The sequence below is a fragment of the Syzygium oleosum genome, unplaced genomic scaffold, assembly GCF_021117445.2.
Source record: "Syzygium oleosum isolate NSW1041296 unplaced genomic scaffold, Sole_v2.1 Sole_v2.03, whole genome shotgun sequence".
NCBI classification, from domain to species: domain Eukaryota; kingdom Viridiplantae; phylum Streptophyta; class Magnoliopsida; order Myrtales; family Myrtaceae; genus Syzygium; species Syzygium oleosum.
Genome location: NW_026607487.1, coordinates 14016950 through 14138351, shown reverse-complemented (window position 1 = coordinate 14138351; position 121402 = coordinate 14016950). Strand labels below are relative to the sequence as shown.

Below are 121402 nucleotides of genomic sequence, written 5' to 3'. Positions count from 1 at the left end.
ATTTCTATGCAAAATGTGATTTTAAGCCCATTATTGAAAATTTAGACAAGATCATCTATTTTGTAGGGCCAAATCGGAGAGGTTTGAGATTCATGCTCAAGGCTCACTGTCAAGAGTGATTGCCCGAAATTTTCAATTATAAGCTTAGATCACCTGGGGCATTCGATTGATTTCCACGAATTTCAAAAATGAAAGTTTGAACCAAAAATGAACAAGTAAATAGAGAAACATACTTACATTGGATGACAAACTTTTAATCGCATAAACATGCGAATGTAACGTTCGGCTGATTCCTACTCTAGATGGCTTAACAAAGTGAAGCTAAGAGGGTGATTTAACCGTCGCAGTCTCGCGTTAGTGTCAGGTCCTCTTAACTCCGGCTTAGTCGAAAGAGATATCCTATAGTCACGCGATCTCGCGGACAAGGATAAACACTTACGACACTAAGAAAGAATTTTTCGGGGAAAAGAAAGGCAACCTCTACATCGCAGTCTCGCGTTCGAGGTTGTATCTTTCTTAACACCATCCTAAAGTATCCTATCGCGGCCCAGGTCCGGCAGCATGGTTGTGTGTGCAACAGTGTAGTGCTAAAACATTTAAAGCATGCACAACAGTTTATAAACAAATGACACTTCAAGAGTTCGAAAAAATAAACATTCATTCCCAAACCCCAAACCTGCAAAACAAGGGGTCAACAATCACTCATCATCTTATAACTCCCAACCGCCAGAACATTCACATTAGGGGCATAATTGAACAAGATAAACGGCCTAAGTCCACGAAGAATTCTATTCAAGTCCCCAGCGGAGTCGCCAAGCTGTCGCGACCTCCCCGAACCGGCCCCGCCGCCTAAGGGGTTAGGCTAATGGATTACTAAGTTAAAACTAGCTCGAGCTCTCCCAAGCCCATACCAATTCGCGACTTAAGTTTAAGTTGTTAACATGCAAATCAATTTCATCTAGAAGTCGTCACTAATCAATTTTTGGTGGGTCGATTAGACACCCAAGTAAAGCACGAGAGAAATGCTTTACTTCTGCGAACCAGAGATTCAATGGGTACGGGGACTTGATTACACTAATTAACTAATTAGTGCCCTTTCGGTACCTAATCTTGTTCAATCCACCACCTAACGTGTTCACACTAATCGGGAGTCTCAAAATTCCATTCCTAACTAAGCTAAGGGAAGCAACAATTAATATCAAAACCTAACATGCATAATCGACCACATGCGAAGTTAAGTTAAACGCACAATTCAAAGTGTATGAATCAAGCAACATGCAATCAAAAATGACACTAATCATGCAAAAAGGGCAAGAAAAGCCAATTCCAAAGCCCAATAACATTTTTTAATTTTTGAAATTTTTTTTAAAATTTTAATAATTTTTTTTAAAATTTTAATAATTTTTTTAAAATTATTTATTAAATTTTTTTAATATTTAAATAATAAAATATTATTAAAATAATATAAAATCGGATCCGGGTCGGACCTCCACATCCGACCAGGATCAGCACTGACCCGGGCGCGCCTCCCCGGGTCCACGACTAGACCGGGCTCATTTATTGAGCCCGGTGTGGCGAAAATTCTTTTTTTTTAGAAAGAGGGCCCAGCCCGGAAAAAAAAAATTTAAAACAAATTAAAGCCCAAAGCCCAATCAAGAAAATAAAACACCAAAACCCTAAATACTCCTGCCCACAACCTATTCGGCCCATTCGAACAAAACCCTAACGCCAAACCCTACCCGATTTCGACCCGCGAACCCGACCCAGCCGTGAGCCGCCGACCCGACTCGCTGAAAACCCTAACGCCCGACTCAAAAGCGGTCGCCGCTCCGGCATGGAGCGCCTTCGCCGGCCGGCGCCCGCCGGGCCCTGGCCTCCGCGGTCAGGGTTTCCGGTCCGGCGGCCGAGCCCATGCTAGGCCGCCACTCGCCGAGCCCCGGCCTTCGTGGCCGGGAAACTCAGCCCCGTGGCTGGAGCGTTGGCCGCCGCTCCAACTCGCACCAGTCATCTCCTTCGCCGGCTGGCCGAAACGCCAGCTTCTCCAAGCCCTAGCCTCCGCGGCCGGGGGGTTTCTAGTCCGGTCTTCTACCGAGCCCCGGCCTCCGCAGCCGACGGCGATTGAACCCGAACCAACCAAGCTCCGATGAAGGGATGGTCGGCCACGAACCGGCTGAGCCCCGACGAGGGACCGACCCCCAAATGAGCTCCCTGCTCATGCGTCGCCGGCCACGAACCAGCCGAGCCCCGACAGGGGACTGGCCAAAACGAGCCCCTGGTCGTGTACCGACGAACGCGGACCGACCTCGTTCGTCGGCGACACACCAAAACCTCCACACCAAGCTCAGCGAGCAATCAAGACACCGTGAGGGAAGAGAGAGAGACACCAAGCTTCGGGGATACAAAGGATAGAAACCGGATCTCGTTCGTGCATAACATCAAACAGTTGGAGCGCGCGACGAAAACAAAGGATTTTAGGCTCGATCGAGACCCAAACGCGTCCGAGATTCACACACAACAATGTACAGACAAGCAAGACCGAGCCCGAGGTGTCACAGGCCAGAACTCGCACGAGCCGGACGGCCGCGAGCTTCGGCCAGTAAGCCCCAAAAAGAGAGTACAAAGAAAAACAGGGGCGGCGGTTCCTTGCGACACTCCGTACCCGACTCGGCGGTGGCGAATGGAGGGCGAACGCGGTAGATCGGGCTACATCCACACGCCTCGCACACCTGCGAGCCGGGGTCCTCGGGAGACCGACCCCGAATCGAACCAAACCGAAACAAAACCCGGCGAGCCCGACCTCTCCCGGCGATGGCGAGGTCCACCTCGCCGTCGTCGAGCGAGGTCAAGCCTCGCCATGGCCGGGCGAGGTCGAGCTCGCCAGGCGACAGCAAGGTCTCGCTAGATCTAGGCGGCCTCGCCCGGCAACAGCAAGGCTGACCCTCGCCAGCCGGCGAGGGCCAGCCTCGCCCATGGCCGTCGAGGTCCACCTCGCCGGCCTCAGCCTCTTGCCGGTCGCCGGTCCAACGACCAGGGAAGAAGATAGGGGAAAAAAAAAAAGAAAGAGAAAAAAATTTAAAAAATTCGAAATAAAAAAAATTTTATTAAAAATTGCCACGTCAGCCGGCCGGCATCGGCCGGCGTCCACGTCAGCGCCGGCCGGCCAAAAGTGGCCGGATGGACTGAATTGGCACAATTGCAAAAGGTTTAGAACTGAATTGGCCAAAAAAAAAGGTTTATGACTGAATTGGCACAATTGCAAAAGGTTTAGGAAATTTTTGGTAATTTTTCCCTGGACTTGATCCATCAGAAACTTAGTCAATCACGAGCGTAGCGTATGCTGTCTGTGAATCTCATAAACTTTAATCATTGTGATTTGATCGTGTTCAAATCACGGTTACTCGGGAGCGGTCGGCATTACAATTGGATGTCTCGGGGGTACATGGTACAGTCCATCAATTTCCTATATCACAGTGGTTCTCATTGACTAACTTGTGACCTGTTAATCGATTCATGGCGTCACTTTCTAGGAGCTTAAGTTGCCTAAGAACAAACGAGCGGGCGTCGAAATGTTACGAGGCAGTGGAAAACATGCAGTTTGCAATTTGCCTCTGGAAACAATAACATGAATAGCAACAAAAGGAGAAGAAGGCCTGCTTGTGTGGAGCTGTCTTGCGTATCCTTCACTGTACCGTTTCAGCGAGTGTCCTGTCCTCCGGGCGCAGAAATTAAGTCAAAAAGGTATAGATACAGAAAAGAATACGTGATTCATACGCTACGACATAGTCCTACATAGAATTCGTGGCTAATATAAGATTTTTTTTAATTACATGTGATTTCTTTCTTTGTTTTCCAATGTCGAAGATGTTTACTGATACTGCTGAAGTCAGAGCTGCATCAGTTTTTGGCAGTCTTCAGTCTTCTTCACTACGTGTCCACGATACCTTATCGGGGAAATCGGCGGTGCGTTGGTTGTGTTTGGATAGATCTGGTGCGTTGCGTCTCTGGGGCGTACTTGTTGAGTGAGGGTCAACACACGTGGCCATGCATCCACGACTCGCGTCAATTGCCCAACGTGCTTCCCCTTCGGGCGACTTGCCGGTTTGGAAGCGACCAAACGTAACCATCGCAATTAACGCGTTTGAATACGACGAACTTGTCGAACATTCGTTAGCAATTTAGCATGTACATCCTATCAAGTCCTTTGCAATCCATGTGGTGATATGTAGAGATCAAGAGTGACATGTACAGATCAAGATCGACACGTTAGTTTCGATTTTCAATTTTTGAAACTTAAAACCTACTCTATGTGCCCTAGAACCTATCCAATTGTCTGGTCTGGGAACCACTTTCTGTTTTTTTTTTTTTTTTGCTTCATTTTCTTACAAAACCAAGATAAATAGCAATTACAATAAAATAGTATGAGCAACAAAAAATTTCAAAGTAAAATATCAATATAAAAATAGAAATATAAAGCAATAGGGTAGTTTAGCTCATTTAAGAAAGATAAATCATCTTCTTCCAATTTCATAAAACATGTTCTAACCGGTTTTCAAGTGAGTGGGTAGGTCCAGCACTCAGAACCTGAAATTTATTTGCACAGTACTGGTTGAACCAGACATGTTTCTATTGGAGGTTCATTCGATTTCAAGGTAGAACTGGACCATTGCACAGCCTTATAAGGCACTACGCGCTCTGATGTGAACAAATGTTGCATCTAGGCAAGACCATGGCGGCCTTCGCCCAGTGACCAAAGAGAGCTCGCGACCCTCGCTAGATCTTGGAGAGCCCCGACTTTCGCTTGCTATGGGTGAGGGCGTTTGGGCCCTAGCCTATGCCCGCGAGGTCGTCAGCCATCGTAAAGAAAAAAAAAAGGAAAGGGAAAAATCATAAAATTTATAAGAAAAAATCGGAAATTTTTTTAAAAATTCGGGAAAATTTTTGAAAAATGAAAAAATTGTCCACGTCAGCGACAACAGTCCGTCGACCATGCCATGTAAAATAGCTAGCATCCACGTCAGCAATTTTTGGCCAAAATTAGTATGTACACATAATTATAAAGAAGCTATCACAATTCTCTTTTCCGCTTTATTCTTATATTGGTATCAAAGTCAGTGCTAGCTCTTTCGCGTATATTGTTCACTCCCATCAATCAAATTCCACATGCCGTGGTCAAATTTCACGTGCCTCTCCTAACTCGACTTGATTGTGAGGGAGGGTGTTGAAATATTGTTCCACATCACTTGACAATTAACAATGGGTCCTATATGCTTTTATAAGCGCTTGCATCGCGGCGTCTTCTTCAAGACTTTGGCAATGCTTGTTTTGTTCATATTCTTCCAAATGAACGCACAACGTTAGAACCCGTGCTCATCCATGTTGTTTCCTTGGGTATCGTGAGCACAAATGGTATAGATGTTGAGATCCTGTCTCTTATCGTCTTCGGGTATCTTGTCATGTTACTTTCTAAGAACACAAGATGTTCTCACCGCTTTTTCCTTTCGACTCCTCTTCTGTTGTTCAATTCTTTACCAATCCTTTAGCGAATCTATTTCCGAAAGATGACACATTATCTTCATCTTCGGAGTTGTCTTCTCCTAATATTGATTCAGGTACCTCTAGTGATCCCACTTCGACAGCTCCTGACATGTCTGCGTCATTCACGAATCCTCCACCTTGGTCATTCCCTCTTCTCCTATTTGTCATTCCACTGGTGTAAGTCAACCTTCTGCTTGGCTTTGTTATTTTCATTGTTATTCTACTATTGTTTCTTTTCACATACCAACCCTCTTTAGCAACAAGCAATTACAGATGAGTTGCAAGCGTTTTACAAATCTCATACTTGGAATTTGATTGATTTGCCTTCTGAAAAGTCTGCTCTAGATTGTAAATGAGTGTATAAGATCAAAACTATGCAAATGTACAATGGAAGGCTACAAAGCTCAATTGGTAGCAAAAGGCTTTACTCATGAGTATGACATTGGCTATGACATGACCTTTGCTCTAATTACATGTCTTACTTCTTTTGAAGTCCTCTTGTTGTCGCCGTTATGAAGCGATAACATTTATTCCAGATGGATGTTACAAATGCCTTCCTCAATTGCAATCTTACTGAGGAAAAATATATGGAACTTCCTCATGGATACACTCATACTTCTAATAAAGTGTGTCGATGACGTCAAGCACTATATGGACTAAAGCAGTCTCATCATGCATGGTCCTCTAAGTTCAGTTGCACCATGGACCGCTTTGGCTTTAAATCCAATCCCTAGGACAATGCTCTCTTTGCTCAACAAACATCTCATGGATATATTATGTTACTATAAAATATGGAGACATGATTACTATTAGCGATGATCATTCTGGCATTACAAAGCTCCAAGAATATCTCAGTCATCAGTTTGAAATGAGAGATCTCATGCAGCTCGGCTATTTTCTAGGCTTGGAGGTTGCTTTGGATTCCTCCGATGCCCTCACCGCATGCCATGTTGCTGGCAAAAGGCTCGGGCTGTTGAGCCCTTCGACGGTATTGAGGTTTTTAGAAAAAAAATTTAAAAAAAAGTTCTTTACAAAGTGTGATTTTTCCAAATACCATTTAAACCAAAGATATTTCCGAATGCACTTTTAAATTGCAATTTGTTAAATACTATTTATATTTTGAAAGACCCCTTTAGCCTAGTCTTTTCTATTTTCGCAAAAACTTTCCCCATTAGCCGAATCAAACACAACCCTTGATCATTTGGACCGGACCTTTTGCCAACTAATAGGCCTGGCCGTTTCGGTCCCGCCTATTAATCAAGTCCAATGAGTTGTCTCCAGTACTTGCTTCACGAGGGAGGAGATCCATGGAAAATAACTAGTAAGCCATTGATGGGTGCAACTTGCCGAGGCTACATGCCACTAAAGTGGTGATCTTATCTAAATATTTGTCTTTATGATGCTGACAAAAAGGGGGAGAAAGCATGCAATGACAGGATATTTTGAATATTATGCTTGGTGGCAGAATATCTTGACAGAATATTATGGATGATTTGCAGGACAAAAGTCACAGAATCACAATCACAGTCGTTGATTCAGATTATATGACTTTCTTATACATTTATTATTCTCTGTATCTCAATGCAAACTCATATACATTTGCTACTTGATTTATCTTACTCACAATTTTTTTAAATCTATTCATTGGCATAGAAAGTTTTGTCACCATCAAAAAAGGGAAAAAAAATTTGTCACCGTAAAAAAGAGGGAGATTGTTGAAAACCTCCTAATATATTTTGAAGTTGACAGTAAAAGGTTTTCAGGGCCTGGGTTTGTTGTCTGGGGAAATATTCCAAGAGATTGCACCTGTTCAGAAGCATGAATGAGACTTCAACATAATCTTGACATCACAAGTTGATTTTTGGCACTTACATTTGAACATAAATCCGAAAATTCATCTCATTTTCATGCCCAGAGATTAATGTAGGAACCAAACATGTCATTAAATAAAGTGAGATCAAAGTTAATCAGAGATAATAGTACATAGACCTCATTTAAATTTTCGCTAATAGCATTTGTCGCCTTTGATCTTTTCTTGGTTTTTTCAACTTAGCATACTATTCTTTGGGAAGAAATTCTAACAGGTAAAGTGAACAAAACTTTATAAGACATTAAACAGTAATCTGAAAGGTCTACTTGATACACCTTCGGTTTTAAGGAACATAAACTTCATTCTAAAGCTCAGTCGAATCTTTGCTCTCGAAACCCCAGTTTAGTTGGTCGTTCATTGGCTGATGCCTTTCCAGGATCATTGGAAGAAATGCTTCGCTCTTTCTCATGATCCGCATGCGCTTAACTTGTCCAATGAACTCCCTGTTACATCAATCGACACAGATGTTAAAACATTCGATACATATTTCCAGCAATTTCCAACAACTGGAGAATTATGACACAGAGTAGGAGCTGAGAAGAGTGTATCAGCACACAAGACAAGATGGCTCACATCCATGGAACATCGCCTGCAATCCTCCAATTCTCTTCCCTATCCTTATAGTGCAAGGTGTACTCGGACTCAGGTTCAGACAATCTCAACCCGTATGCGCATTGTCCACCTGAAACAGAAGATTACATACTCTAATTATTCGATGAGATCGTGCCAAAGCAACAAAAATTGGGAAGCTCTTAGAAAGTTTCATTGTGGCCGACCAAACATGTCTTCCAATTGAAGTGCCACACTGCAGTAACTGCTGTGATCAAGCATGCACAGCTTTCTACCGACGACTACTCCATCCATGGTGACTTTAACATATATCGATTGCTCTTCACTCTGAACCCCCTCTGCCTCCTCATCGTAGTAGTCGTCCTGGAGAATTTTCGAGCTAGTGTTGTTTGAGTTTGAGTATTGCAAGTGGTTCAGTTGCTGCCAATCAATTAGCTCGCTGCACCCCTTAAGGCCTCCCACTATCAATAGACAAAAAAATTAAAAACGCATGCATGGTCATTGCTGCCGAGCAGAAAGAATTTGGTTTATCGTTCTCTTCTCACTCACTGAAAGCAAAACGAGAGCAATACAAAGCCAGAATGCCTGAACTCGAATTAGTTTTGAAAAGGTCACAATATATGACCACAAGCACTTGAAAATGGGTTTGGGACGATGCGTCAGCTCAATCCAGGCCGACTTCTAAGCCCTGTTTGATAATTTGGAGATTCTAAGTTTGAATCTGCTAGGATCTCCCGGAGTTGGAGATTCATGCCAATTTTCTTTTGCTTAAGATAAAGTACCAGAAAGTGAACTAAATCAACGAATCGTAATCAAGTTCACTTTTGATTATATCCTACCACTTAACACAAGGAAAAACGGTAGCGACTACCACCATCTCAGAATTAATTTCCTCAGTTATAGATTAGCCTATACATGATGCAGCTTCTGATGATTACATTGCATTAATTTTGTAAGTAAATCTTCTTTGTTATCTTCTCCTTTTCTCTTCTTCGATGCTAACATCACTAAAGTCCCTGGACAGCTTCTTCCTATGTGGACTAGAAGCCTAAATGGCGCAACGCGTTACTATGACACCAAAATTTCTGGATTAGATTATGAGAAAACTGATGATCTGAGAAAAGCATAAAACTACAGAAGCGAGTAACAAGCTGAAACGTACACTCGCCAGATGGATCATCGCGCGAATCAGACTGCAGAGTTCTCAGGCTAAGACCCAGATCGATCATTTGGCTACCCTTCTTGTCTTGATAGTACATCGGGTGAGAAATTGAGGGCTTGAAAACAAAACCAGCAGGTGCATTTCGATCCATGGTTTGTACACCCACAAAAACTGCTCATGTTACAGGGCATCAGTATGGAATCCTACTTATATTGTCCAGTACTGCGTCTGGGAGAAACTCGGCCTCAAATGATGCAGAAACTATAAAATGGAGTTTAGGGACACATGGAAGACAAGAAAAAGTTGACCCATGACATATCATTGAATGGTGTCTTGTCCTCTCCTGCCACTCGCCAGTTAGGTGCCAAATGAACAAGAGAGAGGAAGAAAAGGTCAAGAAAAAACAAGGCATGGCCAAAGCGATTCTGAGTAAAAGTCCGTTCGGATGCTGCGACCTCTTATTGGGACAACCACTCAGTTCTTTTCAGGTTGAAACGTAATTGCTAGTGAGGAAATATAAACTGGCTCTTCAGGATAGAGGGATTCGAATTAATTGACATAATAAGTCGCATCCAAGTAGGTGTTTTCCACCGCATTCTCTTATCGGAGGATAATACCCATCGAATGTCCGGAAATAACAGACCAAATCGAATTATTCTAGTCTCTTGCACTTTTTTCCATGTTAATGAAACACGGGAAGTGCACAGAAATAGATTGTTCGTTCGTTCGTTCTTTTTTTTCCTCTCTTAATCCTAACTATAATTCCTAATATATGGCTCGAATCTCTAGGTTCTGTGATCTATGCTAAGAGAGAAATTTCAAGCAAACAACTGAAATGATCACGTAATGAACTACTAGCATACAAATGAATAGTGTACCCCTGAATCTGATGTTGGGTTTTTCACGTGCGCTTTGGCAGATTGCTCTTGCTGGAGACCGGAAAAATCATGTTCTAAACATTGAAACTTCCGTTCTGGCCAAAGGGAAAACACGTTGCACCTGTCCTTACATAAGAGCTCAACGAACCCACCGACGAGCGACAGCAACAGCATGTTCGGAGTGATTCTGCCATTCGTATTATAAGCATTGTGGAGACAATTCACAGGTTTTCTGAGTTCTCCCGCGAGTTAAGACAGTGACGTTATCATTCTGTCAGGGGCATGCTCACCTGATTTCACTGTTTAAAGTCATTGCTCGGAGACAACAAAACCCGGTCCCATTTCTGCCGGCCCATTCCAAAAGGTCCAAAACTCAATAAGATAAAAGATTTTCACGCCTCTGCTCTAACACTCCACCCAAATTCACAAAACCAATTCCAGCTCAAGTTCATAACTTCACTCGACTTGATTTAAACCAGTACAGGATTTCGGCTCCGACAGTCCAAGTTCATGGCCATACCATGTATCCCTCGGATTTTATCCTGTAAATAGTCACCTGTGGCTCCATACACTTGGTCCGCTGTTTATGCTACCGAAAATTAGAAACTCCTGAGGCAAAATAACTTTTGAATGTAGATGTATTAAATCTGCCATTGATCCAGCAGATGCCACGGATCCAATGAACTGTAGATCCAGAATCTGTCATTTATATGATCCAATCAACCTTAGCTCCTCAAAGAATATGGCGCTGTGTTAAACATACCATCAGCACTCATTGAAACTTCGATCTGATCATTCAAAGATACAAAATAACTTCTCATTTTGCTCAGAGAAGATGATAAAAGTTAACTGCTCAGACCAACGCAGTGATGATAGCATGAAGCGATATTAGATTAACCATCTGAAATTTCTAAACCACCCAGAAATCCAATGGCAATCTAATAAATCCAACAGTAATCTCGCATAGAACATGAGAATTATCAGTCTAATGCAAGAGAGGCCACTAGGTCACTTGAGAATCAGAAGAGAAGTATATATTCTTTCTTACGCAGTGTCATGCACTGACTAACAAACATTATTCTACGATTACATGACAAGAGCTAATCAGAGTGGAAACCTTAGCATACCAAAATCTATATGCGTAGACAGATGTCTCTCCACGCACACCAACTAACAATCGAACAACTGTGATTTGTTCAAGAAGAAGCTTGTTATTTCTAACTTTGCATTAAAATTACGGTCAGCATAAAAATTGTTTCGCGTATGGAGGAGACTGCTATATATTACGGCATCGTTTTGAATGGAGAAATCAGAGTAAATGTAACCATAACTGAGTCGTCAATCTATAAGTAATGATAAAATTTCAGTGAAATAAATTAAGGCTTTTAAATAGTTGCATTATTTCCTTTCAGCACAATCGCAACTATCTGGCCGCAAAAAAGTGCAATCAAAGCTAGGAATGGATAATGTCGACAATGACGAGCATATATTGCTCATTGTATGACAAAGGACACATGAAGGCAGGGCTCACAAACCACAAGCCTTTGTCTGGAAAGAAATGACGATACCCAGTTTGTGAAAAAGAGAACATGCTACTTCCTGGCAGAAGATAATCAATCAATGCTTATTTGATCATAGAGATGGTGCCTTCTACCCAGAAAAAAGACACGTGGAAATTAACTTTGTGCTGCACTATACATAGAAAAATGAACACCAATTGATAATCGGCAAGATGCACTCAGAATCAATTATTGGTTCTTAAAAAACATTGAAAGGGCAGTGTACTGACATGGCCTGCTCAGGTCAACAAAACAAATTTCTTCCATCTTTCTCTCTTACTGTCCGCAACCAAATGAAGTTATGTCCTAAGGCTTGGCTCCTGTTCCAACCTTCATTGTCATTGGGCATAGTTGATGTCGACAGACAATTATATCTATCTCCAGCCAAGACTAAAGAGTGAATTACATCTTAGATTAAGAGGGAGGAGCAGATGGAGACAACTTTCCAGCTAAAAGAGGCAAACGTGAAAACACCAAGATCACGGGGATGATGTATATGCATTGTGTTAGAAGAGATGAAAATTATCGAATCATGGTTATAATGTCATGGTACTTTAATGCTAAGCTGTCTCAATTGAAAGGAGTTCCACACAAACCATTATAATTTTCAAACATTTAGACTCTATATAATTGAGATAGACAACATGCACGCACAGATTGAAACAGTATGTACAGATGCAATGACTATACAAATAAACTGTAAACCCCACATAGTACAACTCAAGTTTTGCAGTTTGCACAATATACTCTTCGACAAACTTCATTACTCGTGATGATATCAGACTATACGACATACAAAGGACACAGAAGACATCTCCTTATTACCAATATCAAAAATATATAAAAGACGACCAAGGGGCAGAGAGTAGAGCAGATCATTTAAGAATACACCACAAACCCATTCCACCAAGGCAAGTGGACTAGAATGGCTTTGACACTTGCATCTGCTGCCTGATCTTGTCACCAGAGAGCTGAGTCGAACCTTCTGAAAACAACAAATTATTGGACGCCACAGTTGGTTGATAATGAGAATACAACATCGGTACCATGGGTTGGCCACCATATTTCCACGCCTGGGTGGGCTCCGCGTATTCAGAACCATATGTGGCAGGAGCCACAAATGACCGAGATTGATGTTGAACTTGAGAGTAACCAGCATACTGTTGTTGAGGTTTAGCAACGGGAGAATCTCTTCCAACGTTAGGAGGCATTTGAGGTTGGCTAGAAGGTACAGCTGCAGCAGTGGAAGCTTCACTTATATTAGGTTGTTGCAAAGCCAAATCATGTGCTGCTCTGACATAGTACACTGGAAACTGCTGATTGTGCTGAGGGTGATAATATTGGGGATTTTGATGTGAAGGAGGATATTGAGAGTAATAGGCCGTTAATTGAGGTGATCCAGTGGGTTGAAGGGGAATAAAATGTGAAGTAGCTTGTACAAATTGCTGCTGTGGTAGTGGTTGATGGTGTTCAGGCTGCCGTTGATCAGATTGAGAGGGAAACAAGTGATTGGCATCAGGAATATGTTGTCGTAAATGAACCTGACTGATCAGATCGGATGTGTTAACCTTTTGATCATCCTGATTAGAAGGGATCCTGTTGGTTGCAGGAGGGATCTGTGCAATCAACTCTTGATAACTTACAGGATTTGGGAAAAACATCGTGTTTGTCCAAATACTCTCGCTGCAAAGTTAATCCAAGAAAGAATAAAGCAAGCATAAATTCAAGAAACAAACTAAAGTGCAGCCATTTAAATATGATTCTACAAGACAAGGCTCTACGCTACAGCAAATTCTCAAAAGAAATGCAATAATCCAATTTTACTGCTCCTATTTCTCCCATATGCAGATTCTTTTATATTTCCAAAACAGCAAACGATTCAAATTCACTGGACTTCTAGTCTAGCTTTTAATCCACAATCCTAGTCATTGATTAATCATTTTTCTCCAAATTCCAGTAGCAACTAGCAAGCATGCAGAGATGTTAGCGAAACGCAGCAATAACAAACTGAGAAGCAATACATTAAGCGATTTTCTCAGTACCTAGATAGCGAATCGGACGAAGGCGAATTTAGTCCACTACTTTGCTGCGACTTTAGAAGCACATTCTGCGGTAGCGACTGCAGCTGATGCTGCTGTGTCCCCAACTTCTGACAATTCACTGGCACACCCTGGTCCGATCTCTCATCATCAGAGAAAACCCGGTGCACGCACTCAGGAGAAGTTGCAGGCACCAGAGGCGCTGAACTTGCTAAACTTGCTACAGAACCATCGTCTTGTCTATGGCCAAAACCAATTCCAACACCCATAAGTGCAAATTGCTCCTCAATCCCCAGCTTCTCATCCCGTGCCGCCTCCCACTCTGATTGAACCCGAATCGGCGGCGAATTAACCACAGAATGCGACGATGCAGTGGAAGTGGAACCGAAAGACGATGACGTCGCCAGCATCGGCGAATCCGGAACAGATTGCACCTCCTGCGGTTGCTTCACAGCCTTCTCCAATCCGGGCTCGCCATGGATAATTCCCGCGTCTTCAAGCCCTAACAAGGAATTAACCAAAGCAGAATCCGAAAACCCCTTGTTCGGTCCAACGGAACCGGCGCCATTCAAAGCGTCCACGAACCAGTCCTCCGACGTTCCGGAAGCCTCGAGGATGCGGCCGATCGACCGCGACGACTCCGGCGGCGCCGACGGCGGCGGCGACGGGAAGAGGAAGAGCCTGACGCGGGGTTGCTTGAGGGAGGAGCTCACCGACTCCTCGATCATGTTGTCGAGGTCCTCGTCGGTGGACACGGTGACGAGGGCGTCGAGGTCCTCGTTGGGGAGCTGGTACTTGAGGACGAAGGGGCGGCCGTCGAGCAGCGTCTTGGCGAGGTGGGAGGTGAGGGAGGCGAGGGAGGCGAGCTGGCGGTCGCCGACGACGACGATGCGGGTGTCGCCGCCGACGTAGCAGAGGGACTTGTCGTGCGGGCGGGGGACGATGTGCCCGCCGTAGCTGCACATGAGCCTCAGCCTCGGAGGGATGGACGCCGCCGCCGCCGCCGATGGCGACTCCATCTCGTCGCGCGGCGTTTCCGAGACGGTCGAAAGTGAGAGAGAGAGAGAGAGAGAGAGAGAGAGTGTTGTGCGATGGTCTTATAGCTTCGCCATAGCCGGGTGGCTCCTTTGCTCTTTCAGGTTCGAGATTTTCTTTTTCTTTTTCTTTTCTTTTTTTTTCTTATTTTTATTTCCGTAATTCGGGCATTTTAAAAAAAAAAATCATCGTGCTATTTTCTGAGTGGGTAGGAAAAAAATAGTTTTAGGACTCAATTATATTTTCGAGACAAGGTTTAGAACTCGATTGTACTTTCACGATAAATTATGGGGTCTCTAATGCTAATGCGCTTGTCCCATTAATTACGCGTATATGCTGAAATATTATTTGTTTAAGTTCGTGGGGAGATAATAATGTAAATTAAAAAGTTTTTCTGACTTTTGGCCAGGGCCGGCTCGGTGGGGGTGGTGGGGTTTGGCAGTTAAATACAAGGGGGAAAGGGAGAAAACGGTTGGCGGTCATTCGACAGTTGACAGCTTGTCCCGCCCGTTGGCTCCTGTTGGCGCGCTTTTCCCAGGGTGTGGCCCACCACGCTGTGGGGACCACTTCATTTCGGGATTTTTTCCCCCCAATCTTTTTTTTTTTTATTAAGAATATTATTATGATGAGGGTATGGAATTAAAATTGTCGTGGGATGGATGATGAGAATCGGCGCGCATTCGGATACACGTCGGATTTTCTTTGTTTTGGTCGGTCAGATACACGTCGATTGCCCCCAACCGAGTTTTACAGGGTCGTTGTGGCGCGGTGCAACCGTGTCCCGTGACGTTGGTTTCGACCAGGTTTTGCTATGAATTTGAGTGCGTCGGAAATACATTGCATGTGAGAGCAGGTGATTAAAATTCTGGCGTGAATTTGGCTTCGCCTGTGGAGATCCATCAGAGGGGAGCCTAAGTCTAAGTCCGTTAACACATCGAGTCGAATTTACGTTCACTTAAAAGCTTAAACCAATGAGTTACGGGCAAGCTATAATATATTAACACAACTCACATATGTATCTCAATAATGGAAACACCAAATGCACATTGGTATATAGATCCAAAATGTATTTTTTTACTCACCTATATAGATGATATATGATCAATGTGCAGTCACGCGATCGAATATGTGACAAATATTTGGCTAGAGTCAAGGCAAGGGGACACATTGCCACCGATATTAAAAATTCATGAGTCAAATTACAAGTATTGAAACGTGAGGTTCCCTTCACCATCGTGGCTCTATGTTGTTGCAACTTGTGCCCTCCGCCATTAGTCTTACTCCAAGACCTTGGTTCTTGGTTCTGCTCACTGCGACTCCTATATCGTCGCTTTGCCCGCGGTCCCTCTACAACCCCATGCAACCTCACGATACAAGAGGTCTTGCAGGAATCCTACTGCTCGCCGCTTAGCCGATCGCCTTTGGCACCGTTGGGCTTGTGCAGCTAAAGTTTATGTTTCAATGCAAACAAAATTTACTTAGGGTGCGTTTGTTTCGCAAAAATTGAAGTAAAAATGATCTTTTATATCACTTACAAAAATAAATAAATAAATAAATAATTCATCGATCGTGACAAATGTTTAAACATAAATTGTTGTTGACAATGAAAACATTTTTTTTTAACTAATCATTTTGAGCGACATTAGATTTTTAGGAAAATAGTTTCCAAATATTCATTTTCCGCGAAACAACCGGAGCCTTATAGTGCATTTGTTCCACGGAAAACTCAAGTTTCGAAAAATATTTTCCCAAAAAATGATTACTTATACCGTTTATAAAAATGAATGAATGAATGAAAAATATTTTCATAACCCACAAAAATACTTAACCAATCATTTTCCGATAAAATGTTTTTCAAATCTTAAATTTTTCCGTGAAACAAACTCATTCTTAATTTGGACCAGGTGTGCGGCTTTTGTTATTACTTTTAGTCTGTGCTACGTGCATCTATACTCCTCCTATATTTGCCTGATTCTGTAGATAATCATTTGGGAAAATTCGAAATATCATCCTTAAGTTATCATCTCAATACCACTTTCTTTTTTCCGTCGGACAATACCACTTTGCATGCTTTACTCTTCAAAATACATCTTTACGCACCCATTTTTTTTATTTGTTTGGGTACCAATTCCCGTCGAACAAGAGAAGATCGTCACGTTAAGTTTATTTATCAGACCGCTACTTCCTTCTCCAAAATACACGGTACACATGCTACTTTTTCTGGGTCCCATTGATGCACTTTCCAAAATTCCAACCTTGTCGTCGTCTTCAACCGCCCCATCGTTGTCGTCCCACCGTCCAACTTGCCATCTCTCTCCCTCCACCATTGGACCGGCCGACGAAGAAAACCATGACCCCCAAATGGTAGCCGTCGTCTCAACCGCCCCCATGGTTGTCGTCCACCATCCCACTTGCCATCTCTCTCCCTCGACCATAAGCCCGATGAGGCAAATCATGACCCCCAGATTGAGGTCGCCGGCGGCGGCGGTCTTCCTGGAGTTTAGGAGTGAGTATGGTCCGAGTGGGAGGTTCCATTATGAAACCGAGAACCGCCCATTAAGGACCGGTTTTGAAAAATTGCAATCGGGAACCACTCATTGGTTCCGTGGACCCACACGAGAATCGGACGTAAATGAACCGATTCCACCAAGTTTCACTCAAATGGAAGTGATTGAGAGCAAGAGAGAGGCGATGAATGGCTGGAGGCGCGGCCGTGAGTTGATGAGAGTTCAGAGTCGAGGCCGTGAGTCGACGGACGTCGAGTTTGAGAGTCGAGACCATAAGTGAAAGATAAAGAAATAACTCAAATCATGTGAGAATGAGACGAGACAACTACTTAGTTGATGGGCGTTAAGCTTCAAATTAGGGATTTTAGGATTTTCATTTTTTTTTAAAAAAATATTTTTTTTTGGAATTTTTTAAAAAAATTATATATATTACCGATCCGATCCAAACGTGCGGTTCCACGCCTAGAACTGGGAACTAGACCGGTACTTACCGTTTCCACTAAATTGGAATTGGAAACCGGATCGGTCCCCACGAGAATCGCCAGTTCCGGGCCGGTCCGGTTCCTGGCGATTTCCGGTTTCTTTGCAAACCTCTATTGGATTTTACGGGTCACCCTCTTTCGGGATTTTAGAGGTTCGCAATTCTTCCTTAGGGGCAATTTGATCTTTTTTTCTAGTCACGAAGAGTTGTCTCGATTATTTCTAGAAATTACAGAATGCAAAATGGTAATTTGCAAAAGCTAAAGAGGGTTTATGCATCTTTCCTTAATTTTTTTGCATATGCTTGGTGGGAAAGAGACAAAAACTTAGGACCACTACCTGTCGATATCACCTTGGTAGAGTCCCGAAACCTTAGGTAACCTATGCAACCACTACATTCACTGAAATAGGAAAAGAAAACCTACTTAACCACCGCTGCTGCTGCCAGCAACCTTGTCCACTTTACCTTGGAGGAACCACCACCACCACCACCACCACCACCACCGTAACTAAAGTTAGCCACCTCGTCGCCAATTTCACTCGTCAGAATTGTGTGACGTTGGCATGGATATCGCGGAGTACTTGTAATCACTTTATTGTAATCAAATCAAGGCGTTGCCTTACCTATCGAAGAAGCACACACTGCGATAACCATCCGTAATACAATCTTACATATTGAACCTTCAAGTCAAACACGGCAGAACCGTAGCATAGCCAACTCCGAGGCCCTAAATGAGATGGATCCGATCTGATCGATCCTCCCTACTTGCCGTACTCAGAACCAAATTGCTCGGTGTCAGGATGGCCGGCCCTAAGTAACACCTGTCCGAACCGGTCCAAACCCGCCCGGACGGCGATCTCTTTCACGCCCCGAGTCTTGTAGCTGTTCAATTATGGAGGGTGCAAGAAGTGGTCTAGCGAGGGGAGAGGGACGCGACCTAATCTACTCCGAAAAGCGACCCATTGCTAATGCCTTCGACGTAGGGGAGTCGGGGGGGCATTATTGCTTTCGTGTGGGGGAGAAAAAGCCTTTGTTTTCTCGCGTTTTGTCGTCTACCCTCTGAAGATATGGCGAGCGCCGCTAGTGGAGCGAGATCTTGACCAAAATGGTCCTCCGAGATTCTGCTGACGAGGACGTGGTTCGTCCCGATTCGCTCCATCCTAATTCCAGTGACGACCGAAAGAAACGTCCTTCGTTTTTCTCGCGACGGGATGTGCCGGCGAATTTGAACCGAACGTCAAGAATCAAACTGGGTGGCGCACTGACGGGATGTGCTTACTGCTGAGCCTGGTGAAGCACTGCTTCTTTTACCTCGCATTTGAATCGTTGGATCATTTGAGCCTTCGATTCCGTTCGTCGGTACTTACTTGCACCCGGTTGCCCTCTGCCCACGAGATTTCTGAACAAAAACCCTGTTCATGGATCGAGCTTAGGCTTTCTTTTGTTTTGACAGCTAATCTACAGAGACCGAATGATCTCTCTCCCCTGCACTTGGTGGGACAGCTCTGACTCATCACGATGTAAGCACTCGATTAGAGAGATTGGTTTCAAGAAGATGGCAAATCTAGGGCCATTCTATCTATATTGGGAAAACCTAGTTAACAAGAAACAAAAAAATCACCCAAAAAGATGCTTTGAGCGTGGAGTCACGCTATCTCGAAGTTTTGCCCGTTCAAACTTCTTGCAAATTGAGAAATAACAAGAGACGTGTGTCCTGATGGCTTTCTTCTCGCTATTTTCTTGTAATTTCATATTTTCCATAAGTTTCCTTCTGAAAAGTTAACCGGAATCAACATAGAGATCGCCCGAAAAAGATGCCTGAACGACTCTACGAAAGTGATATGCATAGCCAAAGACTTCGTTTATTTCGCGAAAAATAAATGATTTGAAAATCATTTTCCTCAAAATGATCGCTTAAAGCGCTTACAAAAATAAATAAGCAAACGGTATTTTCATCATCCACGAAAATGTTTTAGATATAATTTATTGTCAATGATGAATAATAAAGATATTTTCATTGGTTAATTATTTTAAGCGATATTTTAGGAAAAAACTTTTCAAATTATTCATTTTATGCGAAATAAATAGAGCTTTAGTAATTAAACCAGAAAAATTAATGGGCCTGATGGCATGGACCAACTCTGACTACTTCAAGGCCCATTGGATTGGTCTAGGCAGGTCCCTCTCTCTTTTCAACTGCACTTACGCTTCACACTGGAATTCACCTAGTACACACTCATACACAAATGATATGTATATGTATATGTTATAGCCTATGCAAGTTCTATAAAAGTTTTCATCAAGAGTTTTATATATATATAGATTGCTCTCTTCTTGATATATATTATATTTTCACCCTATTGCATAGCACGTATGAAACCCTGCTAAATTGATAGTACCGATTGATTATGTTCTTTCATTGTCCAAGTTATCTTTTTAATTTGAAAGACCGGGCAAGTTTCGTTTGTTAGAGTATATGTACATCATTTTCTTTTCTCTAACTTTCCTATTAGCTTCATTCGACTTTTCGATTAAGATAGAGGTTCACGACATCAAAAGGTTCAGAACACCGACGAGACCTATCACTTCTTGTATTACATCAACAAACCGAGCTTTCACATCGACGGTGCCCTGATTTTTCTATTTCATTTACAAAACGAGTCGTTTTTGTAGTTAATAAAGAAAGTATTCTTTTGTCACCAAATTGGGAAGTAATATTCACTAAACAGGCAATTGTTTAACTTAGCATGGATGCCAATCGATCAAACACTTACTGCGTAAAAAGGTTATCATTCTGTCCATTGATCGAAAAGGTCGATTCCACCAACTTCGTCAACAAAGATACTATTCTTGCATAGAAAAGAACATGAACCAATCCATATAACATCTTCCTAAGATAGTCTTTCTTAATATAATAAGGTAGAGAGGGAGGTCCATGATGCGAAGTAGACGACGTTGGTCTATCCACTCTCATCCCCATCTCTCCCTCCATCTTTGTCACCTTGTCCTTTTTGGGTCGCATGTGTCCAAGTGAGGAAGGTCGTGGCTGACAGAAGAAGCAAAGAATCTCTCGACGAAATTAATATAACTAAGTAATCCGATAGACTTCTAGCGTCGGGATGGCTCACTTATTTAAACGTCCGTTTCCGATCTAACGCATCACATAGCATGTTAATTCTTTAGGCCGGTCTCTATGTACATGCTGAACGTTTCTATGTTCATACTATAGACCGAAAGAGACAGAGTATGCGGATGAGGCCACGGTACTTGCGATGCACTGTATTTCAGGTTACCTTAATCAGCCATAACAAGTTAGAATGTCATCAACACTTTTGTTCAAGGGATAATGACATAAATTGTCCAATAACTTTGGCTCAATGTGGTCTATGAATTTTTATTTTGTTCAATGTAGTCCTTGAACTTTTGGTACATGTTCGATTCAGTACCTGAACTATATGAAAATATTTAATGTTGCCCTTCTATTAAGTCAAGTTCAGGGATAATATTGAATATGTTTGTATAGTCCATGGACTAAATTGAACATATATAAAAAATCTAGGAATTATATTGAACAGTTCAAAAGTTCATGAACGATATTGTATATTGGACTAAAATTCATGGACCACATTAAATAAATTAAAAGTTTAGGAATCAAATTACATAATGGGATAAAGTTCAAAGATCATTTATGTCATTTTTCTTTTGTTCAAAACACGATGCTTCCTTGGCATCTTGAACGGATGAATTTCTTTCTAGTTCTTCGCAATTGAATTCAAATCAATCGCTTCGATGTGGCCGAGTAAAGGTCTCTTAGTTGCGAAGCATTGGGAGTCGCTCCTAGGACAAAACTTTTGTCCGGTCTCCTCATCGTATATTAGACCGATGCCTTGTATTCATCGACGGTTCCGAGACAGAATCGACATCTGTGAGGTAGGCTTCAGTCTTTGGTACCTCGACTGGATTGATCTAAAATTAAATAATGAAGCTGCAAACACCTGGCAGTGGCAGCACACAAATTCAATTTAAGAAAGAGATTTGATGATGCTTAAATGCCACTGCACGGGTCAATGACATGAGTGGGGCTGTGGAAAATGACTTTATCAACCTTACTTTATAATAAAGCTAATATCTATCTATGGACAGCAGTGCAGTTCTTATGAATGAGCTACTTGTTGATTTGACACATGCTGTGATTTTGACACTGACGTTCAGGGGAAAAGTAATCATTTTTTTAAATATATTACATCTATATTAATTTAATCATAAATCATTTAATTATATTAATATTTTTACTTTTTATCAATTAATTCCATCCGACCAATTACTAACGTAGACGTCGTTTGTCCTACGTGGGACAGTCAGCACTTACACGGACATTTTTTAATAATTTTTCAATAACTTTTGATGATTTTTTTGTTTTAAATTTTTTTTTTTTACTCTTTTTTTTTTGGCCGAGGGCCAACAAGGGCTGCTAGCTGACCCTCGCTAGATCGGGGGCAAGGGCGGCGACGGCAAGGGGCCGTGCCATTGCTTTGGCCAACGAGGGTGTCATGGCCCTCGCCAACAACAACGAGGGTTGTGATGCCCTCGCCTAGTGCTGGTGAGGGTCGGCAAGCAGCCTTCTCGGCCCTTAGCCAAGAAAAAAGTAAAAAAGACAAAAAAAGAAAAGAAAAATTATATTCTCACCCTCTTGCATAGCACGTATGAAACCCTGCTAAATTCATAGTACCAATTGATTATGTTCTTTCATCGTCCAAGTTATCTTTTTAATTTGAAAGACCGGGCAAGTTTTGTTTATCAGAGTATACGAACATCATTTTCTTTTCTCTAACTTTCCTATTAGCTTCATTCGACTTTTCGATTCAGATAGAGGTTCGCGACATCAAAAGGTTCGAAACACCGACGAGACCTATTGCTTCTTGTATTACACCAACAAACTGAGCTTTCACGTAATTTCGACAACGCCCGGACTTTTCTATTTCATTCGCAAAACGAGTCGTATTTGTAGTCAACGGAGAAAGTATTCTTTTGTCACCAAATTGGGAAGTAATGTTCACTCAACAGGCAATTGTTTAGCTTAAGCATGATCTCGATCAATCAACACTTAATGAGTAAAAGATCATTATTCTGTCCATCGATCGAAAAGGTCGATTCCACTAACACCGTCAACAAGTATAATAGTCTTGCATAGAAAAAGGGCATGAACCAATCCACATAACATCTTCCCAAGATAGTCTTTCTTAATATAATAAGGTAGGCAGGGAGGTCCATGATGCGAAGTAGAGGGGAAATTATCAAAACAGTTCTAAACCTATTGTAATTGTATCAATTCAGTCATAAACATTTTTTTTGGTCAATTCAGTTCTAAACCTTTTGTATTTATGCCAATTCAGTCAATCCAGTCAATTTTGGCCAGTTAGCGATGACGTGGACGCTGATTGGCACCGAGCCTCCGGCCGACACTGATGTGGCAATTTTTAAATATTTTTTTTGTTCTTTTCTTCTTTCCCTGGCCAATCCAGCGACCGGCCAGGCTAGTGTTGCCGGCCACTGGTGAGGCTTGCTCTCGTCGGCACTGGCGAGGGCGAGCCACGACCTTGCTGTCACGGGTGAGGTCGGCTGAGCAGCGGCCATGGCGAGGCCACTCGGCCTCGCCACAGCGGCCTCGCCCAAATCTGTGGCTAGGCCGAGCGGCCTCACCATGGCCGACCTTGCCACGACGGCGACGTCAAGCAGTGGCCTCGCCCAGATCTAGAGGAGGCCGAGCAACCTCGCCATGACCGCTGTTTTGGTAATTTTTTCCAAAGTAGACAAAGTTGGTCTATCCACTCTCATCTCTCTCTCTCTCTCCATCTTTGTCACCTTCTCCTTTTGGGGTCGCATGTGTCCAAGTAAAGGAAGGACGTGGGTGACAGAAGAAGCAAAGAATCTCTCGACGAAATTAATATAACTAAGTAATATGATAGACTTCTAGCGTCGGGATGACTCACTTATTTAAACGTCCATTTATGACGTGACACATCACATAGCATGTTAATTCTTTAGGCCGACCTCTACGTATATAGTTATTGTTTCATTGTTCACACTATAGACCAAAAGAGACAGAGAGTACATGGACGAGGCCACGGTACTTGCGATGCACTGTACTCCAGGTTTCCTTACTCTGCAGTGACAAGTTAGAATGTCATCATCACTTTTGTTCAATAAATAATAACATAAATGATCTATGAATTTTAACCCAATATACAATATAATTTATAAACTTTTATTTTGTTCAATGTGGTTTATAAACTTTTAATTTGTTTAACGTGATTCTTGAACTTTTAATTTGTTCAATATGGTCTCTAAACTTTTGGTACATGCTTAATTTAGTCCATAAATTATATGAAAATATTCAATGATACTCTTCTATTAATTCAACTTCATGGACAATATCGAATATTTTCATATAGTTCATGGATTAGATTGAACATGTATTAGAAGTTTAGGGATCACATCAAACGATTTAAAATTTATGAACGACATTGCACATTAGATTAAAGTTTAGATACCACGATGAATAAATCAAAAGTTCAGGAATCATATTGTATATCGAGACAAAATTCATGAATCATTTGTACCATTTTTCTTCTCTTCGATGCACAGTGCTTCCTTGGCATCCTGAGCAGATGAATCCCTTTCTTGTTCTTCACAATGGAATTCAAATAGATCACTTCGATGCGGCCGAGTAAAAAGCTCTCTTAGTCGCGAAGCATTGGGAGTCGCTCCTAGGACAAACTTTTGTCCGGTCTCCTCATCGTATATTAGACCGATGCCTCGCGTTCATCGACAGCTCAAAGACAGAATCGACGCCTGTTCGGCAGTCTTAGTACCACGACTGGATTAATCGAAGATTAACTAATGAATCTGCAAACACCTGGAATTGGCAGCACACAGATTCAATTTAAGAAAGAGATCTGATGATACTTGAATGCCACGGCGAGGGTCAATGACATGAGTGGGCTGTCGAAAATGACTTCTATCAACCTTACTTTATAATAAAAGCTAATATCTATCTCTGGACGGCCATGAGTGCAGTTCTTATTAATGAGCTACTTCTTAATTGGACGCATGCTGTGATTTTGACACCGATATATATGAAAAAAGTATAAAAAAAGTTATAAATATATTGTATTTATGTCAATTTAATTTTAATTTTTTTTAATTGTGTCAACTTTTTCACTTGATACTAACTGAGTCCATCTGATCAATTTTGGCCGATTATCGACATAGCTGCTAGCCGTCCTATAATATGGTCGGTGCCGACGTGAACATTTTTAATAACTTTTTAAATTTTTAATGATTTTTTTTCCTTTTCTATTCTTTACTCTCTTTTTTTTAGTTGAGGATCGTCAAGGGCCACCGGTCAACCTTCGTCAGATCGGGGCAAGGGCCCCAAAGCTCTTGACTGGGGTTGGCGAGGGCTGCAGCACCCTTGCCCAGCCCAGATCTAGCGAGGGCATTGCAATCCTTGCTAGACTTACGTGAGGGGCCGCGCCCTCACTTTGGGCAGTGAGGACGTCACGGCCCTCCCTAGCCACAATGAGGGCATCGCGTGAGGGCCGTGATGCCCTTGCCGGCCCTTAGCCAAATAAAGAAAGAGTAAAGAAAAGAAAAAATAAAAAAAAATATAAACAAATCAAAATTTTATTAAAGATGTCCGTGTCAGCATCGGTTGTGCCACGTAAGACATTTGACCTCCACGTCTATGATTTCCGGCCAAAAGTGGCCGAATAGACTCAATTGACAAAATACGAAAATGTTTAGGATTCAATTGTTATAATTGAAATATTTATGATTGAGTTGGCACAAGTTTAATATATTTAGCACATTTTGTGTATTTTTCCCGATATTTATCGTTGTCCATTGAGAAGTACATGCAAATTACATCTTACGTGGGATTTTATGGGCGAGTTTGCGTAGGGCACGTTCCTCTGTGGAATAATTGAGTGAATAGGCAAAACATTTGATTTAAGAAAAGGAATTATATAATATAACTTGAAAGAGAAAAGAAAAGAAAAGAACTTTGATAAGTTAAATAGTTACAAAAAGAAGGAGAAGAAATAAAGGGAAAAAAATTTGAAAGTTGATATAAATTCATGGTAATGAAATTTTACAAGGGAGAAAAAGGAAGGAGGAAGTGACACGTGTGATATGTCCTTCTAAAAATCTCCTATATAGAATAGGTAAATAGATATATTTATTTTTAGGCCAAGAGACAAATTTAGTGATTGAAAATGAGGAAAAAAAGAGAGAATATAACATTAAAAAAAGAAGAAGATAAAAGTGAGCGGGAGTAAAGTAACGAAAAATGGGCCCCAAGGAAACCCCCGCTGTGCCGAATCTTTTTTATTACCAACAACATCCCCGCACTTCACTGTGCAGAATCATTTTTTATAAGCATATTTCATTCACACTTGTTATTAAGCTAAAATTATATCTATAAAGGTCATAGCTTTGTATACTTTCTTGTGTAACTTGAGACAATATAACGAACTAAGTTATTTCTTAGGGATCTCGACCAAAAAGGAAAAAGTAATTTCTTAGAGATCCAAATGAAAATATATATATGAAATGAGACACCCATCGACGATTTTAATTGCACAACTATTCTTCTAAAGAGAAAAAAAAAGGGTTGCGCATAACATAAAGCAAAAGAAAACGAAGTCAATTGGGTTGTACCCGAATATTTCGTTTTATGGGTGAACATACATAACTTTGGCACGATCGGGATGATCTTGTTTAAATCCGCGTAAGAAATCATGCATCACCATAGCTCGCGGTATTCATATCCCTTCCCTATGCGAATTCATCGAAAATTAAATCCCAAGCTACGATAAAAAAAAAAAAAGATGCTGAATAAATCGTAGATATTAAATGCAAAAGACGCAAAATCTACTGGGATTTGTATTTGTGGGGCCGGGAATATCATATGAATTTATACGTTAAGGGACAGAAAATATCGGCACGCATTATCGCCCCCTGCCATTATCGGCCTGCTTTGCCATCTTTCACTTTCCTTTTTTGTTCATAAAACCAAAACCACCACCCGACCAGGAGCAGCAGCTCTGATTTGAAAACCACCGCGGATAACCACCCGACCAGTAGAGAGAGAGAGAGAGAGAGAGAGAGAGAGAGAGAGACAGAGAGGTTTTTTTTTTGAATTTGTGTCTGCCTGCCTGCCTGCCTGCCTGCCTGCTCCGAGGAGTGAAGACGGCGAGAAAAGCAACCCGCTTTGATATTTTTGAACAGTGCCGTTCTTGTCTTTCTCTTTCGTGGGTGGCTTCCCTTTTTGGAATACGATGCCTCTGTGCGCCGGAACCACGCGTTTCTGAGCTGTTCCTTCCTGGGGAATCCGGCGAGCTCTCCCCCTCCTCCTCCCACCCTGGAAAGTCGCGTGCTTTTTGTTGGTAACGGCTCTTGTTCTTCCGGGGTGGTTTTGAATTTGAATGTTGAATGCGAATCTGTCGTTTTTTCCGAGCGTTTCGCTGCGGTGCGTGTTGTGTTTTGCGTTTGGCTGAAGTTCTGTGGTCGTGACTCTGGGTTTCGCGTTCCGTTTGGCCGGGGAAAGGATGGTCGGAGTGTTGACGTGAGGAGAGGATGTTGTGGGGTTGGCTCGGTTTAGTGGGAGTTCGAGTGTAGGCGTTTGGTATTTGTCTCGTTTAAAATGGAGTGTGGGAGGAGTGAGTGAAGTGATTCTTTGTTTTTCCAGCGGATGAAGATAATGTTTTCTTTTTTTCAGTGAAAGATTATGTAGTTGGCTTTTGGTTAGATTAGAGAAGATACCAAGCTGTTAGGAATGGTCAGCTTGATGACTGTGAAATGTGTATCCTGTCAATGCATTTTTCTTTAGATTGTTTTACTTTGCTGGAGATTGGTACTGCATGTGCGTCTTTTTACCTGCGCCGGTGCAGAATTCCCTTTAGTTGTGGCAATACATTTTATGAATGCAGCTCTCTATGGTCACCCTGGAAATTGTAGAGATTGGTTGTTTTGTTCTATTTGTTCTTCGCTTGTGCAGATTATAGGCACGAAAGAATGATAAATTTTCCGTTTTGTAAGATCCGATCCAATCTTAGCATATATATGCTCCACCCGCTGTAATCTTCTTTTAGGGCTAATTTGCGAAAATCTTGAGCATTAATTCAAGCATTGTGACTTGTGGCCCTGTCTATCTTTTTTCTATTTTCCTTTTTTTAAATTAACTGTTGGAGTTTCCTTGTAGATCTCGACCCACATGAGGCTGGTAGCAGTGCTCTTGTTTGAATTTTTATTTTCTATTCAAAGTTATGACGAGTTTCTTTGCCAATTATATATGCTGGTAATATTAGTAAAGCGGCTGAGCTACCTGGAGAAATTTCTAAACCGATGGCCAGTTACTGCTATTGTCTGCTTTGATGATGTGTCTGGTCTTGCTTTTATCTTCTTGAAGAAGTTAAACTTGACATGTTCTTTGACTGTCACCTTTGTGTTTAGCCTAGTGCTTTGGGAAACATCATCATTGGTATCATGTCTGGTATGCATGATGTTGGGTTTGGCCCAGTATTAGAGTGTTGCTTGAACCTATTTAATAATTGAATCCTCCTTTGCTTTCATGTGCATCTGATTTTGGGTTAGTCTGCAAATTATGGCTAAGTCTTAATGCTTTTTTTTTTTTTGACTCGAGTCCTTACTCCTTTGCCGTAGTGGATGGGAATGATCGGAGAGATTTTTCTCTCATAATATGTGCTATACGAGTGTAGTTTTTCCTTCTAGATTCATTGTCAAGTTTGGTTCATCTGTTCTGTTTTGAGCTTATACTTTTCATGTGCGCTTACTGATTACATCTGGAATTGCCATTGTGTCGCTGTTTTATTGAAGGCAGGTACTCTTTTGAGCTTTTGTCATTCTTCAAGATGGTTCATATAGACAGATGAGATTTGAAACTTGAAGTCCTTATCTTTTTACAAAACCTATATCAATACGAATCTTCAACTTCAACTCAATAAATCCGAGTTTTCTAATCATGGTGATAAAGGAGGTTGTACATAAAAAAAAGGAAGGTTGTCTGGTAATTTAGGAATTTCTTTGTCACTGTTTAGGGCTGTCAAATGGGTCGGGTCGGGTTTGGGTTTGGGTTTGGGTTGGTTTGAAAATGGTCCTATCCAAATTGACCTATTTAACCCGTTTTGACCCATATATATGCAATTCAAATTCATTGACCCATATCCGAACCGACCTATATCCGACCTGACTCATGCTATTAAAACACGCTTATATTTAATCCAACTTATGAAAACCCATACCCACCTATCGAACCCACTTTAAGCTCTTCATGTATATATAATACTTGGATAGAAATTTCATATCATATTAAAAAAAGTAGATTCACTCAATAAAAATAAAAAAAGTTAATAAATAAAGTAGAATACGTGAACTTAAAGTGAAATAGAGCTAGATATCATTGTATTTAATGAATATTATATTCTGCGGATGCCGGTTAAGCACTTTCAAACAAGGAAAAATATTGTTGTAATATTATATTCTATATTTTCAGCACAATAAAGTAAAATAGTGCCAGATGTCATTGTAAGACATTTTCAAGAACTTAGAAGAATCGCTGTTAGACGAACTCTCACCGAAAATGAAAATGAGGAGTGAGCGAGCGTGAAGGGAGGAGCGAGCGAGCTTCAAGAGAGGACTGCATGTCGGTTAACCCATATATGACCCATTAAAAAAACCCACACGTTTCCTAATTGTAGGTTAACCCTTGTATGACCCAACTCATCATATATGGGTTAAAAAATGGGCCTTCAACCCATTTTGACACCTTTAGTCACAGTGGTGTGATGTCGTTGTATAGTCTTACTATGTATTGATACGATGTATCACTTTCAACTTATTTTTTTAAATTTAGGATACTGACTTTTATTGATGCTTTGCTTCTTCTTTTTTCCACCACTGTACAGTATTTTCATCAATTCATTTGAATACTGAATTGCCTTGTGGTTGTTACTAGTCACTATTGCTGATTTTGCTTCTCTCTTGTGTAAACTCCTTTCTGTTTTACTGAGCATTTGCATGCACGTGTTAAATCCCTTTGACAGGCTCTCATAGTTCCTTTTCTTTATATCTATTGTCAGCAATAAACATTTTGACTTAGAGTTGAAGATGCCGGAGATCCAATTGGGTTGTCACACAGTCAGGTCCCATGGAATCAAAGTGGCAAGAGTACACATGCATGACTGGTTGATCCTCTTTCTTCTTGTGGTAATAGAGATTATATTGAACGTCATAGAGCCATTTCATCGATTTGTCGGAGAGGAGATGATGATAGACCTGAGGTACCCTCTGCAAGATAATACTGTTCCCATCTGGGCTGTTCCGGTATGTCTATAGTCAAAACATGTGTCAAACAAAATTCGCATGAAGTAAAAGTTAGTTATTTATTTATATTTTGAGTTAAGCTATGACATTTTATCACAGATTATTGCGATATTGCTGCCGTTTGCTGTAATTCTCATCTACTACTTCATCAGAAAGGATGTTTATGACCTGCACCATGCCTTATTGGGTAAATCCTCTTAATCTATGTGACTTCGTGCTAATCCATATGTATGAATATCATGTGCAAAGATAACTGTTTTAAGTGAATTTGTCCAGGTCTTCTATATTCTGTGCTTATCACTGGAGTTATAACTGATGCAATCAAAGATGCTGTTGGCCGACCTCGACCAGATTTTTTCTGGCGTTGTTTTCCTGATGGTAAAGGGGTAGGACCTACAGAAAGGCTTGCGCTTATGAATTTTTCACCTTTCCTTTGGGAATGATGTTTCAACTTGTCTGTCCTGTTTTCATTTCTTGATAGTGCTAGGCTCTTTGAACATGCAAAGAATGTAAAACGATCTGTGCCACGTGCAGGTGTTTGAAACTGTCACACGGGATGTAATTTGTACCGGAGACAAGGCTGTCATCAAAGAAGGATATAAAAGTTTTCCAAGTGGGCATACCTCATGTAAGCATCTAAAAGAAATCTTTGTTTTTTTGAATATACTGTTTGTTGACTGAAGTTTACAGAAGGCCAGAAAACATTAGATTTGTCTATATGCAGTACAGCATGAACTGGCATGGGTCGATTTTGTACTCCCGAAGAACCTGATTTCAAGCAATGTGAAACCTAACAAGATCTTAAATCAGATTATGGATGATGGAAACTCAAGAAGATAGAATGACAATGGAATAGTAAATACTTTGCGCCTTTTATAGTTTTTCCCAACTCTAGGTCCAGGTTTTATGGAGATAATTGTTTCTTCAGTGACTCCGGTAAAGGGTGGAATTACTGTTTTTTAAGTTGGTTCGGTTCTTTTTTACTGTGTTATTCAATTTTGAATCTAAGTTATGCCAAATTTGATATCAGGTAAGCATGTCCAGTAATGATTGAAATGTCTTGTTAACAAGAGCACTTGTTAAACATGCTTAATAACCAAATATTCGAATCTCAGAGCATCGATCATGCATATCATGAGGGCAGATAGTGCATTGGAAATTGCAGTAAATGCTCATTTGATTGCCTAAGAAGTGCTTTGGGGTAATTTTTTAACAAAATCTTAATGAAATAGTCAATTTGTGATCATTTTTGTTCATTCGGATTTCTTTTTTAGATTTTATAATGCTTTGAAATTTTGAAAATAAAAGTTATATGCAAATAGAGGCTTAGTGAGAGTTCTCAAGGCGATCCATGCCGTTGGCTGTGACACTGGAATTGGCTTAAAAGATGTCTGGTAGGTTTCTATTCTCCTGCTGCCAGTTAATTTAAGCCATTGCAGTATTTATGGATAATCACGACGAAGACAAGGACAACAAATAAGAATCAAGTTTTTGATAGTTTCACTTCTTACATTTGATTAGTTGGTGCCGTCATTGTATGATGAGAAAAAGTTTACTTGATTCATGATGCTGACCTGCTTTTCTAGGAGCAACATTCTTATTGAATCGTCAGTGCTCTAACATTGAACTGTAGTGATAGGGAACTGGATACATCTTTCAGCTAGTATATGTCTCATCCAGAGAAAGTCAAAAACTAGAAGGACCAGTAAACTCTAATGACCTTACTAAATCTGCTGACCAGGTTTCAAAATTATTAAAATTTTAAAATACTCAAAAACTACCAACTACCAAGTATAACATTGGCAAAATAAATAAATGAATACTTTTTGCCTGCATGTTGAGTAATTGACTGTAGACATTATTGATGTGTCATTAAAGTACAATACTCTATTAGGTAAATAACCGACACATTCACGAATTAAATTATATTAACAATGTTACTAATTTAATTTTGCGAATGATTTTACCACCTTTTTGCGACACGATATTTATTTTGAGGGAGCACTGGTGTGGCAGGGTGCTTTGCTGGACTGGGTTTTCTTGCGTGGTATTTGTCAGGGAAAATCAGGGTGTTTGATCATAGAGGCCATGTTGCGAAGCTTTGTATTGTCTTTCTCCCGTTACTTTCAGCAGCTCTTGTAGGAGTTTCTCGAGTTGACGACTATTGGCATCATTGGCAAGATGTATTTGCTGGGGCTCTTCTAGGTCTCCTTTCAACTTTGATTGAATTTTTTTGGTTGTTGCTGTACCAATCGTCTCCTTAAATAAATGACCATTCTTTTTAATCCAAACAGGGACAGTCATTGCTTCATTTTGTTACTTGCAGTTCTTTCCGCCTCCGTATGATGTAGATGGTACTCTCTTTACTCTTTTCTGAAGTAGTCTTATGTTTTCTAAATAACCTAATCTCTCAAGAAAATAGCCACTGGAAAACACACAGAAGCCAACAGGAATGTACTCTGCTTTTTGTAAGCTATGAGTACTGTTTGCTTATGCTAAGGAAAATGAAAGGCATATGACATGGATATTTTATTAGACATTATTAAAAGTGGTAGCATATTTTGTTTCTTCTTAGCGTGTTATTACTTTTGAAGTACAATTCTCATTTTCTGTGCACAAAAGAAGGAAAAAACAAAAGAAGTGCCATACATGTTTATGTACATTTAATGTCCAATGAAAATCATTTTCTCGATTGGCCTCCATTTCAAACCCTATTCAATTCTTTTTAGAATTCGCATCCAGCTTTCTACTTTCATGAACACTCCGTGCGCAATACACTTGAGTGACCTATGGCTTTTTTTTCCCAATTTTCGTCTTGCCTAGCTAGCAGCATAATACATTTGTCTTTCTGTTAGTATCTTAGGACATGAACGTGCCCTTGTGAGCATAATTGGTTACTGATTTGTATCTCAATTTCTGTGCATATTATCTGAGAACTTAGTAGATCTGAGTAATTTGATTTAATATACGATTTTGGATTTCTTGTGATAAACAGTCAGTTTAACTGAATCACGTGAAAACATCGTTTCCAGTTCATTTTTGTACTAGACTAAATCACGATAAATTACGATGCTGCAAAACGTAGGTTTAATTCCTTATGCTCATAAATTTATGAACATAGACCATCTTCCAAGATTAGTTGGCTGCTAGTCACATCTTCCTCTTTAAATCACGGTGCAGAATAAGGAGTTGCAATTGGAGTGTCAGGCATTGCTCTGAATTCATGTTGTTCTCAAATTATAATGGTGCATGTTACTGTAGAGAGACATCTGCTGATGTTCATGATTGTCTATGTTTAACCGCAGGTTGGGGGCCTCATGCTTACTTTCAGATGTTGGCAGAATCGCGGAATGGCCTTCAATCATCGACAAGCACAAACCATCTGAGAGTACAGCACTCAGAGCTTGAGAGCGTGTACATTGATTCTCAACGTGGAATGGAAACATCAAGTGGCAACGTCAGGGATACGAGCCCCATACTAGACGGGGTGGAGAGCAACTGGAGGCACTGACTTTGGGCTTCGACTTCGAGTACATGTAGAATCTTTAGTTTTCATCAGTACACGTGGAAGAGTACAAAACAAAAAGGAAATGGTGGTTCTCTTATTCCTTTGGACGTTTGGTTGTGCATAGTGTAATTTTGGGCTGCTAGGTTCTGGTTGTTTTCTAATCTGGTAGCTTCTGAATCAAATGTTTGTAGTGCAATGGCATCATCTTGGGGTCAACGTATCTTACCCAGTTGTAGGAATGCAAATGAGGGAGGTGAATGTCAAAACTTGGCAGTAGTATAAAGTACATGGTCAAGGAGCCAAGATAAGAGCAAAATGAAGCAGTCAAATGCAAATGCATAGCTTGCTACCCAACAGTCAAAACATTTACACCCTATATAGAATATAAGTGAACTATCGTGTGTACAAGTCAACGGGAAACTGCTTGCTTTAATTTGATAACCTAAAAGACAAGTATATGCAATCCATCCGGTACTGGTGAAATGCTAATTTAGCTATTGATGGTGAGGATTTAGGAAGAATTAACGGTAATTTGTTAGGTTTAGGTGAAAAACCAGATATAACTACTGAGTGCCATTTGAGACAATTAAATTTTCATAAGGTAGAGAGAGTGCATCTGGTATTTAACACAATCAAGATTACTGCTCAATCTCAAAGAAAAACTCAGCTGTTAGAAATTAGGCCAGCTAACCCTTGCAAAGACGCAACGTGGGAATTTGACCGAATGATGTGCAGGAAATGAGTGTAGCAAGGCCGAAAATCTTCAACATTTTACGCCGGAAATTGTTGTATCAGCAACTTCAGACATTGGAAAAGAACAATCCCAATGTGCTCTAGTAACAAGATACAATACTGACTTGAGAACAATGTCGAGTCGAGGTTAATAAATGTTATAAGAGGATCACCTTGTCGTATGAAACAGACTTTTCATCTATGATATTTCTTGTGTACAGTAGACCATATTCTCAAAGGGGCAATGGTTCGGATCAGGAGAAATACAAGGGCCGGAGGCAATATGTCCAGGACCCGGAAGAGAAGAATACAGAGGAAGAAGATGTTTGAATTTCAACAAGTCAACATAGTTCAGATTAGCCAGGTTAGTCCAACTCTCATAGCAACTTATAAGTCTAAGAAAATTTAGAGCCAGGAACTTGGTTTGCAAAAGAAAGCCTAAAGAATCAGTTTAGGCAAATGAGGAGTCAAAAAAAATCATAATTTCCAAAGGTGAAAAAGTCTGAGCTGAGACCAACGACTCTTTCGAGGTCAGTATCCCTACCAAGTTCATGTACCATCCAAGCTAAACTACCTTCAGAGTTCAAAATAGCGTCGATAAGAATGGCGGAAGATAAAGATTCAATTACTGACGAGGAGAAAAGGGCTGAGTTCGAATTCACCGACGAGGACATAATAGAGTATGAAAAATTTCCAGTTCACGCATCTCAAAGTCCTTAATATGTCGGCTAAAATTAATGGCAAACATGTGTCTAGAGTTTTGGTTGATGGAGGATCTACTCTGAACCTCATTCCGTACAAAATCTTCAAGAAACTTGAGAAAAAGGTCCCAAGAGAGATAAGTGAAGTCAAAGTAGTGTTCGTCAACGACTTAACCATTGGGTCAAAGACTTCAAAAACTTCTTCCTCTGTCGCCGAGGCTGATGGATCATACAATTTGCTACTAGGAAGAGACTGGATCCATGGTAACCGATGCCCGTCTACCTTGCACGAAATGTTAGCCTTTTGGAAAGGCGACAAGGTCGAGTATGTCAAAACTAACCTCAATGCATATGTGACCTGGGAACATGCTCTCCGAGTGAACAGTCGTGCTAATAGAACAATCATTGATAATTCATGTGTCATAGAACCCCTGAGGGTCGACCCCAGACACCTGACTTTCTGCCGCTTTGACAAAGGAAAGTTGATTGGATCCCCAAAGATAAGATGGCCGGGCAACTAGACAAAGTTGTCTATGGAGAACCATATGTTTTTGGAAGACCTCAGTTGAACAAACCGAGCAATTTATTAACGTCGCTGACTGTATAGTAGATTTCGAGGAATCTCCACTGAAAGAAGATGACAAAGTAATGGAAGCTCAAGACCCTTTAAGTGAAGTTGACATCGATGATGAACAATATCGTCGGCCAATTTATGTTAGTGCGCTATTGGACGATGACTTCCAGACACAGTTGGTGGAATTGCTGAAGAAATACAAATAATAATTTGCCTGGGATTATCATGAGATGCCAAGATTAGGAAGAAACGTGGTAGAACATAGGCTGCCAATAAAAAAAGGATTTCCACATAAGCAACCTCATAGGAGCTTTGCCTTTGAAGTGATCTTGAAGGTCAAAGAGGAAATTGAACGACTATTGGCAATAGGGTTCTTCAAAACTACATGGTACGTGGATTGATTTTCCAATACAGTGCCCGTGAAAAAGAAAAATGAGAAGTTGAAAGTATGTCTTGACTTCAGAGATCTGAATGCTGCAACTCCTAAGGATGAATATCGAATGTCGATGGCAAACATGCTGATCGATTTGGTATCAAGTATGAGATTATGTTTCTAATGAATGGCCATTCGGGGTACAATCAAATATTCATAGCGGAAGAGGACATGCACAAAACCGCACTTAGATGTCAAGGAGCCATCGGTATGTTTGAATGGTTGGTGATGCCGTTTGGTCTAAAGAATGTTAGAGCAACATACTAGAGGGTGATGAATTTTATCTTCCATGGCATGATTAGGGATATCATAGAAGTCTACATCGGTGATGTCATTGTCCAATCAGACTAGGTAAGTCATCTTAACTATCTCAAGTAGGCTTTTATCAGGATGCATAAGTTTAAATTGAAAATGAATCTATTGAAATGCGCCTTTGGAGTTAGGGCCGGTAATTTTCTAGGATTCCTAGTTAATTAAAGAGGAATCGAAAAAGATAAAAATAAAGTTAAGGCTATTCTAGATTTACCGCCACCGACGAATAAGAACCAGCTGCAAATGATTATAGATAAAGTGAACTTCTACGGTGATTTATTGCTAATTTGTCTGGCAAAATTGAAGCTTTATCTCCTTTACTTAAGCTAAAAAATCAAGAGGATTTTGTTTGGGATAAAAAGCACCGAAATGCCATCGATCGTATAAAAGAATATTTGTCTAATCCTCCAGTTTTGATACCGCATAAAGCAGGTATGTTGTTAAAACTATATGTATCGGCGATCCATACAACTATTGGAAAGCATGCTAATACAGGAGAACAATGAAGGCAAAAAGCATGGGGTGAATTACCTTAGTAGAATATTGAATGATGCAGAAAAAAGATACAACCCAATCGAGAAATTATGTTTATCCTTGTACTTTACTTGTAATAAATTGAGACACTACATGTTGCCGACAACGGGTTTATGTGATATAAAACGGATCAAGTACAAGCTAACTCGGCCAATTGTCACAGGCTGCATGGCTATGTGGGTTTTTGCTTTGTCCGAGATTAACTTGATATATGTTCCACTCAAAAGACAAGCAGTTTGCCGATTTTATCACACAGTAACCATGACAATGAAAATAGATAAGAGTACCGATCAACACATGCCTGCCTTGATTGAGTTTTTAGCTTTAAAGGGACAGGGAATCTGTCACAAAACAATCACCCTGCTATTTCATTTTCACTTTCCTTTTTCCAACTAAAACCAGCTCTAACTCTAAAACGACACAACCCAGAGAGACATATTTTTGAGTTTGTGCCTGCTCCATATGGTAAGAAACGGCGAGAAAAGCAACCTTAGATTTACTGCCGTTTTTGTCTTCTTCCTTTTGGCAGGGGAGCTTTCCTCTGTTTGAAAAAATGGCGTCTTGGCGCGAGCCTCGTCCTCGCCTCTGTGTAGTTTCTTTCCTTTCGGGGATCTCCGGCGAGCTCTTCCGAATCCCAAGCTCACGCGCTGCCGCTCCTCCTCCTCCTCTGAGCAACGTCTCCGAGGTTCAGGCACTCGTTCTGCTTCGCTCGCGTCCTCCCTTCAGGTTTTTGTCTGTTCTGAAAAATCACGCGCGCTTTTGTTCGTAACGGCTCTTGGTCTTCCGGGGTTTAACATTTGAGCGTGAAAGGGTCGATGTCGAGCGTTTCGATACAGCACGCGTTACTCATGTGGGTTGTGTTTTCGTTCGGCTGATGTTCTGTGCTCGTCGCGCTGAGTTTCCCGTTCCATTTGCCGGGAGGAGGATGCCGAGTACCAACGTGAGGAGTGGATATTGTGGGGTTGGCTCGGTTTAGTGGAGTGTTTGAGTATTGCGTTTGGTATTGTCTCGTTGAAATTGAAGTGGAGGAGGAGTAACTGAAGTCATTTTTTTTCCAGCACATGAAGATGATGTTTTTTCTTTCCTTGTTGTGAAAGATTATCTAGTAGGCTTTTAGTTAGATTTGAGAACAAACAAAGCTGTTAGAAATCGATGCATCGGCTTGATGACTGTAAAATGTGTATCCTATCAATGCATTTTTCTTTTCAGGAACGAATAGAATGATTGTTTTGCTCTTCTGGAGATTGGTGCTGCATGTGCGTCCTTCTATATGTGCCGGCGCAGAATTTCCCTGTAGTTGTGGAAATGCATTATATGGATGCAGCTCTATGTTCACCCTGGAAACTGTGGACATTGGTTTTTCTGTTCTTTTTTGCTAAGCTTATGCAGATTATAGGCACGTAAAAATAATAATTTTTTTCTTTTTGTATGATCCGGTCGTACATGCTCCAACCGCTGTTATCTTCTTTTAGGGCTTGTTTGTGAAAATCACGAGCATTTATTTAAGCATCGTGACTTGTGGCCCTGTCTATTTTTTTTTTTAGCTTTTGGAGTTTCCTTGTAGATCTTGACCCACATGAGGCTGGTAGGAGTGCTCTTGTTAGAATTTTTACTCTCTATTTAAAGTTATGACGAGTTCTCTTGCCAATTTCTTTGGCTGGTAATATTAGTAAAGCGGCTGACCTACTTGGAGAAATTTCTAAAGCGCTGGCTAAAATCACTGCTATTGTCTGCTTTGAAGACATGTCTAGTCTTGCTTTTATCTTCCAGAAGAAGTTAAACTTGACATGTCCTTTGCCAGTTGCCTGTGTGTTTAGCCTAGCGCTTTGGGAAACATCATCATTGGTGTCATGTCTGGTATGAATGTTGTTGGGTTTGGCCCAGGTGTATTAGATGTATCAGAGTCTTGCTTAAATCTATTTAATAATTGAGTCCCATGTATGGCCTCTGCGGTATTTCTTATCTAAATTTGCTTTCATGTGCATCTGATATTGGGTTAGTCTGCAAATTATGGTTAAGTCTGACTGCTTTTTGTTGTTTTGACTCAAGTCCTTACTCCTTTGCCATAGTGGATGGGAATGATTGGAGAGGTGTTCTTCACATATTGTGTTCTACGAGTATAGTATTTCCTTCTAGATTGATTTTCAGGTTTCATTCATCTGTTCTGTTTTGAGCTTATGCTTTTCATGCTTGCTTACTGATTTGATCTGGAGTTGCCATTGTATTGCTGTTTTATTGTAGGCAGGTACTCTTTTCAGCTCCTGTCATTCTTCAAGATGGTTTGTACAGAGATGGGATTTGAAACTTAAGTACTTATCTTCAGAACCTTGATTTTCAATGGCAATAAATCCAAGTTGTCTATTCATGGCGATGGAGGAAGTTGTGCATTGAAAAGAAGGAAGGTTGTCTAGTAATGTAGAGATTTGTTTGTCATGGTAGTGTGATGTCTTTGTGTAATCTCACTATGTATTGAGATGATGCTTCACTTTCAATTTTGTTTAAACTTTAGGATCCTGACTTTTATTGATGCTTTGCGTCTTTTTTCCTACCACTTTGCAGTATTTTCATCAATTCATTTGGTGGATACTGAATTGCCCTGTGGTTTATTACTGGTCACTATTGCTGATTTTGCTTTTCTTTGTGTAAACTCTTTTCTGTTCTAATAGCATTTGCATGCACGTGTTAAATCCATTTGACAGGCTCTCATAGTTCCCTTTTTTTTATATCTATAGTCAGCAATAAACACTTTTAACGAAGAGTCAAAGATGCCGGAGATCCAGTTGGGTTGTCACACAGTCAGGTCCCATGGAATCAAAGTGGCAAGACTACACATGCATGACTGGTTGATCCTCTTTCCTCTTGTGGGAATAGATATTATATTGAACGTAATAGAGCCATTTCATCGTTTTGTCGGAGAGGAGATGATGACAGACCTGAAGTACCCTCTGCAGGATAACACTGTTCCCGGCTGGGCTGTTCCAGTATGTAAATAGTCAAAACATGTGTCAAACAAAGTTCAGATGAAGAATGACAGGAGCTGAAAAGAGTACCTGCCTACAATAAAACAGCAATACAATGGCAACTCCAGATCAAATCAGTAAGCAAGCATGAAAAGCATAAGCTCAAAACAGAACAGATGAATGAAACCTGAAAATCAATCTAGAAGGAAATACTATACTCGTAGAACACAATATGTGAAGAACACCTCTCCAATCATTCCCATCCACTATGGCAAAGGAGTAAGGACTTGAGTCAAAACAACAAAAAGCAGTCAGACTTAGCCATAATTTGCAGACTAACCCAATATCAGATGCACATGAAAGCAAATTTAGATAAGAAATACCGCAGAGGCCATACATGGGACTCAATTATTAAATAGGTTTAAGCAAGACTCTGATACATCTAATACACCTGGGCCAAACCCAACAACATTCATACCAGATGCACGTGTATGAATATCATGTCCAAAGTTAACTGTTCTATGTGAACTTGTCCAGGTCTTCTATATTCTGAGCTTATGACTGGAGTTATAACTGATGCAATCAAAGATACTGTTGGCCGACCTCGACCAGATTTTTTCTGGCGATGTTTTCCTGATGGTAAAGGGGTAGGACCTAAAGAAAAGCTTGCACTTATGAATTTTTCACCTTTCCTTTGCGAATGATGTTTCAACTTGTCTGTCATGTTGTCATTTCTAGATAGTGCCAGGATCTTTGAACATGCAAAGAATGGATAAATGATCTGTGCCTTGTGCAGGTGTTTGAACCTGTCATAGGGGATGTAATTTGTACCGGAGATAAGGCTGTCATCAAAGAAGGATATAAAAGTTTTCCAAGCGGCCGGCATACCTCATGTAAGCATCTAAAAGAAATCTGTGTCTTTTGAATATATTGTTGACTGAAGTTAAGGCCAGGAAACTTTGGATTTGTCCATATGCAGTATGACATGGACTGGCATGGGTAAATTTTGTACTCTCAAACAACCTGATTCCAAACAATGTGTACCCTAACAAGATCTTAAATCAGATTATGGATAACGGAAACTTTAGAAGATAGAATGACAATGGATTAGTATTTACTTTGCCTTTTTTATTAAATGCCAACTTTGATGGTAGCTAAGCATGTCTAGTAATAATTGAAAGGTCTTGTTAACAAGGCCATTTGTTAAACATGCTTAATGACGAAATATTCGATCTTCAGAGCATCGATTGTGCATATCACGAGGGTAGTTGATGCATTGAAAATTGCAATATGTGCTCATTTGATAGCTTAAGAAGTGCTCTGGAGTCATTTTTTTAACAAAATCCCAATGAAATAGTCAAATTGTGATTGTTTTGTTCATTCTGATTTTTTTTAAAATTTTTATAGTTCTTTGAAATTTGAAATTAAAGTGAACGCAAATAGAGGCTCTAAGCGAGAGGATCCATGCCGTTGGCTGTGACAATGGAATTGGCTAAAGAGATGTCCGGCATGTTTCTATATTCGCATGCTGCCATTTTATCCAAGCCATTGCACTATTTATGAGTCTTCACGATGAAAGCAAGGACAACATAGAAGAATCAAGTTTCTGAATAGTTTTACTTGTTACATTTGATTGGTCGATGCCATCATTGTATGATGAGAAAAAGTTTACTTGATTTAAGATGCTGACCTGCTTTTCTAGGAGCATGATTCTTTTTGAATCATCATTGGTCAAACATTAACAGCAATAATAGGGAACTGGGTACCTCTTTGAGCTAGTATGTCTCCTCATCCAGAGAAAGTGAAAATCTAGAAGGACCAGTAAACTTTGATGACCCTATTAAATCTGCTGACCAGGTTATGAAAAATATCTAATTTTCAAAATACTCAAAAAATTACCAACTACCAAATTTTTTAGGGAAATTTGGAAAATGTAATAAATGAATTGTTGATTGATTGACTTTAAACGTAATCGATGCATCATTAGAGTACACTACACTATAAGGTAAACAAATGACACGTACGCAATTCAAATCAGATTAACAATGTTTCAAACTTGATTTTGCAAATGATTTTGTCTCCTTTTTGCGACACAATATTCATTTTGAGGGAGCTCTGGTTTGGCAGGTGCTTTTCTGGACTGGGTTTTCTTGCGTGATATTTGTCAGGGAAAATCAGGGCGTTCGATCGTAGAGGCCACGTTGCGAAGCTTTGTATTGTTTTCCTCCCGTTCCTTTCGGCAGCTCTTGTAGGAGTTTCTCGAGTTGACAACCATTGGCATCATTGGCAAGATGCATTTGCTGGGGCTCTTCTAGGTTTCTTTCCAACTTTGATTGAACTTTTTTTAATTATTGCAGTGCCAGCCATCTACTTAAATAAGTGACCGTTCTTTTTAATCCATACAGGGACAATCGTTGCTTCATTTTGTTACTTGCAGTTCTTTCCGCCTCCGTATGATCTACATGGTACTCTCTTTATTCTTTTCTGAAATTGTCTAATCTATTGTAGATAACCTTTTCTTTCGTGAAGATAGCAACTGGAAAAAACACAGATGCCTACAGGAATGTACTCTTCTTTCTGTAAGCTGCGAGTACTGCTTGCTTATGCTAAGGAAAAGGAAAGGCATATGACATGAAGATTTAATTATAACATTATTAAAAGTGGTAGCTTGTTTGTCTCGTCTTAGTGTGTTATTACTTTTGAAGTACAATTCTCGTTTTCCGCGCACCAAAAGAAGGAAAAAACAAAAGAAGTGCCACACATGTTTATGTAAATTTGATGTCTGATGAAAATCATTTTCTTGATTGGCCTCCCTTTTAAACCCTATGGAAGCTTTTTGCAATTGGCGTCCAGCTTTTCTACTTATAGGGACACTTGAGTGACCTATGGTTTTTTTTTTGTTTCTTTCTGTTTTCGTATTGCCTAGCAAGCGGCATAATACATTTGTCTTTCTGTTAGTACCTTAGGATATGAACATGCCCTTTTGGGCATAATTGGTTACTGATTTGTGTCTCAATTTCTGTGCAATTATCCGAGAAGTCGGTAGATCTCAGTAATTTGATTTAACATATGATATTGGATTTCCTGTGATAAACAGTCTGTTTGATTGACTTACGCGAAAGCATTGTTTCCAGTTCATTTACGTACTAGACTAGATCATCATAAATGGAAGTCTTCTGCTTACAATGCTGCAAAACTGTAATTTTAACTCCTCCTGCTCATACACTTATGAACATAGATCATTTTCCTAGATAAGTTGGCTGCTGCCTTGATCCTCATTTGCTGGTCATGTCTTCCTCTTTATATCAACAGCTCAGGATTAGGAGTTTCAATCAGAGTGTCAGGATTTACGCTTAATTTATATTGTCATCAGATTATAAGGATGCATGTTACTGTATAGAGACATCTGCTTATGTTCATGATTGTCAATGTTTAATTGCAGGTTGGGGGCCTCATGCTTACTTTCAGATGTTGGCAGACTCTCGAAATGGCATTCAGTCATCGACAAGCACAGACCATCTGAGAGTACAGCACTCAGAGCTCGAGACTGTGTATATTGATTCGCAATATGGAATGGAAACGTCAAGTGGCAACATTTAGGGATTCAAACCCCATGCTAGACGGGGCGGAGAGCAATCAGAGGCACTGACTTTGGGCTTCAACTTCAAGTACATGTAGAATCTTTAGTTTTCATCAGTACATATGGAAAAGTACAAAACGGAAAGGAAATGGTGGTACTTAATTCCTTTGGGTGCTTGGTAGTGCATAGTGTAATTTTCGGCTGCTAGGTTCTGGTTGTCTTCTAATCTGGTAGCTTCTGAATCAAATGTTCGCGGTACAAAGGCATCATCTTAGGGTCAACGTATCTTGCCTAGTTGTAGGAATGCAAGTGAGGGAGGTGAATGTCAAATCTTGGCAGTAGTGTATAAATTTACACGGTCAAGGAGCCAAGATAAGTGCAAAATGAAGCAGTCAGATGCAAAGGCATAGCTTGGTACCCAGCAGTCAAAACATTTACACCCTATAAGGAATATAATTGAACTATGGGGTGTGCAAGTCAACGCAAAACTGCTTGCCTTAGCTAATTATCCTAAAAGACGAGAATATGCAATCCATACACTACTGGTGAAATGTTACTTTGGCTATTGATGGTGTGGATTTAGGAAAAATTAACAGTAATTTGTTAGGTTTAGGAGACGAACTAGTTATAGTTAAATACCGAGTGCCATTTGAGACAATCCAATTTTCGAAGGTAGAGAGAGTGCATATGGTATTTTACACAATCAAAGGTTACCGCTCAATCTCAAAGAAAAACTCAGCTGTTTGAAATTAGGCCAGCCACAACCCTCACAAAGACGCGATGTGGGCATTAACCGAACGATGTGCAGGAACTGAGCGCAGCATGGCCGAAAATCTTCCGCATTTGATGCCGGAAAATTATTGTATTGGCAGCTTCAGACATTTGAAAAGAACGAGCTCGATGTGCTCTAGTAGCAGGATGTGATACCGACATGAGAACAACATCGAGCCGAGATCAATCAATGTTACAAGAGGATCACTTTGTGGCATGAAACAGGCTTTTCATCTTTGTTATTTCTGGAGTACAGTCGATCATATTCCCATGATCCATTCAAGCACGCTCTGTCGCATCTAGAACACGACCCCGAGACTTTCTTCATCTGCCTCCCACGGGCATGGGAAACGTCCGCCCGTACAACAGTAAGGACCTTCGAGAAGTTCATCAGTACTGACCGGTGTACTGGCCTCAGTTGGTTGACCGTATTGTGGGGGGGATGTTTTCGTTGACAAAGTAAACACTCGGGGGTTACTATAGCCGCAACAGTTCACAGCCTCCAATAATGAATTTGAAGAAGATTGAGACCGGACTTGGTCAATCTCAACCCAATCTAGATAACCCTTTTCCCTACGCCTTGCCCATAAGGCAATTTCCAAGAATGGACAGAAGTTTGACAAAAAAGGGGTGTTCTGTTTGGACGCGCGTTCAGCTCTTTCCATGAAGTCGAATTAGAGGCAATCACACCATCAAGAAGGACCAAGAATGGTGCGGTCCACTTAATAATTTAATCGCTATGCTGTTATCTTTCTTTGCTGTTGGCTGTTATGATAAGGTTTTGTTCGATTATCTCGCGGCTTTTTTGTTATCGGGAGTTATGTGCTCTTTATATAGATGCGATTTAGATAGTTTGGCAAGTTTCTAGAAGCAAACCGAGCAGATGTCTAGACATATAAGGTGCGATTGCTTCTACCGCTTGCAAGAATGAATGAACAAAAATATCTTATTGTCCTCGAAAATGTTTAAACATGACTAATTATTTCGAGTGATCATTTTTAAAAGGATATTTTTCATATCGTTTATTTTTCGTGAAACAGATGAAACCGATTAATGTATATATACCCTCAAACGATTGCATAAGATGAGTAATTTGAACTCAAGTTTGAGTAAAAAAAAATATAACACGTTTACCATACAGGAGCCTGCGGATAATGGAGTGTCTGGACCGTCGTTGTAATGTATTCATAACGAGCTTTTCCTAATTGCCGGTCAAAAAACAGCCAATGTTGACCAACAGAACAAATTCTGATACGCGTCTCTTTCCCTCCTTTCCTCCACTGTTCCTTCTTTGGACTGCCGAAGCCTGGTATCAGCATGCTTTCGTTCAAACCCATTTGCGTCTGACCTCCTATATATACAAACCCTTTTCGCATACCTCTCCACTCATCATTCCAATCTCTCTCTCTCTCTCTCTCTCTCACACACCCACACATAAACACAAGATGGAGATGGTTCGTCCGACTGCATACTACGAAAGCCTGAAGAGGTACTGGAGGAGAAGAAGGTACCAAAAACTATCCGGTAGCCCTGCCAAAAGAAGCAAGCTGAAGGTCATGAGGCTCGGCGGAAGCGGCAGCCAGCGTCACTGGAAGGTGCGGACGGTGCCGAAGCTCCAGTGGAAGATGGCTGCTGCTTCGCTCTCCCCCGTGAAGCTGCTGTCCAAGTTCCACAACGGTTACATCGAAATGATGATCGGCCTCGCGTGCAACGTCGTCAAGTCGAGCAGCAGCGCCGGCATCTTCCGGGGAAAGCAGGTCGCCAAGGAGAGCCAGAAGATATCCATGGTCTCGACCGGGGAAGAGGTCGACGGAAGGTTCGTCATGGAGGTCTATAAGAAATTGGCGGCTTCGCGGCAATTGCCGGACTTTTGAGTCGGATGGAATCATGATACTTTCTTCATTCGGACTGTTGTTTCGTGTATATTTTTGTGTTCCCTTTTTGTTGATTCGACGCGTCTTGTGTGTGTCCCAAAAGCATGGGGGATACTTCGTTTCAAATTTGTTGATTTGTGACTTCGGTATGTTGTGATTAGCGAGCCGCTTCACCGGTGGAAAAGGTCCACTTAATATATATCTAGATCGGATAGACTTTCATCGCTAGAAATCTTAGCTACACCCGATACCGGTGAGCCAAGGTAACCTGCATCGTTGGATAAGATCGACCCCACGTGAGAGCTATTTGATTTGACGTGACATGAGTCGAGTGCACTCAACACTTGCTCAATCATCATGTTCTCTTCGGGCCTTTCTCCTAATGCAGTTGGTTTCACGGCGATTTTGTCGTGGCACCACCCGACGGTTGATAGTGAGTTGCTTTGATTTGACGGTAGAATGGGCTTTTTCATACAAGAGTCGGCACATAATCTCTTCAATTCGACGGTTCGCATTTCGCATGATCAACACGACAAAATGCTATGAAAGTGATCATTCTCCATGAGTGCGACCTAATTACACAAATAAGATGCGTTTTATGTGATCTCAACATGTCTCCTCGAGACCTATGGAGACACGTGGGGCCGGAGTCGACCAGTACAACATACTTCCAATCCGTCTTGAAATGTGAGGGTGCCAATTGAAATACCTTTATGGGTGAGTAAAAAGAACTGCTCGAACTAGATCGAATCGGCCAGTTTCGGTTATTCTAATGGCACCAGTCCGATTTTCAATTTTAAAATTTTTTATCCGTATTTGGTTCCACATGTGGAACCGCAAACTAGGACTGGATCAATTTTTTTTTTTTTTGATTTTCGACAAATATGTAAAAAAATCCTTCGCAAACCCTCCTAACTCCTATCACAATCGCTGTCCTCCGGACCCTCCTCCATCCACAAATCCTATATCCGCCTCTTGCTTGCTCAACTTTAACTCTTAATCACTCTCTCGCTCAATTCTCACTTGAGAAGGGGGAGGTGGGGAGTTCGAATTCCCACATTCGCAAGCGGGGTAGGGGTGGAGCCGTGTAGTTTAAGATGTGGGTTTCGACGCCCACGCCCTGCAAAAGGTGGGGCGCAAGTATGAGTGTGTATCGTGAGTGAGAGATAGAGTAGGACCGACAAAAAAAAAAAGTCGCTCCTGTCCCTCTCTCTCGACGCTTACACTCGCTCGACTCTCAGGCACTCTCTCGCTTGGCGTACTCTCTCACTCGACTCTCAGAGGCCACCCTCTTGCTTGAGTCGCTCGCATCCCTCTTATTGGATGCCTACACTCACTCGACTCTCGGTCACTCTCTTGCTCGACTATCATACGCCACCCTCTTGCCTAAGCTACTCACGCCCCTCTCGCTAGATGCCTCCCTCTTGCGGTCTCATCTTGAGTCTCGATTCTCGCCTCTCTCTCTTGCTCTATTTTTGGCCAATTGTGATCACAATCACATCTTATTGAGGTAAATATTCAATGCTTTGTTTTTTTTGCCTTTCTTTGTACACCATTTTTGATGCTGCATCTAGATCTCATCTTCGAACTGATTATTGTGTTGCTGTTGTCTCTTGGATACTTGCTTCTGATCTCTACTTCAACATCATCGACAAATGGGCTCCTGCTAACTATCTTTGTTCTGTTTATATTTGAGATCATTTTATAAATTTGGGTCATTTCTTTTCCTGCTAGCTATCTTTGTTCTATCTATCTTTGTTCCTTCGAAGCTTTTCTTCTTTGGGAAAATGACACAAACAATCCATGAATTTTGGTTTAATGTGTAATTTGGTCCCTGAACTTTTAATTTGTTCAATGTAATACCTGAACTTTAGCTTAATGTTTAATTTGGTCTCTAAACTTTTAATATGTTCAACGTGGTCCCTAGACTTTTAGTACATATTCAATTTAGTCCCTAAACTATATGAAAATGTTCGATGTAGTCCCTGAACTTGAATTAATGGAAGGACTACATTGAAGATTTTCAAATAGTTCGAGGACTAAATTGAACATGTTCTAAAAGTTTAGGGACCACATTGAACAGATTAAAAGTTCAAGGACCAAATTGAACATTAAGCTAAAGTTCAAGGACTATATTGAATAAATTAAAAGACCATGGATCAAATTGCACACTGAGTCAAAGTTCAGAGATTGTTTGTATTACTTTTCCTTCTTCTTCTATTATTTTCACTCGTGAATCAGTTTCTTTATATGGGTCGTTGAACTTGATGTCCTCAAGGACACAATGGTTTGTGATTTGTAAATTACCTATAAAGAATTATGGACTACATTTTAAACAAAAATTAGAACATGTTACCGATTCCATTGGCCCATTTAGGAATAGGACCGGACCAATTAGTCCAGTCTAGTCCGATTTTAGGATCCGATGGGCCAGTTCCTGGTTCTGGAGTATTGGTCTACTCGAAAACCGATCACTCCTAGATACTGCGGAGCCATTTACCAATATACGAAGAGTTTAGGGGGGCGGGGCAAAATGCAATTCGCAGGAGTTTTCAATCCAAATAGAAAATGGCAAGTTGGCGATAAAGGGGTGGCATGTGATTTGATCACCGCTAGGGCCCTGTCCACGTCGCCTTTTTGCACTCGGAGGATTCCAACTGTCAGCTCGTCAAACTGCTCCTTCTCCACACCACAGTGATCCCTTCACTATTATCAAGGAAAAGTTGGCAATAAAGGGACGGCCGTTTGCCGCCGCCCCCCGCCGTCCTCCTCCAGTTGCTCGCCCCGTCTGTCGCCGCCTGCCCGCCCTATACTCTGCCGCTGCCGCAGCCTGCCCATCGTCCACCGACCGCCCACCCCATCCACCGCCCACCCCATTTGCCGCCCACTCGCGGACCTTCAGCCTCTGCCAGTTAGCCGTCGGAAACAGAAATTTAAAAATAACATATCTAATGAATTTCTATTCGGAGAACATAATTTTTGTGCCGTTATTAAACACTACTTTTACTCAGAAACTCATCCGGGAAATATTTCTAACCAGAAATAAGGCCAGGGAAGAGAAATTTTATTATTTGCCCCCTTAGATGCCACCCTCTCGCTTGAGTCGCGCGCATCCCTCTGGACGCCTACACTTGCTCGACTCTCAATCACTCTCTCACTCAACTCTCAGAAGCCATCCTCTCACCTGAGTTGCTCGCGCCCCTCTCACTCGACACCTCCCTCTTGCGGTCTCATCTTGAGTCTCGACTCTTGCCTCACTCTCTTGCTCTATTTTTGGCCAATTGTGATCGCAAACGCATCTCTTCGAGGTAACTATTCAATGTCTTTTTTTTTTTTGGCGTTCTTTGTATACTATTTTCGATGTTGCGTTTAGATCTCATTTTCGAACTGTTGTCTCTTGGACGCTTGCTCCCGATCTCTACTTCAACACCGTTCACAAATGAGCTCCTGCTGCCTATCTTTGTCCTGCCTATCTTTGTCCCTTCGAAGCTTTTCTTCTCTCTATTATACCACTCGTGAGTCAGCTTCGTTATAATGGGTGCTGAACTTGATGTCCTAAAGGACACAGTAGTTTATGATTTGTGCATTATCTGTAAAATTACAGACTACATGCCTAAAAAAAAAAAAAAAACATGTCACCGGTTCCGGACTAGGGGCCCGTTTGGTTCAACTCTGCAAATGAGTTTCGAGGAAATGCAAATACCTTTAGGTTAAAGCCCCTTGGTTATATACAAATGGTGTTTAGTAAAAAATTCTTTGTGAAGCTACTTTAGCCAAAGTAGTGTTTGGCTTTTTTTTTTTTTTTGCAAAGGGCTTTGGAATTTTCTTTTTTATTATAAAAAAGGTTACCCTTCACCGAAGCCAGTGAAAGGCTACGGCCACCGACGAGCCAAATTTGGCGCCAATGGCCATCGCTTGAGGTTGGGTGATCGCCGGCAAGCCAGATTTGGTGGCGACGGCCGTCGCCCGAGGTCGGACGACCCTTAGCAAGGGTCGTGCAACCCAAGCGGCTCTCACCAAGGGTTGCCCGACCTCAGGTGACGAGGCCTGAGGTCGCGCGACCCAGGCGTCGTCGCCTGGGGTCGCTCGACCCATGTCGTCATCACCTAGGGTCGCTCGACCTCAGGCGACCGTCGCCTGGGGTCACTCGACCCATGCCGTCGTTGCCTGGGTTGTGCAACCTCAGACGACGTCGGCCTGTGTTGTGCCTGGGGTCGCGCGACCTAGGTTGACGGAGCCTAGACAGGCGCGATCCAAGTTGACGGAGCCTGGGTGGTCGAACGACCCCTCATTGGCCCTTCTCCGTCTAGATCCGATGTCGTCGGTCGCCCTTTCACGAAGAAGATGAATAGTAACAACAATAGGCAAAATTGGAATATTAAAGAATAAGTGAGGGTAGTTTGAAAAGAAAAAAATTAGTTTCAACATAAGCCCAAAGTTGGTTCAGACCAACTTTGAGCTTTGAGCATTCTCAATGGGCTTTCGGCCACCAAACACCCTAGCATTTCCCTAAGGGGCTTTCGAGTTCTGGATAGGTGGAACCTGGAATCTGAAACCTGAAATAAAAATAAGTTTTTTGTGTTCTTTCTTGGTTTATATTTTCGCATGATCCTGCTGTGTTTCATGGCTTTAGATGATGAGTGTATAATCTAGAATCACTAGTCCGAGTTTTCATTTTATGACTTGTTAATGTTTTATATTCTTCGTGTGTCTAAATATAAGTTGTGATTAGTTGATCATAGTAGTAAGTGATGATCATTAAAGATGATGATTCACTACAATTGTTTAATTAATAATACAAGTAGAACCTGAGTAAACTTTGGAACCGACACTCGAACCTTGATAGGGTAGGTTCCAAATTCCAAAAAATGATAAACCTATTATCATGAATGGAACCTATACGGAACATAGAACTGCTCAATCCTAGTATCGATTCATTCAATGACTTTTCATTTTAGTTATATTTATTTGAACCGTAGTGTTAGGAGAATTGGTATTATGTATTCTCTTTGATGAATGATAAGTTTGCTTAGTATTGTTCGTTTTGATGAAAAAAAAAATCTGTTAGACCCTGGAACCTGTGACAAGGTAGGTTCCAGCTTCCAGCTTCCGACGAGTAGGTTCTAAGTTCTAGGTTCCAGGTTCCAAAAAATGAGGAATTTATACTTGAGGGTAGGTTCCAAATTTCATGTGAAACTTGTAAAGAACCTGAAATCGCTGACCCTACGTCAAACTACCACTCGTTCACACCACATAGATCTCTTCACTAATTTCAAGGAAAAGTTGTTGGAATGTTAGATACGTTATCCCCCATATCATCACCATCATCATTCTCTCCACTTCTTTGATCCCTTTTCAACTCCTGCGTACTACTCATCCATCGATAAAGTCAGAGAGAATCGCTGATAAAAGACCCGATCGTTCTCCTCTTCCTTTCTGAGGCTTTCTTCCTTCTCGGAGGACTGGAGGACTGACCATGGCGAGCCATGGGGTTGAATTCGAAGACGCATCTTCGGCAGCCGATGAATACCATCTCCTTCACGACGGATGGGGCCGCGATGCCATCACTGATGCTTCCGACGATTCTCGACTCAAGCAGCTCGGTTACAAACAAGAGCTCCGTCGCAGCCTCTCGTACGTAACCCCCCACCAACCTCTCTCTCTATGTTTATTCCTGAAATTGGGCGTTAATCCGTGGAGATGTGATCGGTTTCTGAATGAGAGCTTCGATTTGGGTCTTATGCTCCTTTCTGGGGACACATCTCTCTTCATGTCTGTTTCTATTTTCTCGTCGGAGCTGAAATGATTGAATACGCTTGAGTCATTTTGCTTAAGTACATGTTCTCTGTCATTTTGTTATGTTGAGTGTGGTTTCTGGTGGCATTGAGGAAGTCTTTGTTTGAACCTTTTGTTTATTGTCTAACGTCATGCTTGAATTTTTTATCGATTTTATTTTTTCTCCATATTTTTATCTAATCGTGCAACATCACTTATGAACTTTCAATTGATTCGATCAAGTTCTTGTACTGTTTCAAAGTATACAATGTCGTCCTTGTGGTTTTGGGCAGGGCGATCGCCAACTTCTCCGTGACTTTCTCCATAATATCGGTACTCACGGGTCTCACCACCACCTATGGGACGGGCCTTACCTATGGCGGACCCTTGACCATGATCTACGGTTGGCCATTCGTGGGCACGATGACCATGCTTGTCGGTCTCTCAATGGCCGAGATCTTTTCCGCTTTCCCGACCTACGGCGGCCTCTACTTCTGGAGCGCCAAGCTCTGCGGGACTGAGTGGGGCCCCCTCGCTTCGTGGTTCACCGGCTGGTACGCCATTAACTCTCTCTCTTTTTCACCGATCTTAGACGCAGCAACATGTTAGATAGGCACATGACACATCTGATGCAGTCTCCGCAAACAGAACCCGAAATCGAGCCGCATGGCATCGAAAATCCTCGTAGGTAGAGTCTTAGAATTTGCGACTCCGGTGCTAGTTTAGCGGTTAGGAACAGAATTCGTACGCGGGGACCGGACAGACGAACCGGGTGCAAACAGTAATCGCGCTTAGACCCGCCCCACTTCGAATTTAGGCCAGCGTCGCACTGGATCCACAAAGTTAGTCGGGTATTCCGTATGGTTCCGATCAGTCCTATTTGCGGTATCAAAATTCCATGGCATTCCAGTCACAGACCTTCTGGAAATTGCCTGGCGCAGTGCCTGATCTAAATCCAGCTACAAAAACTGAATGGCCCGTGATGATGTAGCCCAATTTGGACAACGATGCACGGTTTGGATGCAGACAGACAGGGCCCGTTGTATGACCCGGTACAAAATCATCGAACGTGGTCCGGATCGTCAGGCTCAGACCAATTTTGGATCCGGAAATGATTTTCTCCTCCTGTTGTCGTCCTATCGTATGGTAACATCATGCTTTGCTACGTGCGAGATCGATCTGCCAACCATACACCATCACATTCCCACATAAATAAAGAAAATTAAGTCAAAGATTCAGATTTTCTTATTGGGTCAAAGGTTCAGATTCCGTTTCGAAGTTTTAGCACGCACGTTTGCGCCAGCTCAAAAGCACGTGGGAGCCGAATTTTCTGAATCGTCCCTTGGTCAACTTTGCTGATATCAATGTATAATTTTCTGACTTTTCGCGCGGTTGCTGAGGAAACACGTTGGTGCCGTCGAAGCTCCATCTCCATGCCAAAGCGGCGGTGCTTTCACTTTGAAAAATCTTACCCCAACTATGAAAAATTGTTCGTGAAGAGAAATTTCGTGCGATCATCTTGTTGACTTGCCGGGCATGGCCACGCAGCATGTTGTTAGAAAACTCGTCACTCGATTCAAATAGGCCATTTTCAATTCAATTTTCTATAGAAAGATGTCGAAATGAAGATGGTAACCTCAATTAGTCATCGCGCGAAAATACATTTTTGGGATACCGGGGACTTGATACTTAGCCGTGATAATGACACGAAAATATTAGTTTGTTTCCGTTTAACAACTTTTCTTTCTTTCCCATTGAGAATTAAATTTCTACATGAGTTTCAATTATTATATGTGAACTTGTAATATCTGGGTTCCGTAAAATTTAGAAAAATTAAAGTAAATAAATAGTAAGATTTTGGTTTTAAAAAATACAGTGTCCGATATGTTCAAATATTAGACAGTTCTCCCATGTAGCTACGCATTCCAAGGAAGGAGTAGCTAGCCAGAGGTACAGAAAGTGACATGAACGGGGCACGACGTCGCACTTTGGAGCTCGTCGGGAGAAAGGACAGAGAAAAACTTAATTGAATCTTTGATACTTGATCGGATCCGATCCTCTTTCGCCAAAAGAAAGGAGGAGGAAGGAGTTCACGTACACAAATAATTCGATCTGGACCTTAATATTAAAGTACAAGGTAGATTTATCCATCGTTGATTAGATCTACCGAAATGGGTAATAAATCAATTTCTTAATTCATATTTAATGAATTTAATTGTTATACGGGTTAGTTAGAACCGTAAAATGTAAAGTAGGCATTGACCAATAATTAGAATACCAAGAATACAAAGAATCAAGAAACAAATGACATCCGAACGAGATTTAGCGGTATCAACGCGACCTGAGATGAGAAGCAATGTCTCAAAGAGTCACCATCACGTGCTCGCATCTTTCTTTCTTTCATTCTTCCTTCGTTCCAATTATTGGCTGCTCTGTTTGACCATCCTCCTCAAGAGTTGCAATCCAAGGACAGAGCCACTGTCTTTGATATTTCGAGGTGACTTTGCTGCGCTGATTTAATTGGATTGCTCCTCTGAAATTGGAATTCTTCCTTCCTTCCCTTTTCCTTTCCAAAACTCATCAAACCCACCGAAAGAGGAAGGAAGGAAAGAAAGAAAAACTCGAGGGGGAGGAGCAGAAACAGAAACAGAGAGGTTGGTCAGAGCATTTTTACAGTCTCTCTTCTTCTGGGCTGTGTGAAGAAGAAGAAGAAGATGGTTTATGATCATGATAAGAGGGACCTTCCGACTCATGCAGCTCAAAACGGTGGCGTCGCCGTTGACTCGGGTCACGCCCGTTTGCATGAGCTCGGCTACAAGCAGGAGCTCAAGCGCGACCTCTCGTAACGCTCTCTCTCTCTCTCTCTCGTGTACCTCCATAGTTTTCTTCTGGGCTTTTGGCTCGGATTGGGTCCTTCCATCGGGTTCTTCACTGAGGCGTTTGGGTCGTTTTGGTTTGGTTTGGTGGGATAAAATTTCTGTTGCAGGGTGATATCGAACTTTGCGTTTTCGTTCTCGATTATATCGGTGCTCACTGGCATAACCACGCTCTACAACAATGGGCTAAAATACGGTGGGACGGCCTCCATGGTTTACGGGTGGTTCCTTGCTGGTGTTTTCACCATGTTTGTCGGGTCGTCCATGGCTGAAATCTGTTCAGCTTACCCAACCTCCGGGGGCCTCTATTACTGGAGCGCCAAGCTCGCGGGCCGGAAATGGGCGCCGTTCGCATCTTGGTTGACTGGCTGGTAAATTGTTCTTCGGTTAGTTTCGTGATGGCATAAGTGTTTATGCAGATTTCGATACTAATACCCTCAATGGAGACCCCAATTTCTCCCTATTATCCTAGATCCTGTATTAGCGAATTGAATTCGTTCATTTCCAGTATCATTGTTGCTACGAGTAATTGTGTTCGATGGAGTGGATAAAGTCTATCACAATATCGCTATTGAGCAGGAATGCATATTCTTTTGTGGGGTCTGGCGTCGGTGTCACTTTTCCTTGATAAGTGATTGCTTGGATCTAGCTGGTGCCTCGGTAATAGTTGCTTGTTTTTGGTTGGATTTTGTCAAGTCCTTTCACATTCTAGAAAGCTTATCGAGATTGTCTCATTGCTGTCCCTTTCCCTTCATGATCACGATCTTGCGTTTTCCATGAACCAGCGTGAAATGCAGCCAACATAGGGTGAGGTTCAGTGGCAGCATTTGGAACATTGAAACCGACTCCTTTCCCTACAGCCTCCCTAGTTTGCTGTAACTTTGTTGATAGGTAGGGGTATAGTTTGAACATAATAAAGTGAAGACAGACGAGTGTGATTCATACAAAAAGCTTAAATACATTGAATAGCTATCCCTTCTTTAGTTTGGTAGGCTGAAATTCCACCTGACGAGGTGCAAGTACTGCAGTCAATAGCTCTAGTGTAAACCTGGAGATGCATCACATAAAAGCAGTGCAACCATGGAAGTGTTATTGTGTCGTGCTTAAACCTGTTATATTGTGTGTACTGCTGGACCCTCTCATGAACTGCAATTGTGCATTGCCATTACGGCGTGCAGCAAGATTGACTGGAGGAAGTTAAGGAAAAGCGGAGTAATTCGTTACTCCTTACGATCCCATTTATTTGGCAATGGTTTTTAAGAGAAAATTCTGAATGTCTGGGTCCCAACTTGACACGAGTCCTAAATATGCCGTTCCATTTACTTAGTCAACAGAAAATAAGACACAGTGGTCCTATACTTGCATTTTAAGATATATAAATCAGACTGACCACATGAAACTTGCCATGTCAAGCAAATTCAGCAAAAAGAGTCAAATTTTCATGGTAGGAGTATAAACTCGAAACGCTCGGTGTTAGATTATACCGATTCAAGATGGATTTTCCTCTGTCATGCAACCAGACATTCTCATTTATGTTCTTTATCCAACTATGTGCAAGTATCTGGCTGTTGCTTCCAATCTATATTCTCAATCTGTAAGAGCTGAATTTTTCTTTCAAATGACATCTTTCCTAACATGCCTACAAATTTTCTCTTTCAGGTTCAATATTGTTGGTCAGGTACTTTTGAAAACTCCTTACTATGGAACATCAAATCCTTTGCTATACTCAGTAATCCCAAGTTTTCACCAGTTCTAACAATTTCTGGTATATTTTCTTTTGCAGTGGGCAGTCACAACTAGCGTAGATTTCTCTCTGGCACAGTTGATTCAGGTTATTATTCTCCTAAGCACTGGTGGTAAAAATGGCGGCGGATATGAGGCATCGAAATATGTTGTTATTGGTTTCCACGGTGGAATTCTGCTCCTTCACGCTATTATAAACAGTCTTCCTATTTCAGTTTTATCTTTCTTTGGGCAGCTAGCTGCCGCTTGGAATCTTGTAGGTGAGGAATCGAAACCCTGCAAGAACATTTCACGAGGCTTAATTTCTCAATTTGGTTAGCGATCCTTTCCTTCGTCCTCTTACAAGCCTTGGCATCCTGGTTTCAGGTGTTGTTGTTCTCATGATTCTCATCCCCTGTGTTGCGAAGGAAAGGGCTAGTGCCAAGTTTGTTTTCACTTACTTCAACACTGATAACGGGGAAGGTATTGACGGCAGAGTCTATATATTTGTTCTCGGACTTCTAATGAGTCAGTATACACTTACTGGGTATGATGCATCTGCTCACATGGTAAGTCTACCTTCATTAAATTTTTTTCGTTCAACTCTGGGAATAAAATCATTGCACGCACAAGACTTAAACGGGGTTTTGAGATGAAGTCATCAGAAAAGCCTCATGACATAGGGAATTTGCTCAAAATGATCCTCAGAAGCTTTAAGTTACAGTTGATGGGAACATTGTATAGCTACTTGCTAAATTAATACCTTCCACTTTTCTTTGAGATTCCGCCTATTCTCTTGACCATATCCTATAAATACGATATGATCAGATGCTTAGTTTACTTCAAGCCCTTTTATCTTCCTCATGATCACCTAAATGTTTAGACGTGTGAAACTGAAATCCTGTTTCCCATATCCTTTTTCTAGACAGAGGAAACCAAGAATGCTGATAAGAACGGTCCAAAAGGAATTATTAGTTCTATCGGGATATCTATCATTTTTGGATGGGGTTACCTAGTAGGTATCACCTTTGCAGTGACAAACATCCCATATCTCCTAAGCGATGAGAATGATGCTGCTGGTTATGCAATTGCCGAAATATTCTATTTAGCATTCAAAGGCAGGTACGGCAGCGGAGTTGGGGGTATACTTTGCCTAGGGGTGGTCGCTGTCGCCATATTTTTCTGTGGCATGAGTTCAGTCACCAGCAATTCCAGGTAAACATTTTTCTCTCTGGAATTATAATCGGATTGACTCTGATTAGTAGACTCATGTGATGCAAAATGTCGTTCTCAGGATGGCTTATGCATTTTCTAGAGATGGAGCGATGCCATATTCATCACTGTGGCATCAAGTGAATAAGCACGAGGTCCCGATAAATGCAGTTTGGCTCTCCGCTTTTATATCCTTTTGCATGGCGCTGACCGTAAGAACATCTTTTTACTTTTTCACCCCTTGAATTTTCTATTTCCTGCTTCGGGTACATTTCTGTTTGATCTCTTGATGTGGAAAGATCCAACTAAGAGCCACTTTAGCTTTTCCTGGCCAATTCAATCAACTTTTTCTGCATCCCTCAATCTGCTGATCCGTGTGCTTCTTCAATCTGTTTTGCAGTCTCTTGGAAGCATTGTAGCTTTTGACGCGATGGTGTCCATAGCGACGATTGGGCTGTACATTGCTTATGCCCTCCCGATTTTCTTCAGGGTGACATTGGCCCGCAAGTCCTTTGTCCCGGGGCCATTCAACTTGGGTCGGTATGGGGTGGTAGTCGGCTGGACCGCGGTCCTCTGGGTGGCTACGATCTCGGTTCTCTTCTCGTTGCCCGTGGCCTACCCCATCAAGCAAGAGACACTCAATTATACTCCCGTTGCAGTCGGCGGCTTGTTCATTCTTACGGTTTGTTCTTGGGTCTTCAGCGCCCGGCATTGGTTTAGAGGTCCCATAACCAACATAGATACTTGAATTCAGTGTAGTTGTACACGAATGCTATGTGCAGAAACATTCAGTGATTCAAGAGAAACGTAGTAGCTTCGCATCATGTTGAATGGTAGTCGCAGCTAGGGGTGAGCATGGTTCGGATTGGACCGGTCCAACACCTAACCCTGGGACCAACCCGCACAATGTTGGTCCCCAATTTTTGGGACCGAGGACCGACCCTATTAAGCTTGGGACCGAGGACTGGACCGACCCTCTGGGTCCAGTCCGGTTCCGGGGTTAACTCGGGACCAATCGATTTTTTTATGTTTCATTTTTTTTATTCGTTGAAAGGACAAACGGTACACTTTGAAAATACATATTCGTTGACAATGCAATATTGAGTAACCAAAATATGGATCCCGGTATAAATCAAATAAAAATCTAAGATAACGCAACAAAAAAATCTCCACTTAGTAGTATACGAACACATGAAATAAAATGGTCAAAATACATAACATAAATCATAAATTATACAATTTCATATCTTGTTCATTCTCAAAAGATTGCTTCAATTTCTGAACACTTGAAAACAAAACAAACAATTTCATATCTTATTTGTGAGACGCCAAGGAGGGCCAAGTGAAGCGACTTGCATTCACCGTTCGTGAGGCGCTAAGGTGGGCCAAGAGAGGCAAGCTAGTTCGCGAGGCGAGCGAGGATAGGCAAATCTAGCGAACAGCCACAGAGAAGCGAGGGAAGAAGAGAGGCGACGCTCAATAGTCAATAGGGTTTCTATTTTCAACGCCATAAGAAGAGGAAGGAGGGGCCTTAGGCTCTTTGGAAAACAAATAAATAAATAAAATATATATAGAGTTGGTCCGGGTTTGAACAACCCTGAACTCCCAGAACCAAGGACCAACCACACAGTGCAGGGTCCAGAGATCTCAGGACCAAGGACCGACCCAGTCCTCCTGGAAACCGGACTAGGACCGGCCGGGTTAGGCCGGTCCAAGGTCGGTCTAGGGTCAACCCTGGACCATTGCTCACCCCTACTCATAGCAAGCCCGGTCCACCACCCCCCCCCTCTTTTGCCAAAGATTTTCTTTTTTTACACAGCAATACAATTGTTTAGATGTGCACGAGATTGTTTGTGCCATAACTCCAATAAATCGATGTCTCGCATCATAAAAAAATCGCATCATACAAAAACTTAGACAATTGGAAGTGGTATTTATGAGCTGGAGTTCTTCTTCAATTCATGCCGTTGATTGGATTAACGTATTTTGCCTCCAATCAAAGGCATGTCCAAAGCATGACATTCTTTTTATCTGATGTTCCTCGAAATATGAAGACCTTTCCTTAGGAGCAATTTAAAAGAAGGCTGCCCATGTTGACCGCAGAATCATCACATTGTAATTCGGTTTATTCTTCGTCCCTTCGTCATCCTATAAGCCTACCAAGAGCTATTCCTTATCCGAGCAGTCCTAGTGACAAGTCTCTGCTCTCGTCGACCGGATCGTTACTGATAACACGTGTGTAACCAAAAAGATAGGTTGCGCCTACAGAAATCAACTCAATCAACTCGTTCGTGTACTAAGTATCGTGATATAATTCCCTCAAGCGTTGAAATGATCTGCTTATTTGCATGCTTACTTCCAACTTGACACCTTATTTATTGCATTAAGTTTATAAAATCAGTCTTAGAGCATTGCTTCTCTTCCGAGACCACTGGTCCCAAAAGAGCCAACCGTCATCCGCACTGCTTTTCCCACGTGGCGATTGTCCATTGGGCAGCATTTCCGAACTAACGGATAACGGTACGGGGCTTCACATGCGCAAAACCCAGATAACGTCAGCGGGGCCCACGCAGCCCACGTGTCGCGATCCACGTAAGAAAGTTCACGCCCCCCCGGAGCTGACACGTCGGACAAAAAGGTTTGGCTGGGGCAAAGCAAAGATGAGATCAGAGAAAAAGAGGAGTGTGGGAGATAAAGCTCCAAAGTCAGAGATGAACTTTCCCGGGGAAATGGAAAACGAAAGGAAAGGAAAAAAGCTGGGTTCCTGATTTTCTCACGAAGCAGACAGGTAGCTTCTTTTAGTCTTCTCTCTTGATAGGTTGAGTTGCAGAAGATGATCCTCATTTCCTATGTTGTTGTGACTCGGGAGAGTGTTTGGATTCTTTTTTTCCTTTCATTTTTCTGTTTTGATTTAGCTGCATGCACGTTGAAAAGAACTGTAGAGATCTGTGTGATTGAATTGACTTTGGCTCGTATAATTGAAGTCTCAGAACGTTGTTGATTATCTGGTGCGACATTCGCCTGAAATTCTCACTTCTAGCAATACATATTCAAAAGAGCTGAACAGTTCCCAGGTCAGAACATTTTCCTGAAAAGATTTTTGTTTTTCTAAGGAATGGTTTCGAAAAATGATTTCTCTAGGCTTTTGATCCGGCCCTGCGACACCCTTTAAACTTCTCTCGCATTTTTGCGCCTTTCGTTTGCTATAATGAGACAGTGAGGATCGCGAAGCTATATTCATGTTATCCAGTAAAGGTTAAAGCACATTGGGATTGAGCAATATGCAGTATGATCTGATTGGTTCTATTCTTTTTACTAGCTACTTTCTTTATCTCCTTAGATGGGTAATTTAAATGTAATTCTCATCATAGATGAAAAGCCTCGACTAATTTCTATAATAGGACCGAAGTTTCTCGAGCTTTAGATGCATGGGACTTCTGCTTTTTAATCATTAGGAAAACATCCTTCGGATCTTGACAATTCGATGGCTACATAAGCCTGGTGTTGAAGCCATGATCATGTCTGTTTTGATGGTTCTGTTCTGGATGCCTGGTTTCCCGTTTCCCCTCTTGAATCTAGTTGACTCATTTGTTCATGTGTAGCCAGTTGATGGTTAACATTAGCAAGAAGAATTCTTATATGAAGGCGTATAATGGTAATGACTCTTAAATGGGTTTTTTTTCTTTTGCTAAACACTCTTGGATGGGCTTGGCATAAAGAATCGTGACACCAGAAAATTGAAGCTTATGATCTAAAGTAAAGAAAACATGGAGAAAGTCTGTGAATTCTGCATGGCTTTGAGGCCCGTCATCTACTGTCAAGCCGATGCAGCACGACTTTGCCTCTCTTGTGATGCAAAAGTTCATTCAGCCAATGCACTGTCTAACCGCCATCTCCGATCTCTCCTGTGCGATTCTTGCCGGTACCGCCCAGCGTACACTCACTGTCTGGACCACAAGTTGTATATCTGTCGTAATTGTGACAGGAGGATCCACGATGGGTCTTGTCAGCATCGGACGCAGGCAATCAGCAGTTATATGGGATCCCCTTCAGCTAATGACTTTGCAGAATTATGGGACTTAGACTTGAGCCAATTGGGCGATCTTGCTTGCACCGGTCCATCTGATTCGTCTTCCTGTGAACTCGTGGATTTGGGCACAATAACTGCGGATACTTCAGGTTCAGTCTGTCCAGGGGAATGTAATGTTGGATCAAGAAATCAACAAAGAGCTAAGGTAGGCATATTTTCATAATTGTCAATTGTATAAGCTCTGTCAGTTTTTTGTGATGATTAACCAGTCATCATAAGATTTCAAGTTGAGTTCTACGTGGCCGATTTGAGCTTTTTTTGCATACTGCTAGTCTTAAACAGACAAATAGAATGACTGTTCCTGTGTCTGTTTCTCCTCCTTTTTTCAGACATCATACGATAGTCAACAGAATCAGTCGTCTTGCTTCATTATGCGACAGATTCTTGACTTGAGAAAGCTTCAACTAAATGAGAAGAAGGACATCTTATCTTTGATTTGTGATCAAGAGCAAAATGATTTGTCTTTGTCATTTTCTCATAGTCCAAGGAAGTTCAATGAGACTACTGATCAGAGTTTGCAGAGCTGCGAAGATCTTTCTGGGAAAGTGGAGACCTTTCCTTCAACATTTTCCACACTAGGGAATTTACCATCATCTTCAACTTCTGGTACTCCTAGTCCTTGGCAAAGCGAATCCATCTGGCAATGCAGAAGCCCTTTTCAGACTAGTCAGGTTTGACCATTGTCATTGAGTCTGCAGTAGATAATAATTGCATGTTATTTCTCGATTCAGTTTTCCATGTGATATGCAGTGTTCATTTATAAGGGAGTTTCCTCTTCTTTAAATATATTTACCACTTTGATTACAAGTTCAGGCGAAATATCTCATTGAACAAGAGCAACTTCATAATCATAAATATGCTTAGACAGTTCAAAGGTTCAGTAGGAGTTTCGGACGGAGTTTTGTGGTTCTTATGCTCATTTCTTATGAATTTTTTGGTCGTGTTGTTCCTATTGCTTCTTCACATAGTTGCATGTAGTGGTGACGAAAGAAGTGCAGCTAAGATGCTGATAACAAGAAGGTGAAATGTAATAGGCTTCATATATGGTACTTTTTCCTAAAAGCCTTCAGTGAGAAGTGCCAGTGCTTTAATGGCAGAAATAACGCTAGAAAGGGAATTTCTTTAATCTACTCTGGTTAAGGTTCATCTTCATCTGCATGATGTATTACTACTCATGAAGCCACTGATGTGCAGTTTTGGGCCCAAAATATGCAAGATCTTGGGATATGCGAAGAGCTTGTTTGCCATGACGATTTCAACATTCCGGAAGTTGATGTGACATTCCAAAACTATGAAGAACTTTTTGGAGGAGAGCAAGACACAATCAGAGCTCTGCTCGATGAAAGTGAGCTGGCATGTTCTTCTGTGGACAAGGTTGTTCCTGTTGATGACTCAGAGAACAGCAATGCCAAGCTACTCAAGGTTTTACTAACGACCCTCTTAAGGAAGAACCTTTTGAATTACCACGACTCAACTTCCCAGTTGGAGTATCATATGGCAGGGTAATAGATTTTAGATTCTGTCCCCACCCTCCACCTTCCCAAAACCGCACAAACGCGGACCAAGAAAAGAGGAGAAGAAAAATATCACAAACTGCAGGAAATAACAGAAGCAATAGGTTACTGAATTATAATAGTTTCTCTTAGAGTATGAATAGTTAAAAGAACACATTATTGTGACAATCTGCTGAATATGACAGACCAGCTAATAAGAAGTACAAGCAACGTGCTCAATTAGTTCACACTTAGTACTGCCACGGGATGGTCTGGGATAGCTATCACAAATTGGTGTTTTTTTCTAGTCTGGATTTTGGAAACAAAAGCCTAGAGGTTCGGAAATACAGGAATTCCCTTTGACAAACTGTTAAGTGCTCGTTAAATTACAACAAATGTGTTGTTTGTGTTGTGCACTTGAAGCAGTGGATCGAGGAAGACAACTGGAGGTGGTAGACAAATTATAAATGGCCTCAAATTTGGTCAAAGTTCATTTGATTGGATAAAATGCTGTCATCAATTTTCTGGCAGGCCTGGCAAGATGATTTTCGATACTTTAGTCCTCATGTAACACGAATTTTCGGATTCTATAATGTGTATCTCACAGCAGAATGTAATTTTCTATGACAGGATATTTCGTTTGCTTCATCTGTTAGCTTCGGCGCCACCGCTGTTATGGATGGTGACACAGTCCTTACCAACCAGGTTAATTTCATACAACAGGGGACCTTGGACTTGTGCCCTTCCATTCAACGATCTTGTTCGACGTTGTCACCCTCAATTTCAAGGCTCAGTACAGAAAGCACCGGTTTAGATTCTTTAGAAAGCGGCCTTTCACCCAGCATCGATCGAGGAGAACAACAATGCGACTTGCATGAGGAGGACATCATTGAGGGGAATGGCAGAGAAACCGACATAATGAGTAATACAGACAGAGAGAAACCTCGAAGGTGAGCACTAATTTTGACCTAAACAATGCAATGTGTCCTCCCGATGATATTGAGTTCTTCTATTGACTTGCTTTAAAAAATATGCTAATTTATACTACTCTTATAACTGAAAAGGAGGTGTGCATAACTCAAGTGTCATATCCGGACTGTGGTAGGAAAAACTAGTTCCGAATATGATTGATGAATCATGAACATATTGACTTTGCTGGACTAAATCACTCTTGTCACGTTAATAACCGAAATACTGTATGTTCATTAGTGCAACGTGTCATTTTAAGGTGCTTGTTTTCGCACAAATTTGCCACCTATGCCCGTGAGCAGGCAAGGTTGGAAGTGTAGACTGCTTTTGCTATATATATCCAGAAATTAGCAGGACCATGTCGCCTGTGGCCTAAGTACAGGGATTTTTCAGACTCATATTGATCGAAATTATGGCAAGAAAAGAAAAAGGCTAATAGTGGTCAACATAAATCTTGTTCTTTATGAAAGCAGATGAATGTTCCTTCTTCCAGGCACGAGAAAAGAACTCAGAATGCATCCCGAAGAGGGAAAGCGGATGCACGGAAGCGAATAAAGGGAAGGTTAAAGACCGGGGGGTTCGATTCTGATATCGTTGGTGTCATGAGAAGCTACTGAAAGTGGTCTTCCTTCATCTTCATTTTTTGTAGCTGTGCTGTACATAAATGAGCTCTGAGAAATTACACGGGCTATGGAACTTGTCCTGCTGCTACTCATGTTTTCTGAATGTAAATTAATTTTCTGTATCTCGAGCGAGCGCCGGCAAAACTACATGCTTAGAGTGTCATTAAGGAGTCCATGGAATTAAGAGAAGGAAAACAAAGGCGAGAAGAATCTGCAGAAACTGAGCAGAGATTACACCAAGGTTACATTCATACAAGTAGGTGTTGCCCTTGCCATAAAAACGCCAACGGCTGCTCATATTTTTGTTTAGTTTTTGTTTCCTTGTTCTGAAAGTGATGAAATCAATCGCGAGACCAGATTAAGCGCGGTCTTGATAAAAACTAAAAGTAGTTTTGGCAGAGTTAACCTCGGAAGCACGGTGTAAAGAAGGAGCAGTTCTTCAGAAATTCTTTTCAGTCGTTTCTTTTCATGGGTCGGCATGTGGGGGGTTGGTGGATAATTCCGAAGGCCTCCTCGTCAAAAGGGAATGAGGTGATCGATGATAATTCTTGTCGCCTACCCACACGTCCATTCGTTCACATTCACCACCCTTTGGATTTGAAAATTCACCGCACGGTCAAAAAGAGGGTGACACTACCGAAATGGGATCCAATGTTGAGGACCGTGTGGACCGCCGTATAAGGCCATCCTTTCACGGCTTCAAACGGGCAAATTCTTCGGGCGAGTCCTTGTGCGGGGATTCGCATTTCCATGAATCGAGTCTATCATAGCCATTAGAGCTTCCCATTTTGTAATTCAGTTTTAAGAGGCCTAATTTTATATGAGTAACTCGTGTTTTATAAAATGGGCCTAAGTGGGTTAAGAAGAAAATAAAAATCTAAAAATCAGGTTATGATGGGTTTGCTTATGACCCATATTTAACCCATTTAGCCCAGCAAAATAGGTCTCTCTTTAAAATTGCGATTGTGGACCTCATCGCGGCACACCTAGCAGAACAGCTCAGCGTGGTCGACGTTGACGGTGATCTCGTGGCTAGGGGACATTGCCTACATGTGCGCAGCTGCATAGTGTCGAGATGCACGTTGAGTTCTGTTAGAGAAGTTCCACATCAAAGAATTGGTGTGATATGGAACAATTAATATATTTAAATTGGCTCATAATTAATTGGCCTAAGCTTTTGAGTGAATATGGGTTTGATTAGATATGTTGATGGACTCGGACTTGGGCTCCATCTTTGCGATCTTCCAAGGCAAAAGGTATCGGGCTTCTGCTGCGCGCTCCCAACAAATGGTATCAGAGTCGATAGTTGATCAGTGGCCCACTTTCAATGTGTATCGGTGTTTGTTAAATATCTCAAGCAAGAAATCTGGTGGCCATCGTGGTTTCCAAGCATGTGGACGTTGTGGTGTTGCAATGTGGGCCTGATGACAGACTTCATGGTTCGGTCTGGAAAAAAAGACCAGGGATGAAGTTGGGCATTGATGGAGATTCAAATTGAGATATCTTGATGTAGAAGGATACCTGGATTAAGAGAGAGTAAACCTAACACTGACTTCACACGTGAGGGGAAGATTGTTGAGATGCACATATGAGTTATGTTAAAGAAGTCCCACATTAAAGAGTGGTTGAGCCAGAAGGCTGTCAACTCCCTCAGAAACCTCATCCCCTTCACTAACAAGCTTTACCCCGGTGACCTCCGGCGCTACCTTAGCATCACCTTCGGTCTTTGTGTCCTCATCCAAAACCTCCCTGACAAGGCTGATGATCTCTACGAGGCCATCTACAGCTTTTACTTTGGCAACTACAGGCACATCTCCGTCCAGGCCCCTACCTCACATATTAGGGCACCTTCCTCACCATCGCCGGCCGCTTTGGCACCTTCGAGGGTGTCTCTGACACCGTGAAGCTACAGCAGATTGTCTTCCCCTTCAAGCTCTTCGAGGGCGGTTTCGGCATCTTTGATTTTTTTATATATATTTTTTGTTTTATTTACTTACATCTTCTTCTTTTGTTATTTTACTTTTTTAATTTGATATAAAATTTTATCTGAGAAACACATTGACATGAAGAGCTTAAAGTGGGTAAAATGCGTTTGTATTTATTTTCATAGTTAGGGTTAAGTATGGATGTGTTTTAGTAATATGAGTCGGCTGGGTCATCAAAATTGTATTGCATAAATATGGGTCAATATGAATATGACCATTTTCTACCCAACCCAAACCTAACCTACCCATTTGACACCCCTAACCACCGTTAATCGATAGCGGTGATTGCTTGCATCTATAGACCTCGGTCCAACAAAAAGCTTATCAAATTCTTGTCCGTACCTGAGAGCATAGATGTTGTGTTCATCCTAACTGTTAATCATGTGAACCCCACGTGATCAATGGTTATAATTACTTTTAAGAGTTTCTCCTTTTCATACGGCACAAGTTCGTGTTGCTAGCGATGCACTGCCGTTCTGACGTCATTAAGCTCAGGGAAAATACCACAAAAAATCCTAAATTATGCTCATTGTGACACCAGTACCCCAAACTATTATCGTGTCACTCAAATCACCGAATCTGTACTAGTGTGAGAAGTGTCACCAATATTTTAAACTTGTACCGCCGTGATAAAAATACCCTTTATTTACCACAAAAAACCTTATGTTTTCCCTATTGTGATATCAACACCAAACCCTTTCTTTTCTTTTTTTTTTCGTTTCACCAATATTACAAACTTGTACTAGTGACGGAGGGTATTAATGCCAGAATCCATCAGCAACTTTTCAATGTCCAAAGTTCAGGGCTTTTTTTTGTGTAGGCAGAAAGTATTTTGGTCAAACTAGTACAATCTTCGGGAGGGTTTTGGTGACACGAAAAAAGTTTGGTGTATTGGTGTCACAGTGAAAATTTATTAGGACTTTTGGCGACCTCAAAAGAAAACAAAAATTTGGGGTATTAATGTCGCAGTGGATATAACTTATGATTTTTCGTGGTAATAACCTTTGAGCTCAATATAAGTTGTTATTTTGATATCCATACCAGATTTTTGACAAACGCATCGAGTATGATGCACATAGTAATAGCAAAGTTAGCGTACGAAATACGATTATACATTACCTGGTAAATTGCAAACGATATTTGACTGTCATTTCTTCAAACCCAAATCACGAAACTTCGCATGGTCGGACCAAAATCAAAGCTCCGAAAAGAAGGATTACTTGGCACTGTCAATCTCGCAGATTAGATTTTATTAAAAGCTGTGGCGAGCAAGCAATTGTTGTGTTGAGTTACGTAATGCGGGGGGACGACTTTTCTGGGTTGCCTTTCTCGTGGGAGTAGAGAGAGAGAGAGAGAAAGAGAGAGAGGGAGTTTCTGAGGTCCGAGGCGCACACGAGAGTGACCGGTGTCAACCGCTAGACCGACAGTGGGTGGCCCAATTTGGGGGGCGCTTTATCGGATTTCCCACTCCTTCCTATTTTGGCCTTTCGAGTATCCGATGATTGACCATTCCCCTCCCCCTTCTCCCTCCCCTCCCCTCCCCTTTTCTTTTGAATTCACACGCGACCGTGATCCTCCTAAGGTACGCGCTTTCTAGAGGCAATTTACATGGGAGAAGAGAACTATAGTAGATATGATACTTGCATTTTCCCTTACTTTAATCACTTCCATTCTCTACTTTTTTGTTGGTAAAGGTTGAATTCTCAACCGTAGAATGTGCAATTGAAATGACCGCGCCATATCCCTTCTTAGAAAAACAAGAGAGGCTTCTTGGAAAGTTTATAACCTCGATTGACTCGCTCGTCTGAACTCTTGGTCCGACTCTGCCGCCATCCTTAGTCGTTGCCGACCGCCACCCCCACCATCGGCTCTCTCTCTCTCTCTAGCCAATCTTGCGATCAAAGTCCTCACGGCTATCGTGACGTCGAGTGAAGATCGCGACACCATGGATAACCTCGACAAGAATATCTAATGGATGGCGTGGCGATAGATGGAGAAAGAGCCGAGATGAGAATCTGTGGTGGGCCCATTTGTGGGGCCACAAGGCAAGTCTTTTGGCAACAGGGCGACACTAGCATGGCGAGTGGTCGGAGGTCACAATGGTAGGCGTGAGGAAATTTGAATGAGTATTTATGGAAGGAAAATTGCTATGTCTTAAATAGATGCGGAACTCTATAAAATGAGGATGCAAACTTGCAAACTTTCAAAAGTACATAATTCAAAATGGTTGAAAACTCGTATATGCGTTTGGTGCTTTCCTTTTTCATTGTCGTACCATCAATTGGAGATCATAACCATTGATAGATTTGCCATGGTTACTTGGGCTTCGGGAGATTTGGGACACATCGAGTTCAATCATGGCTACAATGCAAAATAAAAAGGACTTTGCACATACAAAAAAATGAATTGAAACTTTGTTAAGATATTTACCGTCATCATTTACATGTGAATAGGAGGAATTGCTCTTGATATAATGGAACAAAATGGACTATAAAAAAAATCAAATAATGTTAATTACCTCTCTAAATTTAGAGGATCCCGATCCATAGATTTATGGGCTTTTCTGCGTGATGTACAAATCATATTCATATGGTTTTTACACGATCCATATGAACAATAGCAAGTGTAGAATACGCGCCCCTAGAAGCGCCTGTAGGAAGAATGGTCGGCGTCACTTGGGTGGCTTCTGCCTTCTTCATACCACTTTAGCATCGTTTAGTGCAACAAGCCGAATTATCGAGCCAAGAAAAAGCCAAATTATTTTACAAATGCACCGACAATTATGACGTACTAATTGCGTGACAATGACGTAAAACAGGGTCGTTCCTCCATGCTTCCAAGCCCATTTGATCGAGAGACTGAGGTTGTGTTCGTTTGCGAAAAAATATTTTTCCAAAAAATATTTTCTGCGTTTTCCGGTGTTCGGGGGTGGAAAATGTTTTCCGTGGGAAAACATTTTCCTTCCCCACCCCCAAATCCTTCATTGTTTTGAGGAAAATGATTTCCTCTTTTCACAAAGAGGAAATCATTTTCCCCCAAATTGAAGGCAAAATTGCCCATGGGAGGGAAAATATTTTCTGTGGGAGAGGAAGTTGATCGCCGGTCACCACCGTCGCGCGGCCGCCGCCGTTCGCCGGCCGCCGCCGCCAGTGAACGGTCGCCGGTGAAAAATATTTTCCGAAACTTTTTCATATTGGTCGCCGAACACCTGAAAATTATGTTCCGGGAAAATATTTTCCAGGAAAATGACTTCCGGAAAATATTTTCCAAAAGGAGAATATTTTCCGCCAAACGAACGGAGCCTAAGAATGAGAACGCCCCACGAACGTTGAAGGGGGTAAAAGATAGATAATAGGAAAGAATGGAAAACTTAAAAATCAAACGGAACTCAATGAAAGTTTCCTATTTGTTAAATTATTAACTTGGTTAATTTTGATTTGACATTTTTATGAATTGAAGCAAAATTGGGACAAATCCAATTACATTTATAAGGATATAATTGTTCAAAAAGCCCTAAAACTTATTATGCGTTGATCAATTCAGTCTTAATATTTTAAATTTAGCCAATTTAGTTGTGAACCTTTTGATGATTTGTAAATTTAGTCCTTCCGGCCAATTTAGACAAGAAATCGTTGACGTGGACATTGGCAGTCTCACATGACACGACTATCGCATTAACGGTTTCCAGCCAAAATGGGACGGAATGACTAAATTGACAAATCGCTAAAACTTTTAGGGCTAAAGTAACTAAATTAAAAAGTTTAAGACTTGATTAGCCGCCGTAGAATAGATTTAAGACTTTATAGAAATTTTTTCCTGTTTGAATTTCAGACTTTGTATGTCACGAAAAAGTGAATTGCTAAACAACTCATCATTCCATTTATTGAAAAAGTAACGGCGGCACATTAAATTTTCTTGTGTTTTACTGTAGTTTCTTGTTTGATGTTGGAAGTACGTTGTCTCTAGTTAATGTCATCCTCATATTCGTGCGGCGGGTCAACGTCAGTAATTTGCAATTTATCCAACCAAAATAACACAAATTTGAAATTAAGAAAACCTTTTGGGTTAATTTTTTTTGAAACGACAAACTTGATTTAGGGTTAACACATGAAATTAACTTAATATTAAGCATGGATACGTACCCACACGACACGACGCATCGTATAAAAAATCAATTCTACTAAAAACAGGCACGAGGGTAGTAGCGCAACCTGGCCTTTTATTTTTCTAGGATATGGTGTGAAATGGGTCCGACGTGCATTATTGATTTATCATGAGACGAGGGGAATGATACAACGAGAGGGTCAACTATGAACAGACCATGAGGTCCATCGATGATGGACCGTCATCATCATGAACCTATGATAGGAAGAAGGGGCATGGCGTGTCGTTGCTTCAGCCGTTGGATCGAGATCAGGAGGTGCTGTACGAGGATGCACCATGCATGGAAAGAAGGAGAAGGAGGGAGTGGTGGTGTAATGATGGGGACAACGCCACCAACTTTTGTCAAGGTGGAAAAATGGTGCGTGCGAGCGAGTGTGAATAGCGAAAAAAGCGAGATCCAAGCACGATCTCAACGCTGACTTTTGCATTCTTCTTTTGCTCTCTCTCTTTGCTTTCTTTGGCGTGGATATGGTAAAGGGAGATAGGGCGCTTTTAACTGGCACTGGTAGTCGTCGTCGTTTACCAATTCAGCTGCTGCTTTTTCTTCTTCTTCTTCCACCACCACATGACCTCCAAGCCTCAGGTTCTGTACAGCTATATGTTTCCATGATTCAACAGTCAATGTCGTGCCAGAATGGTCAATTAGAGACGTGACGAGGAGGACCACTGTAAGTTTCTTTTATCGTTTGTTCTTTTGTGGGCATCCTATACTAGGTCAGGCAAGCAACAACCCACTCTGTTCTCTTACTCTAACCATCGAGAAAGGTGATACACGCTAAAAAATATGGGGTAACTTGCGCAAGTTATACCCTATCTTGACCAAAATGCCTCTAGACTAAACCTTAAACCCCTCACACCCCAACCCCCGCCCCCCCGCCGCCACCCCCCCTTCTCTATCTCTCTCAACGAAGACAGAGACCTGCGCGAACGTTCCAATTGCGAGTCGCAACCACCATGCAAACCTGTGGCACCAGCCTTTGGGTTGGGGTTGCTGAGACCTCGGATTTGAGGACTAGACTCATGTTTTGGGTGCCATTCAACACAACATACATACACATGCCCGCGCATAAAAATTTGGCAATACGGGTGTTGGTGCGTCACGCAACTGAGATTTGGATATCGACGGCAACGACCACGTCGTGGTGAAGGAGGATGACATTGGAGTGGGAATAAGTAAGAAGTTGAAGGGGAAAGACGAAGATAAGAAAAAAAGAGGGAAAATAAATTAAAGTCGTCTAATTTTAGCTGCGTTTGATGTGTCATCCTCTCAACGAAGTGAACTGCAATTCTCAATTCATCCTTTAGACCAAGAGGATCCCAATCTCTAAAAATGGAAAAAATTATGACGTACAACGACAATGTTTATCGGGTGAAATTTACATGAGGGATGCGCAAAAGATAAATACATGTTGGGCGAGGAATATCACAATTACTTTCGACATGTAGGTAATCGAGTTTTAGTATTTAGATGGTACCTCATGATCCGAGTCGGAAACCTTGGAGCTTTTATGCTGCGTCTCCTTGGAGCTTTCATGATACACAGCAGACCTTTTAGCATTTCTTTTTTCCCATAGAGAAAAACTATGAATATACGGATCCACTTTCAAAGGACATACGTCGTGATAGAGAAGGAGCAACTCTTGTAATGTCTACAAAAATACAGAACATGCAAAATGTAGAAAAAATAGTCGAGATAGAAAGTGATCATTATATTTTACGGTCTAAATGCATTGTGCGAAGAATTACACTCAAAACAATTTATCATATATGTATGTATGTATATATTCCATTTTTTTATAAGTTTCATCATTATTGGTTGCAAGCTTTTTAGTTAACAAGTTTGTCACCGCTAGTTCCAACAGGAGGATTAGTTAAAACTAGATGTCGTTCATCTGTATATATCATGATCCATAATGACTATAGCCAACTAATCAATGCTCGATTGAATTAAAAAGAAAAGGGATAAAAGCTACAAAAAAAATCATAAACTATGCCTACTGTGACACATTCAGTCTAAACTTTTTCTTGTGACACAAAAAACTCCAAACTTATACCTGTGTGACACATTTATCCTTCCGTCAAAGTTTTGTCAATAAGAATCGTTAAAAATCTTTCTACAAGGACATTAGAAAACAAACAATATTGACATTGTGCGCATACGGTTTAAGTGAAATGAAAACGATGTTGTTTAGGTTCAAAAATCATCTAACAAAATCTTGACAGTAAGTAAATGTCTCATAGTTATGATTTTTTTGTGACTTTTTCCCTCAAAAGAATTTGTTCCTTTATCCATGAAAGTTTAAGCTCCAAAGTTTTAAAAATCATGATTGACCTATCATGTAATGAATATTGTCCTTTTCTTAACTTACAATATCATTTTTGGACAATTAATCTATGATAAAATAACCCAGCATGCCATGCCAAGCTAGTAAAACTGAACAAATGACTCAAAAAGAGTGCACATGGAAAGTGGGGATTGATGGCCCTTCTCGGGTCCGTGTGCCATCGTTTCAAGATCCATCCATCCACACACACACACACACACACACACACACACACACGAATATCTAGGCTAAATGGTCATACCCAAGCGTCCCATTCAACCCTCAATTACAAGGCAATAAATCTAAAAAGTTGGCCAAATGAATAGACCCTTGTCGCCATCCTAAAGCTCCTAAAGCTCCATAGCCCGAATTAATGCAAGCAAAAGAAGCAAAATACATATAAAAGTATAAAGCAAAGTTTCACACTCCCGCACGCAGACAAAGGAGCCCCATCAATCCCACCTTCCTCCTCCTCCTGCATATCAAGAAGAATATAAATTTTTTCAAGTGTGGAAATTCCGAGAGCCTTGGAAAACGGGCTAGTGGAGTTATTTTCATTCCCCACAAACATGCCCTTCTTCAACGTGAATTTCAACCTCGCTTTTTGGAAAAAAGAAATTGAAAAGAAAGGGGTCGAGGAAAGCTGAAAAACAAAATTTGCCCTCCTCCATTAGAAAAAAGAGAGAAAGAAAAGAGAAGGGGAAAAAGACCACTCACGCCTTCGACCAAAAGCTACAATCTCGCCTTTATATACGACCCGTCATGTCCCCTGCTTACCACCACTCGCCCCTCGTCACCCACTTAAAACTGTGGCCTCTTTGCTGTGCATAGCTTCCCTAGCTATGTAGCAACAACTCATAAAGCTCTCCCTCTGCCTCTCTCGCTCTTTCCTTTGGGTTTAGATCTCATCATTCACTCAACTTTTGCTTCCGCATATCTAACATCCCTCTCTCACAAGCTAAACCATACACATCCGCTGGGATGGGCAGTCGTCGGCACGTTGCAGTGGTCTCCGGCAACGGCTACGGAAGGAGCGGGGTCGGTTGGCGTCGGCGGCGTCCCAAAAGCCGCACTAGGGTGGCGCTTGTCTAGCAAAAGAATATAAGGCGCGAAAGCACGGAAAAGCTTTGCAATTGCGCTCTCCCGAGTTTCTAACCCTTTTTTTCTGTTCCACATTAAGTGAAAGAACTGAAAAGTAAAGGGCAGAATTGGGAGAGCAGCATCGTTGCATTGCGGGGAATTGAGGGTAGCGGTCCGATTTTCACGTTAAACTCATCATCATGTCTTTCTCTTTTTTGTTTCTGTAGTATCTATTGACTTTAGCGTTTTGTTCACCTTCGTTTAGGGGGTTGCTTCTCATGATTTTTGTCTCTTTTTCTTCTTTCCTTTGGAAATGGGATGTAAGAGACGCATGCTCGAGTTTTAAAAGAGGGACTGTGGTTGGTTGGGCTTCGAGACTAGAGGGAGGGAGGGAGGGAGGGAGGGAGATGTTGCTGGGCATGCATCACTTACACCTGAGAATAATGTATCTTTGCTTTGTTTATGAAGTTATAAAAAACTTTTAGGGCAAGAAAAGTTCATCTTGGCTTCTTTCTCGTGGACGTTCTGGGACTGATCTTCCCATGTGGGTCAGTCAGGTGTGTTGTGTACTTAATAGATGTTGTTCCTTAAGTTGAGTTTTGGATTGATGTATCTGTACACGACCCTTTTGTGTTTTTTTTCTTTTTGGTGGAAGATTACAGTCGATGTACACATCACGAATTAATAATTGGAAGACGGTTTGCTGTTCAGATCAGAGGAGTATCTTGAACTTCGGCGGTATTCAAGTTCAGGTGTACTGCTGGCTTTTCCGATTTGCATGATGTTTTTGTAATGTTCCTCCCATCATGATAAAGATTAAAGAAAGGAAACCGGAAAAAATGAACAAGAAAGAGAGGAAAAGAAGAACAGATTTTAGGGTATGGTCCCCAATAATCATCCCTGAATTATGCGTTCGGTCTCCCACTTAGGCGTCAATCGTCTTGCGCTGTGAAACCCTCGTGAAACTTGTACCTCTGACTAAGGCCATGATAATCATTTCATCCAGCTCGTCAGAAAGTTCCGACCAGAAAGCAAAAGGAAAAAAGGAAAAGGCTCGTCGAAAAAGTGCGAACGATGAATTGAAATTCGATTAGTTGCACAACTGTTTGCTGCTCAAAAATTGCAGTGTGCCTTCCTCCACCCCTAATTACGAAGAAAATGCGATTCCTTTCAGACATAACGCTCTGAAGATTTTTCATCATGATATGAATTGAAGTATGCACGCTTGACTTCTGTGGCAGGGAGCTGAACCATTTTAAACAAGTGAATTGTTCACAGATTGATTGAGTTTGAATATTGGCATACGAACATAACATTAGCATAAATTAATTAGCATGTGTATGTACTATATGTACATATCGATATACAAAACGGCCGCCACACCAAATTTAGTATCTCCCGTGAGTGTCTACGATACACAACACTTTTTTTTTGTTTTTGTAATGGGTATCCATATAACTTTTCAGTCGTAACAATCATTATTTAGAATGTATTTCGTTGTACATATTGTTGAGTATATGCAGACTTGTATTAGAACCCTCTAAACATACATCATTTTCCTTCTACGATGGGTGATTTTGCTATGTTCATTCATTTGTAAAGTGTGCTCTATAATTCTTTTCATATTATTATTTTTCAAATGTGAGTTTAAGATTATTTACTTGTCACAATTCCGACCCTAATATGAAATCGATCTTTTCTATCATTCGTGAAATGTGAGATGGATATCTCTATGCCATAAAACTCTTTCGAAAACCTCGTCATGAATAACTATTCTAAACATGTGATAATCACGTTGGTATTTCAAAACAATATCTATGCATACATAAAACAATTGTTTCTATTACCAAAATACGCTAGAATCTCTTGTACATGGAGTGGGTATTCATAACTAAAATAGTCATGAGAATTAAAGGTTTGCTAAAGTAACTACCGAAGGCAAATATGCCAAATAATCGGTAAAGCTCACGCGTCGCGTGACTCGATCGGTCGAAGGAGGTAACAACGTTACGGTAAGAAGCGCCCCCGCGAGGCCGCGATAGATGCCCATGGACTTGTGCTTGGAGCCCGGCAGACTCGTCACTTCGGTTGCATTCGATCCTGTTTCATCTCTTCCACGTGCTGAGGCCGAGCCCATGATGTGTAATGGATTACGTACGGCCGTGCATCAATCAATCCACGAATTGTTTGCTTATGCAGAAAACAAATTCCTCGAAGGGTAGACGAAACCATTAACAATGTTAGCCCATTTCACGACGCAAGGTAATGATTTCTGAATCCTTTAAGTTGATTGTCAATAGGTTAATACTCCAAATGACGGGAAAAATTACCAAAAAAGTCTTAAATCTATTGCAATTGTGCTAATTCAGTCCTAAACATTTTTTTTGGCCAATTCAGTCCTAAATCTTTTGCAATTATGCCAATTCAGTCCATCCAGCCACTTTTGGCCGACTGGCGTTGACGTAAATGCCGGCCGGTGCCGGCCATCCGGTGCCGGCCATCCGGTGCCAGGAGTCCGGCCGACACTGATGTGGCAATTTTTAAATTTTTTTTCGAAATTTTTTTTAAAATTTTTTTCTCTCTTTCTTTCTTTTTTTTTTCCTATCTTCTTCCCCGGTCGCCGGACTTGGTCCGGCGATTAGCCAGAGTTTGAGGCCGGCGAGTCTGGCCCTTGCCGGTACTGGCAAGGGCGAGCCTCATCGTCGCCGGGCGAGGTCAAGCCTCGCCGTGGCCGGGCGAGCTCAACCTCGCCCACAGACGGTGAGATCTCGCCAGATCTGGGTGACCTCTCCCACCGACGGTGAGGCCACCCAGATCTGGCGAGACCTTGCTCTCGCTAGATCTGGGCGACCTCACCGTCGTTGGGCGAGGTCGAGCCTCGCCATGGCTGGGCGAGCTCGATCTTGCCCACCGACGGCGAGGCCGCCCAGATCTGGCGAGACCTCGCCGTCGCTGGGAGAGGTCAAGCTCGCCTGGCCATGGTGAGGCTCACCCTCGCCCGGAGAGTGCCATCCTCGCCCATGGCTGGTCGCCAAGATAGGAAAAAAAAAAGAAAGAGAAAAAAAGTAAAAAATAAAAAAATATTTAAAAATTGTCACGTCAGCGTCGGCTGGCGCGTAAGCTGCGACGGGCCAAAAGTGGCCGGATGGACTGAATTGGCACAATTGCAAAAGGTTTAGGATTGAATTGGTACAATTGCAATAGTTTAGGACTTTTTTGGTAATTTTCTCCCAAATGACATCAAAGATGCCAAGGAAACTCCCATAAATCAATATATATATGCCTTCGTCAACTACTAATGATAATTGCAACTTTCCCTCGTTCTTTCTATTAAAAGTTGAAAGTTCAAAGGTTATTCTAACAGACTTAATGCTTTTTGTTTGGGAAGGAGGGAGGATAGGAAAATAGAGGGCGAGTGTCCAAAAAGAACATGATGAATATAAACCTTTTGCGAAGGAAAGAGAGAAGAATTGGAAATTTTCTTCCCATATCCAATGAGAGGGAGGTGATTTGTAATTGTATTTGGTATTTGGTGTGAATTCTCCTAAATACTAGAAGATTTGGGTCCAAAGGGTGCCCAAATTTTAGAGGGAAAATTGCCCAAAATGTCATAAAATCTATTGTACGTCAATTTATTCAGTTTTAAACCTTTTAATAATTTTGGTCCAAAGGGTGCCCAAATTTTAGAGGATTCCAATCCTACAACCTAAATGAGGAGCATCTCAATTTTTTTTGTCAAAGATATAATCCATTTAAATGATAATTTTTATAATAATCATATTTGTATCGATACATGTTGTTTCGTCATCAATAATCAACACCATTCTTGCGGCAAAAGGACACTATAAGTGTCATAAGTTGTGTACGGAGGACACTTTCGTGCCATAACTTTTTTTCAGATCACTTTTTTTTTTCGAATCACTTTGGTGCCAACTTTTTTGAAAAATGATCACTTTAGTGCTAATGCTAACATGGCTCGCCGGAAATCTGACGTGACGCTTTTTTATTAATATCCGATGCTGACGTGGCTGGCCGGAGAGTCCAGTCAGCCCTTATAGCGAAAACGATGCCGTTCAACCTTTCTCCCCCTAATTTAAGAACCCTAAATCAGCTAATTGGACATATTCCCCAATTGCAAACCCGAACTGGCCATATTATTTCCCTGTTTTTCCCGAAATTGACGGCTGAAGGTTGCAAATGGATGGCAGAAGCTTCACTAGCGGCTCAAATTTGTTTGAACGAAGCAGAGAAGAAGGCCGGTTCTTCTGCTATTGTGGGTTACCGAGTCCAAGAAGAACATCTTGGACTCGATTGAACCCCGGGAGAAGATTCCATGGATGCGCCAGGTATAGAGAAGGCTCGAAGTGCAAATTCTTGAAGTGGGTTGATGCCAAATTTTCAGATCGAGCAACAGAGGTGATAGTGAAGCTACTTGAAGCTCAACATCAACCTCCACCTACATTAATGGACGAGTTGGACGATGTCGACTCATTGCAAGCTGAAATGAAGGCTTTAGCATCTCTGGCCAACTATTTGAAGAAGGAAGTTCGAAAGATGAAAATTGAAAGAAAGTATTATCGATTATTGATTGTGTTATTGATATTTTTATAGCCTATTTTATGGTCAAATGTAATGTCAGTGATGAGCAAAAGTTTCTTAGTCTACCATAATTTAAGATAGGCTTGTACTATGTACTTGTATTCAGCAATTGTAGCTACGGTTGTGTTATTAATTTGCTGCAATTTATGTATGTAACAAGAGGTTTGCTGCAATTTATGACAAATGGAATGTTGGAATTTATTGGTTCTCAATCTTGAGTTGCTTAGTATTTTATTGCTGCATATTTTGATGCAATTTTGCCTCATTGGCAGCATTTTTTTGCTCATTTGCTGCACTTCCTCATTTGTTGCATATTTTTGCTCATTTGCTATCATTTGCTGCACTTCCTCATTTGCTGCATATTCACTTGCTCATTTGCTGCATTTTTTCATCTAGTTAGATGGTTGCATATTATGGAGTAAGGCTCACTACTAGAAAATAAGGTGCTGCAAGTGCTGCAATTCTGTGTAGCAGCAAAACATGGAGTCGTCACAAGTTTAGCAGTTGACATTTTAGTGCCAAATATTTATAATCGAGATCACTTAAGTGCCAGTCGTGGTTCAAAAGTGATCACTTAAGTGTCAGTCGTGATTCAAAAGTGATCACTTAAGTTCCAGTCGTGGTTCAAAAGTGATCACTTAAGTGCCAATTGTGGCCGAAAGTGGATCACTCAAGTGTCATGCCGTGTGTTTCTTTGAAAATGGGAGACTTTGATTCCAACAAACCAATCTTTAAACCAGGATCATTCCAGGACCAAAGCAAGAATCGTACTGATCGCCACCAAAGACCAAACCACCCCAAACCATACTCATAAACCGGTTCAAACAGCTCCCAAACCATATTCAATCACCAGCACGAAACAGCCCCCAAACCATTTCAAAAAACCGGTTCAAAATGCTTGCACCAACACGTGATAGCGTGCTGGTGCAAGCACCGTACTGCACTCCCAAACATGACAAAATCAGCAACTGTCATACTGCACTCCCAAACAGTACAAAATCAGCAGTTGGTGCAAACATCATACTACACTCCCAAACAGCACAAAATCAGCAGCTAGTGCAAGCATCATACTGCACCTGAAAATAGCACAAAAAACCAGCACTGGCAGCACCAATTCCCACCCTCCCCACCAACTACATTTCAGTGTCAAACAGCACATACTGAACCAGTTTCTTTGAATATTAACTTACTAGTGTAACTTGCAAGCACCCCACTACACCAGTACTATACTAAAACAGGACAAACACATGTGCAAAAATATGGAAATCACAACCACCTTAATCATGGTAAGCATCGAATTTAGTCATTATGCACAACATCCCATTAGTCAATAACATTCCAGGACCACAAAAAATCAACCTCCCATTAGTCAATATAGTAAATCTCCCTAATATCACAAAAACTGACAACCACCTCAACACCCTCCCATTAGTCAATAGTGATAAGTCCACCCTTTCATTTTCCTTTCGACAGCTTCTTGAATTGGTTCGTAATTCTTTGACTCTTTCGAACTGGAGGAGCTGCAGGTTGTTCTTCTGAAGATGCAGGTTCTTCAATATCTGGAGCTGCTTCTTCTTGAACTGCTGGAGCTGCTTCGTCTTGAATTGCTGGAGCTGCATCTTCTTCAACAACTGGAGCTGCTTCTTCTTGAACTGCTTAAGCTGCATCTTCTTCAACAGCTAGAGCTGCTTCTTCTTGAATTTCTCTAGCTGTATCTTTTTCAACTGCCGGACTAGCAGGTTGTTCTACTGGCCTTCTTGCTCGAGATTTCTTCCTTGGCGCAGCAACTGTCTTCCTCTTACTGGTGTTGGTGGCTGTTTTGGAGCTGTCAACATGTGCTGGTTGATCAGGAACTAGTGTTGGGTTCTTTGTTGTTGGCCGTTTACGAACACTCTTCTCTACAGCCACCCTTCTTCTCTGCGGACCAGCCGCTTGCGACGTTGGTTGGGTTCTTTTTGGTGCAACCCTTGACTCTTCGCTTGGGCCAACTTGGGATATGAAAACCTCTGAACACCTTCCAGGCTATAACAACATAATCATGGATGAGAAGAAGTAATATTGTCACGAAAGTGAAAAACTCAAAAATGAAATGCATGAGATGTACAAAATTTACATGCAAAATAGTCATTCTAGTATCGAAGTCCGAATAAATTCCATAACCATATTGCCTTAATCTTATGCCGAGGACCCCTCTTGTTTGATATGGTGCCTCACTTTGAGAAACCTGAGCTGCTTGTTCAGTTGGTCTTCTTCTCACCTGATAAGGACAAAATAATGTCAACTAAAGCCAAAGTTTGCTCATCAAAGATTAATACAAATACATATACTGAATAGCTTACTGGATATTTTCTCTTAGCCTGTGCAACAGTCGAGGAGGAGGTTGCTCTTGAACCTGGGCCTCCAGTTGGCTCTTCAGCTGGTTCTTGAACTTGGCCTTCAGCAGGCCCTTTAGCTAGACAATCAGCATGCCTATCAGCTGGCCTTCCAGCATGCCTATCAGCTGGCCCCTTCAGCTAGTTCTTGTGCTGGCGCCGCACTTGATCCAATTTGAGTCCCTCCACTTGGCTGTGGAAGCAACATCAGTTGCTTCTTCGAATGACAACCACTTTTGTTGTGACCTTCCTCACAACAATATGAGCATCTCACCTTTGCACCTGACCTACTCATCTTCTTACTTCCAGGCTCTCCCTCTTGCTTTCTCCGTCTCCTTTTAGGCCTTCCTATTTGCTTCTTAAGTGGCAAAGGATGAGCGGGTTCATGATTTGTCGGCTCCCAGAATTTTGCACTTCTAATAGGCTGCATCATGTACTGGTACACAGCAAGATATGTGCTTTTGTGGTAGCAACTATGCAGGTATTCCTCAGGATTTTGGTACTTCGCTTGGATGGCACAAATGGCATGTGCGCAGGGAATTCTAGAAAGTTGCGAAGCTCGACATGAGCACTTTCTTTTGTCCAATTGGACAACATACTTGTATGTCTTTTCCATGACCTCATAGCCATCATCTCCATTCCATATAGGATGACAGAACCTACTACCCGCCAAGTTGTCATCCAATCTTTTAGCAATCCTAGGACCACACTGTCTAGTCCACTTCGCAGCCTCATCTCTTTGTTTTTGCAACCTTGTCATGATTATCACTCGAATATCCTCAAGCATGCTGATGATTGGTTTGCACCTCGCCTTTAAAATTCTGCCATTGAAGGCTTCACTGAGATTGTTATCGATGATATCACTCTTGAATTCTTCACTGAAGAAGGCCTTGCACCAATGCTTGGGTTCAGTTTGGAAAAGTGCTTCATAACCGTCCTTCGTCAAGTCAAGCAACTGCTGTTTGTGAATTCTAAAATCAGCCATATTAGTGCTCTTAGCTATCATCCAAAATTGCTTCTGTAGTTTCTCCTCTTTGTAGATCTTTGCCCAGTTTGCATATATGTGCCTCGCATACATCCTATGTTTAGCAAATGGCATCAACTCAGCTAGAGCAGGAAGAAGTCCCTACAAGAATTCATACATCAAGGCATTAATAAAGGCATGTGCAAGATAAAATATGTCATAAATATTGTTTGTGCAGTTGCACCAACATTACCTTTTGTTGATCGCTCATGAATGCCCCACCTCCTCCATTAGTGATCTCAAGGTCCGCCATCAAATTTTTCAGGAACCACGACCAAGTGCCCTTGCTCTCTACCTTCACAACAGCCCAAGCAATTGGAAACATTTAGTTATTGCCATCCCTCCCAATGGCAGCCAACAATTCTCCCTTGCACACGCCTTTCAAGAAACATCCATCTAACCCTATGACTCGTCTATAACTAGCAACAAATTCCCGCTTGCATGCATCAAAGCAAATATAAATTCGGTCAAAGTTAGTCTCATGGTTAGGCAGTGGCCGCTCCACAACCTCAACATCAACTCGACTACCCGGGTTTTGCAGCCTACATCTCCAGCATATTCCCAAATTTGACCATATTCTTCCTTGTACCTCCCTAGAAGTTTTTTCATCACCTTCTGCTTGGCTTTTTAGCACTGAGTGAGTGACACATTAATCCCTATCTGCTCCCTCACCAATTGCTTCAGTTGAGGACATTTCACATCAGGCATCGCTTTGATGGTATTGAAGAAGTGCTTCAACAACCAAGCACTCGTTACCCTTTTGTTGTCAAACATGATGGAATAAGTATGTTCCTCCTGGAGTGACCTAATTTGGAATAACCCGTCCCTCTTTAAACGTGCGCCATATATCTTCCACGAACAACTAGGTTGAAAACACTTTGCTCTAACATAGTCCTTTGTATTTCAAGTGAACTGAAAACTCCTCTATTCAGCTATTGAATACTTGATAATCCCTTCTTTGAACTGTTTGGCATCAGAAAATTTCATAACTACAGTCAACACAGAAGAAGAAGAACCAGGATCATAGAACGGATACTTACGTTTCCTTCTGCGCACAACGGGATCATCATCTTCATGCTGATTTTCAGAACTATCATTTTGTTCATCAGAGCCACTTTCTTCATAATCAGTATCGTTACCTTCAGTTGGAGCTCCATCAATTCTATGTCCTGGTTCAGCTTCATTCAATCCTCCAAGTGCAGCTACTGATTTTCTCTCAAATTCACTTTGATTTTGCCTTAATTGTGCAAATTTACATTTGCCACACCCTCATCATCTGATTCACTAGATGCAGCAACTTCCCACAACAATCCAGTGAACTCTTCACTCGTTGCATGGCTTGCCTCCCTCTCCTCCCTCTCTTGCCTCTCATGTCCAGCTTCATCTATAATAGAACTAGCATCAACCTGAGTACTAGGTAAAGCAGCACCATCCCCTACGTCTCCTCCCTCAGCCCCTTCATCAGATTCACCATCACTATAGGACTCAACATACACAATAGCTTCTTTTCCATGAAAATAATGGTATATGATATCCTTAACACCATTATCATCATGAAAGTTTCTAATGCCGTCCTTCAAGCTCCTTCCAGGAACACAATAATTCAAACTTCCTATTTTGCATATTAATTGTTGAACTATATCCCTCACGAGATTAATAAATGTTGGCTTGCTTCTATCGAAATAAACAGTACTTTCAAGTCCCCCAAAGTATTCCTACTCATCAGTGCCGATGACAAATTCTCCTCCATAACGAACAATGATGCCGAGAATTGTATCTTTATCCCCCATGTCGACCCTGCATTGAAGGAAAAAAGCCAAAAAAGTCAATATTTTAGCTTTCAGGACCACACCACATGGGAAAAAGAGCACAGCTTCACATGGAGATCCCCTGCATGGTCGACAAGATTGAAAAAGCCACCATCAGACCACATGGGAGACAATGACAGAGGTCCCCACATTGACCACAGTCTATAGCATATACTCAGCCCGACACCAACACAACCGAATCCACTTCAAGCCCTAATATCCGAACAACTAGCCATAATTTATGAAGTTCAAGCTTTAATTTCAGAAGTTCAAGACCTAATTTCAAGTTCGAGCCCCAATTTCCCAAGTTCGAGCCCTAATTTCCGACTTCAAACGCTAATATCCCGAAGGCAGCCCTAATCTACCAATTAATTGAGTGAAACATGGGACAATGAGGCACAATGTGTCGATCAATTCAGCAAAATAGAAATTAACAGCCCTTATTTGAAGACTGACCTTCGTAATTTGCCACAGAGACGGGACTGACGCCGATGGGACGAGTGATGCTCAGTCCACAAGATGAGGGAGCGATGCCGACCGACCACAAGGGGAAGGCAAGAGACGGTGACAGCGACGGGATGAGGGCGCCACGAGCGACGGGCGACGGCGGCGGGATGAGGGCGCCAGGAGCGATGAGCAACGGGCGACGGCGACTGGACGAGGGAGACAACAGAAGAACGGGCGTGACTCGCGATGCAATGACAACGACGACGCGATGCTAAGACCTTTGACTGAGCGACGTCGTTTTGCTCGTCCACGTGGAAATCAAATTTTGAACCGAATATCCACGTCACGCTCTTTTTTTAAATAAAAAAACGCCAGGTCAGCTTTTTGGCTAGAATTTTAGCCGGAGTCACTAAAGTGATTCATTTTTCCTCCGACTTGGCACCAAAGTTATCCAAAAAAAAGTTATGGCACCAAAGTGTCATTCATACACAACTTATGGCACTTATAGTGTCCTTTTGCCCCATTCTTGCCGTCCATCAGAAGGAAAAATAAGAAATTTTCCCAAGTGTCTCATGATTACTTGGGAGTGACATAATAAACGTCCATTTTTTCACTTCAAAATTTAATTTTTCAAGATGGTGCAGTTAATAAACACATCGAGGCACTCGATAAGAATCTAAAGATAGATCGAGCGATTTTCAATACACATCAAACAACGTCGAAATTTGAAAATATATTCTCATTTCAATATGTCATGGATAAAAGTACGATATTCCAACCATAATTAATATTTCTTATCGAGAATCTAGAAGCCATTTTCGATAAAATGTAATTTTAAAATTAGATCAACGGGGAGAAAAAATGTACCTTTCAACAGGTTTTGGGTGGCTTAAATTCTTTCTTAACGCACCAAGGCAGCTCATATTGCATCAGCGTCGACGACTCGAAAGGGATCGGAGGAGAATAAAGCCACTTCATCCGATAAACTCTCGTTCCCAATAATTAAAGTTGACAATGTCGACAACAAGTGATTAGGGGCGGCAATCAATTCCTTTTTTTATGTGTAGCTCCCTAATGTCAATGCCGACAGGATTGGGTCCACTACTTCCCAATTCCGAAATTGAATTTAGACATGTCAAAATAGGTTATAAGCTAATTTCTTAACGTATATTGATGGACTAAATTTTTATATGAGTTAATTATATTCGGTAAATGGGTCATAAGTGGGTTTAGAATGGTAAAATCCAAAACAATATGGGAGTAAATGGGTTCATAACGTACTTAGACCCAACTCACCTCGATGACTCTCTCTCGTCTCACTTGATCTCGCACTCGTTCACTCCGCACTCCCATCTCTATTTGGATATGGGTTTTCCTAGATTAGGTTAAATATGAAAGTGTTTTAGCAATATGAGTCAAGTCGGGTATGAGTCGGGTACAGGGTTCGGTCGGGTACGAGTCACTACATTTGCATTATATGAAAATAGGTCAAAACAGATTAAATTAATGAGTTAATTTGGGTTGAATCATTTTCGACTTAACTTGACCCGTTTGACAGGTCTAATTGAATTGAAGGGTAAATAAGAATGTTCATTTCCTTGATTGGACACTTGATCATCTCAAATTTATCCTCTTATTTATATATGCACATAACGTAAAAATTTATGTTATGTTTGTTTAACTGAAACTTTATGATAATGGAAAATATTTTCAATGGTAGCCATATTCAAGGAAAAGAGTTAGTTTTCATTTGTTTGGTAATTTAGAAAAAGTGATTTCCTTCTTCCGAGAAGGGGAAATTGTATTCCCCCAATCTCTTGTTGTTTTTAGTCCGTGAAAAATATTTTCCGTAGATTGATAAGTTTTACGATCATCGAAACACCGGAAAATCAGAAAGCAACGCTTGTCATTCTACGAAGTGGATGCTTTTGTGGTACTTGTCCCGGACACCACCGACCATTTCTGTGCTTGTTTGATTTGAGTTCGATATAGCAATCGCTTGAACGGTTCGATAAATCTTGCAAAATGTTACGGACATTAATAGAGAGAACCTCCTCTTGAATTGTCGTACAAGTTTGATGAAAGAGAAACTACAATCGAAGCTCTCACACATCGGTCAAAATTATCAAAGAGAAGTCCGGCATATAATTTAACTCGTCGGAAACGCATGTACAATCATTATAATATACTTCGTTGTTTCCTTTTGACCATAAGCTCCGCATGAAGTACTTCGCCGAGTAGTTTTAGTCTATTAGTACTTGTTATCATCTGAAATTATGACCATAGTCATGCCCCGAACATGCGAGCGCGACAAGATAGAGTTTGCAATCGATAAGAATTGTCGATCCAAAAGCTATGTCGTATGATATTTGTGGTTAGCATTCAAATCGCAAATAAGTTATAAGAGATTCTTCGCTTACTTATCTATGAAACGAGGGGGGAAAAGGCCAATAAGAATACTACACAAGAATACTACTAGCCTCACTTGTCCCACGATAACATTAAGATAACAATGATACTAATGATGGTGTAATAACAATAACAATAACACAATAATAATGGTAAATGCCATTTATTAGATTTCTCCAAAAGGTTGACATTATACAACAAGTGAAAAAGAGCTTCCCAACAGGAGCTCTTCAAAAAACCCAAGGGCCAACCAAAACATCATCTTTGCACATGCATCTCTCACAACCCCCACTATTGAAAATGGCAAGAAAAGAGCCCCAAAAAAAAACCATATGAACAATAAGAAAAAGAGATGAAAACAACCCTAACAGAGGGTTAAAAAAGAGTGGGTCAAAAGGACCGTAAAAAAGAGCAGATGGAAGTTTTTACCGTTTCTGCGGCGGAACAGATGATGGCACGAGACATGGTTTTGTAACTCGGAGCCCCACGGGCAGGGCTCAGCGTAGAGAGAACCACTCCACCAGCTCTCTCCCCATGCGCCTCCCCGCGGCGTCCGCGGGCTCCCCGGACGCAAGCGGCGACCGGCACAACGGGCAGCTGAAGTTCAGGTGCTGGAGCCACCCGTCGAGGCACGCCTTGTGGAAGACGTGGCGGCACCCGAGCTCCCGCACCTGCTCGCCCTCCCTCAGCACGGAGAGGCACACCACGCAGTCGGGGCGACCGGCGGGGGCGCAGCACCGGCGGGAGGAGAGCCGGTTCTGGTTGAGGTGGTCGGCGAGGGCGATGAGGCCGGCGAGGCCGGAGCCGATGAGGGCGGCGTCGACGGGGTCGGCGGGGTCGGAGGAGGGGCGGTGGGCGGATCTGGAGAGGCGGAGGGGGTGGAGGAGGGCGAGGATGAGGGAGCGGAGGTGGTGGACGCTGCGGGCGACGACGGCGAGGAGGAGGAGGGGGATGGAGTCGGAGGAGACATCGTAGAGTTGGCTCTGCAACATCGCCGGTTCGATGATTTCGACTGCGTTCCGGCAGGATGGAGGAAGGAGAGATGGAGATGGAGAGGTTTGGGTTTGGTCGTGGTCGGGGTCGGGGTCGTGGAGTGGATGGCCAAAACAGTGGGAGAGGGTCGTGCGCTGTATTATAGCAAAAGCATGTGCTGTGCGGGGCCCATGGTTCCTTCCATTTGGAAAAAGGTTTGGGTTCTTTTGATTGGAGAAAATTCCAAAAAAATCGAAAAAAAAAAATCAAAGCTGAGATGTTTTTATTTATTTATTAAATAATGGGTTTTTCTTCTTTATTTTTTTCGTTTGATAGCAACTTTGTTGATTTTCCTGTTTTTTTTCGATTGGGGGGGTGGCGGCCGGATGCATGTGGATAAAGATGCTTGTCGGAATCAAGTTGCAAAGTTTGGATTGTGATTTTGCCAATGATCTTTGAGAAAACTTATGGCCGCAACAATAATTAGGCCAAGTGGCTGAGGCTCTCGCCGAATGAGAGTAGGAGAGAGAGAGAGAGAGAGAGAGAGAGAGAGAGGAGGGGGGAAGCGAGGGCGATGTTTCAAATGCCATATCGAAAGTCATGGGTGCGCGGTTTGATCGGTCGAGCCGTGAAAACCGAGTGATTCATGAAATGAATATATGTAGTGTAGTGTTGGTGTGCTTAGATTAGATGGTCAAGCATGAGTATTGCGCATCAAGAGGTCAAAGGCTCGACTCAACCCCTTTGCAATCCTACTTTTCCATTTGGTTCAATCCGGCCGGGATTCACCAGTTTGCATGGTTTTTGACCAGTTTTGATTGCTGTTAATGTAGGGTTATCGACCGGACCAGATGCCTAATCGGTTTCGGATTGCACATTAGAAGGGTGAGAAAATGATGAGTATAGAACGTGACTATAGGCTCCCCTTTGCCTCGTGTATGACCTTTTCCTCACCATCTATTTTGAAAGCGGATGTATGATCTTTTCTACCCTATTTCCTAATTGTAAGATTTTTCAAGAAGTTATAGCTTCATTTGTTCTTTTTGAGTTTTATAAATTTTAAGATAAGTGTACTGAATGTTCTAAAATTTATCATGAAAATGCGATTAAATTCTAAAACTTACAAAAGCACAATCAAGTCAAGTTATTTTGTTAACTCTGTCCAACTTGATTAAAGAAAAATGTTGATGCGAATTTTTATTTATTTATTTCATCTCTATCATTATGGTATTAACCTTACAAAAACATGAAACATAAAACTAAAACAACGTTATTTTAGTCCAAAACCTAATTTCTTTAACCAAAGTTTAATGGAATTAGATTAAAAGATAAAAAAAAGGCTAAATTTCTTTTTTTTTAAAAAGACAATAAAAAAAAAGCAAAAGAGGCTGGCGCTCACTGCTGCTGCCCCTCCATCACCAAAATTTAAATGGAATTCTGGTTATGATATAAATTCCATACAGAAAAATATATATTTAGTATTTATATTTAGGGTTAATACCACGAAAAACCCTAAACTGGTACACTTGTGACACATTTACCCCAAACTATTTTGTTGACCATAAAAAACCCCAAACTGGTACACCTGTGACAATTTTACCCCGAACTATTTTTTTGACCATCAAAAACCCCAAACTGGTACATCTGTGACAATTTTACCCTGAACTTACCACAAAAAATCCCAAACTGGTACATATGTGATAATTTTACCCTGAATTAAAATTTTAATATTATTTTTTTATTTTTTTCGAATTTTTATTTATTTGTATTTATTTTTTTCCTTTTATTTTTTTTTTCTTTATCTTCAACCTCTGGCCGGTCGCCGGTCCGGCGACCGGCTAGAGGTGGAAGCCGGCGAGGGCCGCCCTCGCCGGCGTCGGGCTAGAGCCGTCCTCGCTAGATCCGGCGAGGGTCACCCTCGCCAGTATTGGGGGAGGGCTGCCCTCGCTTGCGTCGGGCGAGGGCCGTCCTCGCCAGATCCGGCGAGGACCGCCCTCGCCTGCGTCGGGCGGGGGCCGCCCTCGCCGGCGTCGGGCGAGGGCTGTTCTCGCCCGCCCAGGGCAAGGGCGATCCTCGCCCGACTCAGGCGAGGGCGACCCTCACCGGTATCGGGCGAGGTTGCCCTCGCCGGGATTTGCGAGGGCGACCCTCGCTGCGTCGGGCGAGTGCGTCCTCGCCCGCCCGGGCAAGGGCGACCCTCGCCCGACTCGGGCGAGGGCGACCCTCGCTGCGTCGGGCGAGGTTGCCCTCGCCGGCATCCGGCGAGGGCTGTCTCGCCCGCCCGAGCAAGGCGACCCTCGCCCGACTCGGGCGAGGCGACCCTCGCCTGCGTTGGGCGAGGGCCGCCTCGCCGGCTCGGCGAGGGCCTTCACTGGGCGAGCAAGGACGGCCCTCGCCCGAGTCGGGCGAGGGCGGCCCTCCGCCGGCGTCGGGCGAGGACCGTCCTCGCCCGGCCGGCGAGGGCCGCCTCGCTAGATCCGGCGAGGGTCGCCCTTGCCGAGTCGAGCGAGCGGGCCGCCCTTGCTGAGTCGAGCGAGGGCGGCCCTTGCCAGCGGCTGCCGAGGGCGGCCCTCGCCGACTTCCACCTCTGGCCGGTCGCCGGACCGGCGACCGGCCAGAGGTTGAAGTGAAGAAAAAAAAAATTCAAAAAAATTCAGAAAAAAAAAATAATATTAAAAATTAGTTGGGGTAAAATTGTCACATGTGTATCAGTTTGGGGTTTTTTGTGGTATGTTCGGGGTAAAATTGTCACAGGTGTACCAGTTTGGGGTTTTTTATGGTCAAAAAAATAGTTTGGGGTAAATGTGTCACAAGTGTACCAGTTTAGGGTTTTTCGTGGTATTAACCCTTATATTTATTACATATTTTAGGTATATTTAGTATAGTTTACTATTTAATAAATTTTTATTAGAGAACGATGGAAAAGGAAAAAAGAAATAAAAAAGAGACGGAAACAATAAACAAGCAAATAAAAATGAAGTAGGCGAGAGTGTTGTAAGAGATTATTACCATATCTATTTGTGCAATTTTAAGGTTCATATGCAATGGTATGCCAATCATAACAAACAATGAACACGACAATATATGAAAATATCACATTTTACTTGTGCAATTTACCAAATAATGGATAAGATATAGCAAAATCCATATATTTCATATCTTATCTTATCCAGTCATTTACTGGCTAAGAAATCAAGACGACCAAACGCAACCTTTGGATTTCTAAAATCCAAGGCATTCGGTTTACGTTTTCTAGATCGCTTTGGGGAAATGTTGGCATCGGCAAAGTTGAAGCCCAAGGCAGACCTGGGCCTTCAACTTTTTCGAAAAGCAACTTTGAGAATTTAATAAACTTTTTCTTCCAACTCCGCCTTCACTAAACTTATGATACTCCACTTTTACCCCCAATGCGATGTCGCCAACGAGTCAAATCCGATCGCCTTGCTCACCAGTGTCTGATAGCCTAGCGTCGCCGACGCAGTTTTTCTTGTTTCATTTTATTAATTTATTTAAATATTCGACTAAAGTCCTTTACGAAGAATGTAATTTTTTTTTTCAAACGCCGTATGAACCAAAGTTGATTCTCAATACAATTTTCGATTACATCTTACCAAATATTATTTGCATTTCGAAAAAATTAACCTCGATCTTCTTCATATTCCCAAAAAGCTTTCCTCGGATGCCGAACGAAACGCTGATATGGTACTCATAGTCTCATATGCCAACTAGAATGAAAACAATTTGGGGGAAAATTAAAAAAGAAAAAGAAAAGGCAAAGTTTTATGCATTACGATAAGTAATCGCAATTAGTAAACAAACGCAAGTGGACATTGGGACGGCGAGAGATCGGACAGTCGGGACAACGACCGCCTCCGAGATTGGGATTTGCCGCGATCTCCGGCACAATTATCTACACACGCATCAATTAATAGTAGTTGGAGTCATATTGCAAACTAAAAATTAATTTAAAAAAAACAAAATAAAAAAATGGTGGAATCTTCACCCTCCAAGGAAGATCAGTGGACCACCGACCCTGCTACTCATTCATTTTTCTTTTTTCTTCTTTTTAAATTACCTTACTTAATATGTAGCCCTCAAGAAAATTAGTGTAATTTTTTATTTATTTATGGTGGGTTAATATGTGCTGATTCGATGTGAAGATACAATACCACACTTCATGTACCACATCTAGAGAGCTGATATCGCCCAGCTTACTTAAGTTATAAAAGTCGAGATTGTGGGATGCGCGCTCTTGTTAAAAGTAGGTACATTTGGCGAAAAGATATATTTAATTGAAGGAATTGTCCGTCAAGGCACCGTAGAAGTGTCTGAGGGAAAAAAAAATATTATTTTTTCAGGGTGTAATTATATCAAGTATTATAATCTCGCTCATATAAATTGATTCACGCTAACCTAATCTATACAAATGACCTTTTCTACTCAATTTATTGCCCCGCAACAAATAATTATACTTTTGTTTTTCTAAATGGTGCTGCACCCAATAATTTTTTTTTTTTTTTTGGTCTGAGGTAATGCGTACCATACCCTAGAAAGACTTACATTCCTTGTTCGGTAGCATCACATAGGCATCTCTTTTTTTTGGGTCGATTATGTTTTTGGTCAACACATAAGCATATTGACTCGACCTAACCTAACTATGTACTTTTCCCACCCCCATTTTGCTATTCAAAAGAAATACGCAGCCAGATTTGATAGGTGCCAACAACCACTGCTCGGAGAGAACAATTCTCAATGAAAGAACAAAAGACAAAATGAAAAGAATTCATGAAGCCCTAGAGGGAGTAGACCTTGAGAAGAGGGCTCTCTAGAGTCTTCACTTAGATAAGGAACGAGGGTTGTGTATAGCTTATAATATAATAAAATTTGAATATGATATAAGCTCGAGAAATATTAAATTTGAAAAAGATGGCGGGACCTTAAGAATAAGAATAGAAAGTCTAGGATGTTCTCCAATGGAGACTGGACGGCAAAAGCGAAGGATAGGCTTTCCCCTCGGCCAATAAGTGGTGCGCATCCGCGACTTTCAACCGTCAATGTGTGATTTAGTCACTTGCGCACTCCGATTATACTTCTATTCTTGCCGTCAATAATTGCACAATTAACAAAAAGCAAAAGATAAGACATCATCATCATCATCTCTGTTTCCACACCCACTTGGTTAATTGGCGAAGCGGATGCGATGTTCTCTACGTCTGTCTCTCGCTTTTGATTAATCAAATGACACCCCATCTAATCTTTAGATGAGATGAAGACGACGTGCCGGGCCCCGATTGATGGAACTCTCCCTTTTGAAGGGTCGTAATTCTCGTATTGTACAGGCTTGCTTGTGCCACAGAAACATCCCACATACATATCAGTCCCTACTAAACACGTACCCTGGCGGATGGAAATAGGAGTAAAAAACAAAGTAAGACAATTGAGACGTGCGAACGGCATCATCCTCACAGGTTAAACATTCGAAATCTATTCGAAATCTCTCCAACAGTTCATGGGACGAGAAAAGAGACTTGGAGTTGACATTTTCAATATTCTAAAAAAAATCGTTTGTGTAGATTAAAACAATTAGTCGATGAAAGTTTTTTTTACTATCGATAACGATTTATACCCAAACATTTTAGTAGACATCGAGAATATTTTTAATTTATTTATTTTCGTAGCAATTATTTTTTTAGAAAATATTCTCCAAATCTTTAATTTTCTACAAAATAAACGCATCCTATAACACATTCGCACTTAACCCCGGAAATTTAAACCTCTCCTACGTTACACAAAAATCAATCTTTTTCCATTCCAAAGTCGAAGGGTACTGAACTTCCACACCTTGCACTTCTATTACCAAAAATCTTGGTTACCCTTTATTTTTCAGGGCCCGATCTTAAAGTACAAAGTCAACAGCTGACAATATTAGGATTTTGCGATCCTCAACATCTATGCCTTGATTCACATAAATATGAAAATGGCACAACCCACTGCTCAGGAGCATTCTTCATGAAATTCAGTAACATCAATCTATTCAGGTGCACCATGTGTTGAGATTAGGCAACAAGCCCGCTGATTAGTTGGCCACTTTTGGCCCTAGAACACGCGCAGAAGCAAGATTTCTCTCTAACCCGCCTTCGAGTTAGATATCTTAAGGCTACCCTTTGTGCTAGCCTCTTATATTCACCGAAAAAAAGATCGTACAACCAATATCTTTGGAATCTAACATCACAAGTCAATTGGCACGAAGAACTACTGTCACGGCGAAACAAGGAACGTCCTCCACTAGAACAAGCAACACGTCAAAAAATAAATTTGAAGCACCTCATGCACTTAACCTGGACTGCTTTTTTTATGCACAGCTACCGAGCACTCCAAAATCAGCAGAGGGGAAGCGATGGTGGAGATTGATTGCTATATCATGGATGACGCTCCTTTGGATTCACAAATACGAAAGGTGATTTACAAGTTCATAACAAGGGGGTGGCGTGCATAATAACTCAAGATGCTCTTCTTTCCCTCTTCATCAACTCCTGAATAAAATTTGAGACAGCATATATTGTTACCAAGAAATATCAAAATCTTAACTTTTCCATGAGCTCGAATTGAAATCATACCAATTTGGTGCTGGCGAGTGACGATTGATGCCTTGCTCTCTTGGTGCGTAGGCACTCCCCACACCAGCTAGAGAAATCTGTCTGATATTTCCTCAGCTCTCGAAAGACAGAACTGCTTCGAAGGTGTTTGACACAGGTCAGGCAGCTTAATTTAAAGAAGTCATCCAGCAGAAAAAGAGACCAAAAACACAGCATCACACGGTTACAAAATTCTAGCTCTGTTAAAATTAAGCTTCCCATCTTTTACCATCGCGAGGCAATATTGTACTGAAAGGATGCATTTCTTACCATCTCCAAAGCTCAAATGTCGTTAAACAATTTGCTTTAGCTAAAGATTTGTGTTAGCATATCTGTAGACAAGAAAGAGACGACGCATGAATTTATAAATGGCATTTAAACTGGGTTCAAATTTAAGAAGCTTGTTATTTGATACCCAACTCATGCTTGATTTATCTTCTCTATTATGATTGGAATTTGATTTTGGTCTTCCTCATTTTGCTTGTCCATATGTTTGAATTCGACTTAGAAGATATTTGGTAATCGACATACTCAAAAGAGACTCCATTTGATAAGTAATCCAAATTAGGCTTCTGTTGAAATTAAGATAGCTAAAATTCAACTTAACTCACCGAATATCCAGAACAAATTATAATAAATCTAATATCTGGAACATGCTATTAGACTTTTGAAACTTCAAATCCGTTGTTAAATTTTAGCTCAGGAGGTGTGTGTTAAATTAAGATTGAGCTAAAAGGGTAGTGACATTATCAGAGAAAAAGATGACCACTGTGAAAGATGGTGGCAATGCTTTGGCTGTAGATCACTTGCATATTAACACCAGTATTACCAAGAAAGGAAATCATATAAATTAATGCCATGTAAGAAGACCAAATCACGAAGTGAGGTACTTCAAGAAGGCAGATGATAGCAAACTGATGGAAGGGATGGTACCTTCTGCACCACATAATTAAGTTGGCCCGATGTCCAGATGTTGTGGCCCTAGCACCATGACGATGGCGACCACGATGCAGAACTGCATGACCAGGCAAATGGTCATAGTCAAAGCTTTCCTGCACAAGAGCATTTAACAACAGTGAAGTGAATGAGCACTTAACAGATAAAAATCTAAGAAGTACAGCGAAACAGAAACCTACACTTCATCAATGCATATTAAACAACATAGCTACACAAGAACAAAATAACAGGTTTGCATACCTCTGGCTGTGTCTCTGAGTTTACATGCTTATCACATCGAACGCCACGAAAGAACAATTCTCCACCCAAAAATTGCTCACCCAAACAAACATTTAAAGTGACTTCAGAGTCATCTACATGGAAACCTGAAAAAACAGAGTCGTTCCACTTCCTTAAGAGTTAGAAAGAAGAATCCAGAACTTCAATTTCAAGGAAGAAGGTGGAGGATAACCAACAGGTGACAAAAATGAAGAGGCAACCGAAAAAGGCAAAAAACCGCGATGCATGTAAGATAATATCAGAAAAAAAAACCAACTAATTAATAGAGAGAGAGAGAGGTAAGGCTAAAAATATGATCTTACAAAAAAAAATTATAGAATTGTCGTACAAGTCTCTATTGAGCATAAAGGGACCACCACAGCAACATCGATTATGGACATTTGAGTAAACTAAAATATATTATACGTAGAGTAGCGGGCTGCATTTGCTTTGTAAACCTGGATTAGATAAAAACTTCCGGAAAGATCAATCAAATGTTCTGCAAAGCAAATCAGCCTTGAGAAGCTATATGGAGTGAGATTTTCGCCAGCAAGTTCAGTACTTTTGACTTTTCGATGCGAAAGGATAAAGCAAATGATTTAAAGAAAATTTTCAACTACACATCATTTAGAAATCCAAATAGATAGTATCATACAATTGATAATGATTGAATTAAATGATTACCCACCTAGTTCAACATCCCTATCCATTCCATATTCAACAACAAAACCATGATGAGAATCCAGGGTTGCCCCGCCAACTTCTGGATAGAAAACTGCAAAGATATAATGAGAGTTTTCAAGTCTAGAGTACATTATGCACAGCCTCCCTCTATAAATCACAGAATGGATATTTAATTCATATTACCTCTAGCTATGGGACGAACAAATTCATCCATCATTCTGGCAAGCATGTTCTCCAAACCAAAGTCGTCAAGGACAACTCCATATTTGTTCATCGTATTTGGTCGCATGATCCTGAAATTTGTGTCATGGACCCATCTTTCAAAGTTCTCTACCTAAGCAATCAGAACCTGATAAGACAACACAGCTACTAAACTCAAGCTGAAAACAGAGTGCCACATAATGGCAAGAAAAGTGAAATGATACCTCGGACAATAACATTGCACGGGCCCGTGACTGAAGCATCTCAAATACATATATCCCCGGTGAGGGTTCAGTAATTATACTTCTAAAACTCTCTTCTGTGTTTTCCTTCAACGCTCTCAGAAACGAGGGCACAAAGAAACTTGCAGCGTGCATGGTGTAAAGCTCTCTGTGCAGAGGCTACAGAGATGAGGGAAGGTTAAGAAGCCCATAGCATCTACTTACTTGCATAAAGAGAACCATTTTGACAGAAATGGGTTAAGCATTGGTACGTTCTTATGCAAACAACAATTGAAGGCTCAAAATGTCCTTTGGAACATCACATATACATCAACCTGCCACGACAGTGTGGTGATATACGGCTCCTTCTCATAAAAAAGGAGTTGAAACCTTCACCTGCTGTCAAAGTAAAGACATTGAAATAGCTACATTTACGTGAAAGGTTACCTTATAGTTAGCTAGAATCTTCTGCCTGTATTCTCGATGCCTTAGAACCTGTCAACAATTAGTACAATCGTGAACTGCAATGACTACGTGAAAACCACAATAGTCAAGCCCGAAACTGAGACAACAAAGAAGACTGCAGAAAAACACGCAGCTCACTCTCGGGATCTGAATAAACTCTCTTCAGCCCCTCCCTCGATACGTACTCAGTTACCAAATCACAGGATAAACCGGCACATTTAGGGTCAAAGCTTCAAACAATCATACGAAATGCAGCAATATTCAACGACCACCACGTGGATCATGCATTGCATTAGCAACCTCTCGTCCCAAAGCTCATACAATCCAATGCCTAGAATCGACATTTCTACCGCCACGGGAAAGAGCACTCACACGCGTGCGTTCGCCCTCGGGGGAGTACCGGAGGAGGATGTCGCGCATGTAGTCGACCTTGGCGTCGCGGGAGAGGGACAGGAGCGTAGGAGGCAAGTAGCGCTCCAGGGAGCTGAAGAGCATGGGGCTGAAATCGAGCTGGCTCTGCAGGTCCTCGTAGCTGTCCGGCTCGTGATCGGCGGTGGGGTTCAGGCGGAGCCGGTGGGCCGCTCTGGCCGACGCCGGGGAGGCCCCGAGGAGGACGCCGTTGCCGTTGCCGTTGCCGTTGCCGTTGCTCGCGGGGCTGGCCGGTTGGAACTGCTTGAATCGATCGGCAGGGGAGGCGTCCACCGACATTGCTGGGGCCCCCCGCGTCTTCTGCGAATCGGAGTTTCCGTTAGGGTTTCAGGGGGGAATCCTGAGGAAGAAGAAGAAGAAGAAGAAGCTGGTGATTAGGAGAGAGGAGTGAGGAATGTGTGTGCGCGCCTGCGATGGCGGGACCCTTTGATGACGTGGACGGTGTAATGTAAGGTTAAATCGGGCCCACTTTTCGATCTCCCGAAAAGTGTCATGTACAATATATCATATATTATATAATATATTATATTATATAAAATAATATAATATAATATTATATAATATAATATAAGGTTAATACTACAAAAAACTTTAAACGGGTACATATGTAATAAATTTATCTTAAACTAATTTTTTGACCACAAAAAATCCTAAATTAGTACATCTGTGACAATTTTACCCTATATTAATTTCTTTTAAATTTTATCGTCAAATTTCTGAGTTGGATGACACGTGACAGCTTGACAAACGTGCCAATTTGGGGTTTTACCCTCCATTTGTCACAGGTATACCAGTTTGTGATTTTTTGTAGTATTAATTCAATTTAACAGAGAGTAAATTTGCCATAAATTTACCAGTTCGAGGTTTTTCGTGGTAAAAAAATTAGTTTGGAATAAATTTGTCATAGGTGTACCAGTTTGGGGTTTTTCGTGGTATTAACCCTATAATATATGTGATCATATATACAATATGATATCGTTAAGTAATGTGGCAGTGATTATGTGATTAATTACCATAATCCGTGTATTATGAATCTCATCCTATCTAACGCTAAGTGTATCTGTATATCTCGCTCTTAATTGATTGGTTATCCGTGACACTACTTGTGGTATATTAATCGCATAAAATACATTCTCCCCTTTCACTAATTTTGTCAATGGTAAAAGCAGTGGCCATTAAAAATGAATTTAGCAGCATTATAGTTTTCAGTAAGATAATCACTCTTATATTACATATAATTACTATTTCAAAGATTAAATTATTCTAAATTAATTTGTTCGACAAGTGTCTTGAGGACACTCATAGAGCATTTTCGAGGCACTCAATTATGTGACCCAAAAGGCCCCAACCCTCATTGGATGGAATCCCATCAGCCGCTTTTTTTTCTGAATGGATGAGTTATTAGTACAAACACTATTTACATGCAACTTAACTAAATGTATATACGGATGATGTCATGTTTATAAGTTATAACCCACCAGTAATAAACGGGAGGAGATGAAAATTAAACTGTACGAATGTGAAAAAAATCAGCATTATAATTATAAAATCTAAAATTATTTTTAGATTACATCGGTAACTTGCCGCTAGAAAAGCTAATGTGGCATCATATTAAAAAGTCACCTAGCAGCGATTTTATCCGTAAAATAATGTAATGCCGCAATGAAAATAGAGTGTAGCTTTTTCACTTGCCCTTCCTTGATTGTCAGTTGCTTCTTCATTGATACTGTGGTGATAGGGCCCGTTTGGTTCAACTATGCAAATACATTTAGGTTAAAACTTCTTGGAGAAATGTAAGTGGCGTTCGATAAACAATCATTTGTGAAGCTATTTTAACCCAAGTAGTGTTTGACATATCTTTTTTTGCCAAGAGCTTTGGGATTTTCTTTTTTATTAAAAAAAAAAGCTTATGGCGAAGGGCTACGGCCGCTAGCGAGCCAGATCTATCTACAGAGGCTGTCGCTTGAGGTCGAGCGACCCCTATCGAGGGTCGCGCGACCTAGGTGGCCGTTGCCAGTGTCATGCGACCCAAACGGCCCTTGTCAGGGTTGTACAACCTCGTCGGCTCTTCGCCGTTTTCGATTTGGTGTTGTTGGCTCTAGCCAGCCACCCTCGCGCAAAGAAGATATAGTAACAACAAGGGGCAAAATCGGAATATTAAAGAATAATTGAGGGTATATTGGGAAGGAAAAAATTGGTTTCGGCATTTGGCAAATGTTGAAAGCCCAAAGCTGCTCCGGACCAACTTTGAGCTTTGAGCATTTCCAATGCTGGCTTTCGATCGAAAGTCTATTAGGAATGCTTGCCAAACATCCCAATATTTTCCCATGAGGTTTTCAAGGCCGAAAGTCCATTGGGAATGCTGAAGCAAACGGGGTCTATGTGGTGGTCGTTATAAACTAGCGACGATGATCGTGGTGCTCGTCAAGGACGAAGGTGACTGTTGCTGCGACGAAAGTCCAACGTCAATCGTCCACATTTAGCTAGGGTTATTTTGCTTGATTTTTATCTCAAATTTCTTATTTTTAGTTTTTTTAACCAATTTTTTGAGTTACTCGACTTTTCGTGTTTGGTAATACTCCAAACATGTAAAGATATATTTAGGGGTTTCTTACCTCATATCATCACATCTTATTATGGATAATTATTGAAAAAGTTCTAATCCTATTGCGTGGATACCAATTTATTTCTAAATTTTTTAATTTGATCAATTTAGTCTTAACCTTTTGACAATTTGTTAACGTAGTCATTTCGGCTAATTTTGGCTGGAAATTGCTAATGTGGATGTTGGCGTCCTAAGTGACACAGTCAACACTAAGATAGATAAATTTTGCACATTTTCTTAAATTTTTCATAATTTTTTTATAAATTCTTTTGATTTTTTTTGTTTTTTTTTTCTATTTCTTTCTTTCTTTCCGCATTGTTCCTACTAAGTCCAATGAGGGCTTTATGGCCTTCACCCAGTGGCCGGCCAGGGTTGGTCGACGACTCTCGTGGCCCATAGTGGAAAAAAAAATTATAAAAAAAAATTTGAAAAAAATTGCAAAAGTTGTCCGCGTCAGAGCTGGCTGTGCCACGTACGATGACCGGCATCCACATCAATAATTGCCAGTTAAAGTTGGCGGGAAGGACTGTATTGGCAAATCATCAAAAGTTTTAAAACTAAATTGGCCAAATTAAAAAAATGTAGTACTAAATTGTCATCCATATAATAGATTTATGATTTTTCCGGTAATTTTTCCCATCTTATCCTAATCCCCATCCTGGCATTCAAATGCAATCTTAAGGAATGCAAATTAATAATCATATGGAAATATTCAAATAATGACCCACATTTCATCACTATTTATCCTCCTTCCATGTCCACATTTCTTCCTTCTCAAGCTTTTACCTTTAAAGTATGATTTGTCATGATTGCATTTTTAATGAAAAAAGACGATCACATTTTGATTGGAAAAATCCTTATTAGATTTCAGTGATTTTAAAGAAACTCTTAAGTTGCATGAGTAGGGAAGTTGAAACTCACAGATCACACAAAATTACATCGAAAGTAGTATGCTCACCAAAAAAAAGAAAATTATCAAAATAGTCTTAAGTCTATTTTAATTGTGCCAATTCTGTCACAAACTTTTTTTTGTGCCAATCGAGTCTTAAAGCTTTTGCTTTTGTGCCAATTTAGTCCATCTGGCCAATTTTGGCCTGCCGGCATTGACATTGACGCTAGTTGTCCTACGCGGCGTAGCCAGCGCTGACGTAGATAATTTTTAATAATATTACAATATTTTTTCGAATTTTTATTTATTTTTCCTTTTTTTTTTCTTTTCTTTCCCTTTCTTCTTTTGTCCTCTTTTCATCTTCAACCTCTAGCCAGCGAGGTCGGCCCTGCCGGCCATTGGCAAGGCTTGCCTTCACCCAACCAGTAGCATTGGCCTTGCTAGTGGCTAGGCTGGGTGAGGGCGATTTCGCTAGCAGCCGATGGGGCTGACCTCGCCGACCCCCGCGTCTAGCTAGTAGCCGGTTCTAGCAACCTGTTAGAGGTTGAAGATGAAGGAACGAAAAAAAAAAAGGGAAAAAGGAAAGAAAAAATTCGGAAAATTATTAAAATATTATTAAAAATGGTCCACATCAGTGCTAGCTACGTAGGATAGCCGGCGTCCATGTCAGTGTCGGCCGGTAAAAATTGGCTAGATGAACTGAATTGGCTCAAATGCAAAAGGTTTATAATTTAATTGAAACAATTCAAATATGTTTATGATTGTTTTGATAATTCTCCCCACTAAAAAAGGAGGGAGGACTAGGCCTGCTCGATCTAAAACTCTGAAACAAAGTATTGTTGGGCCGCATGCTCTAGAGCCTCATCAATTATCCGTCCTCATCCTTATGGAGTACGTGGTTCATCAGATTAAATGCAGAGATACTCTCATTATGCAACTTGACATAAAAGGGTAATATGGCTTGGAGTTGGTGATGAATTCTCAAACCAAGACTTGCTCTAACACCTATCATCTCTAGCCAAACATACTGTTGCAAAGACATGGAATTTAGAAGGGAGGGATTTGCCGTGGACTGATATATAAATTGATTTGGACCTGTGATATTGGCAATCATAATTTTATCGGCTGGCTTGTTTGTAGAGATAAGCTACCGACATCAGTAGTCATATCATGATGGTTGTCTTCAGTTGATACTAATTATAACTTTTGTATGACCGGTATAGAAAACAAAAATCACTTATTCTTTGAGTGCACCTAGATAAGTAATATATGGCGCAGTATTTTGTCACAAACTGGAATTAGGTGTTCTGTATGAGGTTGGAATTTAGAACTTCAACGGATGATCAAGGCCACCAAGGGCAATAGCTTGAATGCGAGACTCCTCAAACTATCTTTATTAGCAACTATGGAACACAAAACAAGTCAATTGAGCCTCATCTTCTGTTGGCTGGGATTTGGAAGGTTGTAAGAGGTAGGGTGTCACTCTACCAACATTGTAGGTCTTCTCAGGAAAATGTTTTATTGCCTACTATATGGAGGCTTCCTTTCTCCATCTTCGTGCATAATTAGTATTTGTGTAATGCCAGGGGATTCTCCTAAGCTTTGGTACCTCATTTGATTAACTGCAAAGTTTACGAATCGACTTGACAAAGGACGTCCTAGCACACAAGGCCCCCACATCATTTACTCATATTTAACTAGACATATTATTTGCATTTTGTACAAGGAAAAGAAATCATAAGTTTGGAATGACATCGGACCAGAGATAGTGTGACTATTTCAACGTAGAACAAGTGAAGTCAACAGAGAGAACGAAATGAGTAAGTTATCTAAGCACGATTAATGCTGCACGAGCAAGAGAATAGAAAAGTGTTATATTATCTCACTCGGACTTGGCTCAACTTGTAAGAAACTGTGAAGCTGGTCAATTTAGTTTTAGCTCAGTCTCTCCACTTAGCCTTGTACGTATTTCATGCTTAAAGTTCGACTTTAGTAACGTTAAATTCTAACTTGATGTTCGGACACAATTTACTTGGAAATTAGATGTTAATATGTCAATGTGAAAGTAGCTCTCTCTCTCTCAATGCCCAAGAAGGTGTTTGGTTTAAGGTTTTTGGTGATCGGAGATGCGGGCAATAGCTCAAAAAGAGAGTACATGTCTCGTCTACTCTATACCAGATATTCGACAGAATTTCTTGAATACTTTGGATTCAAAAGGTGATTATGTGCAAGCATTTTACAATGTAGACACACTACAGCCTCTGCTATAAACTTCATCTGGTATGGTCAGTACGTAATGACCCAATCTATCAACTGCCTACACGCATTAAAAACGAAGGAGTTCGAAGAAGAGTACTTTCTCGACGACACAAGAGAACACCATCGTATTGAAAATGCCGGGCACGTCGAGAATCATTTATCTGAAAGTATAGCAATAGAAAAAGAAGAAGTCACATGAGAATTCAAGAATCTTGCTGGAGAATTTCCAATGTTCATATGTGCCGCAACTACCGCTATTTTTTGGTCTTTGACCTAATTTGACTCATGACACTAGAGCTGCCCTTCTCATACCCCACACCAGGAATCTGCTGTTCTTCCAAATGTATTCTGCTGCTCTCTTTATACAGCTCATCCCGCTTGGCTCTCAAAGCAGATAGCCGGAGATATCTTTCCCGATCTCTCTTGTCGATTGGTCGCCCGCTACCATCGTGCAAGTCCCTGATCAGTTTGTGACTTGCCTGCTCTATCTTCTTCTCGGTTGATCGTATCGCCTTCTCCACCTTCTTCAGCCTTTCTTCTTTGCTTTCTGCGCCCCCCATGCCCTCTGTGTACTGCGTCAATTTGGCCAAGAACTTGAAGATACTTATAGCTGATTTTCTCTTTTTCGATTCAGGAAACTTATAAGCATGATTTTGGATATTCTTAAGTGGTGCTGGTTGCTGGATTCTTCACCTTTTTAGTGCCTATAAATTTTCTAAATGAGGAAACTGTATTTAATTCATCTTGTTACTAGTAATTCTCGTGGAAAAAATATTCCTCCATGTGTATTTCTTACTAATGTTAACCTTATGAATTATTGGGTTCATAGACATATAATCCCATTGTGGTATTCTATTTCAAGAAAATATCCTTAAAAAAAAGATTTCAAGATTACGTCTATTGTTGTATAAAATCCCAAAAAAATTGCGATTTGATTAGGGGAGATAGTTTTTAATCATCTAATTCGTTTTTTCTCTTTCAGATGAATGTTAGGGTTAAATTTTGTTAAGATTCCATCGAGATTCGCGGTATATCATATCTGTTTCACAGTTTGGCCCCTCAAAGGGAGGTTAGTCACTTTGCTGATTTTGTCAAGCGCAGCAAAATTGTACCCACTAACATAAAAAGTAATTAAGGTAGGAAATCATTATTATTATTTTTTTGTATCGTAACTTCATTGCTGGAGTATAGTACTTAGTAATATCGTACATAAACGATAGTTATCGCATGATTCGAGTCGTGGCATGTAAGCAGCAATATATCTCTGGTACTAGAATTAGAACTAGAATTGTCGCACGCAAACGTACGTTAATCTTTCGAGGTATAAGAGAAAGAGTAGCCGGATGCATGTGATGAAAAGAATTTTTAAGTTCTTACCGAATGAAATAATGTGCAAATATCTGATTATCAATTTTGAGAACTGAATTTTAGTTCTCCAGAAATTTTGGACAGAGGAGGAATTCGTGCACTGATTGACCATTATCATGCCTTTGCAAGTTAGATTTTTTCTTCCTATATTTGATGCATGTGCCACGGTCGACGGTTTGGAAACGACCTGTGCGGTGACTTAGGCTCCCTTGGATCGTTAGAGCACCTAAGCCAAGCCGCTCACTCGGAGAGAATGCTTTCTATTGATTGAATTGTTGGATAGATAAAAATGAGAAGAAGTTCTGGGATAGAATGCTTTCTATTGATTTAATTGTTGGATAGATACAAATGAGAAGTAGCACACCCCTTTATATAGTAGAGAGCCTCATATTATATCCATTGATGGACTATCGAACTAGTGGCCAATATTGCATCTCTCCGTCCACCAACTACTAGCATTTATATCGAGAATTCTCTAGAACATGGCATGATTAACGTATCGCCCGTTCCTGGGAATGTTTTGAAAGCTCCATTAGGGTTTGGACGAGCATCCTTCGATGTTGCATGGTCTTTGATGCATAAAAACCTCTCGACCGTGACACATGATTATAGGTTGGTTAGAGGCAATATATAACCACAACTTGACAAGCTTGCTTCCGTAGCTTTTTTGTGTAAGATGCGAAGTTTTCCCTTCAAGAGTCCAAGACTAAATCAATCTATATTGTACATAAAACAAACAAGAAAATTACCAAAACAGTCTTAAACCTATTGCAATTATGTCAATTCAGTCATAAATCTTTTTTTGCGCCAATTTAGTCATAAACCTTTTGCATTTGTGCCAATCCGGCCAATTTTGGCCCGCCGGTCAACGTCCACGTCGGGCGCTGACGTGGACGTTGACCGGCTAGCTAAAGCTAACATAGCAATTTTTAAATTTTTTTTTCAATTTCTTTTTTCAATTTTTTTTCTTTCCCTTCATCTTCAACCTTTTGCCGGTTGACCTCGCCGGCCTCGCCCTCGCCCAACCATCGGCAACGAGCGACAGTGAGGCTTGAACTTGCAGGCGCCAGTGGCTGGGCAAGGACAAGCCTCGTCAGATCTGGCAAGGTCGAGCCTCGCCCAGCCATGGCGAGGCTCGTTGTCGCCATCGCCAGTGGCCGGTGGGGCTGACCTTGCTAGCCAGAGATTGAAAATGAAGGGCAAGAAAAAAAAAAGAAAGGGAAAAAGAAAAGAAAAGAAAAGAATAAATAAATAAATAAATAAACAAAAATTTCTAAAACATAAAAAAAATTTAAAAATTGCCACGTCAATATTGGTCAGCCAGCATCTACGTCAGCGTTGGCCGAAAAAATTGACCGGATGGATCGAATTTGCACAAATGCAAAAAGTTTAGACCTGAATTGACATAAAAAAGTTTAGGAATAAATTGGTACAATTGCAATATATTTAGGACTATTTTGGTAAATTTCCCTATAGCAAACTTTTAAATTTCGGTGTCCACTTCGAATTTAACGTTATACTCGCAAATGTCTGATGCACTCTAACTTGGTGAAGTAGTTGATGGTTTATATCGATTTTTACCGGAAAAAAACATCACAAGTGCCATGATTATCATATGACACTAACTTGAGTGTTATAACTTTTTTTTGATCACTTGACTGTCACAACTTAGTGAAGCACCAGTGGTCCGCGCTTTCGACCAATCTATCAGCAAAAGTTGACTAGAGTGAGAGCAAAGAAAAGGTCCCAGACTCCGCCCCATGCAGTCTTTGCAGAAGCACATCGTCAGTTCACATAAATAAAAAAGGCTCTCTAACTAGCAGCCGTGTGCATGCATGATGCACCTATATCCTATAAAGCTCACACGGATGTACAAACATAGAGAGCGATGCATTGACACATTGCTGCCGAATATATTTAAGGAAGTCTTTAGCTACCAAGTGAAGAGAGCATCACAAGAAAGAGACGAGAATCACCTGCAATGGTGGTACGCTGTCAGCTGCGAATAGCACCACCCTAGCCAGCTTAATGTCTTGGTTGGAACTTAATATCCATTGGACAAATAGATTAGGCTCGCAGCTATGATTGATAAACGTAACAATGTTTCCAACTGAACCGGCATCAATGCAGAACTCCGGAACGTCAGGCTTCTGGTCATCATGCTTGTCCATCAGATCAACTGTCTCAGAGGATGCATCTTGCGACCTTCTCTGATCGTGGATGAGAAATAGATGAAACCCGAAGTGATCACTTGCTTCCATCGGAGGAAAAGGACGCAGCGATTGTTCACTTTGAAAATGTTATGTTAACTTCAATATATATCTCCAAGACCAAGTACACATTTCAGCTGTCCTTCACAGAACAATGCATTTGACAGTTCTGACTTGAAGTTAGCTTTTACATGATAACAGAAAAAATTGTCAAAAAAGTCCTAAACCTATTACACTTTTACCAATTTAGTCCTAAACCTTTTAAGTTTGCCAATTCAATCCTAAAACTTTTTACTTCTTGCCAATTTAGTCTATTTGGCCGGCCAGCGCTGACGTGGCAATTTTTAAATATTTTTTTCTCTTTTTTTTTGCTTTTTCCCTCTGTCCGGTCCGGCGACCGGTCAGAGGCACGGGCCGGCGAGGTCGACCTCGCTAGCCTCTAGCAAAGCTCACCCCTGCCGGCCACCGGCGAGGGCGAGCCTTGTCCGCCGCTGCAAGGCCGGCCTCGCCATGGCTGGGCGAGGCTTGACCTTGCCCAGATCCAGCGAGGTGGAGACTCGCCTAGCCGTGGTGAGGCCGACCTCGCCTAGCCATGGCGAGGCCGACCTCAGCTGGGCAAGACTCGACCTTGCCCAGATCCGGCGAGGTGGAGACTCACCCAGCCATGGCGAGGTCGACCTCCCCGTACCCAGCCCTCGCCGTCGCGAAACCCAGCGACGGTGAGGCCGGCGCGAAACCCAGCGCGGCGAGGCCGGCCTCACAGCGGCGGGCGAGGCTCGCCCTCACCGGTGGCCGGCGGGGGAGAGCTTCGCTAGAGGCTGGCCAGGTCGACCTCGCCGGCCCGCATCTCTGGCCGGTCGCCGGATCAGCCAGAGGGAAAAGGCAAAAAAAAAAAAGAAAAAAATTCAAAAATTCAAAAAAATATTTAAAAATTGCCACGTCAGCGCCGGCCGGCCAAATAGACTAAATTGATAAGAAGTGAAAAGGTTTAGGATTAAATTGGCAAACTTAAAAGGTTCAGGACTGAATTGATAAAAGTGCAATAGGATTAGGACTTTTTTGACAATTTTCCCCGTAACAACATGCATTTCCTTTTTTCGACTTCCAGTCTCAAAAGACAACGCTACCAGGATACTGACGTTGATGATGAACAAGTGCTCCATTCATTCTCAGTGCAATGTCATTTTCCCATTTGAAAATGTTAAAAAAATCCAATGCTGAAAGCTTAAAGTCATTAAAGGGACAGATGGTACGTGCGGATAAGGTCATCATAGACTCCAACCCCATAAGCACGTGATGTGGATTAAAACTTAACATCTCCTACGAATGCACATGAATTGCAGATCATAAGCCTACATGTGAAATAAACTGAGATGGGTGACATGGACCGAAACTTAAATTTCAACACCGTGTTAAAAGTCAAACCCTAAAACTCAAACTATGAGGTCATAAAGCCATAAGCAAGCGATGGGAACCAGCACAATGTAACAAGATTTGGTAACAAACTCTGAATAAATGACAAATCACTTTATTGCCACGACACAAATGCCTAGGACCTATTTCTTGAAGTTGAGATCCATCCATGAAATGCTTAATTGATGAAACCGATAACCCTAAAAGGCTAAAACTTTGAGTACAATATTCGTGGTAAATCCAGTTAATGGACTATATATTATTCAAGCAATCGCGGGCAATTAAATAAATTAAAAAAGCTTGTATCATTTACAAGTTCATACCAATCCCAATAAATATTTGTAACTCGTATGCAAGAGTATAAGTTAAAGATTGAGGTAATATATCCAAATCAACGTCTTCTTGATCAAAAGGAAGAAGAATACCTACAACTTCATCAAGAACAAAGATTTCATACCTTTTTGACAATAGTTCTGCGTAGTTATGTAAATATGGTAATGAATACAAAAGATGATTTCATGACTACATAATGACATCTAATATTCATGGTGTAATTAAGTTAAGCTAGTTGTAAGCTACTCGATGTGTGTGTGTATTTATATGAGGGTTTTGGAGCATTAATGATGGGCCACTTCAAAAGCTTACAATTGGCCCGCTGTCCATGAGAAGCAAATCAAATAGCGGATTGGGTCTCTAAGGCCCATAGACGAAACGAGCTCTATAGTAATTGGACCTCCAATCCCCCAAAAATCCTATAGGATCTAATATGTTATGAGGCCCTTTTTCATGTAATAGTGGTATCACTTAAAGCGATGAATGAAGCAAGTATTTCTTCGACCAAAAAAAAAAGTCCTTAAACAAGTTGGTTTTTGGAAAATTAATTATTTTGAAAGACATTACTAACATCCTATATATCCATAATCTTATATAAAAGCGAGCCATAAATGCTTAATCTTTTTTAGAATCAATTGATATTGTAATTGTTAGGGAGGATGCATTAGAAGCCATACTTTTCACTTTGGGAGATCACCAAGAGGGAGCCAAGTCCGAGCCCGTTAACATATTCAATTAGACCCACATTCACTCAAAAGTTTAAGTCAATGAGTTATGGGCCAACTAAGATATATTAACTGCTTTACACCATACTAATTCCCGTGGGATTTCTCTAATGAGTGGATCCTAACAGTAATTAATAGGGGTTAATAAGTATTTAAATAAATAGAAATGGTAATAATTATTAACAAACGAGAGGTTACGCAATCAAGAGATAGAGGCTCCAAAATATGTTTCTTGATGTAAATTGAAAGTCTTCAATAAGAGTTTGTATTTTCACAGTTCTTCTCTAACCGCATGAATATTATTTTGCTTTGAATTTGTGCGACATGTAGGCCCATGAACTTTCAAGAAAATTAAAATAAATACGAAGCGTTATCAGTTAACCACCCTCCACCCTTTGAAAGTTAATCTGTATTTAATATTAAATATATCATACTCTGTGTTTATTATACTATTTTGCAGTATATAAGTTATTTGGTTTAATTTCAAGTTGGCCAATTATGCTCCAATTGCTTCTGCGTGGTCATTTTCGATAGAGGAGGGTACTTCCATTGTTTTCATATATATATTTTTTTATCAATTCACCTTAGATTTTTCTTTAATTTGCCGCATTCAAATTGATTAATTTATATATAAATTATCGTTGATAATAGAAATAGTTTTCATTGATTAATTATTTCAAGCGATAAAAGCGATTATTTTTTGAATTTTTTTTTGAAATTATTGATTTTCACGAAACAAACGGAGCCTTGGATTGCTTTATTTCAAATCTGATGAGCTATTTTAGAAGATTGTGGTTTCATTTAGAAGCTACGCAGTCAAGGGACATAGTTTAAGTTCGACTAGCTCCCCCTTGTTCATGATTCCGTTTTCGCTGTGTATTCATGATAATTTTTTGTATATCGTCGCGAATTGACTTATTACTATTTGTTTTTTTTTTCAATTGATAAAAACAGACAAGACCGCAAAGCAAAAGCAAAATAGGAGAAAATTGTTTGACACGTATGATGATGAGCCTTACCACGTTGACCATGTAATATGCGGGTATTTATTAAAAAAAAAAGTCAAAAGTTGCTACAGTGACGCTCTGTTTTTCTCATTTAAGCCGAGAGCTTGCTCGGCCGAGACAAAGAGAAAGGAAAAGAAAGAAAGAGAGGAAAAAAGAAAGAAGAAGAAGAAGAAGAAGAGAAGAGGGTTTTGCGCCGCGCGAACCTCACCTAGCCGATTCGATTTCGTATTGCAACGTCCGGTAAGCATTCGCGCCCCTCATCCATCCGATCAGAGAAGTTTTCACATTTAGGGTTTAAATTCGGAATTTTGGGAAATTCAAGCCGCAAAGTCCGATTTTTGAGTCGTTGAGCTACGTATGTATGTGTATATATATATATACAATTGGTAGTTTAGGGTGTCGTGGAGCCGTGAGATTTTACGGATCTTGATTTGGACTTACGGTTTGCCTAATATGAATTTTTGAAGTTGGCTATGCAAGGTGAACAGTGCGCGACCAGCATCTTTTAGGTCGATTTTCATCAGTTTTCGGCTCGATTTTGGGACGGCCAAGTCGGAGTTCTTTTAGTCATTGAGCTACGATTTTGGATAATCGCTTTGGAGAAGCGATTTGTGGGTACCTTTGAGTTGTCTTGTTAGCGTTTAAGCGTCGTTTAACCGTTTCGTAGTTTTTTTTACTTGGTTTTGATGTCGATTCTCATTTAATTGTTAGAATTACGAGATCGTCGGTTCGAGTGAGCGTGGTTGTTTGATTTTTGGGGATTCCAAGTAAGCGGTACTATCTCTTCTTTGGTTTTATAAAAATCATATCTCGAAGAAATTATGATTCGACATAAATATATATGTTGAACTTAAAAGAGCATTTTGTTGCATAAATCGGGATCGAGCATTTACTACTTTTTAGTATTTGAGAATCGTTTTTGGAAATGTATTATGAAATGATATATTTGTATATTGCGTTATGAACTAGTTTATGAAATGAGTTCGGAAATGATTCAAGAAATGCTCTACGAAATGTATTTCTGGTAGATGAGTCGTATTGTGAGAAAGTTATTTGTTTGGTTTGTGAAATATATTATGGATTGGATTTCTGATATTTGATGATGATTGTTTGATGCTCAATATGACTGTGAACCCATTGAGGGGTTTTGGGATATGCATACCGGGTTTAGGTTATCCTTTTGGGCAGAGCCATCGGTTTTGTAGGTGGAGACCTTGCCAAGGGAAGAATCTTGGTAGCCTTGTCACAAGGCTTTATGTTGTGACCATAGTTAGATATTGAGCAATAGATTGGTCGATGGAATGCACCATCGACGTTTGATGTGATATGAGATTCATCAATGGTCTTCCATTGATGTGTGATTTGAGATTAGTCAATGGAATGAACCATTAACGTGGTTTTTATAGAGATTGATCAATGGACTTGACCATTGATAGTTTGAATTGTGATGGTGGATTTAAATGTGTATTTGTGACTAATACAAAGTTATGATGAAATGAAATAACTCTTATGTGATTTTATATGTATTTTAAATCTTGGGTTTGGCTTCTGAAGTTATGGTATTGCTTTGTACACATGCATAGTGATTGCTCGATCTACTTAGAAGAGATGTACTATTCACTGAGCTGTGGTTGCTCATCCCTCTCTTTCCCAATCTTTTCAGGTTCCTCGGCTAGCGGCCGTTAGTACGAGAGCTCTATCGTAGGGACGTTTGGGAGTTTGATTTTTGGGTATGATTTTTGGAGTTGTTTGTAAGGTTGTTGATAGTTCATCGGGTTGGCTGAGTTCTTGTTGTACATGTTCTTTTGGTGGATTATAGAAACTCTGATGTTGTAATCAACCCGTTGGTTTATCTGATATATATATGATTTGAGATATATATGTTGATAACAGGTTGTTGGTTATTGTTGAGGCTGCGTCCTTCGTGTGGAAGGACGGCCGTGTCATCCCCCTTTTCTAGTTGTTTTTGGGGTGTGACAGACCTGAAATTCAGGCGTGCAATTGAGGTCCAAATGCGACAACAACCAGTCTGATTCTCAGGTCGTCGATGATGCAAAAGGATGTTTGCTTCCTGGTCTCTTGCGATGGCTGCTGATTTCCCAGTAAAACACACATCTCACTTTCTATTTTCAAAATTTGGATTAGAAAAGGAAGTGAAAACGTGAATATATTACAAAGACCTTGGTATAAGAAATTGGTTTATTCAGTAATGTGTCGTACCGCAAGCGCTCTTAAAAAGTTTTTTTCTAGCCACTTAACACGAGGTCAAAGCATCGAAAACAGTTTTTGATTAATCTCACCATGTTAGGTTGAGCTGATTATATTGAATTCAACTAATATCAACAATCAAGCGCATCATTCAAAAAATCAAAATTTCAAATTGTAATCAATAAACCTATTAATCCTATAAAAAACTATACAAGTTGCTACGAGCTAAACGTAATCACATGCTCTGCCGGCTCCTACTAAAAGGGCCCAAATGCACTTTTGAGCGGGCCTGGACAAGTGTCCATAGTTAGAAAAACCCTGCTCGCCCAGCCCACATAATCGAAATGCGTTTCTCAAGGGAAGGCGGGCCTAGCAATCGAAGGGCCCGTCTCGATCTGAGTGGGTCCGTCCATCGATCACCTCTGGAGTTAGGCTGGGTGGTTGAAGAGCAAGTGAAGGAGGAGGGACAAGGATGATTAGGTCGAGGTTTAGGTTCGGACAGGTTAAGGTAAAATGCACAAAGAGACAAGAAGAGCCAAAAGGAAACGAGAGGGAAGAGGCAAACAGCGACGACAGTTTGGTAAAGCTCCGCACGCGAGGCCGTCCCTTTCACAGCCTGCGGACTCCACGAGAAGGCGTCGCACGTACACCCCACCCACAACAACAACAACAACAACAACAAAGGTCGTCTTCTCTCCCCCTCCCTCCCTTTACATTATAAGCACGCCTTCGTATTCCCCACCAACCTCACTTCCTCCGCAGTCGCTCTCTCTCTCTCTCTCTCTCGCTCGAATTCCTCTGCGTGTGTGCGCGTGCGAAGAGAAGGGGAAGATGGCCTGCGCAAGCTTCGTCAAGCTCGACGCCTCCTCCTCCCAGTGGATCGGGCAGCGGTCCTTCGCCGCCCAGCGCCGCCCCGGATCATCGTCCCCCGCCCGCCGCGTCTCCCTCCCGATCCGCGCCGGCGCTTACGCCGACGAGCTCGTCCAGACCGCCGTCAGTTCCCCTCTCTGTCTCTCGCTCTCCCTCGCTTGCTGCAATCGGCTGTTTGCGTTTTTTGGACGATTGATCGGTTTGGTGGTCGCTGTTTGCATGTGGGGTTTTTGGTTCGGGATCTCGGACTGTGAGGTTTTGAGAGCTCTTGTCAATGATTGCTTGAAGTTCCGTTGGGACGGGAGTGCACGTTGAATTGACTACCGTTGGGCCAGGAGATAGCTATTGATCGTTGATCTCTCGTTGAATATCTCCATTCTTTTGGGGTGTCAGCTTTGTCGCAAATGGGTGGGGGTGAACCTCCTTCGTTCGGGTTGTTTGGATTCATGAAAGTAAAACGTGACCTGCCTTCGACTTTGTTCAGATCGGAGATGATCCTTCCTGCCTAGCTGTTACAGCGATCCCGAGGAAACTCTCCTGGTGACCGATAATGAAAACTAATGTTGCGCCGGTGCTCACATAGAATGGATGAACAAAGTGTGTCCTTGTTTTCCTTTCAGTCTTTGGGGCCCCAATCAATGGAGACTCATTTTACATTTCATTTGACTTATCACCGCTTTACCTCTTAATTCAGTTTATGCTGGATTTCTCCCACTGAAGTTACTTTGCCCCAAAACAGCCAACTCCATGGAGTGTTTGAAATTCCTTCTGTCCTCCCCCTGAGGAGGTGTGCCTTAATAATTTTAAATTTCATAAGCTTCTTATCAAAAATGTCCTCTCATGCGATCCTATCTTGTGCCCGTGCTTTTGGAATTATGAGATTGAGTTTTGCTATCGCTATTGTCTTTTGGCAATGCATAACAGCTTCATATTTTTGCCATCTGAATATTTCCTTATGTCGGATGAGTCGTAGTGCATTATGACAAGCCCAAATTTTTTTTCCCTATATCTGATCTTGCAATAAAATACAACTGTTGTTAGTCCTTTTCGTTTCTGGTCGAAACTGTTGTTAGTCTACGTAGTATATTTGCGTGCGTATCATGCACCAAGTGCTTGCATATGTGTGCGCTTGCAGAGAGAGAGAGAGAGAGAGAGAGAGAGAGAGAGATAGAGAGAGAGAGAGACCCCTGTCAAGTAATTCTTTCCCCAATTTAAGAGTTGAAACATCATTTACTCACAGTGGGATTTTATTGAAAGTAAATGCTTCTGAACATATTCTACCAGTCCGCTGAGCTTTTTCTTGGTTCATTATGCACAGAAATCCATTGCATCTCCTGGTCGTGGTATCCTTGCCATTGATGAATCCAATGCAACCTGTGGGAAAAGGTTAGCATCCATCGGGTTGGACAATACTGAGGTCAATCGTCAAGCTTATAGACAACTTTTGTTGACCACACCCGGCCTGGGTGAATACATCTCTGGTGCCATTTTGTTTGAGGAGACACTTTACCAATCAACAACCGATGGGAAGAAATTTGTGGACTGCTTGTGTGAAGAGAAAATTGTTCCAGGCATTAAAGTTGACAAGGTTTGCTTTGAGGGGTCCTTCCTGATTGTGTGTGCTTCAAATAGAAACTGTCGTTAATGTGCTTATTATTAGTATACTCTCTTTGTCCAAAGGGTTTGGTTCCTCTTCCTGGATCCAATAATGAATCCTGGTGCCAAGGCTTGGATGGATTGGCTTCAAGGTCCGCTGAATACTACAAGCAAGGTGCTCGTTTTGCCAAATGGTGAGTCAGCTTGTGCTCCAATTTGTTCATTCAGATGTTACTTTCAGCCTTTCTCTAATTTCTCTCTGTGAAAGATCTTATTACATGACTTATAACTAATCTGCTTGCCATTGCTGAATCCACTTGAATGCTTTACACTTGCGCTGATTACCCTTTAATTCTTAAATTATTATGCAGGAGGACAGTGGTTAGCATTCCTTGTGGTCCCTCTGCTCTTGCAGTAAAAGAAGCTGCATGGGGACTTGCACGATATGCTGCCATTTCTCAGGTAACTCTTCAACTTAAGACAAACTGTTTTTGGTGTAAGGACTAAATAAAGTACTTCTTGATCACTGTTTTTATTTTGGATCTGAAATGTGAACTGACTGACAGTTCAACAATATGTCCAAATTTTTGCCTGCATGACTTGTCAGCTTTAGATAGTCCTTGAAAATCCTTTTTTTCTTTTTTTTTTTGGAGGAGGGGGGGGTTGATGCCTTCTACTTAAAAATAGAGTAAACTACTATTATAGATGATTATTTTACTTAAATTTTCAGATGGGCTAGAATTTTCCGATTCAGTAAGCATCTGTCTCAAAGGTTTAAATAGAATGCACTGCTTTCATATCTGGTGTCCCTTAGTTGTTATGTATTGTCTAATGTGCAGGATAATGGCCTTGTGCCTATTGTTGAACCTGAGATTCTTCTTGATGGAGACCACCCTATTGAGAGGACTCTTGAAGTGGCAGAGAAGGTTTGGTCCGAGGTCTTTTTCTATTTGGCTGAGAACAATGTTATGTTTGAGGGTATCCTGCTTAAACCCAGCATGGTAACTCCTGGAGCTGAGCATAAGGAGAAGGCTTCTCCTGACACAATTGCCAAGTACACTCTTACAATGTTGAGAAGGAGAGTTCCTCCTGCTGTTCCAGGAATCATGGTATGTGCATTTTAACATTTATACGTCTTTGTAGCCTAGTGTAGTACATATAAGCCTAACAATTTAGTGGGCTGGTCGCATGTTGTCATTCATTCTTATTCTAATGTTGAATGGCTTTTCTCGTTGCTGTTCTTGTGGTAAATGATGCATATAGTATGTTTCTGCTGAAATAGGCACCAATTTATGAAACTGAGGTAAGTTTGGGCATCTAGGTCCGACTACTATAGATGTACTGATGTCAGAGGGATTCTTATGAACAGATGATGCTAATCGTGTTTGTTGGAGAGGTTAGCATGATCTCAGGTACTTGCATTGTTATGAGAGCATCAATTTCGTTAGAACCTGTTAGATAATGGGCATCTTTTCTCTGTGTTACCAGTTTTTGTCAGGAGGACAATCTGAAGTTGAAGCCACCCTGAACCTTAACGCTATGAACCAGAGCCCCAACCCTTGGCACGTTTCCTTCTCATATGCACGTGCGCTGCAGAATTCTGTGCTGAAGACATGGCAAGGACATCCTGAGAATGTCGAAGCTGGCCAAAAGGCACTGTTGGTGCGTGCCAAAGCAAACTCGTTGGCTCAACTCGGAAGGTACTCTGCCGACGGTGAAGGCGAGGAAGCAAAGAAAGGGATGTTTGTAAAAGGCTACACATACTAAGCCCCCAAATTCGGAGCAACTTCGGTACGATGGGACTGCACTTCAGTCAAAGTGTTTTGTTGTCTGTTTTTCATTTATTTTTCTGTTAAATGAGGATTCAAGAGTGTTTCGGTTCCTTCATTTGGGTCCTTGCCTTAATGCCTCATACTTCCCAATAATACCCGTGAGAACGGGAATAGTTCCTGAACGTTAATTAGGAGAGGGATGCAATAGTGAAAGAAAGACATAAGAGTATGGATCTATAAAAAGGTTTAGAAAGACTTGTTTTCTAAATGATTTTGTAAGCATTCATAGGATACTTTCAATGTGCTGGATTATATGTGTGGACAGATACAGTATGTCGATCAATAAGGTCATGTCTATTGCCATGTTATTACCTTTATCACTCAAGTTTTAGCGAGTGTTTGATACATTTCGCTGCGGAATTGGAAGTTCTTCCTCTAGACCCTCAATTTTATGTTCCAAATTTTTGTTGTTTTTTTGTCTCCCTTTTCACATTCTTTCTCGGAGAAATATTTGCGACGGTATTTTTACTATTAGAATATATGGAGATGATGTAAATACTTCTATTGAAAACTGATTTGTAAATGCCAATAGAAAAATTCCAATTTTGTATATCGAGTTTCTAATTTTGAGAAAAGAAAGTGCGCGTGGCTGCTTCCCCTTCCCCAATTTTAGTACAAGTTTAACATAATAGGCCCAAAAAGCCCACCATTCATAGCCTACTGGGGAAATGGCCCAAACCTTTTCAAAATGATAATCCTCCCGTCATAGGTCGCATGTGATTGAATCACCTCAGTTTCGAAACGAGTATAACTTAATCTCTAATATGACAATCATCTCAATTTCATTTCTCATCATCTTTCTGCTTGGAAGGGTGAATTGTGGCTTCAGTTTGTCCATTACTAACCTATTTATCAGTGAAGTGAATCAAGTGATTACTTCACTTTGACAGTTTGAGAGCACAGACACACGTGAAAATGGTATGGACAGATCATGCATGGCCTGTCAATCAGCAGAAGTTATATCTTGGCCAGATCACATGACTCAAATCCAAGTCGTTGAATTCTTTAATCTCGTAGAGACCAGGCTCTGGAGGTGGTCTCTGACTCTCATAACCTTAGACTAGACTTTCTCGCGGCGTGTTTTGTCTTCTAAGGCAGCTTTTTACCAATTTTCATATGTTCCCCGAATCCAACCCCACCAATCTCCAACACAACAATAATCAATACTATCATATAATATACAAAATAAATCCCCTCTTTTCTTTTTTCTTTGCTATTTGCAAATATGCAATCTGATCGGTCCATTCAGGGGAGTCCACCCATGACAACTTGAGTAACTATTGCTTATGCTAATCCTATTATAACGAAGCACATTAATGTACGGGACCACATCGAATGCCACTAGAGATTTGTAGCTTCTACAGAACTCATAGTAATTGATATTTGTATACTGCTTGGTGCTTAGAGTAACCAAAATGATTAGTTTTGAACGAAAGATTAGTGTCAACGAAATTGTCTGCATTGCCACACTGATTTCGAGGTCAAGATCTCTACGCCCTCTCGTGTTATCGTGTCACGTTGTCATCAAACAGTAGGAATCTTTCTCACATGTGTCCTCCGTATACATATTGGTTTTACTTATATACCTTGAAGCACACTCTCGGTCGCCATGAAAAAGTATAGAAAAAACAGTGACGCTGATTCCAACATTCTTTTTTTTATTTAGCGTGTCGCAACAGATTCAATTTTGTTATGAGCATAGTGCTCCGAGAATTACCAAAAACGTCTATTTAATTATTATTTTTTTTGTTGATTGAGTCATAAACCTTATGTATTTGTGCAAATTCAGTCTGTCCAATCAAATTTGATCGAAAATCGCTGACATAAACGTCGGCCGTCCGTCCCACATGGCGCTGCTGGCGCATGTGGACATTTTTAAATAATATTTTAATGATTTTCGTTCTTTTCTTTCTCTTTTTTTTCTTCCCTTTTTCCTCTAGCTAGTCATCGAGGTCCAACGACCAACTAGAGATGAGGGTCAGCATGGTTGACCATGCCGTCATTGGGCGAGGTCAGCCTTGTCTGTTGCTGGGGGAGGCTCGACCTCACTGTTGCTAGGTGAGGCTCGACCTTGCCAACAACATTCGTGAGGCTTGCCCTCTCGACCAATGAGGGCAAGGTCGAGCATCGTCGGCTAGACTAAATTCTTGAAGGAGTGAGCTCACGGGTATTTCTAATTATTTGTTATTTATTTTTTTATGGCCCAAAACAAGTTGTTATTATCACGGTAAATTCAATACTCACTTAAAGCATTTTTCCAAGTTTTCCGAGAAATTTGACTAATCAAAATAGGGGAACGATGGAAACAAATACGGTGCGTTTCGGGAAGACCCATTGACCCCAAAACCATGTGAAGATGCGCTTTCGTCGTCAAGCTGTAGGGCTGCCGGGGTGTCGGGCCATGGATTGGATTCGCCATTTTTAAGTAATTTAGGATGGGCTAGGAAATATTAAATAAGACTTATCATGTTCCTAATTATTTCATGCAGTTTTTGAAATGTGAATGTCAATTCTCGGCAAAGTTTCTCTCTGTTATTTCATGTAATAAGAAAAATTTACAGTTTCAGAAAAAAAAAAAACTCTCCCGGAAAAACATGATAGCATGATTAATCGATAGTGAGATAGAGCAGAGTGGACATGCATGTCTGACTCGAGAAAGATGGACTAAGGGTGTGTTTGGCAATGCTTTTAACTTTTGAGATTTTGAATTGAGTGAAAGGTCCCTGGCTCAAGGTATTTTTACCGTATTACCGTGGTAACAGATATTTGAGCATTTAATTAGAATTAAAACTTTAAAGTGAAAAAAAAAACACGAAGAAGGAGAAAATCACAAAAGAAGCTTTGAGGGCAATTGAGGCCGAATGACTATCAAGGATGGGCGGTCCTGTGACGAGACCACGATGAGGTGTAGCTCACCTGGAGTCTCACGCAACCCCGCTTTCACCAAATCAATGCTGGTGCCACCATATCTCTCTCTCTAGCCCACGCACCTCGATCATGTCGACTTACGTCGCTACAACATCTCCATCGACTTCGCAGTCATAGTCGGTGGCGGCGGCGAGCATCGGCTTACCAACTAGCTCTCTCTCCTCTTGCACCTAGCTCTCTCTTCTATTGCACCATGGTGGTCGGGGCATGTTAGGACTATGGGCGACGAAATAGGAAGAACAATAAGATTTGTGATGGTAAGATAGGAACCCAACGATTCATTAACGCCGTCACCCAGCATTTCAAAAATGTTGCAAAGTCAAAATTAGCGGGTACTTGCTTTGGGTTGTGAGCTTTGCTATGGCGATTTCAAGCCTAAAGAATCACAGAAAAATGCTCTAGGAAACGTAAACCTACTTTAGAGATCCGCAAACGTTTGAAAAAGTTTGGTGGAACGTACCTAATGCCGGTGCACGAGAGTTTTGACCCGTGACACTATAACCTAGAACGTGTTTGATACACAAAAAGGAACTTTTGATAAGAAGTCAAACAGTTCAGCTGGACATTTAGGTCTGATTTTAGTGGTAGGTACTCTATTGAAAATTTCATGATAAAGAAAATAGATAAGTATACTGAAAGTCTTAAAACTTTTTATTAAAATGTAATTGAATCATAAAATTTTTAGAAAGTGCAATCAAATTGTTATATTTATCACGAAAGTGCATTCAAGTCCTGTAATTTTCAAAAAGTTCAATCAAGTCATAAACTTTCAAAAAGGTGTAATGGATTGCACCTTTTTAAAAGTTTTAGGACTCAAGTTTAGGACTAAATTGCACTTTTCCTTAAGTTAGTTTTCATTAGTTTGGCGATTTAGGGAAAATATTTTTCTTCTTGTCAGAAGAGGAAGTTGTCTTTCACCAATTTAAACCTGTTGTTTTCAGTCCATTGAAAACGTTTTTCTATAAATCGATTAGTTTTCCGTCATCAGAACACCGAAAAGTCAGAAAATAGTTCTCAAAAATAGTTTTTTTTCGAACAAATGGAGCCTTAGTTCTAGGTACTCTTCTTCCACGATTCTCTTGTGGTTGATAAAATCACTTTTAGAGATGGTTCCACCTTATAACTCGGAAGACTCTCACCACATTAACCGATGTGAAAGATGAAAACGACGTCAAATTAAGAAATGGGGGGACCTAGATGTTGGAAACTACACACGATGTGGAGCAAGTGGAACGAGTGTCAGAACGACAATACATTTGTTTGGAAGGTTTTGTTTGTTTTCCCCGATCATATGTACATTTTTCTTTAAATCTCTTTTTTTATATTCGTAGTTGTGGGGGCAGAG

The 121402-nt window shown here is 41.2% G+C and overlaps 8 protein-coding genes and 2 pseudogenes across 13 annotated transcripts; 6 read left to right on the top strand and 4 right to left on the bottom strand.

Annotated features, from left to right (window-relative positions):
- Positions 1–7453: 7453 nt before the first annotated feature.
- On the bottom strand, positions 7454–10110 carry LOC115693519 (auxin-responsive protein IAA32-like). Its single transcript, XM_030620542.2, has 4 exons — positions 9138–10110; positions 8182–8436; positions 7979–8087; positions 7454–7848 (listed from the first exon to the last, which is right to left on the bottom strand). The coding sequence occupies exons 1-4, from the start codon at positions 9286–9288 to the stop codon at positions 7710–7712; spliced, it is 654 nt and encodes a 217-aa protein (XP_030476402.1). The 5' UTR covers positions 9289–10110; the 3' UTR covers positions 7454–7709.
- Positions 10111–12638: 2528 nt separating this feature from the next.
- On the bottom strand, positions 12639–14683 carry LOC115693517 (uncharacterized; annotated as a pseudogene).
- Positions 14684–26860: 12177 nt separating this feature from the next.
- On the top strand, positions 26861–33745 carry LOC115693516 (lipid phosphate phosphatase 2-like). Of its 2 annotated transcripts, none has more exons than XM_056310229.1 (8): positions 26861–27085; positions 29762–30041; positions 30141–30228; positions 30318–30427; positions 30576–30669; positions 32058–32246; positions 32336–32395; positions 33347–33745. In XM_056310229.1, exons 2-8 carry the CDS (start codon positions 29826–29828, stop codon positions 33550–33552), a joined length of 963 nt encoding a protein of 320 aa, XP_056166204.1. In that variant the 5' UTR covers positions 26861–27085; positions 29762–29825; the 3' UTR covers positions 33553–33745. The 2 variants fall into 2 exon arrangements, with proteins under 2 accessions (XP_056166204.1, XP_030476399.1); XM_030620539.2 differs by having other exon boundaries at positions 26863–27085; positions 29798–30041.
- An 8118-nt stretch (positions 33746–41863) lies between these two features.
- Positions 41864–43538, top strand: LOC115693533 (lipid phosphate phosphatase 2-like; annotated as a pseudogene).
- Positions 43539–45591: 2053 nt separating this feature from the next.
- On the top strand, positions 45592–46020 carry LOC115693534 (uncharacterized). Its single transcript, XM_030620554.1, has one exon. It carries the CDS (start codon positions 45592–45594, stop codon positions 46018–46020), a length of 429 nt encoding a protein of 142 aa, XP_030476414.1.
- Positions 46021–51354: 5334 nt separating this feature from the next.
- On the top strand, positions 51355–58429 carry LOC115693514 (amino-acid permease BAT1 homolog). Of its 2 annotated transcripts, none has more exons than XM_030620536.2 (8): positions 51355–51654; positions 52089–52349; positions 56331–56349; positions 56455–56674; positions 56781–56962; positions 57319–57608; positions 57688–57817; positions 58006–58429. In XM_030620536.2, exons 1-8 carry the CDS (start codon positions 51497–51499, stop codon positions 58351–58353), a joined length of 1608 nt encoding a protein of 535 aa, XP_030476396.1. In that variant the 5' UTR covers positions 51355–51496; the 3' UTR covers positions 58354–58429. The 2 variants fall into 2 exon arrangements, with proteins under 2 accessions (XP_030476396.1, XP_030476397.1); XM_030620537.2 differs by lacking the exons at positions 51355–51654; positions 52089–52349 and adding exons at positions 54033–54637; positions 54782–55042.
- A 1414-nt stretch (positions 58430–59843) lies between these two features.
- LOC115665131 (zinc finger protein CONSTANS-LIKE 10) lies at positions 59844–64902 on the top strand. 3 transcript variants are annotated; one of them, XM_030587018.2, is made up of 6 exons: positions 59844–60393; positions 61325–61840; positions 62025–62366; positions 62890–63117; positions 63819–64138; positions 64651–64902. In XM_030587018.2, exons 2-6 carry the CDS (start codon positions 61373–61375, stop codon positions 64772–64774), a joined length of 1482 nt encoding a protein of 493 aa, XP_030442878.1. In that variant the 5' UTR covers positions 59844–60393; positions 61325–61372; the 3' UTR covers positions 64775–64902. The 3 variants fall into 3 exon arrangements, with proteins under 3 accessions (XP_030442878.1, XP_030442873.1, XP_030442876.1); XM_030587013.2 differs by lacking the exon at positions 59844–60393 and having other exon boundaries at positions 61397–61840; positions 62890–63069; XM_030587016.2 differs by lacking the exon at positions 59844–60393 and having other exon boundaries at positions 61397–61840; positions 64631–64859.
- Positions 64903–87139: 22237 nt separating this feature from the next.
- Positions 87140–88094, bottom strand: LOC115693525 (E3 ubiquitin-protein ligase RHA2A). The gene has a single exon (XM_030620546.2). The coding sequence runs from the start codon at positions 87982–87984 to the stop codon at positions 87490–87492; it is 495 nt and encodes a 164-aa protein (XP_030476406.1). The 5' UTR covers positions 87985–88094; the 3' UTR covers positions 87140–87489.
- Positions 88095–94083: 5989 nt separating this feature from the next.
- On the bottom strand, positions 94084–98185 carry LOC115693527 (2-oxoglutarate and iron-dependent oxygenase domain-containing protein CP2-like). Of its 2 annotated transcripts, none has more exons than XM_030620549.2 (9): positions 97758–98185; positions 97368–97415; positions 96924–97100; positions 96682–96832; positions 96503–96589; positions 95797–95921; positions 95533–95651; positions 94582–94696; positions 94084–94497 (listed from the first exon to the last, which is right to left on the bottom strand). In XM_030620549.2, exons 1-9 carry the CDS (start codon positions 98091–98093, stop codon positions 94465–94467), a joined length of 1191 nt encoding a protein of 396 aa, XP_030476409.1. In that variant the 5' UTR covers positions 98094–98185; the 3' UTR covers positions 94084–94464. The 2 variants fall into 2 exon arrangements, with proteins under 2 accessions (XP_030476409.1, XP_030476410.1); XM_030620550.2 differs by having other exon boundaries at positions 94582–94693; positions 97758–98184.
- A 15187-nt stretch (positions 98186–113372) lies between these two features.
- On the top strand, positions 113373–117446 carry LOC115693512 (fructose-bisphosphate aldolase 3, chloroplastic). The gene is made up of 6 exons (XM_030620533.2): positions 113373–113824; positions 115020–115289; positions 115382–115491; positions 115669–115759; positions 116137–116406; positions 116786–117446. The coding sequence occupies exons 1-6, from the start codon at positions 113663–113665 to the stop codon at positions 117062–117064; spliced, it is 1182 nt and encodes a 393-aa protein (XP_030476393.1). The 5' UTR covers positions 113373–113662; the 3' UTR covers positions 117065–117446.
- The last annotated feature ends 3956 nt before the right edge of the window (positions 117447–121402 follow it).

Coding starts and splice junctions, on each gene's coding strand:
- LOC115693534 (XM_030620554.1), top strand. CDS start 45,592: ATGGAGATGGTTCGTCCGACTGCATACTACGAAAGCCTGAAGAGGTAC.
- LOC115693527 (XM_030620549.2), bottom strand. CDS start 98,093: ATGTCGGTGGACGCCTCCCCTGCCGATCGATTCAAGCAGTTCCAACCG. Junction 97,101..97,367: donor AGATTCTAGCTAACTATAAG/GTAACCTTTCAC, acceptor TCATCTCTGTAG/CCTCTGCACAGAGAGCTTTA. Junction 96,590..96,681: donor TGTTCGTCCCATAGCTAGAG/GTAATATGAATT, acceptor ATATCTTTGCAG/TTTTCTATCCAGAAGTTGGC.
- LOC115693512 (XM_030620533.2), top strand. CDS start 113,663: ATGGCCTGCGCAAGCTTCGTCAAGCTCGACGCCTCCTCCTCCCAGTGG. Junction 113,825..115,019: donor ACGAGCTCGTCCAGACCGCC/GTCAGTTCCCCT, acceptor CATTATGCACAG/AAATCCATTGCATCTCCTGG. Junction 115,492..115,668: donor GGTGCTCGTTTTGCCAAATG/GTGAGTCAGCTT, acceptor ATTATTATGCAG/GAGGACAGTGGTTAGCATTC.
- LOC115693519 (XM_030620542.2), bottom strand. CDS start 9,288: ATGGATCGAAATGCACCTGCTGGTTTTGTTTTCAAGCCCTCAATTTCT. Junction 8,088..8,181: donor TCAATTGGAAGACATGTTTG/GTCGGCCACAAT, acceptor CTTCTGTTTCAG/GTGGACAATGCGCATACGGG. Junction 7,849..7,978: donor GCAGGCGATGTTCCATGGAT/GTGAGCCATCTT, acceptor TTGATGTAACAG/GGAGTTCATTGGACAAGTTA.
- LOC115693514 (XM_030620536.2), top strand. CDS start 51,497: ATGGCGAGCCATGGGGTTGAATTCGAAGACGCATCTTCGGCAGCCGAT. Junction 56,963..57,318: donor ATGATGCATCTGCTCACATG/GTAAGTCTACCT, acceptor TCCTTTTTCTAG/ACAGAGGAAACCAAGAATGC. Junction 57,609..57,687: donor TCAGTCACCAGCAATTCCAG/GTAAACATTTTT, acceptor TGTCGTTCTCAG/GATGGCTTATGCATTTTCTA.
- LOC115693525 (XM_030620546.2), bottom strand. CDS start 87,984: ATGTTGCAGAGCCAACTCTACGATGTCTCCTCCGACTCCATCCCCCTC.
- LOC115693516 (XM_056310229.1), top strand. CDS start 29,826: ATGCCGGAGATCCAATTGGGTTGTCACACAGTCAGGTCCCATGGAATC. Junction 30,428..30,575: donor GTTTTCCTGATGGTAAAGGG/GTAGGACCTACA, acceptor TGCCACGTGCAG/GTGTTTGAAACTGTCACACG. Junction 32,247..32,335: donor ATTTGCTGGGGCTCTTCTAG/GTCTCCTTTCAA, acceptor TAATCCAAACAG/GGACAGTCATTGCTTCATTT.
- LOC115665131 (XM_030587018.2), top strand. CDS start 61,373: ATGGAGAAAGTCTGTGAATTCTGCATGGCTTTGAGGCCCGTCATCTAC. Junction 61,841..62,024: donor GAAATCAACAAAGAGCTAAG/GTAGGCATATTT, acceptor TCCTTTTTTCAG/ACATCATACGATAGTCAACA. Junction 64,139..64,650: donor GACAGAGAGAAACCTCGAAG/GTGAGCACTAAT, acceptor TCCTTCTTCCAG/GCACGAGAAAAGAACTCAGA.